Here is a 142,322-nt window from a genome sequence, read left to right as displayed (position 1 = left end):
TTCATAGAAAGGAAAGTAGCAGGTGAAAAGATTGCATCATGGAATCTCTTGCCTTTTCATACACAAAAGCAACCGTCTAAAGTGATAGGCACTGTGATTATTTTTTTTTTAATTTAACTTTTTACTTGAAAATGTATCTATTTTTTTTTTTATATTAATATATTAAAACTATTAAAAAAAATATTAAATTGATATTTTTAAAAATAAAAACTAGTACCACATTGCTAAACATGCTATATATCTATCAATGGTATAGTTGATTCAAGTATTTCGGTGTTTTCTTTCTCTTAAACAAGATTTTGCTATCAAGTTTTGTAAATGAAGTTCACCAATATTACTTCATTTTTTAATGGGTGACCAGCTAACTGAATTAATCAAAATCATTTAAATTTTTCAAATATCATAGTTTAGATAGATTGATAAAAAATAAAAAAAAAAAACCTGTAGATCTTGCAACCACTCCCAATTACTTCCGGTTTCGCCAAAAAGAAAAGAAAAGAAAATTAATACATATCCCACCTTTCAAAATCACAAAGTGGCATGAAAAAGGTTGTTCTCATTTGCACTTTTTAGGTAAGATAATTAATTACTAATTAAAATTTTTTAATTGAGATTAAGTGGCTCTTCAATCTGAGGATTACTTTCCCCATTGGCATTATAGTTTGTTTTTTAATATATTTAAATAATTAAGAATGAAAGATCTTCTTCTATGGAAGCAGCACTATCAGCCTAACATTAGATTATGACTGCCATTGCTTTGGCAGTTGGCACATCTTAATCACTTAATTCAAATACAAGTTTCGTTCTGAATTCAGGCAGCTTTATGACGCCTTAATTACCTCAACATAAAAACAAGTGCTCTTATAGAATAATATATAAATTATATCTTAAAATTTTATCTAATAATTTAAATATTAAGTTGGAATAATTCTTTAATATGATATTAAAGCCTTGATGACCAAGCGGTCACGAGTTCGAATTTTATCGTTTCTATTTATTTGGAAAAAAAAAATTAAGCACAAAGTAATGTGAGCATGTACAAGTTTCAAACTCAAAGAACTTCTACTTGAAAGGGCGTGTTAAAGAATAATATAAATCATATCTTAGGGTCTCGCCTAACAGTTTAAGCTATTAGATTAAGATGATTATTTAACAAGTGCTACTAGAAAAAAATATAACATTAATTAAGTCAGCCAGCCAGCCAACCAGCTCTATGTGTTTTTTTTTGTGAACCAAGTCCTACAAGGCATATATCATGAATTTGTATACATAATTTTATATTTATTTCTTTCTTCTACATGAGATAAACACGATAAATTTATAGTAAAGTTTTTTAGAAAATGTTAGAGAATAATATAAAATAATTCTTGAAATCTCGCTTGATAATTTAAGTTATTAGATTGAAATAGTTTTTTAATATAATATCAAAATATTTAAATCTCACCACTCTATTCTATTTAATAAAAATTAAATATAAAATAGTATGAACTTGTGTTAAGTGTTATGCTATTTGGATTACGAACAAATTTGATTAACATTTATACTATATATTTTCATAAATTAATTTGGTCATTGTTGAACAATATAAAGACATATTTCTAGCTTTTTTTAATGACAAATTTAGTTGGGAAATTCCATTTCCATTGTATCCCATAATCAACACCTTACCTTTGGATCTCAAACCATAATCAAATATCCTCTCATTGATTTGTCAGGGGAGAAAAAAGTCAGTCAAGATCATGAACACAGCAAAATGATTATCCAATATCCATTGTTAACTATCACGATTTTAAAATGGGTGGAGTGCAGTGTTTTTAAACCTGATTTAGTGGCAGACCTATCCAAGATCCGAGGTTATAGGTTTTAACCGGTTCACCAAATCACCCAGATTAACTCATATTTTTTTATAAATCAAAATGACACTGTTTGATATATATAAAAAAAATCAATGGATTATAATTAGGTTTTTGACTAAGTCTTGTAGGGTCAACTATCAGCTGGATCGATTGACGGAGTTTTTAACTACTTTTATTTTCTTATATACTCGGCTTATTCCAACCTCAAATCAGCTAAATTTTAGATTAACATGTTATAACAAACCAAATTTTAAAATTATAATATAGCGTTCTCTCAGTTGGAGAGAGAAGCGAAGGGAGATCAATCGACAATCATAGACGATCAAATTAGTCGCTTTGTTTTTTTTCCACCAAAATTGGCGACGAAACCAACGCTTCTTACGACAAAATCCTCGTCACTAAAGTTTTTTATTTCTTAAAACGGACGAAGCATATAAAATAGCACAAGGCCAGGGATGGGTTGTATTAAAATTTGGGCTAGCTTTTCATTGCTCTGATGGCCCAAGGCCTATAGATATCCTACTCCCCAATATAACTATAAAAAACTTGGAAAAGAAGAAGAAGAGAGTTTAAAGGGCCTAAAGCCCAAAATAATTCACAGTAGGCTTAAAGCCCAATATAGCAAATGAAGTTAATAGTCCAATGTTGATTTTTATTGGGCTTTAGCTTGGGCTCCTAAAATTAAAAATCAACATTATTTTTTATTTTTTTTAATGTTTAGCCAACGTATTTTCATTGATGACAATAGGAGGAAATGCTTATATAATAGTTTTGTTTTAAGGCATTCCTAAAATACAAATAATCTCCTCGTCAAGAAAATTAAATACCACAATGGATTTAAAAAAAAAACCAAAGAGATTAAAATAATTTTTTTTTAATAATAGTGAAAAGAGTAAAACGAAGAAAAAAATATTTTTTTAATTAAAACTTATACAAATCTAAACTATTTTTTATATTATTATTTAATTTTAATTAAAAAATAAAATGTACATTTAGCCGGGTATTTATTATCAATTTTTTATTTTTTATAATTTATTTATTTATATTTTATAATAATTTTGAATTATATAAGTACATTATTTTTTTATTTATTATTTATTATTAATGTCAAAGTTGTTGTAAACATAGAGTTGTATATCGTAATTTCCCCATAATTTCATAAACTTTTTTTTTTTTACTATATTATTTAGCAAAAACTCTTACAATGTTTAGAGTAATTCAAATTTAATGATATTATTTTTTATAAATAATTTGGTTTAATATTATTATTATTAGTTTATATGGTGATTATACCAAAATACTATAACAAAACAAATACTCGTGTATTCATGAATAAGAAAATAAAACTAAATTATGGAAATGTACATATAATATATTTTATATTTTATATGCGCTTTTGATTTTAAAAGATATTATAAAATTGTATTACATGATTTTCATGTCTTCTTATTAAAAATGAATAATTTTAAAATTAATTCTATCACCCATAAGCACATTATGTCAATTTTGCATTGTGATAATTATTATTTTAAAAATAATTTTTTTATATTAATATATTAAAACAATTTGAAAATATAAAAAAATTCAATTTATTTGTAAAAATATATGATCACGGCATTCCCAAACTATGGTTTTTCCATAATTTGGAAAGTCAAACAAGAAATTGATTGATGATCCCTTGACGGTGCCCATATGTATAAAAATATTCATTTCATTTTCCACCAAATTAAAGGTGTATTTTGACGATTAATACTTGCCTTGAAGAAATTACTAACGCGTAAGGAAAATGCAAGACTAACAAATAAAAACAAAATAAGTAAGCAAGCCACCGACCATTTCAGATTGTGGTACCATGTTTTTTTTAGATATTAATATATTAAAATTATTAAAAAATTACTAAAATAAATTAATATTTTTCTCAAATCAAATATACTTTTACGTGTAAATTATAAAGAATTATCAAAAGATATACTCCTGTATTTTTTGAATTTTTAGGACAATAATTATGTCATGCTTGGTTTGATTTTTGTACTCTTCTTGCTTCTTGTTTTGGCCCCACTTTTAGCTGAAGGCCCCCATTTTGTTTGAAATCATTGCAGCAATAAATATAGCTGAACAGTTCACATTATTGTAAGATGATGATGATCTTATCTATGGCCGTCACAAATGGTGGAAAAAGTAAACAAACTTTACTTGAAGTTTCCTCCATAATTAATGAAGATTTTATGTAAGAATTGACCTTTGGATATAAAATACTTTACACGATAAAATTAAATCCCTGTGTTTATAAGCTATTCATGTCAAAATTAGAAGATTTATGAAATTTTATTTTTTATAACATTTTAATGTAAAGTTTAAACTTTATGATTAAAGAAAACGTATATCATTTTAACTACTAAATCAACCTCTTCAATTACCTCATACTTCTTCTCTCAAATATTAACACAAATAACTTGGTTACAATTGGATTCAAAATAAAATCTTGTTTAATATTACTTCAATATTTCATTATAATAGCAAAACTGTTCTGTAGATTCTGGGATCAAATCATTTCCTTCCAGCAACAAAACACCCTCACACACAAAATATTATTAAGCGCGTTTGAACTATAAAAATGATAATAATAAAAATTTATATTCTATAGTAAAGAATCTATATCCCTTTGCACATATTTTTCAATGCAGCAGCTTTTTTATTTTTCTTTTTCAACAAATAAAGTTGGTTGCAAGGAAAACTAGAGTCATATGTGAAGACAAGGATGCACTTTTTGTGTTGAAATTTGAATGTTGCAACTTTTTGTGGAACTCTTTGATCCTGTTCTTGGTCTCAAGGGACAGTGCTTCACGAAACCATTTTTCGTGGGCGGTGAAAGGATAGAAAAGAGAAGGTAGATTGATAGAGGCAGATCGATGCTTGTAAAGAAATGAAAATGAGATTGTGTCCCCAAGGGGGGGCATTCGAAGGAGAGTTCCTTGCTTCTATTTCGTATTTCAGCATTAATTAATTTCCATTCGAGTGGTTAATTATATACTTGTCATAACAACTAGACTAAGCAGTTGATCACATCTTTGCATACCATGTGAGTGACGCATTCATTTCGAAATAGATAGAGCTAGTTAGCTGAAATTCCCATTCTAATAATTAAGAGATACCATATCTAATATTTTTGCTAAGCTCAAATATATATAGATCTAGAAAAATATCAGATTCAATATTCTTAGTTTCAGCGCTTGAGTACATATAGATCTAATGAGATTCCATACTTTTGTGTTCAGCTACGTGTAGAGTCCCAATACACGTGGGTCTGGCAAGGTGCCACACCCAACACCCTTGCATTTAGCTACGTGCTGAGCCTCAATACAAGTGAGTTTGAAGAGATGCCAGACCCAACATCCTTTAATTCAGCTATGTGCTGAGCCCCAGTGCATGTGGGTTTAGCGAGACTCTAGACCCAACACCCTTAAATATAAAGTTGATAATTTTTTTAGGTTTATTTTTGGGTCACAAGTTTTTTTTTTTTGTTTATTCTTATGTCTTTTAATATAAAATGTTAAAAGTTAAAAATGATCATCTCTCTACATCTCTATAAGCATAAAAATCTCCTAGTGACCTATTTTGTGTTGAGCTACGTGCTAAGTCTAGTGCACGTGGGTCTGAAGAGATGTTAGACCCAACACCCTTAGATTCAGCTAGGCATTGAGCTCAAGTGCATGTGGGTCTGGCGAAAGTTGAGACCCAACACCCTTAGGTTTGGTTACGTGTTGAGCCCGAGTGCTTGTGAGTCTGGCAAGATGTCAGACTCGACACCATTGGATTTAGCTACGTGCTGAAAATACATATGAAGTTAATAATCTTTTTAGGTTGCTTTTCGAGTCACAAGTATTTGCTTATTTATTTTTATGTCTCGTTTATACTAGACTTCACACTCTTGGGTTTAGCTACATACTGAGCCCAAGTGCATGTGAGTTTGACAAGATACTAGACTCAATATCTTTGGGTTCAATTACATGTTTAGCCTAAGTATATATGAGTTCGAAGAGATACCAGATCTAACATTTTTTGATTCAGCTACACACTAAACCCAATTACATGTGGGCCTGATAAGTTGTCAGACTCTTTACCCTTGAGTTTAGAATCAGTACAGGTCTAAATATATACGAAGTTGATAATCTTTATAGGTTTCTTTTTAGGTCACAAGTATTTGCTTGTTTGTTTCTTATGTCTTTTAACATACAATGTTAAAAGTCAAGAATGATCTTCTCCTTGCATCCTTAGGTGTATAAAAATCTCTTAAGAATCTACTATATTTTCATTAATATTAATATTATATAAGATATATTTATTCTTCATTAATAATGTGTAAGTGATATCTATCACTCATTAATGCTATCATGAGAAGATGGCATTTCAACTCCCTTATTCAAGCAAAATAACAAAGTTTAGAGGCTATATATATCCCTTAAACCACATAGGTAAATGATTTATATTTTTTTCTATTATCTAAGCATTCATACATTTATTTTCAAAGCATTTATCACATACAATTAAAAATAAATGTTTTTATTTTTAGAATTTAATGTTCATTATCTTATATATTGCAATCTTTTATTAAAATTCACTGAATTTATTATCATAGATATATTTTATCATCAATCATCAATTTTATAAATTCTAAAAATATAATATTAACATGAATATATAATTATTCTCTATCCAAATACTAAAAATTCCTCATTTCTTAGTAAGGAATATTGGATTTTGAAATATTGATAATAATTAATGACTTAATTTAGACATAATCCCAGATAATTAATTTTCTACCTTACGTCCTGACCTTATCTTGCCAAGTGAGAATCCCAAGTGCCTAGCTACTACTCCAATACAGCTCTTCTGGCTAAGGAACAATGGTTTATGTTTTGTTGCAAGGAAACAAATCTATATATATTAAGAGAAATTCATAAACATGGCTCAAAACAATAAGAAAAATAACTGAAAAAATAAAACAAATTTCATATATATGTATATATGTGAACATAAATACTGAAAATCCGAAACAAAAATCAAAGCACAAAAACAGCAAAAAAACCTCAGTCTAGTGTTACATCATCTATCATATTTTAGGCAATATATATTTACAGGAAATCATCAATGTCGAAACTCTCTGGAATTTCAAACTTCAACAAGCTGCTGTAGCACTCCCTGTCATCCTCAGTACTGCTGCTGTTGACATATGTTGATGGTGAATTCAATGGATCCGGGCTCGTTAAACGCGTTGAAATAACCGAGTCAATGCTAAAATTCTGATAGCAGTTGTTTGCTGATTGGAATCCTGAGTACTCTTCAAGTTCAGGAACTTTAGGATTTGTTGTAGTAGTATTATTGCAATAAAAGTTTGGCTGTGAAACCAACCCCTCGTTCAAAGGCACGAAATTTTCTTGTGAATTTTGGCAGCTAAAAGTACTTGTTGTATTCGGTGAAAACCCTTCCACATTTGCTAGCATAAGTGGTGTTGTTTGGTTTAGAAATGGGCCAGTAGATGCAGTAGTAGTGCAAGCAGGAATTAGTTCAACTTGATTCTGAAACTGGTTAGATTGTGACGATAATGTAGGGATAGCTTGGTTTTGTAACAGTGAGCTGCAAAGCTGGTTTTCTTGTAGTTGCTGCAAAAACAGGTCTGAATTTTCTTGTTTCAACGATGATAGAGTGGTGGATAGTCTAAAAATATCAGGATTTAGTAGGGCTTGAGTATTGCCCACCAAGGTTGACAGAGTGAGTAGTGATGATGGGTTACACAAAGCTGAACTCAGAATAGAGGATAGGTCAAGAAGATCAAGACGTGAGGCATGAGTCACTGGATCAATTCCATTTCTAAGCAACCTTTTCCTTATATGAGTGTTCCAATAATTCTTGATTTCATTGTCAGTTCTTCCAGGTAAACGAGCTGCTATAGCTGACCACCTAAAATTGAAAAGAAACTTGGAATTGTTAGCCTAATAATTCAAGTTAATTTATGACTATCATGGCAGAAAAATTGTTATGAATGACTGGCATACTAATCCTACAAGATACCAAGGAGAAAAAATATCAATAAAAATCAAAATCCAAAGGGATAGTAGTCTTACTTGTTTCCCAAAATACTGTGCAGTTGAATTATAGTCTCTTCTTCTTCAAATGAAAATCTTCCTCTCTTGATATCAGGCCTCAGGTAGTTTGTCCAACGAAGACGACAGCTCTTTCCACACCTTTGGAGCCCTATACAATGAATGCAACAAGCTAAGTTATAAAAAAAATAAAACAAAAAATCCATCATCAATAAATTAACGATCATATATTTATATATACCAGCATTTTTGGGGAGGGAACGCCAGTTTCCAGGTCCCTGAAGTTGAATATAAGCGGTGAGCTTTTGATCTTCTTCAGGAGTCCAAGGACCTTTCTTGAGTCCATTTTTGTCACAGCAAGGTGCTCTTCCCATTGATATAGTACCGTGTTCTTTTTTCTTGCAATAGTGCTTGTGGTTAGGGCTTTGTAAGGAAGGAGACAAGGTTGTTAAAAGGAGAGAAAGTAGGCTAAGGTGATCTTAAAACAGAAAGTGTTCTTGTGGCTGCTAAGAGGAAGATGACCCTCCATATATAAAGAGGGGGACAGAGAGATTTCAAGTCAAAAAGATTTGGTGCCGGCCTCTGGCCACGTACGTATCTTTCTTCTCTATGTTAATAATACAAAAACACACTATGATATATGGGTATGCAATCTAGTAATTATGCACAATTACACGCTTGATGTAAATTAAAAAAGTGACACGTGCCATTGATTTTTCTGCCAAAAAAGTTTGTAGATCTGGGCTGCATGATTAATTTTGAATAATAGGAGGGTGTAAGAAATTATTTATATATATATATATAATAATTTAGGTATGGATATCATAATTAAAACTTGATCTCAATTTATAAAAACTGATACATAGTTAACAAATAATTAGGGATTTTTATTACAATTGTGTTTCAATTTAATATATAAAAGTTTATGATAAAGGTGAAATTTGAATATGAAACTTCACTGTATATGTATCTTTACATAAACAAAACTATTATTGAATTACAAGTTCATTGATAAATAATTATGGATCTAAAAAATTTTAAAAAAATTATTTTCATATTCCAATTAATTTCGTTTTATCAAGGAGAAATGCTTCCATCTTCACATCAAGTTCCCAGATTGAAGAAATCCTTGTTCTTGAGATTCCAAATACATGTAAAACGAAAAGGTCAAAAAGCTTTGAAAGTCTGAAAGATACATGCTACAAAAACAAGCAACTTTAACTATCAGCAGATCAAATTGAAGATCATGGTGTGAATGCCTATGAAAATAGATGGATTAAACGAAATTTGGATCTACAGAGAAGCAATAACCGTGTAATGTGTTTGACTTTGTTTTTGTACAAGTCCAAGATGAGAATGATTGGACGGTAGAGTGGTTATACTTGATCGGAGAATTTTTTCCTCAGTTGCATGGCTGGTTGCTGTCATTTATTTTAAATCATTTGCCCATTTTAGAGATGATTAGGCCTCCCTACGCGTTAGCTGTCATCAGCATTTCAGCACTGTGCTCTCATCGCCAAGCAAAATTAAGCAACCATATGAGATTTACTGTACATGGAAATATATGAGTACATATATACTTGCTATTAATTAAGAACAAGAGTTCATAATTTTAATATCAACAAATGCTGATAATGAATTTGCGATTTAATTATACTTGAAAAATGACCTTGATTCAAAGATTTTTCAACTATAAAAATGACTAGTTCTATTATTTAATAATCCTTTAATTATTATATCGAGATGGAAAATATAGAAACAAGAATGATAGATGAGACATGTTTTCTTTATGTCATATTTTAAAAGTATATAAAATCTATTTCAAAACCGTTCTAAAATTATATTTATTTTATATTTTAATTTTTTTTCTTTAACTAAATATATTTTTATCTTGTATGTACCTAACAATATGATTCATTTAATAGTCCCAATTACAGAGAAACCTTACATGGTCTTTTTTTTTATATATATTTTTGTGAATAATTTATTTATGATCCTAAAATTATACTAAAATCCATAACCATATACACCATAAATAGTTTGCAATAGCATCCATATAAAAAGAATTGGAATTAATTTATTAATTAGACATTGATTTTCCCATATACACCAAAATTTTCAAGCCAAAAAAATAAAATAGGGTGGGATTTTTGGCAGTGCTGCAATTTTTCATTTTATGCCATTCATCAACATATAACAACAATATTATATAGGAGCGAGGGCTTCATATTGTCTTTCAAATTTATCAAATATTTGTTAGGTCCTTCTTGATTTCCTCGTGATAATATTTTAACATAATGTCTGCTGCTTTCCCACTGACCTTTACAGGTGTGTTTGTATAAGAGGCCTGTAATCTTCCAAGCTGGACCGTTCTAAATCGACCACCAGGATCCAACCACGTAGCATGAAATTACAGGTGTGCTTTCTAACTCCAACAAAAAAGTCAACCTTCTCTTCTCAATGACCTTGGAGCTCTCTGCCTTCGACAATTGTCCCTTCATAGTCCAAATATTACATGTTTGCCTCCTTTGTGGAAGCTAGAAAGGCTACACTCCATCTGTGGAACCAAATTCAAAGTCATTGAAAATCTGGTGTTAATTTCATCCACTCTCTAGCTAACAATCAGAGCCATTGGTCAAATATTATTATATTGCATGCCCCTAGCTATGTTTTGCCCTAGGTCAATATGGTAATTCCCTGAACCTTGCTTGCTCTACTTGTTCACCTTTCTTATATTTGTACTTTTTGGAAAACTTACAAGAACTTCAGTGGATTAATTTGATCTCGAAGAACAAGTTAGTTTAGCTAGTAAAGTCATATTTGACAACATGTTCGAGTGGAATTAAGATGAAAACAAAAAATTTTGTTTTTAGATCATTAATTTCCTTAATTACTTTTGTAATTAAGGAAATAACAACTCCATAAATGTCCTCTAAAAGATGCAAAAAGAAACCAAACTTGAAGGAATTAACCACTGAATAATTTAATGAACATTTCAATTAAAAAGAAAAATGTAAATTAAAAAGGTATTCTTGTAAAAGAATCATATCAATATAAAAACTTAAGCTATTAAAAAAAATCTCAGTATATTAATTTTTTTCAATATATACTTTCAAGTGAAATTTTTTTCGGACTTGAAACCTTCCTGAACTTACATTATCTTATTTTAATAATTAATTTTAATTAAAATAAAAAATAAAGATAAAGGATTCAAACTCATAATCATTTTGATCATCAAAATTTTAATATTACATCAAAAAAATCATTTTAACCCAAAAATCTAAATCATTATGTGAAGTCTTAATGCATGATGTATTCTATTCTATAACATCCCTGGCAATGTCATTAACCATTAATAATACAAATAGCATCATATTAAGAATGTTATACATATATTCTAGGCATATAATACAATACGAAAGAGATTTATTATTCAAACCATGATCTTAATTATCCAGTCAAGCTCAACAGGAAAAAAAAGAAGAAAAAAAGGGAGAAATCTGAGTCCCCTGTCTCCCTGTTTGCTGTCTCCGTGACAATGCCATTTAATTTAAAAGATTAATTACATGTATATTTAAGTCTTTAGACTACCATGATGACAGGTGCCTGCGTGTATACACGTTAAATTATTAAGAACATGAAGATATAGATTATGTGAATCTTCTATTCATTTACCATTTATGTGGCTGTGGTATCAATCTATGATCCTTTTGTGGAAAGTTCCTGAAAGCAGCTCGTCACCATAATTTATTTATAATTCATGGCATATAAATCTAATATTTGCTTACATAACATATAGTATTTCAGGTAATTACTTGTCACGAATCTAGGGTTTGCTTGTGCATGGCTTACTCTTTATATCTATGGTCATTAAACATCCTAAGAGTTGACTTAGCTATATATTATATAATGCCAGAATTAATTGTATATATGTATGGTAGTTATACATATGTTGTCAAATTCTTGTTGGAGATAGCCACAGAGCTCCAACAATAAACTTTGAATAATGGTGGGTTTTTAATTTCATCTTCTCAAGGTATCATTTAAATCTTTTGAATTCACATGCATGCGTATAAAAAATAGAGGTTTTCAAGTATAAGACAATATTATTCTATGTACTTATAGTTTATGCTACGTACTTAATAGAAAACATTAGGTAAATTAATCAACAGAATCTTGAGCTCCAAATTCTCTAATGTATAAAGAATTTATAGCATGATCGAAGAAGATAAACTTAATTTTGATCTTGTCAGTTGTTGGATTAGGAGAAGATGAGCTAGGGCACGTGGACGTCTAGCTAGGTTTGTGGCAGAATTTTACATGATCAAATATAAAATTACACGTAAATGATTTGCTGCTGGTGTTGATGAACGATGCATTTGTGTCTTTGGCCACCAAAATGCTCGTTGATATGGCCATGCATTTTTTTAAAAGCACAAGTGAGGTTTATGTTCAAAGTTCGAAAGAGGAAAATACAGAGAAAACTAACAGTACAGATAGGCTTTTTCTACAATGCACGTATGCTCTAGAAATGCCTCAATTCACTAGGGATTTTTGTAATGAGTTTTTTTCTCCTCATCTGTATCTTTTTTAGGTCATTTTAATGACCACTCACTGCTAATTTGTTACAGAAAAGTATAATTTAAAGAAAGATGACCAAAGTAAAAACATAGAGAAATCAAGTGGCCAATTACAAATTAGCATAGAAAATTTCTTTTCAATCCAATATTATCTACTTTGGTTTTCATTCATTTTTAGTCCATTTAGTTTTAAAAGTTTTAGTTTGGATCCAAACATTTCATTTTTTAATTGAAGAAATAAAAAAGTCATTAAAATTAATACAATGAAAAAAAGATAAAATTATCAATAAATTACATTCTAAATACAAAAAAAGTTGTTCTTCATGCCAACAAGTTCTATTCAACAATAGAATTTTTATTGGAATATTGTTTCCTTTTATCTTGCCCAAAAAAATAAATCAAGGTTGAGAGATTGTTTTTTTGTTTTGGTTTGATTTTATGTTTTCATTCAAATTTTAAAGTGTTTTGAGTTGATTTGTTTGTTTTATATATATATATATATATATAAGGATGTTTATTAAGTGTTTTTTTTGATGAAAATAAGTTGAAAAACATATTTATGAGTCAAGAAAACACTAGTATAATTTCCTAATCATCCATCCAATGATAAAAAACTAAACAGTTTGACAACAAGTCGTTTTTTCATTATAGGTGACTCATTATTTTCCATAACAAACGATGCATTGTTTGTAATTATTTTTTCTCAACTCATTTTTATTTTATTTTAGAAAAAAAAAAGGTTCAACAAGTGGGCCAAGTCATACAAGCCCATATACCCGACCTTTTCTTTTAATGAGCCAAGTAGATATGCCACCCAAGCCTAGACACACACTCTTTTTTAACTTTAATTAATTTTTTATTTAAAGTATATCAATTAAAATAAATTGATTTAATATATGCATTGGATGATGATCTAACAAGTACTTAATTTTAATTAAGATTAATTAAAATAAATAATGGTTTTTAATAAAATGTTTAAACAAAATTTTATGATGGTTGTCGCACCCCAAAAAAAATAATAAAAAAGTTGGTTTTTGCGACATTCGACTGGCGACTTTTGTTTTGTTCCGTTTTGCTGATTTGGTTCTTTGGAGTCGCCACCTAGTATTTTGGTCACTAGGAACCCTAACTGGTCTTTCAGAGATTCTAAGGTAAGGGACTGGTTGCGTAAAGGGAAGGTATTAGCACCCCTAGTACGCCCTACCTAAGGTAAGCTGCTTGGTGTTTGGTTTGCCTTATAATTGCTATGGTGTTGATATTTTTTAGGCTCGTCAATTGATTTTGGATAGAAATCTAAGGAGATTCCATGTGCTTTCAAAGCTCATTTTTCTCTTAGTATTTCAAAAGTTTGTGACACATAAATCGTGAAAAGAAAAATAAATAAATAAATAAATAAATTTTGAAATGTCCTCGATTATAATCAAGGCTTCTTTCAAGAATGTGCGCGGATTTATTATTCCCAATAATATTTTGGATATTCATCCTTTTAAGGATTTCTTTATCCAAACATTAGTGGTGAATAATAAATAAATTCCCTCTCCAAAAATAAGATTTTTATAGTTTTTGGAATATTGGCCAATACCCTTTGGAGTTTTACAAACATGTTGTAAAATCCAAAAATGCAGGAAAATAATTTTGTGTTTAAGAAATCTATGCGAAAACACACTTTCGAAGCTTCCAATATATTTTTTTTTATAAAAAGAACTTTGAAAACATGTTAGAGTATTGGCCGTATGCAACACGCAAGAAAAATATATTTTTTTAAACAATATTTTTTTTTTTTTGCGAAATCAGGTATTTTTAATATTTGAATTTGTATCTCCACAAATAAAAATACAAACTAATATTAAGTCATAAAAAAAAAATATGCGGAAAAATTCACAATTTTTTAGGAATTTTAGAAATTTTTGAAAGCAAAAAAAAATTTTTTTTCTTTGGAAAATTTCGGGTGCTACGACGAAAATCAGATATTTTAAATACTGAATCTATACCTCCACAGTATATAAAATAAATACAAACCCCCCTTAAAATATATATACATGAAAGGAAAACAACAATATTTTTTATTAGATTTTTTTTTTAGATTTTTTACAAATATTTTATATATATATAACATATACACATATATATATATATAATATAATAATATAATATAATTATATATTAATTATTAAGGGCTGGGCCGGCCCAACTGATTGGGCCGGGCTCAGCCCCACAGTGACTGGGCCGACCTCGGCCCAGGAAAGGTAACTGGGCCGACCTCGGCCCAGGAAAGGTTACTGGGCCGAAGTCGGCCCAAAAACACAACTTGGTCTGGGCCGGACCCGGCCCAGACCGCTGGGTTGGGCCAGAACCCTTCTGGCCCATATATAAAATATAACGGGGGGAATTAATTTTCCCCCCGTCTCCTGCATGCAGCACAAATCTGCATGCAGGAGATGAGAATTAGCAGAAGACGAGAGAAGAAAAAAAAAAATGTAGGGGAGGGAACGTACCTGGCGAGGCTGGAGACGGTGGTTGGCTGGCGGGGCTACGGTGGCGCGGCTCGTGGATGGCGGTTTCGGGCGGCGTTGCTGCTGTTTCAGTGGCGAAAAATTCTTCTTCCTCCCTTCTCCTTCGTTTTTTTTTCGTTGTCAGTGGCTGCCTATTCTCGGTTCGGTTTTGGTTTTGTTTCGGTTTCCTTCTTCTTGGTTTGGTTCTGTTCTTCTCTCTCTCTTCGGGTCACTCTCTCTCTTTTTCTCTCTTCGGGTCTTTCGGTTTTTTCTTCTCTTTTTTCTCTTCGGTTTTTCTTCTTTATTTATAGGGGGAGCACGGGTAGGGGACCGTGGTTAGTGCGCCTTCAATCACGCATGGCTGGTCGGTTCTTTCGGTGGTGGTGGTGGCGGCGAGGAGAGAGAGAGACGCGGGAGATTTTTCAAAATTTTTTACCTTCTGTTCTGGTACAAACTGGGGGGGAAGGAGATGATGAACAGTGTCGTTCAAAACGACACCGTTCTGCTTTCCCTTTTTTTTTTTTTTTGTATATGAAACGGCGTCGTTTTGAATAAAACGCGTCGTTTCATTTAAGTGGCCAAACTTCAAATCAGTCCTCCAAATTCGGTCCCCGCCCTTCTTTTTGGCCGCCTTTTTCATTTTGGTCCTTGGCATCTGATTTATGCAATTTAGCCCTCAATTGATTAATAAACTTTCAATTTCTTCAATTAGGCCCCTGAACAGAAAAATTAGCAGCCCCTCCATTTACGCGCCTCTTCCAATTTGGTCCCTGGTTTCGGATTTTCTCAATTAAGTCCTTAATTGGCCCTTAAACTTCAATTTTTATGCAATTGAGCCCCTGATTTGACCCAATAAATTCCTAAAAAATATATTTTTCGCCCCAAGAACTTAAATTTCTCCAAATTAAAGCCCAAATTGACTTAAAAATCAATTTTTTCTTGGAATCAAATCTTCTATAAATTCAAATAAAAATCCAATTAAGTCCATAAAAATCCAAATTTGGGCTTTTCTCCCTAAAATTCAATTTTTTCTTCTCAATAGGGCTTTCATCCTTCAAGAATATACTGTCAAAAATTTAATCCTTGTATTTTTAAATTCCTTGACCATTTTTCTGACTGTTTTCTGGGCGCTTCTGCCTCCGGTTATTTTTCTAACCTCTTTTGGCTATTTATTTTATTTTTCATGGGGACCCAAAAATGGGTTACAACAGATGCCCCCTCTTTATAATACTTACGGAGTATGGATTTTGCGCAGTAAGTGTTATAAAGATAAACCCAAAACGGAACTCCCGAAACTGATCTGGTCGAAGCTTGATTGACCTGAAACTTTGTCTTTTACAACAATCCTCCTTAGCCCAAAAACTATGATCAAAACTTAGTCATCTCGAGATCCTTATCCAACGATCCTCTAAATTCTTACTTTAGTTTGATCAATATGGAAATCCATCCGAGATCCCATCTGGTGATCTCCTTTAACTTGGAATCCCAACCGGCGATTCCTTTACTCATAATCAATACAAAAAAAATATGTATGTGGTCTCATTATGATGGGTGACCTGCCCGAGTGGAAAAGAGAAAGAGTGGTCTCATTATTACGGGTGACCTACCCGGGGGAAAGAATGGCCTTATTATTATGGGTGACCTACCCAGATAAACAAAAAATGGAGAATGGTCTCATTCTTATGGGTGACCTACCCAGAAAATATGGTCTCATTGTGATGGGTGACCTACCCAGAAAAATGGAAGAGTGGTCTCATTCTTTGGGTGACCTACCCAGGGGAAGGAATGGCCTCATTCTTATGGGTGACCTACCCAGATAAACAAAAAATGGAGAATGGTCTCATTTTTATGGGTGACCTACCCAGAAAATATGGTCTCATTGTGATGGGTGACCTACCCAGAAAAAGGAAGAGTGGTCTCATTCTTTGGGTGACCTACCCAGGGGAAGGAATGGCCTCATTCTTATGGGTGACCTACCCAGATAAACAAAAAATAGAGAATGGTCTCATTCTTATGGGTGACCTACCCAGAAAATATGGTCTCATTGTGATGGGTGACCTACCCAGAAAAAGGAAGAGTGGTCTCATTCTTTGGGTGACCTACTCAGGGGAAGGAATTGCCTCATTCTTATGGGTGACCTACCCAGATAAACAAAAAATGGAGAATGGTCTCATTCTTATGGGTGACCTACCCAGAAAAGTATGGTCTTATTGTGATGGGTGACCTGCCCAAGGAAAAATGTGAAGTGCGGTCTCATTGTAATGGGTGACCTACCCAGAGAAATATGGTCTCATTGTGATGGGTGACCTGCCCAAGGAAAAAGGAAGAGTGGTCTTATTGTATGGGTGATGAACCCGAGAAAAATGATAGTCTCATTGTATGGGTGACGAACCCAAGAAAAATATTGGTCTCATTGTATGGGTGACGAACCCAAGAAAATGCTGGTCTCATTGTATGGGTGACCGACCCAAGAAAAATGATGGTCTCATTGTATGGGTGACCTACCCAGACAAATAATGATGGTCTCATTGTATGGGTGACCTACCCAGGGGGAAGAATTCTTATTAAACTCCATGCTTTTCTAAGAAATGGTTTCAATATGAGGTCCCTTCTAGCGACCTTCCTTGATGAAAGTCGAAGTACGAGATCCCTTCTGGCGATCTCAAATAACTTGGAATCCCATCTGGCGATTCCGTTTATTCAAAGCTGAAATATTAGGTCCCTTCTAGCGACCTTCATTGAAATATAAGATCCCTTCTGGCGATCTCCTTTAGCCAAACAACTTGGAATCCCATCTGGCGATTCCTTTTATACCAAAGCTGAAATTTGAGGTCCCTTCTGGCGACCTCCATTGATGAATATCGAAAACGAGACCCCTTCTGGCGATCTCAAACAACTTGGAATCCCATCTGATGATTCCTTTTATTCAAAACTGAAATATGAGGTCCCTTCTGGCGACCTCCATCAAAATACGAGATCCTTTCTGGCGATCTCAACAACTTGGAATCACATCTAGCGATTCCTTTTATACAAAAGCTGAAATTTGAGGTCCCTTCTGGCGACCTCCATCGAAATATGAGATCCCTTCTGTCGATCTCAACAACTTGGAATCCCATTTGGCGATTCCTTTTTACCGAATGCTATCGATGTCGTTCTTCCTGCTGGTAGGGTTTGAAAACCATTATCTTCTCTTCTTGTTGTTCTAGAATCAACTCAATGATTCTTTCTTCGTCCATAATCTTGTTGGAATGCGCTAAGATCTCCTCCTGCAACGATCCAAAAAAACATATATGCAATGATTTATGATTAGATGCAATGCATGCATTTATACCTGGTTTTGAAACATAGGTCCCAACCTCTTCTTCTAGTTCATGAGACTCCCTCTTAACATGAACTTGCTTTCGAAGTCCTATGCTAGATTTATCTCTCGTGTTGCCTATTATATTCTTGGAGAAGAAGTCTTTGACTTTCTTCAAGTAGTCCTTTTCTCAAAATGTATGACTTGTATTTGCCTCTTTGTCATGCTTTTGTCAAATGCTTTAGCTTGGTTTTCAAATCTATAGGCTTTCGTAAAACTTTTCATAAAACATCTCGTCTTGCCCCTAGTGTAGGGGTGCGATATTAGTCTGGGCTTTTATATAAAGAAGAAATCCCTTCCGACTCAAAACAAAACCACCACCCAAAAAAAAAAAAACTCTTTTATATAAAGAGTGAAAGGACAAATGATGTATTTTTCAAAAATACACATTGTTTAGGATTGATAAACTCTATTTTTATCTTGAAAGAAAATTTACAGGTGATGTATCAATTCATTATGTTATCCAGAGGTGAGGTTGTATTTCAAGGGTAGCTTTTCTTAAATTTCATATTAAACCATTTTATGATACTTTGTTTGTAACCACTCAACTTGTTCCAAAAGTGCAAAATCTCATCATTTATTTAAAGAAAAGGTAGGCTCAAAGATAAACACAAAAATCTGGTTGATAAAATGAGCTCTGAATGCTCACTAGAGAAAATAAAAGCAAAGACAAAAGCATGCTAAGGCAAATAAAGTTGTTTTACATTTTGAAAACTACGAGAAGTTCTTGGGTCAACCCGTTCTGAAACTTCTTCTAGTGTGTGGAAAGTCAACCGAGGCAATGCTTCATCTTTCTTCCCCACTTGCGTTTCCTTGTCTTCTCATTCGATCTTGCCTTCTTCATTATTGACGACTCTTGACCAAGGTTTTCCAACCTTTATCACCTATCACTTTTGTCATGACCAGGCAATGGATTTGAACTGATATTGGGTGTGTCTTCAAACGACACCCATCCTATCTTGATGAGCTTCAACAACTTGTTCCTGAAACCATAGCACGTTTCAAGACAATGCCCGGGAATACCAGCATGGTACTCGCAAGTTAACTCGGGCTTATTCCAAATGGGAAATGGTGGCTGTAGTGGTAATGTAGGGATAGGAGCTATTTGTCCAATGCTCAGTAGTTTGGCATATATGTCCTTCAGAGGCATGGGTAATGGCGGTAGTTGTTCTGAAATGTATCTTGTGTTTGGTCTTTAGTGGTTGTTTTAGGTGTTTGACTGGCCATTTGCTTGATTAGGGGAAAAAGGTTTGTTAAAGTTTATGTGGGCCACATGGGAGGTAGGTATTTGTGGGTTATATGAATCTGTTATCTTGTCATTGGACCCACCTTCGAAGTTGTTAACGGGACCTTTCAATTTTCTTCCGAAAAAACCCTTTGTCTCCGATGGTTCAATTATGCGTTCAGCTTTAATCCCTTGCTCTATTCTTTCCGCTATGCGTACAACATCATAGAAATGTTGAGATGAGCTACCCATTAAATGCTCATAGTAGGGTGCCTTGAATGTGTTGACGAACAAAGTCACCATCTCCGTTTCTATCAAAGGGGGTTGCACATGCATGGCCTCGTCCCTCCACCTTTGCGCATAAGCCCTTACTGATTCTTGGCTTCTCTTTTCCATTGACATAAGGCTCGTTCGATCTGGAGCAATTTCCAAATTGAACTTGTATTGCTTAAGGAAAGCCTCAACTAAATCCTTCCATTTCTTGATCTTGGCATTATCCAATCTCATGTACCAACTTAGCGCCGACCCCGATAGACTATCTTGGAAAAAGTAGATCAGTAACTGATCATCATGAATCACCTCAGCCATCTTATTGCAATAAGATCGAAGGTGAGTGTTTGGGCATTCCAACCCAGTGTACTTTATAAACTCCGGTATCCTAAATTTTTTTTGGTACCGTGATGTTTGGTACCAAGCATATTTCAGATGCTCGCATGGGATCAAACCAGTCATTTCCCTCGACTGCTCTTAACCTTTCTTCCAAGGCTGATATCTTGTCATCGTTCATAAATCCGGTGGACCTATTATCAGAAGGCCTTTCCACAGTGATGTGAGCTTGAGGGGGCTGAATGGGAATGGTAGGCGCAAAGTGCTGCCCCGTCACTGAATCTGCCCCCAAGTTCTGAGATGCCCCCGGAACATGAACTGATGGTGCTCCTATAGGTGGTTGGGTAGACGTTCCCTCCCCGTTTTTGGCTCTTAAAAGTTGCTCAAGCAGATTGGTCAGTCGAGAAACTTCATTTTTCACGGATTCCAACTCGGTCTGGTAGTGCGACTCTAAGTGAGCTCTTTCTTCGTTTTCCATTCTTGATCTGGATCGGGTTTGGTGGACTCTGGATGTGGGACCTATGTTTCACGATCTGGCGTTGTATGCATAGATGTATGAGAAAAAAAAATGCATGATTGTGATAAAAATGCTTTATGAATGTATGACTTGCAAAAGATATTAGGGAACATACATCCTAAGGATAGGTTCTAGTTCTTCTATGTGAGACATAGGGTAGGTTTACTACTGGATCTCTAAAAGAGGGTCTCTTGCTGTTCCAGTGATCAACCTTCGTAAAGGCGATATGGAGGTCTAGCAGATAGTGGGATGGTACATGTACCAATCACAATCAGTCTAAACACTCAGCAAAGAGTTGGGGTTTACACAAACTTAAACCTTGACTCAAGTCATAAGGCAAGCTGCTAGTCCCCCACTTAAACTTAGAGTTACATGTGTGTGCCCTCCAAAACATAATAATAATAATAAAGTGATGCATGACTATGCCATGTATGATAGAATGTAAAGATACATGCTAAAGTTTGTAAACAAAGCATCATAAGAAAACAAAAACCAATAACACATAACATAAACAAACAAACAACTCAAGCTTAGTCCAAGGGTCCCCAGTGGAGTCGCCATCCTGTCGCACCCCAAAAAAAATAATAAAAAAGTTGGTTTTTGCGACATTCGACTGGCGACTTTCGTTTTGTTCCGTTTTGCTGATTTGGTTCTTTGGAGTCGCCACCTAGTATTTTGGTCACTAGGAACCCTAACTGGTCTTTCAGAGATTCTAAGGTAAGGGACTGGTTGCGTAAAGGGAAGGTATTAGCACCCCTAGTACGCCCTACCTAAGGTAAGCTGCTTGGTGTTTGGTTTGCCTTATAATTGCTATGGTGTTGATATTTTTTAGGCTCGTCAATTGATTTTGGATAGAAATCTAAGGAGATTCCATGTGCTTTCAAAGCTCATTTTTCTCTTAGTATTTCAAAAGTTTGTGACACATAAATCGTGAAAAAGAAAAATAAATAAATAAATAAATAAATAAATAAATTTTGAAATGTCCTCGATTATAATCAAGGCTTCTTTCAAGAATGTGCGCGGATTTATTATTCCCAATAATATTTTGATATTCATCCTTTTAAGGATTTCTTTATCCAAACATTAGTGGTGAATAATAAATAAATTCCCTCTCCAAAAATAAGATTTTTATAGTTTTTGGAATATTGGCCAATACCCTTTGGAGTTTTACAAACATGTTGTAAAATCCAAAAATGCAGGAAAATAATTTTGTGTTTAAGAAATCTATGCGAAAACACACTTTCGAAGCTTCCAATATATTTTTTTTATAAAAAGAACTTTGAAAACATGTTAGAGTATTGGCCGTATGCAACACGCAAGAAAAATATATTTTTTTTAAACAATATTATTTTTTTTTTGGGCGAAATCAGGTATTTTTAATATTGAATTTGTATCTCCACAAAATAAAAATACAAACTAATATTAAGTCATAAAAAAAAATATGCGGAAAAATTCACAATATTTTTTAGGAATTTTGAAATTTTTGAAAGCAAAAAAAAAAAAATTTTTCTTTGGAAAATTTCGGGTGCTACGACGAAAATCAGATATTTTAAATACTGAATCTATACCTCCACAATATATAAAATAAATACAAACCCCCCCTTAAAAATATATATACATGAAAGGAAAACAACAATATTTTTTTTTAGATTTTGTTTTTAGATTTTTTACAAATATTTTATATATATATAACATATACACATATATATATAATATAATAATATAATATAATTATATATTAATTATTAAGGGGCTGGGCCGGCCCAACTGATTGGGTCGGGCTCAGCCCCACAGTGATTGGGCCGACCTCGGCCCAGGGAAGGTAACTGGGCCGACCTCGGCCCAGGGAAGGTAACTGGGCCGACCTCGGCCCAGGAAAGGTTACTGGGCCGAAGTCGGCCCAAAAACACAACTTGGTCTGGGCCGGACCCGGCCCAGACCGCTGGGTTGGGCCAGAACCCTTCTGGCCCATATATAAAATATAACGGGGGGAATTAATTTTCCCCCCGTCTCCTGCATGCAGCACAAATCTGCATGCAGGAGATGAGAATTAGCAGAAGACGAGAGAAGAAAAAAAAAAATGTAGGGGAGGGAACGTACCTGGCGAGGCTGGAGACGGTGGTTGGCTGGCGGGGCTACGGTGGCGCGGCTCGTGGATGGCGGTTTCGGGCGGCGTTGCTGCTGTTTCAGTGGCGAAAAATTCTTCTTCCTCCCTTCTCCTTCGTTTTTTTTCGTTGTCAGTGGCTGCCTATTCTCGGTTCGGTTTTGGTTTTGTTTCGGTTTCCTTCTTCTTGGTTTGGTTCTGTTCTTCTCTCTCTCTTCGGGTCACTCTCTCTCTTTTTCTCTCTTCGGGTCTTTCGGTTTTTTCTTCTCTTTTTTCTCTTCGGTTTTTCTTCTTTATTTATAGGGGGAGCACGGGTAGGGGACCGTGGTTAGTGCGCCTTCAATCACGCATGGCTGGTCGGTTCTTTCGGTGGTGGTGGTGGGGGCGAGGAGAGAGAGAGACGCGGGAGATTTTTCAAAATTTTTTACCTTCTGTTCTGCTACAAACGGGGGGGAAGGAGATGATGAACAGTGTCGTTCAAAACGACACCGTTCTGCTTTCCCTTTTTTTTTTTTTGTATATGAAACGGCGTCGTTTTGAATAAAACGCGCCGTTTCATTTAAGTGGCCAAACTTCAAATCAGTCCTCCAAATTCGGTCCCCGCCCTTCTTTTTGGCCGCCTTTTTCATTTTGGTCCTTGGCATCTGATTTATGCAATTTAGCCCTCAATTGATTAATAAACTTTCAATTTCTTCAATTAGGCCCCTGAACAGAAAAATTAGCAGCCCCTCCATTTACGCGCCTCTTCCAATTTGGTCCCTGGTTTCGGATTTTCTCAATTAAGTCCTTAATTGGCCCTTAAACTTCAATTTTTATGCAATTGAGCCCCTGATTTGACCCAATAAATTCCTAAAAAATATATTTTCGCCCCAGAACTTAAATTTCTCCAAATTAAAGCCCAAATTGACTTAAAAATCAATTTTTCTTGGAATCAAATCTTCTATAAATTCAAATAAAAATCCAATTAAGTCCATAAAAATCCAAATTTGGGCTTTTCTCCCTAAAATTCAATTTTTTCTTCTCAATAGGGCTTTCATCCTTCAAGAATATACTGTCAAAAATTTAATCCTTGTATTTTTTAAATTCCTTGACCATTTTTCTGACTGTTTTCTGGGCGCTTCTGCCTCCGGTTATTTTTCTAACCTCTTTTGGCTATTTATTTTATTTTTCATGGGACCCAAAAATGGGTTACAACAATGGTTTTTATTAAAATGTTGTTAATTTTTACTTGGATTACGAATAAAATTGCAACAATTTTTTTCCTAATATTAGTAGATGTTCTTTTTGTTCAACCCCACATAATTTTTTTCTTTGATTTTATTCAATTTTTTTCTTATGCATATCTATTTTTATTTATTATTTGATTAAATAAAAATTAATTACTAGAAACAAATTTCTTATAGATAACCGGCTTTATGGATCATATTTTGAGACCAAACAACTTGATTTAAGTCTATCGATAAGATTTTCAATTTAGTATTTAGTTAACATTATTTATTTTTTGCTTGGTTTTTGAATAAAATTATAATATTTTTTTAACATAAGTAGGCGTTATTTTTTAGGCAACCTTGCAAAGTTTTTTTTCTTAAATTTTACTAAAAAATCTCATGTGCATATCTATTTTTATTATTATTTTGATTAAATAAAAATTAAATCTATTAAATTAAATTATTAAATGCAATTGGGTTCATGATATATGTTACAATATCAAATATTTTAATCAATATCTATCTCTTATTTTTTTCATTTTAATTTTTATTACCACTAATGGCTTCTTTTTTTATATTTATTGAAGCTAAAAACTCTCAATTTAAATGTATACATTATCTTTTCGATCTATAATTAAAGAAATTGTAAGAACAGGCCTAGTAGGTAGGAGACACTAACCATTAACGGATCTGATGAAAGATTACCCTTTCAAAATAACAATTAGATCATGGGCCTAGCTAGTATTACTAGAATGTCCAAAATTCAGCATTCCAACACCCAAGTTAGCCCATGTTATTTTCTTTATTATTATCATCCAATAAACTTTATTAAAAAAATAAAAAAAAATAAATTAAAATTTTTAATAAATCTCTATCGTGGATAGTTTATTTTTAACGGAGTGTAGATTTACTTTTGATTTGTATATATATTTTTTTTGTTGTAAAATTCCATCCATCATCATAAGAAAAAAAACTCAAATGGGCTAGAAACTTGATCTAGTTATAAGAAAGATGGCATGATTTAAGGTTCCACATAATTTGACCCCATTTTTTAATAAAGTTTATTGGATGATATAAAATGGGAAATTGGGCTTTGCACTAATTAGCTTAGAAGTGATATAAAATCCAGAGTTGGGCTGGGCTATCACAAATATGGCCCTAACCTTGCTGCAAGTTTATCATAATGGGCTGAGCCCAAATCATGACCCCATGATAAAGCTCGATTCTACCACTCCGAAAAACTGGACTCAAAGCTCAGATGGGTCTTTGGACTTTGATCCCTGCCCGGTCAGCAGATGGCAGTATTGACTTTTCAAGGTGCTCAAGTACTTGAAATTGGTTAAAAGCATTCATACAGGACTGCGAGCGTGTAATAAAAATTGCTTTCAAAAGTATTTTTTATTTATAAATATATTTATATAATTTTTATATTTATTTTTAAAATTATTTAAAAATATAAAAAAATATTAATTTAAAACTTAAAAATAAATATTAAAAATATAATTTGGCAGCAATACTAAAGGAGGAGGCCTAAATCTATCTAGCCCCACCGATTTATCAAATCTTTTCAAATTATTTTTGAAGATGCCATCGATATCAGATCTATCAATTATGATACAGTTTATTTTTCAAAGTCAACTTCAAGAATCTTTTTTAATGTTTATTAAAAAAAATATTGTTTAATATCTCTTTTAATAAAAAATCGAAACAACTTATTTTAAGATAAATCTAGGCTGACACGTCACAATTAAAGACCCAACCGGGTCAGAGCTGACAACTTCAATTAGACCTCGTGCAACCTTTCTAGTTGGCAGCCACGTAAGCTAGAGTTCCCACCTCCCTGGGGTTGGCGTGTCATGTTCTAATTTATTTATTTTTACATGCTAGCCCTAAGTTAAAAAATTCTAAGAAGGAATTGAAAATCAATATAATAGACTGCAAATGCTAAGAATAATCAGGTAATATCCAATAAAAAATATTATAAATTATATATTAAATTTTATTTAATATTTTGAGTTATTGAATTAAAATAGTATTTTGATATGATTGATATTATAATTTTGATAATGAAGTAGTTATAAATTTGAATTTTATTATTTTTATTTATTTGATAAAAATTAAATGTAAAATAATATAAATTTATATAAGACTTGAAAAACGGTTGAGCTAATGAAAATCAACAGTCACTGCCTCTAACCTTTCTCGATTTTCTTTGCGTTAATTGGGTTTCCATAGAAATGAAAGAGGAAGGAGGTGATAATGAAATGGAGCCCTTAATTCATTTTCATGGCAGATTGTAGAGCTCGTTTGGAGCCGCCCCTACCTCCTAGTTATTTCGGCAATTGCCTTGCGCTTGTCTTTCCTAGATATTGACGCGTCTATATCAATACGACAAGAAAAAAAAAAAAAACACTATTTTTTGAATAAAAAAAAACATTAACCTGGGACTTGAAGGTCAACTCCGTACGTAAACCAAGTTCTTTTTCAAATCACTCTTCGAATTGAGTATTACAGCTATAATTTTAACAAAGATTTTAGATGAAAATCCAAAACTGATGTTTAGTTTGTATAATCAACACATATTAAGTGTTTTTGTGATCATATTAAGTTAAATATCATTATAAAATAAATCAAAATCATGAAATTGATTATCCAAAATAGTATGCACGCCATGATGAGAGTTTCTCATCCATATAAAAGTCGCTATAAAACAATAGATGAAAAACCCAGGTTCAACAACCAAATAAATGATTAAAAAAAAACCATACATATTATATACACAATCACGCATCATTATTAGAAAATTAAAAAATATCGATGAAATGAATGATGGAACACTATTATTACCAAAAAGATTATGATTACTTTTATTTTTATATTTTTATTAATTCATTTTATTTCTTTGATTTTATCCTTGACTTATTTCATTTAATTTTTATATCAAATTTATTTTATTATTATTATTATTATTATTATTATTATTATTTAATTTTTTTATTGATTTTTTTTCAATATTATCTCTTGATATTTGGATGCTTGAGAGTGTTTCTTCGTGATTTTTTTATTTGTCTTTTATAGGATAATTCTAGTCTCATACTCTGAGTCACGAATTTTGAATATTAGCTCGATTTGACTTTGGTATTATTTGAAAAAATAATTAAAAAAAATTAATTTTTTTTTCAATTTTATCCTTCAATTATTGGACCTTGAGTTTTTTTATTTTTTTTTTCACATTTCTTTTTATAAAGTTATCATAATCTCATATCTCAAGTCACGAGCTAGCTAGTCGAGTTAACACGAGTTGACTTGAGTTTTTTCTTAATTAATGTTTTTTTTTAATTTTACTTTTCATCATTTAGTTTGCTTGGGAGTCGACATTTATTTTTTTATTCAATTTTTATATTGTACGAGATTATCTCAGTTTTACGATCACACCATAAATTTGGCATATTGACTTGAGTTGGGTTTTTTAGCCCTTTTTAAAATTGGTTTTTTAGTTTGTCATTCGATGTTCGATTTACTAAAAAAAAAATTATTAATTTTATTGTCGTTGATTTTTTCTTATAATCATATTATAAAATTAACTAAATTTATTAAATCTATTTAAATTAATTACCCGACTATCATATTCTTCTTACTCTTTGAAATATTATCATTGCCTAAATATTCTTTTTTTATATGAAGAGAAATCTTACCTGACCCACGACACAGCATCAGCTTCCTATTTAGTTTGTTTTCATAATCAACAATGTATGATGAACAGTTATAATCTAACTAGAGAAAATCATTTTTGTCTATTCTCCCATGCTTGACCACGTCTGCCCACAGTCCGCGGCGGCAAAAATTGTTATTTTTCATTCTTTGGTCCAAACCATCCTAATCAGCTGAGCAATCTTCCAGATCTTTCTTTGCGTACAAAATAAAAGGGATTGTTTTTTCCACATAGAAAACACAAGTAAAATTTGTTATTCTTGATTAATGAGAAAATTCGCCGTGCAAGAACGGATTTCGATTGCTTTGAATTTTCCTGCTCAGACGCGGGAATTGTAGACGGCTGAAAATTACAAGCAACTTTACAAGGAGGGTTTTGCTTTTATTTCTTTCTCCTTGAAACCTTGTTGGTCTTTAAATGATTAAATTAGTTCTTGACATTCATATATAGAAAATTAAATCGCCTTTTATGAATTGGATAGAATCTTCATTGTCTCTCTTAAACCCACACCACGTCTCTCTCTCCAAGCAAAGCATCTTCTTTCCAAGCAAAGCATCTTCTGTCTATACCAAGATTTTATATTTGTTAGCCACCTTTGCTATGGGCAACTCTTTTCCATCCAAGATCAGCAAAGTAGATACTATTTCTGGAGACAAGCACCATGAACGGAGTAAACGAAGAACTTCATGTTTCACAGCATACAAGGTACGCCCTCTCTCTCTCTCTCTCTCTACCTTAATCTCGGCAGATTCATCTGGTAATTTAGCTTCTCCTGGTTGCTTTGCGTTGCATGTATGTATTGATGAAAGGCTTAAATAAACTATGAAGCATAAAAACCTGCTAATAAATCAATACCATCTCTGACTAACTGGTTATTTTTGAAATCTAGAAGATGGATACACGGGTGTAATATGCTAGGATAGTTGTGTAATCCTTGAATAGAAGGGAGACGATCGATATAGTATGGACGAAACACATTGACGATAGAGATAATTAGTCATTGTTGTTGATGGAGCAATACTGGGTTATATATATTTGACATTGTTGCGTCAATGTTTGGCAAGTAGATGAGAAGTTTTTTCCTTCCCATGTGCCTAAGTTCTGATGGTGGATTATGTGCTTGTTTAGGATAGTGGTTAAAACCGTAATTTTTTTAATTTTAATCTTTTTAATATATTTAGATTGTTGTCGATGTGATGATCTAAAAAATTAAAAAAATATATATATTATTTTAATATATTTTTAAACAAAAAATATTTTAAACTACTATCATTATCACAATCCCAAATAGATTATACGAGAAGCTACATATTAAGCCTCTAAAAATTATTTAACATTATAATAGTTGGGCTTGATCCAATCCATGTTAAAAAAAAAAAAAAAACAAAATAGAACTTATTATATGGTATTCATGCAATATTGCATTGAGATTTGGGATGTTTAGGAGTGAATTATATTTATTTATTTTACATTTTAAGAGTATATTTTATCTGAATTGATTGTTTTAGTATTTTTTTATGATTGATATAGATATCAAAATTGAATCATTTTAATATACATTTGTAAAATGTATTATACACTACAATATCAAACTCATACTAAATTAATAGCTTTAAATTTATAGGTTTTGATTATTTTTTTGCAACGATTGAGACGAAGATAGTAAAAATAGAGAGGATATTTTATAAATATTCAATTTAAAATTATTTATGTATTTGTCTTTTTTTTTTTTACTAAATATATTTTTGTTTTTTTTTTTATCTTTAAGGATAGGTTTATTGGCTAAGGAAGTTTACTTTTTTTTTATTATTTATTGGATTTAAAATTTAAAAATAATTTTAGAAAAAAATATTAGATTTTTTGATAAATCAAACCAAAATTATTAAATTCATAATAGAGATATATCATTTCTGTCGAGACAATAGTATTGATTTCTAGAAGGATTGAATTATGATTCTACAATGGGACATAAGCTCCAACCACATCTCAACACCTCCTTTTATGGTCTTATTATCACCATCAACATCTTCTTATTCCTTTTTGTTTCATTCATTCTCCACTATAGCAAATAATAACAAATAACATATACACTTAAATTCAGTCGAGAGAAAAAATTGCGGGATATATTCTTAAGAAAAGAAAAGGAAAAAAATCCACGTCACGACATCATTGGATTCTTGAACCTAACCGCCGTAAATGCCAAGTAGGACAACACATCAGCATGGACCCCACCCCAAGTGAAATCTGACAACATCACCTTCTTAGCGCGAAAACAAAATAACAGCGAGCGTGATTCACATTCACAAACGCGGATTCCTCTCTGTAAACAAACAAACCGAGTCAACTGATGCCCCTCTTTATTGCTATAATAAGAGAATTGAATTCTCTTTCTCTCCAACTAAATCAAAATTCTCAGAATCGAATTCCTCTTTCAATCAAATTTCGTTTCTTTTTTTTTTTCCGGCTAGATGGAGGGTACATTGACGACGGATTCGGTTTCAGATTCGGATTTCCTTAAGGAATTTTATATTCCTAATTACATTTTGGTTCCTGATTCGAAATCCAATTCCACTCCTCCACCTCAGCTGCCTCAGTGTCCGGTTCTGGTTTTTATCAATTCCAAAAGTGGTGGTCAGCTTGGTGCAGATCTTTTTAAGACTTATTCTGCCCTTCTTAATGAAAATCAGGTGAGGCTTTTTTTTTTTTTTTTTAGTTTCTCTTCTCTGATGACAAATCGGTAATTTTTTTATGTTTTTAATGGACATTTTAGGTTTTTGATTTGGGGAAGGAAGCGCCGGATGTGGTGCTGCGGAGGATTTATTTGAATTTGGAGAAATTGAAATCTAATGATGAATTTGCTGCTAAAATTCAAGAGAAATTGCGAATTATTGTAAGTTTTTTATTTTGTTTTTAATTTTAGTTTTTTAGGTGGTGTTTGGATTCCTGAGTGTGAAGGTGAATGTGAATGTAATTGTGTTTGTTTTATTTTTTTTATGTGTTTTGGAATATTTTTGTTTGGATTGATTGTTTTATTTTTTTTATTTTTAAATTTATGAGTGTTGAAATGTTTTTGTTGGGATTAATTGTTTTATTTTTATATTTATGTGTGTTGAAATGTTTTTGTTTGGATTAATGTTAGGTTGCTGGTGGAGATGGAACAGCTGGATGGCTTCTTAGTGTTGTTTGCGATCTTAAATTATCGCATCCGCTGCCGATTGCTACTATGCCACTGGGGACCGGAAACAATCTTCCGTTCGCGTTTGGTTGGGTAAGAAATGATGTCGATGAATTTGAAATGGAGGATGTAATTTGAATGTTTCGAGATTTCTGAAATTGATGGTAGTTTGAGTGATGTAATGTTAGAATTAGCAATCTGGAAGAACTGGAGTGTAATATGAAGTGTATTTGCAGGGAAAGAAGAATCCAGGAACGGATGTTCAGGCTGTGATGGCTTTTATGAAGAAAGTAAAGAATGCCAAGGAAATGAAAATAGACAAGTTAGTTAGCATAACTATCTTTGTGTTTGTATGTTCATGCATAGTAGTAGCTTTGTCTGGTTACATGACTCGGATTAATGTTCTTGTGGGGATAATTCGCTTAGGATTTAATTTCTTGAAAATCTCTTTCTGTGGCACAAGTTTGCTGTCTGATTGATTTATATTTTGGTTCGTCATTGCTTGCTTCATTTTTATGTTCTTGTTTGAAATTCAGCTGGCATATTCTCATGAGGATGAGAGCTCCTAAAGAAGGTTCCTGCGATCCCATTGCACCTCTTGAACTACCACATTCTCTGCATGCAGTTCACCGCGTTTCTCCAACAGATGAGCTCAACATGGTAGTGCAGTCTACATTGCCCTTAAGAACTTTTTTTTTGTGTGTGGAAAAGTGCTCTTAAGAACTGTCTAAAACATTTCTTGGTCATCATTTTGCTTATAATCAGGAAACTGCATTTGATGTCCGTGCAAAATCCAGTAGTAATTGTCTATTTGAACCCCAACACTACTGTTCTACTGTTTCAAATTAAAATTCTTCGATATTACGTTTGAGCCTGGAAATAACATGTACTTTTTCAAAGAACCTCACTTGTTTTCTTGGTGCCGGTGGAGTCTTTGATATCTATCAAGTGCCTGCTCTGATACCAAAGGTAGTTCCTTTGAAGAAGGATATTGCATATGAAATTGCATTTACGGTAGACTGACAATTGGATTTCTTCGGTACCATTTAAACCAGACCCAATTAAAGCTCAATAGTGTATATTTGCCTGCATCATAAATAACCAAATGCTGTGGCCTTTTTTCTGCTTTAGCTTTAGTGCAAAACCTTTGATAAAATCGGAAGATTCCTGCTGAGAACGTGTTTTATTTATTATCATTAATTTTTTTTGTACAATTTTTCTACAAGTGAGAAAAACAAAATTCGTTGACTTCTAAGAGAGTACTATCTCTAGTGAAGAAAAATGAGGACAAACCTTAGAATCGTTCTGTTCTCCACTTTAACATATCTACTTCTTTGAATATAAATTGCATCATGCATGTCTTACAAAAATGTTTTGGTTGCTTCACAGGAAGGTTATATCACATTTCGTGGGGGATTCTGGAACTACTTTAGTATGGGTAAGACTTCTATCCTGGACCAAGCATAATTCTTTTTATTTTTCTTATTGGCCAATTGAAACCTTAAAAGAAGATATACCTGTTGTCATAATTCATTTTTAGGTTATTTCCTAAAATTTTACTCCTTTTCCTTTTTTAAAAAAATAATAATAGCAAGAAAACTAGTATTTTAGCAAAAGTAGGAAAATCAAGTTGGAATTTTTTATGGAATTGAGAACCTAATTGTACCTTGTTGAACCCAAGATTAAAGAGATAATATATATTCAAGGTCAAATTAAATTATTATTGAATGAATTTGCATAAAAATAAAGCCCAGGGATATAATTAGATTTTTAATAGGTCAATTTAATTTAATTTAATTATTGACCAAATTAAAGTTTAATTATGTTTAAGAATTAATTTGGGTCTAATTAAAAGATTTAATAAGGTGTAAGGACTTAATTATACTTTAAATGAGTCAAATTAATTTTATTAGAGGCTTAATTGGTGAAAAATTAAGTTCAAAAGTCTAACTTGAGCTTAATTTAGAAAATTAGAATTTTAGAGGATCAAATTTAATTTTTACAAAGTCAATTGATTCCAATTAGAGGTAAATCACAAGAAAATCAAAGTTTTAGGGTCATTTAGGGGTTAAATTGAAGAAATTAACAGCCAAAGATCATTTTGAAAAAAAATGTTGAACTTTAAGGATCCAATTGATTGAAATCAGAGGTGAAATTAAACAAAGTCAAAAGTTTAATGGTCAATTGAAGATTAATTTGCATAAATTTGGAATCAATGACTACAATAAAAAAGGCAATGAAATTCGGGGCCAAAGTTGAAGTTTTTCAGGAATAAAATTGCATAAAATTTAAAGTTTATGGTCAATTAGGGCTACAATTGAAAAAAAAAAAAAGAGATGAAGGACCAAATTGAACTTTAGCAAAATGCTTGAATTAAAACCCTAAAAGTTGAAAAGATATTGTTTCATTTACATGGAACGGTGCGTTTTGATCAAACAATGAAAAAAAACAGATAGACCAGATGACTTGTCATTTTGTCTATTATTCATTTTTTTTCTTTTTTTTTACCTGAAAAGACTGCTTAGGAGGTAACTTTTCAAGTATATTTAATTCTTTATCTTTTCATTAAATTTGACAAAACTTGCACAAAAATAATAGCCTAACACTTGACCATACCTGGTATGGTTTTTTCTAGTCTATTAACACTACAGTGGTTGTGGCGACATTCCAAAAAAACCAACTCAAGCAACCTTTAATTGTTAATTTTAACAGTTTATAACCATGTTAAATTTAACAGTTTATGATGGTCATTTGAGCCAAGAGTTGATATCTCTTTCAGCTGAAACAAAGGTCAAGTTTTTTTATAAAAAGAGACAAGTGTCCCTGTCTACCTCTTATAAATAAATGTGAATTCCATTCACGAGGAGAAATAAATCAGAAGTTAGAGTCTAAAAAAACCAGTCATCCCCCTTTTCTCTCCCGGCTAGCTTTCTCCCACTTTCTCCACCGCCATCACCAACATCACACCGAACCTCCCAGTATGATCACCAACCATCTCCACGCCAAGTAGCTCCCATCTCTCCTGTGTCAGTCTGCCTCCCCCTGCCACCCTAGTTTTGCATGCAGGACGTGAATTAATTAATTCATGTCCTGCAACTGTTGAAAAGGTTTGGATTGGAGCAGTTTCAGCCCAATCCACATGGTTGGGTCGGGTTTAGCACAAACATGCAGTCAGCCCAAGCTGACTTGGCTAGGTTCAGCTTAAATGGTTGAGCCGCGCTCAACTCAATATATTTAATAATAATATAATAATATTAAAAAAAAGAGAAAAAATTTCAAATTTTTCAAAGGACATTTTAAAAATATTTGTGAATCACTCACATGTTTTTCCAACCATTTGCATAATTTTAGATTGTATATTTACATTGTAAAATACAGATCTAGTATTAAAATACTCGGTTTTCTCTAAAAAATTTCTAAAAAAATTAGAAAAATAAATAAATTAATTTCCTCTTAAAAAATCAAAAAAAATTTCGTGCATGTTGCCGAATCCTAAATTTTTTCCAAACATATTTTCATAAGAAAAATTACATCTCTCATGTTTTAAAATGTAAAATTAATATCATAATCAGTTTATGATTATCCATTAGGATTTGATTAAAATATAAAAAATCTTTCACTAATCATTTTGTTCACTTTATATTTAAAGTGTTAAGATTTATATGCAAACTTTAATATTTGAGGGTATAAAATTACATTATAAAGTATGCTATTAGATATTAAAGATACAAAGAGTAAAATAAATACGATGCTAAAATTTAGACTTTAAAACGGTTATGATTTTAACCAAATAAGGTAGAGACTTCCTCACAAAGAGAGATCTACCTTAAATTTTAGACGAGAATAATGAATAGAAACTTGACTTGGAAAAATAACTAAACAATAATGTAATTTATCTCAGGTAGGGTATACTGAAAGTGATGCGTTTTTCCTTGCACAATTATCCGGACTCTCACAGACCATGGGTTTTTTAATAACTTAATACTCAACGCCGCACATGCCCCGCGACATCTATCATGATGCCTGAAGTATAGTGCAATTTATTAGTATTTTTGAACTGCAAGATAAACTCCGTGTCTTATTTATAGAGTTTGTTCTTGAGGTTTAGAATCTCTGAGTTCTTGTTTCTTTTATGTAATCATGGATTCATTGAAAACATCTGAGATAGTGGAGATGTTCAATATTTAATATCAGATTATAATTTTTTAATATCTACCCTATATGCATGTGATTATAAGCATTAAGATGTAAATGTGAATTATATAGAGAGGATTTATTTTGTTTTGTTGTATCTTCTAACTTCCATTACAAAATGCCACACTGTAAATATGTTTTAAATAACAAGGAATGTCAATTTAACTTTTTAAAGTTCAAAATCTTCTTTCTTGAAGCATGCCATGAACACTTGGATTTCAGAAATTTTACATTTTACCCCAAAACGTTTTTCTGACATAACCACGACTTGTATTCTGTTGTTCACAGGCATGGATGCCCAAGTGTCATATGCATTTCATTCTGAGCGGAAGTTGCATCCTGAAAAATTCAAAAATCAGTTGATTAATCAGGTACTGCAATGTCTTCTATATTCCAAGTGCATTTTAATAAATTGAATTAAATATCACGATGGTTCAATTATACTTAACTGTTGAAGAAAGGATATAAAATTTTGATCAAAATTTTATTCTTCACCAAAAGACGGGGCTTCTCCGGAGTCTACCATTAGGACTCTGGTTGGTAGGACAATAATTGGTCTGCTAAAGAATGTAATACTGTTCGTTTGATAACTTATCCCTACTTTTGTACATAATAAATGGTCAACTCAAAGTGAAATACTGCTTTCTGAATTATTGTTTATTTTCTCCCTTTTGAAACAGAGTACTTATGCAAAGCTTGGTTGTACACAAGGATGGTTTTTAGCTTCTCTTTGTCACCCTTCTACAAGGTTAGTGTATAAAAAGCAAAACAGAGAGAGCGAGAGAGAGAGAGGGGCATAAATTCTGTTGTGTTAACTGTTACCTGGATGCATGCAATGTTACTGTCTGCGCTGTATATTGGGATTTCAACTGGTATCCCTTTGAGAAGAGATAGAGCTATAAATAAGACAAATATATTTCATTGTCTGAGAGTTTCGAGGCTCGCTGGCTAATCCTATAGCGAATCATGTTATGATAAATGCTGCATGCCTCAGCAAATTATGTAATAGCGATGATTCTTCATTACAGGAACATAGCGCACCTTGCTTCAGTGAAGATCATGAAGAAGTCTGGTCAATGGGAAAAGCTTCATGTACCTAACAGGTAACTCAATGGTTATGTGCTTCAGTTTTATGGATCGTGCATCACTTTTCCATGACTGCTAACTTTGAAGAAATGTTAAACGCTTCTAAGTTTCCACTGAAACTAAATATTGCTTAGAAAACACTTTCTTAATAAAAAACTATAAAATGTTTTGTATATTGACATGCCCTCCTCTGTTTTTTCTACGAACAGCATTAGGTCAATTGTATGCCTTAACTTGCCCAGCTTTTCTGGTGGACTAAATCCATGGGGGACACCAAATAGCAACAAACGACGTGACGTCAGTTTTATCTGTTCACTTGCTTATCTACTTTAAATTTTAGTTTTGACGGAAACTAAATAATTTAATCTCATGAACGTTTATTTTACTGAGGAAAATCTGATGAATTGGCCTCTTATATTCGTTTCAGAGAGGCTTGACTCCACCTTTTGTTGATGATGGACTTATCGAGGTTGTTGGTTTTAGAGACGCTTGGCATGGGCTTGTTTTGCTTGCTCCCAATGGACATGGAACTCGTCTTGCACAGGTGAAAAAATAAAACTGTTAACTGAAATTCTTCCCTGATTTTAAATGGCGCTTTCTTTATGGATATCAGAAATTCATTTACGAAGAGGAAACCAAGATCAATTACTTATTCATGGATATAAAGGAATCAATCAGTGACCTAAGATGGAAATGCGTGCTGTCATTTCTAGGTTCATACAAGAAATCAAAATGTCTCGTAAAAATGGCATTACATAATCTGTAGATTAATCTTCTAAACTCGACATTCTTTTGGTTTTGGCACTAGGCACACAGAATCCGCTTCGAGTTTCACAAAGGTGGCGCTGACCACACATTCATGAGAATCGACGGGGAACCCTGGAATCAACCGCTACCATCCGATGATGATAATAAAGTGGTGGTAGAAATCTCTCATCTTGGCCAAGTCAACATGCTTGCCACCGATGATTGCAGGTCTAAAAGTGTCAACGATCCTTCATCGCCATCCTGTCATGATGCAGACAAAGACAGTGACGAGGAGGACGCGGTACTAGCCGAAGAGTATAGGAAATTTGGCGCAGCTGATACATTCAGGATCCCAGATGAAGTTGACATTTCTCATCTCAGTTAAACCTTTAAATATTTTTTTTTTTCTCTGTGATTTGCTTACATGTTTTATGGGGTTGATTCTCTAATGGTTTTGGAGTTTCATTTTTTATCATTTTTCATCCATATTGTTACTGAAATTGATTGTAAATTTATCCATTTACCAATTGATAATAAAACTGGTGGTTTAAAGCTCTTGCAATTTTGTTTTAGGACTGGCTGGTACCTTGCCAAAAATTACTGTTGATGAAACAGGTCTTTGCAGGTGTTATGGTTATTGGTTACTCCAAACGTCGTCAAGTTTTTCATTTTAGTCCTAAAAGTTTTGAAATTTCTTAAATCTACCCTTAACCTTTAAGCTTATTTCATACAAAATGCGGTTTATTTTTATTATTTTACAACCATCGGACTTCATTTTATTTTTAAAGATTTATACTGTAACACCATAATCGTCCTCACAGCGTTTTATTTAGTTTTTTTTCCCCTCTTGGTTGCATCTTGGTTATTGTTCCATCAAGTAAAATCAAAATACGAAAACCAAAAATGAATTGGGGTCAATTGTGATTGGAATTCACATGGCAGCAGCTGTCGCTTCTCTTCATATAAAAATTCCGGTTGAAGGGTTCATGGAATGTCTTCCAGCAATTGAGCTTCCTTTTCACATTGAGTTTGATTTGGGTCCTGTTTGTTTGAGCAAATTGTGGTTGATTTTGAAGATTTTGTGGTTTTCAGTGGTGATGCAAGAAGTGTATGCGCAGTAATGATGATGGAGAATAAGTTGGAGAAGACGAAAAGAAAGTTGGAGATTGGCAGCTTCTCTGGCCCTCAAAACCCAGATTCTTCACTCTCTAAGGTTGATTTTTCTATTCTCTTTTATTCCAATCTCTATTATTATGTTTGGTTAGAGAATCCAACCAGATAAGTTCATAAGATTGATTGGGGGGGGGGGGGGTGGTCTTTTTTTAAAATAAAATAAAGCTTGGTCACCCCTGGTCAAAGAACTAAAAAAATAGTTTTCGAAACAAAAAAAGACTAATTAATTCATTTCTAGAAACTAGAGGAACTAATTTATAATTTACTCCCCAATATGATCACTTTACCTCCAAATAAAAAATATATATAATGATTTATGAAACAATGAACACTGGTCAAGAGTTCATCTTTATTGCTTATGCAAAAGATTCACTGGACTATCACTTACTATAGTGATTTATGAAATCATTGCATTATATCCTATTTGTATCAGTAAAATTTTCCATTATAATAAAGTAAATACTCTGCGTTAATTTCCCAACATACCTACATCATGATCATTAAGAGCCCCAGAAGCAACTCCTACCAATTGACTTTGATTAAGCCATCATAATTGACACAAAGGACAAATATAGTAATGTGGAAGTCCCTGTACCTTGTGGAGTGGAGAAAATTTAGGGAAGCTGATACTTTCAATCAATATCTCAAGTACAATTATATTTGGTTCATGGTGACATGACCTTACTTCTGTCCCACTTTCTCACTAAGACAGCTTTGTCCCATCTGCTCGCTAAATATTATCCTAAAATATCTTTCTGTTTTCATTTGCTTACTCTCCTAATCAGGGTCAATTCCCTAGGGGGGATTTGGGTTCCAATTGTATGTAAAAATTTGTAATTGTAACTATAATTTTAGTTACCAAAATGTATTTCAACAATTAACAATAGTAAAAGTTCATTCTCCTGTAGCAAATCAAATTTTGAAAATGATTCACAGGTTCAGTACATGTTATTTTCAGCTACTCCCATTTTAAGAGGATGCATACTTGCAGCTAACAGATGCAGTTCAGGCTGATGCCCAATTATGTTTTTTGTTTCTGTAGCATGTGCTTATCACCAGTTGAATAATTAATATTTCATTTATGTAGTATTAGCACAATTATGTGCTTATCACCAGTTTAAATGAAAATTTTCTATGATTTGTTTGTATGACATTGCTCATCAAGTTTATTGATTAGATTCGTGGTCAAACACGGTTAACGCAAAAAGGAAGTTTAATAGTGATGAGCACAAAGATATATTTGCAACTGGGTGTTTAACAACAGGATACATTTGTGGTACAGAAATAAGAAAGAAAATTGTTTGAAATAAAGGAAAGAAATATATAAACATGTGGAACAAAGAGGGAATGTATCCTGATCATCATATTGTAAATCCACAAGCTGACATATGGTTTGCTGAAACAGAGAAGTCTTTCAAGTGTACCTTAAAATAAAGGAGTGATAATGTTGAAGCTTTCGTATAATTTGATCTGTGTGGTGAGCAATGCTGTGTTGACTGAACTACTGTCCTACAACTTGGGGATCTCCCAAACATTTTGCTACAATCTCATTAGCCTTCTGTGATTCTGCACGTTCTTCTTGTTTCTTCTTTTCCCTGAAAGCCAAAAGCATCTTAGAAAACAGAACCACATGCAAGATGGGACAAACAAAAGAAGTAGAATGCTAGAACATATCTTGGAGGAATCAGTTTTAGACGTTATGGGCATTTGATGAACAATTTACATGGCTCAACATAGATATCATAGCAAGTTCACAACTAGATTGTTCGTATTATATAACAATGTACTTTGATTAAACATTTACTGTTTAAGTTTGATGAATACAAATTTTCTCCAGATTACAGTTTCCGACTCACAAGAATTTCTGTGCGTGCTATTTTCAGATACTCCCATTTTAAGAGGGTGCATACTTGCAGCTAAGAGATGCAGTCCAGGCTGCTGCACAATTATGTTTTTGTTTCTGGATTTTGTAATAATCACCAGTGGAATAAAATAATATCACATACCATCATTTTTATGTAAAAGAAATTGTATGTAGAAAGGATGTAGATCTTTACCTATCTACATACTCCTTCAGTAACTCTTTCGCTTGAACCAATTTAGAAAGAAGGCCTCGATATACATCAAGGTCCCGATCCACACTTCTTTTATTGATGTTTAGTGCTGAACAAAGCTGTTGCATGGGAATTAAAAGGTAAATGTCAAACTATCAAGCAAAAATCTTTATTTCATAACAAAGTGCATTAAGGAGTTGAAGTTAGCCAAATCAGAAATCCAACCACTTGAAATTAAAATTGGAAAATTCAAGTCCGAAATCTCTGTTAATTGAAATACTACATGCATCATATCTTGTTCAAGGAACTGAATCTCCAATTGAAAACAACACTTTCTCAAGTAAGAAGTCATGGTTTTCAAATATATGCAATAAGAAAGCATATGAAGCTCTTGAGCTCATGGAAGGAAAAATTAACCTTAGGATGCCAATGAATTTATTACTTGGATATATTCACTATTAGAACTTTCAGTTCCTGAAGCTTCTTTTTTTTTTTTTTTTTTGCTTTGTATTCATTTTGTCAGGCAGAAGCTGAAAGGATTTAAAGTCATAAAAGGTCCCAAATACACAATTTTAAAAATGTATCACATAATATCTTCACAATCTGCAAGAAGGTCTCATATAAATCCATATTCTCCAAACTTCTTGACACAACTAGATACTATACTGGAAATTTGGATCTCGGATTTGAGGGTAAAATGGGCTAAATTTATACACATGCAACTATAAATTGAAGCAAATTTTGGGAACTGAAGAATTTATGGATTTGATGAACTAAAAACATCCAAAACAATGAAAATCACTAGAAAACTAAAAATTTAAATAGAATAGTAGAGCACTATATTACATAGATTGCAATAGAGAAGGAATGTAACAACCAACCTTTTCTAGTACTGTTGGTTCACTTGCATTTGACAGCTCAAGAAGACGAAATAACCCAACAGCAAAGAAACGGCTGTAGCTGAAATTTCCACTTGCAGCTCTTTCTGCAATGCCCTTTAATATCCCCTCAATTTCTCCTTCCTTAGATGAAAAGTCAACCAATGAACTATGAGTCTGAGCCCGGGCCCATTCTTCCAGCCTTTTAGCATCAATTCTGCAGACCAAAACATACAGAACAATTCAACCCAAATGGTGATTCGAGTCAGGTAATTTTTAGACTCTGTTCAATGAAACTATTAATGATCTATATGATGTAACAATTATATTCTTTCAGTTTCCTGTTATACAGAGTAACAAAGGAATAAAAGAGAAAAAAATTGACCACCAATATATGAACATCTTAAAAGCACCAGGCATCTCCAATTTTTCAAATGATCTGGCTAAGCTTTTCAAACGTTTCAGTTTCTGCTACGTTTGTCATTTATCTATCTTTATGTGTTGCCTGTATTTCTTTTCATTTCAATTGGTTAAAAAAACTCAAATGATCTATATATAAAGGTAACAATGTTGATAAAAAAAATTCTTGAGAAAAATAGTTGTAAATTATGCATAGAATAAGATTTTTTTTTCTCATGTTTCTTTGAAACCATCCATGAGAACCACCTAAGCCTAATTCTTGCAAACATCCAGCAATTATTTACGTCTCTCCATCTAAATAAACAGAATTTTAAAGTGATTTGTGGTCTTCAGAAAACAAATGCCAATAATCAACAATAACAAATGTTTTCTTATTTCTCATGCAATAGTTTCAAATATAAAAAATTATCATTCAGATGCAATAAGCTTGATAAAAGAGATACTCTCATAAAGCATTAACAATCATTATTTACACTAATTCTTGTTTGAAAACTAAACTTAAATTGGGGAATTGAAATGAACAAAAAGACTTCCAGCAACAAAACCAAAGAAAAACTCAGAAAACAAGCCTGTATTGCTCTGGGTCCTCCTTCAATGCCTTAATGTAAGCCTGAAAAATGGCCTCTCGATCCTCGTCACTCGGATACCCTTCCATGAGTTGATCATACACAGTAACAAGACCAAGACCAAACACGGGATCATAAAGGTAAGTCTTCTTATACCTCATCAAATGTTGTTGTACTATCAACTCCTGCAAAACAGTATTATAGATACTCGGGATCGGTCTCTTGTACGCCTTTAAGAAATTGGACTTTGTCTCGGATACCGTTGGTGGCACATCTGGAAACCCAATAAACCAAACAAACCATTACCAATAAATCCACACACTATCATATGCTACATCAACAAACCTAAAAATTGCAGAATTAAAACCATAAACACAATAATGACAAGGAAAAACAAAATCTTTGACCACAGATTCTCAGAAACTACAATTAAGCATTAAGAACATACATATAAATTTCAAGTCTAAGTTTCCAATACCCACTAAGTGAAGCATTAATAGTTCAAAAAAAATACTAAAATATATTTACTTCATTTTGTTACTGAATCAATCACAAAATTAGTTCTTTTCAACTATTAAACAGAAATTTTCACTGAAACAATTCATAAAAATAAATAAATAAAGCCCGCTAGTTCCTCGTGAAAGTAAAAAAATGAATCTATAATCAAACAATTGAATATTAAAAGCTTAACCTCCTAACTACACTAACTTTCTACAACTTTTATTTCTATTTCTCCCACTTTCTCAGCAACCAAACACAGAACAGAAAAACAATAAAAAAAAATCAACAAAGACTATTTTTTTTTTTTACCAGTGGAAGTGGACATGCAATGGATAGCCGTACGAGAAGTCGAATTCGAAGCTTTAACGCCGCCATAGTGACACGAAAAAACCGACCGAAGTCGAAAACCTTCAAAACTTAAATTACGCGACGCTAAAGAGGACACGAAAGTGTTTCGCTCACTAGAAGATTGGTTTACAGCAGAGAACGATAGGCTAGTAATGGCAGTCATTGTTTATCGATACAAATGCGTGTTTGAATAGAGAGAAAATGAGAGAGTGTTTTTCCGGGAAAATTAAGTTATAGGGAAAGAAGAGAAAAAAATTATTTGCATTTTCTATTTTTTGCTGTGTTTGGATTGAGAGAAAAGGAGAGAAAGTGAGAGGTTAGAAATTGAAAGAGAGGCTTATCTTTAAAAAAATACAAAAAACAAAAACAAACAAACAGGACTTTTGTGATTTTTAGAGGGAACCAGTGAAGTTTGACACGTAATCTGTTATTATTTGTTTGGGTTGTTGTATGGGTGTTTGCGGTTTTTACCAATGGGTTGCTTGGAAAGAAGGAAGTCCACTGAATATATTATTTTATTTTATTTTATTAATGGGGTGTTTAAAAATGTAGTAGAAATTATTTGTTAAAATAATATTTTTTAAAAAATATATTAAAAAATATTTTTTTATTTTTAAAATTTATTTTTGACATATGCACATTAAAATAATTAAAAAACACTAAAAAAATTAATTTGAAAAAATTGTTTTTTTCCGACTTTTGATGAAAAACATGTTTAATTTCAATACCAAACACATACTAAAAGACGTTTTCTTCCCTGATGATAGGGATGGGGGTGTTTGACAAATTTTTTGTTTATATTTTTAAGAACTTTTTAAAAGTATTTTAGGTTTAAAAAATATATTAAATTGGTATGTTTTTAGTATTTTATAATAATTTTAGTTTGTTAATTTTAAAAAAAAAAAAAAACAAATCTAAAAATAATTATTTTAATATTTTTTAAAAAAATTATTTTAAAAAACACATTACATCACTATCACAAACATCCTCCTTGCAAACAATCATCTTCTCAAGTTGTACTCCCAGTACCTGTAGAGATGGCAATTTAAGCTAATTTAATAGGTATTTATCATAGTTGTAAAAGATTTATTATTTATTTTTTTAATTGTTATTTCATTTATTTTGAATCCTTTTGAATTATTTTTTTTAATGTTATCCTTTAATATTTTAATAATTTAAAAAAAAATTGTTATTTTTTATGATTTATTATTTATAAGATTAGTCTCGAACTCATGACTATAATAGGTTTTGAAAGTTAACATGAGTTAAATTTCATTATTTTTTAAATTAATTTTTTTAATTTTATTATTCAATATTTAATTTATCAAACAATGATATTCATGCTTTTTTTTTTTCATTTTCAAATTTTTTTATGTTATCCCAACATAAAGGTTAGTAGTTAACTTAGTTGACTCATATCTTTTTCATTTTTTTTTTTAATTTTATCCTTAAACATTGAATTATTTGATAATTAAAATTTTTAATTTTATTTAGTATGCTTTTGATTATGTTATCCCAATATCATAACCAAATCACAGATTTTACATGTTAACCAAGCTTGAGTCAAGTATTTTTTTTTATTTTTTTAAGTTGTCAATCTTTGTGTCATTTTATTTATTTTTATTATATTTTTTTATTTATATTATTTAAACTAGTCAAGCTTATTAAACACTATCAGTCATCGACCTGAATCTCAATTTTTTCTTAGTAACACTTGCTTGCATTTCCCTAACATTCTCTCTATAGTGAAAAATATGCAGCCAGCCCGCGGCGCAGTGCAGTCACTATTGAGAGGGTGTTTGGAAGTGTGGTAGCGGTTACTTTTCAAATAACTTTTCGTATCGAAAAACATGCCAGTAATGTTTTTTCATTTTTTAAAAATTATTTTTGATATCAGCACATCAAAACGATCCAAAAAATACAAACCGCACTCAATTTTAGCAAAAAAAAAAAATTGAAATTTTTTGAAAAGCAGGTTTGACCGCAATGCCAAACACGCACTTAGTCCATACTATCCATGGATCCAATTTTTGTGTTGGTGGGTCTGAAGTAATTTTTGTATTTTGGACTAGACCCATTCAAAAAGTAACAAAAACTTGGCCCAAGTTTGGTCCATGAACAGCTATCATAGTTACCAATTGAAATTGGGTCAACTAAATGATTATTACTGGGCTTTACTATCTCTAATGGGTGCTCTAGCATATTTGGGCCTCTAGCCTTTCTTGTCTCTTAGGTGCTCACCTGTTCCTTGCCCCCCTCTGCTTCCTGGTGCCACGGAGAGTATTTGTTCTAACAGAAATCGATTTATGATGGTTAAGAATGTATGTTTTCTATTTTTATTTTTTAAATTTAACATTTAAAATTATTATTTAGAGAATACACCAAACCGACGCAGAGAATATATTTTTAAAATTATTTAAAAATGAAATTAACCCTTATGTGTAAATTAGTCTGAAAAATAGATCAACATATTTTTGAAATTAATTTTTAACCTAAGTTTATATTTAAAAGGAAAAAAATAGAGTGATAATCCAACATATCTAAACTTGACAGAATATCAAACATAAATAGCATGAGTCTACTTGTTTTCAAACCCAATATCCTTAGGGTTCAGCTGAATACTAAGTCCAAACAAACATGAATCTAAAAAGATATCATATCAAATATCTTTAGGTTTAGTTGCGCGTTAAGTCCAAGTAAATATAAGTATAGTGAATTGTTAGACCTAATATTCTTGAGTTCAACTACGTGTTGAGTCTAAATAGACATGAGTTTAATGAGCTGTTAGACCCAATATCCATAGGTTTAGCTGTGCGCTAATTCCAAGTACATATAAGTCTGACGAGTTGTCAGATCCAACTTCCCTAGATTTATGTATGTGCCGAGTCCAATTATATATGGGTCTAGCAAAATGTCATACCTAATTTTTTTGGGTTCAGCTATATATGCATTAAACTTAAACAGACGTGGGTTTTGCGAGTTGCCAAACCCAATGTTTTTGGGTTCCGCTATATACTGAGCCTAAATAAACATAGATCTGGAATGCTACCAAACCCAATATTTCTGGGTACAGTTAAGCGCAGAGCCTAAACAGTTGTGGGTCTAGCGAGTTGCCAGACCCAATATCCCTGAGTTTTGTTAAGTGTATAGCCCAAATAGATATGAGTTTAGTGAACTGTTAGACCTAACATTCTTGAGTTTAGCTATGCATTGAGTCCAAATAAATTGGGTCTAGTGAGCTATTAAACCCAATATCATTTGGTTCTGTTACGCGTTAAGCCTAAATAGACAAAAAAGTGGCAAACTGTCAGACTAACATCCTTAGGTTCAACTACGCGCTGAGCCCAAGTAGACATAAGTTTAATAAGATACGAGACCCACTACCCATGAGCTTTATATCGTACTAAATCCAAGTGGATATGGGTATGACGACCATTATATATAGGCTCCCAGGCTGGGCGATGAGACTTCATTTGTTTATTTTTATAACTTTAACATAAAATATTAATGACATGAGCACTCATCTCTCTACACTTCTAATGTATAAATATCTTACAAGGACCTACCATATTTTCATTGCCATTAATATTGTGTAAGAAGTATTTACTTCCCATTGATATGGTGTAAGAGATATTTATTACTTATTAATGCTAACACAAGAAAATAACTCAAATCCCTCTATTCTAGCAACATGACAAGGTTTAAGGGTTCTAAATACTCCTTGAACCACCCAGATAAAGGGTACACAAGTTTTATTCTCTAAGTATTTATACTTTAATTTTTAGAGTATTTATTATATATAAAACAATAAAAAATATTCTTGTTCTTGGAATTTATAGCTCATTTTCTTATTTATTGTAATCTTTTACTAAAAAGCCACTAACTTTATCATTGGGGGTTTCTACTAGAAGGAAATGTTTTGCAGGTTTTTGGTTTTTTTATCAACAACAATCTACTTTCTAAGCTTAAAAACAAGAATATTGACCTAAATACGTGATTATCTTCCATCAAAGCATTAAATAACTTTATTTATGATCATATTGATTTTTAGAAAATCATGACATACTGATAGAATAAAAGGAGAAAGAAAATGATACACAAACACACGGGTTCAGTTGATGTCTTAGGTTGAAGAGGGTGTTTGAATGGGAGGTAACTTTTATTTTTTTGAGTAAAAAGCATGTTTTTTTAGCTTTTAGAGGTGTGGTTTGTGCTTAAAAGGTATTGTACCTTTGACAAAAAGCCACCACACCTCTAAGCCAAACACACACGAACTCATTTAGGATGTACGTGAACATGGAACCGCTGTCTGAGAGAGAAACAGCCTTTCTTCTCAGGAGTCCTTTCTCACTGTAATGGCAGATATATAATGCTGAAACTGAGAGGTACTTGGATGCCATTTTCTTTGAGTAGATGCATCTCCATGGGTCTTTGTCCAAAAATAAATGCGTATTGCTTAAGTTACAGCTTCCATGAAGGCGATTTTCAGTGTCTTCTAGTGTACCCTTGCTTTGCTGTTTTGACGCATGCACTTTTATTTGTATTTAGATAACCAGAGAAATTAAGGCAAAATTAATAATTTCATCAACTAATTGAAATGAGAAGGGATCGATTTAAATGGCAAAATGACAATTACAAAAAGAAAAAGAAAAATTGACTTGGTCAAGATATACGTAGTGTCATTTTTGTTTAGATTAGATGATATTTTTGAATCAACTTGGGCACATGAAGGTTTGTTTTTATCACAAAAAATATATATTTCTTGAAAGCAAATCATTACAGTCATGTTTAAAGTATAAATATCAGACCCAGTTTGGGAACCGTCCCATCAAAGGGTCTTGGCCATGAGTTATTAGGATTTTTTTAAAATAAATCTTGGATGGTGATTTGAGTGGGTTTCAATTGGGTTTTTTGATATGATTAGATTTATCATATTAATATTTTTAAATTTAATTTAAAACGAATCCAGTTTTAACGGCTATAATTTAAAGAATTCATGAAAATATACATTCTCAGAAAACTTGTTTATGAACTTTTTTTCATGACCTAGTGGCTGAAATACGTGCTCCAGTACTCAACCAGCAACCTGGTTGATTTATAGAATTCACTGAAACAGAAAGCAAGATGTAAGGAAGGAAGCAAGTTGCAACTTATAGCCATGGCTAGCTTCTCCACGATTATGTGTCGATCTTATCCAAATGACTTTTCATGTATCCATCTCCATGCTATCCATTGATTCACGTGGTTATATGCCTTCTGCTCCAATGACAGTGGAAGTAACGTGCTTGATATCTTTTAATAATCAGCAACAATCTTGACGGACTGTTCTCTAACTGTAAAGCTAGAGAGAGAAAAAACTTTCAGTGATCTACAGTTCAAGGGACAAAAAGATACACCAAAAGAAGCTTGGAATAGCAAGGAAAGATCTTAAGATGGATAAAGAAACAAATTTTATGTCGAGTCATGTTTTCCAAGGAATCTAGCTAGCTACAAGCATATAAAATGTTATTCCTGTACAGAAAAATGAAGTTTTAGCTGGACAGATTCTCCAATGCTGGATGGATTTAGAATCTTTCACTAAAAAAATTGTAATGGTGGTGACCCGAGACACATCAAGTACGTATGCCTTGATTTGATAAAATTACATCGACAGAATAGTTATTAAACTTGACTTGGTTAAGCATGTTGATTAGATGATCTAAGTTGAATTTTATTTTGAACATTGAATTAGCTAAATCTTGGTGACTTTGTAATTTAACCGGGGGAGATTTAGCCGGTTAACTGTAAGGAATTTTTTATAAAAAAATTTAAATAATATTGTTTTTGATAAAATAATTAATCTGAGATGAACAAAAACCATCAAATTATCAAATTTATTCAATAACCCAGTAATTTAGATTCTAAATTAATCAAGTGCGACAGACTGGTATGATCATGAAGATGATAGATGGAGTAATAGAATCCCTTAAGGTATGTATGGATGTTATGAGTCTAAAGTCTCGCGTCAGGAACTTAGATTAGCTTGTCATCTGATCTATTTTTCATGCAAAAGAGAAGAAACAACGTAGGACCTCCATTAATGTTCTAGTTACCTGTAATATTTAAGGAACAATAATTCCTTCTGGCCGCTCATGTTGGAAGAGCTAGGTTAATACATGTAAAAACTTATCGTAGACACAAAGAAACATAATAAAAAAATAGATTTATCACGAGAAACAAATGGTAAGAGAAAAGATTCATTTACTCTTTCAATGTCATGAAATTTATGGATAGAAGAAAGATTTCTTCAACCCATTTCTATTTTTTTTTTCTTCAGTCCATATTGGAAGTAATTGAGCATGTATGCAAATTATAGTTTTTTTTTAAAAAAATCAAATTAATTCCAAGAAAAAATACTTTTAAATAAACTTCTGCAAAACTGTAGTATTGTGTTACTTAACTAAATATTTTTAAAATTGTAATTGATGTAAAACACTGAACACACCACATTACATAACAAATAAAGCCTATATATATATATTGAACTCTAGTCTCAAAGTTCCCCCACAAGTCAATAACTAGATCAGCTACTTGACAATATGCATGCTTCCACTCCAGCTCTGCTCTACTCTACTCTTACAGAGTAGAATTTACATCTCTCTTCCTCTCTTCTCTAACGTTCTTGAAACAAACAGTAGTACTTCCTACACACACACACAAGGGAAATTAAGCATTTATGAGCTTGAGATCCATCAGCAATTAAGGAATAGTTTCATCCAGCTGGTTCCCAAAGGATGCAAAGTGTTAAAGACAAAGCTCCTAAAACTGACCTCAAGGAGGCTGCTTCATCTAAGAAAACGATAAGCTTTTCAGGTAATTTCAGTTTTAATGATCTCAATAAATCTGGTAAAAATAGAGAAGATGACAAGCTTAAACAGGCAGAGGAGTCACTGAGGACTGTGATGTACTTGAGCTGCTGGGGTCCTAACTCCTAACTGATGCGCAATCCGATTTGCGAAAGCTGGCCGAGATGTTGCTTATAAGCTTATGTACACAGAGCCTGTAATGTACATGTAATATTTCTGAAGTTAACATCTATGACTATCTTTTTTTCCTGTTCCTCGTTCCTTCAAGATCATGTGTGTGTGTGTGTGTGTGTGTGTGTGTATAATCTATCGAACCAGATAAGAAATTATCACGATGGGAATTACTAAGAGGATAAATGGTAGCAATTAATGATCATGTGTTCAAGCAAAGAACATGGATTGGAGCTATTAAGGTGCTGATGCAATGTGGTTCCTACATGTTTGACAAAACTATCTTGCTTGTAAGATATGCTTTGCCCTGATGGTGACGGGGAGGCCATAGAACTAGGAGAGGAATATGCTGACCAGTAACACAACATGATCTATTGATCAAAACATCAATCAAAATCAGCAATTTCAAGATATATAACAGTAAGGTTCAAGGAGATATTATCTCTGGTAAAGATAAAGACAGGCATCAAACCATCTTGCATCACACAAATAGACTATTCATCTATTGGATAATACTAAGGTATCGTACAGGCTTCAACTATGATAAACTAGAATTCAAAATATTAAAGCATTGTACAGTTAAAAATAATAATAAAAAAATATTTCCAACCACACCGCGATACATTGCCAAGCCTAACTTTTCATGTGGTTGCGGTGTATTTTAAAATAACTTTTCGAAATGAATGTTAATAATATTTTTTTTATTTTTTTAAAAATTATTTTTGACATCAGCACATCAAAATAACTTAAAAATACTAAAAATATATTAATTTAAAATTAATGAAAAAAATAAAAAATTTCAAAAATTTTTAAAAATATTTTTTAAAAAAAACCAGACCTTAAAAATATATACATAGGATAATAATTTAGAAAATGGACACAGAAGCACTGTAACTCCGAAGACTTCATAGCATGTCTGAATGCATAGATAATCTTGTGTTTTGCAATTTATTAGAAGGCTTAGGCAAAGCGTCAGGGGACAGACTTCCATTAAATTAGGTACTCAACCAATTAAAAGCAATATTCATTTTTTAAATTACTTGAGAAAGGGACTTCATTAAAGAACTGTTATCTTGACTAGCATCTAGCTAGCTAATTCTCCACTCTCTGAAAGATCGCAGTTCTAGTCTCGCTTGTAACAAAATAAATAAATAAATAAGTGAATTTATCTACTAAATTAATAAGCTAATATCCGCAATAAATATATAAAGCTAGCTACGTCTTGTACTTTATTTAATTTTCTCTTGATCATACGACGAAATTAGAATCCTCGAATGAAAAATTCAAAACTTGCCAAAACAAAAAACCTATGCTTACATAAATTTTTTGGAAAGAGGTTAGCTTGGAAAAAACATATATAGTTATCAAATGTAATCCGAAATTTGATTTTTTAGAATCAATTTGAACGTTACCTAATTAATCTAAATCAATTATTTTATTTAAAACATTTTTTTTTTGTTTTTTTTTCAATTAAATTTTTTGGAGTTGACTCAATTAGGTTCACTTGAATTTAATCAGGTCAACTAAGTGAAGGGACAATCTAATTAATTTGCAAATCATCGAGCCATTCTAAATTAATTATTTTATTCAAAATGATATGGTTTTATTTTTTTTTTTTTTTTATAAAATTAATTTAATTAGGTTTATCTAAATTTAATTATATCAACTAAATTATGAATTAACTCATTAAATCAAGCAAGTTTGGCACATTCACTGTCCAATCAATTTGAAATAAAACCCGACCTAAATTGCTGGAGCATCAAGGCGGCCAACGAAGCGTTTCAGATCCATGGAATAAACTAATTATTAAAATTCGGGATTTCCATAGGTCTCTGGTTTTGAAGTTTTTGGAAATTTAAGAAAGCACCATCTTTGATCGTGTAATCGAATAGTGTAGGGTGTTGGATTCAACCGAAATAAATAAATAACAAAAACAAATACCATGAAACTAAAGATTTATATAGCAAAATTCTAAAAGATTTAAATAATATTTCAAAAACAACAGAATATTAATTCGTGTACAGTGAAATGCGAGAAATTAACAAAACCAGTACACATTTCTCCAAAAACCAAAAACCAAAACCAGTACAAGAAATGAGATGCATGACATTCTCAGCCTTTTCAGCTTCCCTCAGCCTTCGCTTCTCACCGGCACCAGCCTTCTTCCTGGGTTCAGTGGGCACCAGAAACCCATCTAAACTGAGTGAAACTTTCCGATTCTGGTGATCTTGGTTTTGCCCGAGGATGCATCATCATCATCCCTTTAGAATATTCTGGTCTTCTAGGCCTTGAACTGCTCTAAAACAATTCCTGCTTAAGCACCTGAAGACTCATGTTTGTTGGCCTATAAACGTCAGGACTAAACCCTGTGATTAACGACCTAAACGTTTGGCCCGATGGAAAAATTAGGCGATTTGGTTCTGCTACTTGCCAAAATACGGTGTCTTTTCAAAAGGGTTTCTTCAACAGAAGCAGTTCTTACTAAGCACACAAAATTTAATTTTTTTTTATTTTTTATTAAAATTTAATATAGTTTATACATTTTGGATTATTTTAATATACTGATATCAAAAATAATTTTTTAAAAATAAAAAATATCTTTGACATATATTTCGGTACGAAAAGTTATTTGAAAAGTAACCGCTATCACACTGCTAAACATACTCATAAAATTAAATAAATCACAATTAAGCCATGCAAAATCACGATTTAAATAAATCTTTCAGATTAGGAAAATTGCAATTAATGAGCTCATTAATGCGATTTCTTAAAGAGGCCACAGAAAACTGTGCATATATATGGAAGTTAAGGTTGGGAACCTTGGGATACCATTCTTTTTTTCTTTTTTTAGAATTATTAGATTGGTTTTTTTGTTTGTTAATTCGAAGGATATTAGCATCGTCCTTAGAATTATTTGACTTCTTGGTGTCTCTAAGTGTTTCTTTTTGCTTTTTATCTTACAAGAAATGTTAGATAGGGGATTGATTTTTTCTTTTTCAACTTGATTTTTTTTAATTAATTTTGAGGTGTTTTGAGCTAATAGATTAGTGTTTTAATTTTATTATAGTATTTGTTAGGTGTTTTTAGATGATAATAAATTAAAAATATGTTTTTAGCCAAAATTACCAATCTTGAATTTTTTGATCACCTCTCAGTGGTCGAGTTTTGGGCTTCCAAATAACATATTGTTTAATTATTTTTTTATTTAAAAAAAGCAAGGCAACAACAATCAACCCAAAACAATGCCAGGGTGCAGGCTTGGCCTTGCGAGCCCCTACGCCCAGTGTTTTTATTTTATGAGCCAGGTGCAATAGCCCATCAAGGACACTTGGCCTTTTTTAAGAATATTTTTCTAACAATTAGGCGTAATTTTCTTAAAAGTTGATTAATTACAAATATATAAGAATATATTTAGATGATATTTTATTTAGCATCATTCAATTTTTTCTTTGTTTGAATAAAATTATAAAAAATTTTCAGAAAATAGTTCGACCATACTCCCAAACACACCTTTAAAATCTAAAAACCTATTTGTTTTTGTGTTTTAAAAATGTTTTTTTTTAATTATTTTATTTTTTTCTTTACTTTAAATTAATTTTTTTTGGTGTTTTCATATCATTTTGATGTACTAATATCAACAATAAATTTAAAAAATTAAAAAAAAATTATTTCTAAGTAAAAAAATACTTTAACAACGAAACAATAATATTAATACTGTACGGAATTTAAACCACACATGCTTGACCGGAGCGTGCCACCTGTTATTCCCATTTTTGCCTCATCTATTATATAATGGAGTAGCAGGCAGTTTAGAGTAAAAGGGTGTGTCCATTATGAGTTGCTTTACTTTAATGGCTACATTATTCTGTCCAATTTCACCATCAAAGTGTGACCAAAACCCATATTTCTCCTTGTATAATTGGCTTGTCAAATGGTTGTGCATGGTCAAGAAAGTCATTATGCCAAAACAAGATACTAACCTTTTGCTTTACCTGGGGCCAAAGCCACTGCCATATTCTAGCTATAGCTGATGGTTTCTAGTTTCTTGTTTCTACTCCACACTTTCACTCACTACGTAGCGTCACCCTCTATAAATAAAACCCCATTGCAATCCAGTATTCATACATACAGCCATCCACCTAAAAGAAAGAGGAGATTTTTAGGTTTAAAGAAGAAAATATGAGCACATCAAGAAAGGCTTGGATCGTGACAGCTAGCATTGGAGCTGTGAAGGCATTGAAGGACCAGGGCTTTTGCAGATGGACCTGCACCATAAGATCATTACACCAACATGCCAAGAATAACATGAGGTCAACACCTCAGGCAGAGAAGCTTTCCTCTTCATCTTCTTCTATGGCTTCAAGCAAATTGAGGAAATCAAGCCAGTCCGAGGAGTATCTGAGGAAAGCCATGTACTTGGGTTGTTGGGGTCCGTATTAATGAATGAAGAAGTTCGACGTGAGAAGCTCAAGACTCATAGATTGTGTTTGTTTTGATATGTTTGTGGTTGAGATTTGAAAATAATAATCACTTTTTAGTTGTGGCTGTCTTGAATTAAATAGGTGTTTAGTTAAAAGTGTTGTTAAAAATATTATTCAATAAAAAATATATTAAGAGTATTTTGGTTAATTAAAATTATGATTGAAATTAAAGTTATAACTTAAATTAAAAAAAAAAAGGCTAAGTTTTTTCTTAATTTGCATAGAAATCATAATATATTAGAATAAGAACAATAAAAGAGAAAGACACTTGTTTTGTTAAGGTAAAATGACCATAGCATGTGAAGAAAGGTGTTTTTTTTTTTTTTTTGTTAGACTGAGCTTGTAACTCATTAAAAGCACGTTGATCTTGCTTTTGTTAACATGTGGTTGGATTGCAAATTTTAATAATCCCACAAATACAAGCATGTGATTCAAATATAACCAAACACTTTGTTTTTGTGGTCAGTCTTAAAAGCAGAAGTTACTCAAAATCAAATACATTTTTAGACTCTTAAGGAGTTGCGTTTGCACCAGAATTTCAAAATAAAAATAAAATTAAATGGTTTTTTTTATATTTTTTATTGTTTTTTAAAAAAATTAAAAAATATTATTTTAATGTTTTTTTAATAAAAAATATTTTTTAAATCAATTATTATTACACTTTCAAACACGCTAATCTACCCATTGAGAAGAACAAAACATGAGGAAATTGATGAGTGATTGCTGCAAGTATCGATGTGAACTGTAAGCTGTAATTATCCAACACGAGCGTTTAATTTGTTGAACAACCATTGTTGTCATCACCTTCCTATATATCTCTTACTATTGGTGTTGTTCTTTTTAATTTATCTCCCTTGCAATCTTGCTCGGCTTTTTATCATTTTGTTGTGAAAGAAGATGGCCAATTTAGGCCATCATCCTTGTATATGCTCTCCTACTCAAGCACAGGTGAATATGCAGAAGCTTAAAATCACAGAACACGACATGGATTTAAGTTTTTAACCATTCCTTGATAATTAAATCAAGGTTGATGCTTTAGCATTTCAACCAACTGGAGATTATTTATATGCTGATAAATCATGGTTGCATTATAGCATCCCACGAGTACAAATTCCAAATTGAATACAATATTACAAGGAGAATCGAGACGTCTTATCCCATAAAAAAATACCGTTGGCCTTTGCTGGTTTCCTCACTCAATATACCGTTGGCCTGTTCACTCAAAATATGCTTTTGGTTTTTCTCAGGTTTTTTCCTTAACTTCTGGTGCTCTCTCCTGTACAAAGTAAACTCCTCCTTGCCATTTACTTCATCGAAAATGGAAAGTGATATCTTAATCTGCACAATATCCCCACATCAAAAGAGTTTCCAACCAGTTGTTTTGCATTACATTGATACCAGGTAAAAAACGAGTTCTAGAAGTAAAGCTTGGATGGTAGCAGCTGCTCTTGGAGGTGCGGAGGCTTCTGCTGGTGCAACTACACATTGAGAACACTACACCAACGCTTTCTTCTTCAACTTTTGCAATGATTTCAAGCAAGGTCAAGGAAGAGAAGGGAAAACAGTCAGAGGAGTCTCTAAGAAAAGTCATGTATCTCTGATTGTTGTAGTTGATGTAAATTGTCAATTTTCCAGTCAATTCATATGATTTTTGGATAATTTTTTGTTGACACCATTTATTCTATGGTTTTCTGTTTTCCCATTTGTTTTGGTAGTACCACTTTTTTTGTTTTTTTTAAAAAAACAAATCTGATAAGTATATAAATAAATAAGCTTCGCAAATTAGAAATCTTGAGGTTGAGGGGGCAATATTTTCTGAAGGTAATTGGATCAGTTGGCTTTGGGTAACGCGTGTCGTCCTTTTCCATGAGCAGAGAACTTGTTTTTTTGTTTTGTTTTTTTTTTGTGACACATGCAATGAATCCAATTATTTTTTTCAGCAAGGACTCCTGTATTTTCCCAGGTTTGAGTAGAGGCCAAGACAAATGCTAAAACTCTATCCTTTTGGCTCCATTCTTGAAGAAAAAACTAGTGGATTTGCCTCCTATACTTGAGGCTCAATTTGGATTTTTGTAAAGCAAAACCGTGTGCCTTTCACTAAACAAGTCACACTCTAGCTTTGTCTTAATCGAACATGCTAAAAGGTAAAAATTCCCCATACTTTTCTCCTTTTTATTTTAGGCAACCAAGTGGTCAATCCTGTACATTAAATTCATCTTATCCTAGCGTAACACCACTGAAATAACACCATTTGCTTTCATTTAAGCCAAAACCACCTGCTACAGCTTGTAGCTAGCTTCTGATTTTCCTCCGAACTTCTGGCCCCCTTTTCTTGCACCTACCTCCTCTCTATATAAGCAAAAGCACCCAGCTTGCCATTTCCACCGTCAAACTCAAATCTTACATCTCAACTTTTTTCTAAAAATTGTCCATTTCAAATCCTTGATGTTCTAGTACTAAGAAGGAAATAGAGAAATGAGTTCAGCAAGCAAAGCTTGGGCTGTAGCAGCTAGTATTGCAGCTGTCGAAGCCTTGAAAGATCAAGGATTCTGTAGATGGAACTACACAATAAGATCATTACATCAACATGCCAAGAACCAACTCAGATCATTCTCTCTGGCCAAGAAGCTCTCTTCTCAAACTTCTACGGCGGTTCCGGGTAAACTGAGAGAAAATCAGAAATCAAAGCAGTCAGAGGAGTCACTGAGAAAAGTCATGTACTTGAGTTCGTGGGGTCCTTACTAGTCTCTAAACTAATAGCAGAGGAACTGCATTCATGCATGGTCTGGTGGCAGCATAGAGACGATCTACAGTTTTCAGACTTTTTTGAAGAAACATGACAAGGCCGACCACCTTCTTATTCAGCTCCATCGGATTATGCTCTAGCAATTTATGTTTCGATCAATGTTGAGAGTGAATTCCTGAATGATGGGGAAAAAATAGTGTAAATTGTAAATTTTGGTCCCAATTTACTGAATATCAAACCATATTATTTTTGGATAAATTTTGTTTACAGTACCATTTATTTTTCAATTTCTGTTCTCCCATTTCTTTTTGGGAGTTCTTCATTTCATTTCTTTTTTAATAGGAAGCTGTCCCTTTGATTAGTGCATTAAAATATAATTTCCGCGAGTAAATTTTTAGGATGAAACAGCTTTTAAAATTATTGCAGGATGTTGAATTAATAAGCTAACATGATTGGATTAAAATCTTATCCTCTCCTTTTTAGCCAATAGGGATTAGTTTCTTCAATGTAAAAACTTCTGTACCTTTAAGAAACTTGAAACTTTATGTAGGTGTGCTTCTAAAATAATATTCTGGGAGGAATTTATCTTTAATTTATATCTAAATTAACTCAAATGCACAATATTTACTATCGAATTTAGAAAAGAAAAAGGCTCTGTAAAATGAATTTATAAGTTCTAACTAAATTTTGGGGTGATTATTGTTTCTTAAAATAAGAGAATCCATTTGTTTTATACTCACAGTTTATGACGTTTCTTTGTCAATACTGGATAATTATACTAATACTACACCAACTTCTTATCCCTTTTCAATCGAGTATATGATTTATATATATATATATAATATATATATATATATATATAGTAAAAATATTAGTATAAGTACAACGATGTTCTTAAAACTCTCAATTAAGTATTTTTTAAAATTTCTTATCCATTGCTATTTTTACTAATGATGTACTTAAAATACTTGATTGGATTAACTAAAAAATTCGGTGCACCAAAATAAAAGTGATATACTCTAATGAAAAAAAAAATAATAGCTGATGTACTAATTTTCTTTAATATGGTCAAAAGATATGTCATTATATAATGAATTGATGCATCATGATTTATCAATAGTTTTCAAAATAAATTTTTTGTTAAGTTATAATTAAATTTAACGGTCTAAAACTTTGAAGGCCCAAAAATCATGGGCCCAGATAATGAAAAAAAATATTTTGAATCTTTCATGACTTTTTACTAACCCATATATATATATTTTGGATTCTACTTTCTTAAGGCATTTGGGTGTATAAAAATATCTAAGTACTTATTAACTCTTCATCTCATTAATGTTTATATAATAAATATTTATCCATCATTAATGTTATTAAAAAAAATTACTCTTTAACCCCTTTAAATAAAAAGATAATATTTATAGGTTATAAATATCTCATGAATCATTCAACTAAAATATTTACAATATCTTTATTCTCCACATATTTGCATATATGTTTTTAGAATCTCTTTTTAAAATATAATTATATATATTTTTTTTTATAAAGATATTTAAACATACAAAGTCTCCATATTTATCAAAACTAACATTTTATAAATATTTGACTTCTCACGTCGAGCTATCATTCTTGGCTAAAGAAAAAAAATTAAATTGTAAGAACTAAATGATTAACTTTTTCTTCAATTACATAAATTTTATTTTTAAACATGTTGGATTTCCAAACATCATCATAATAGAATGAAACTTGGATGAAAGATCCTGACAAAAAAAAAACATTCAGTGTACTCAAACAAACATACTTAATTAAAATCTATATACTTAATTGACAAAATTTGTAAAATTGATGGACTAATAATTAAATTATTTCTAACAACATTATGCATGAGTGTCGACAATGTTTCTATACGGTGCGAGCCCCTTGAAACTTCAGAATTTTTTTATAATTATTATTATGATTATGTGAAACGTGCTGCGTATCAACGATCATTGTTTTCAAAAAGTAGTGCTGTGTTTTTCCTGGTTTTGAGTAGACGCTTTTGCAAATGCTAAAATAATATCCTCCAAGCCCCATTATTGAAGAAAAACAACTAGTTTTTCCCAGTGGCAGCCTGGCTCACTTGCCTCTGGACCCATTCTAGTTATTCTTAATAATTTTTATTTGATATTATTGGACTTATCTGGACGAAAAATATTAGTGGCATCGTTTTCAAAGTTTAATAGGATGTTTGGAAGTGTGGTAGTGGTTGCTTTTTACATAGTTTTTCGTGCCGAAAAGCATGTCAATAATATTTTTTTTATTTTTAAAAAATTATTTTTGATATCAGCACATCAAAATGATCCAAAAAGTACAAACCGTACTTAATTTTAACAAAAAAAATAAAAAAATTTAAAATTTTTTAAAAATTAAATTTGACCACAATACCAAACGGCACTCCATGTCTTCTTCGTTATTTCATCTTCTTCTCTCTCGTCTCTCATGTTGGAGTTTGTACAAATCATTTGCGTGTATTTTTTAAAAAAATCGCACTTTCCAACAGTACAATCATTTGTGTGGACGAGAAATGTTGGTTTTCCAATTTTCTTTTCTTTTTGTTTTAAAAAAACCCGTATTTTTCCTGGTTTTGAGCATATGCTTTGGCAAATTCTAGAATTATATCCTTCAAGCCTCATTGTTGAAGAAAAAGAAGTAGATTAACCTCCAATATATTATTAAAATCTTAATCTAAAAATTTAAATTATTAAATTTAAAATATAATTTATATTATTTTTTAACATATTTTTTTAAAAAAAAACTTTCTTTAAATTTAAAACTTGTATCAAACTATACTACTAATTATTAGATAATATTTTAAAATACAACCAAATCCTTGCCCTGGTTATTAAACATCCAAGCCTTTCCCCAAAATAGGCATAATAACTACGAGCCTTGCTATGATCATAATAAAGCGCAAATAAGATTATCTAATTTGCTCTTTCTCATGCTAGAGTATCTTTTTTTTTTTTGGATCGTATACTAGAGTTGATATTTGATATGTCTAAATCAAATCAAATTAGACATATAGGAAGTGATTTTTTTCAAGATTTTCCATTTTTTTTGTTATTAAAAAAGTTACTCAATAGAAAACATCTTTCAGTTAAGAAAACAAATTAATTTTACTTTCAGAAAAAAAAAATTCTTTTATTTTTTATGGAATATACTTCTTAAAAGTTGTGAAAAATTAAAAACAATTCTTATTATTTTTTAATTATATCAAATTTAGTTCCAAATATTTTTGATCGTTATATATTTTAATTTGATTTTTTTTATTTTATCCATTAAAATCTAATTTAATTTGAGTTTTATATCAACTTTATTTTATTTTTAATTGTTATTTGCTTTTATCTTATTCTTTTTTTAATAGAGATTTTCTTATCTATTAAATTTGGCCCTAATTCTTTTTATTGCTATTTATTTTAATTAAAATATTTTATGAAATTAGAATTTTTTTTAATTGCATCATCTTTCAATTTTTTTATCTCAGTTTCATTCAAATTTATTTATCTATTAGATTTAATCCTCATTCTTTTAATAAACTTAAAAAAAACTAAAATGTTAGTAAGTTATTTTTCATCTTATTTTTCATGACATAGTCAAATACTAAAAAATATTTTTTAATTTATATTTTATAATATTAAAAAATAATTCACTTTTCAAAATTTTATTTTTCATAAAAATTACTTTCCAATAAATATAATAAATAAACAAGGCCAGAGAGAGAGAGAGAGAGAGAGAGAGAGAGAGAGAGAGAGAGAGAGAGAGAGAGAGAGAGAGAATTTTATTCACTAGTCCATCCCTTATAAAATATAGTTTGATGAAAACACCCCCATTTATTGCAACTCGATAAATATATCAAACAAACATGGTTTTTGTTTTTTTTTTCAAGAAGAGTGCTTTAGCTAGCTTTTCAATTCGCTGATTGGAGGAGACACATTTCAAACTGTGTCTTTGTTTGCGGGAAAATAATTGATTCTAAATATAAATAAATAAAAAACTTGATAAATTTTTATTATTATCCAAACCATAATCATCACCACTAATTATCGTAACAATTGCCGCACCATAATCTTATTATTAAAATAATAATTATTATTATAAACTATTATGTTATTATTTTTATTATTATTATTATCATTATTGTCTTAAAACCACTATTATTATCACCAATATTATCATAACCTTTACCATCTATAATTAAATACTATCATCATAATCATAATTAAATTAATACTATCATTATAATTACATTATCATCACTACTTTTATTATCAACATCACAATTTTATTGTTATTATTATCATATTTCAAAACTACTAATTAATGAAAAATATTTTATTTTACTGAAATATTTTATTTAACATATATGTAAACAATGTTTATAATAAATCTTTTGCAATCATTGATTCATATTGTAACGCACAAAAATCTCAGATTTTGAAATTAGACGTCATATGTTCTTAGCTTAAATATAAGCCACCAAATTTAAAAAAAGCAAAAACCAGTTTAATTAATAAAAAGAAATTTAAGTTATTATATAAAATTTTAAAATATGATCTATATTATTTTATAATAAATATCTTTAAATGAAAATGTTTTGGAATTGAAACTTATATAAATCTATCATTATTTAGTGTTTAATTGTTTTTATTATTTCAATTAATTAGAATATATACAATGAAATTCAAACTCATTACATCTTATTTATTAAAACCTTGTTATCACATAAAAAAACTATTTTAATAATAAAAGAAACTCAAACTATTAAATAATAAATTGTTAAAGTATAATTTATATCATTGTCAAACAAAATCATCAATTGTCATGGAGAGATGAGAATTTGGTTTTGGTGACACAAGAACGTATGGTAGTCGTCATCAACTATGATTCCAGGTGGAGACATGGCCGAATACTCCCATCCCATCATGCTTCCACCCTCTCTCTGTTGAACTAAAAACAATGGATTTGATTCCCTTTCTTCAGACTCGATTGGATTTTTATATAAAAACTTTGTGCCCATCACTAGCAATAAGTCACATTCTGGCCTAGGTACGGTGGAGACGCCATTTTCTCCCACCTGTTGTTTTTGACGTTAACAAATCCTATCCTATCACGATCCCACTGATAAAAAAACAAAAGAAAATTACATCTCATTGGCTCACAGTAGCTTGCCAAAACCAGCAGCAGCATCGATCTCATAGTCGGTAGCCTCTGCTTTCTTCCCAAACCTCTGTCCACTTTTTATGAACTCTCTATATAAGCAGGCCCCTGCTTACAATTTACACCATCAAAACATTGCAAATCCTCACCTAATATCTCATCTTCCTCAGCTACGAGATTGCCCGATTCTTTTTATACAAAAGAAGAAAATAGAAAATGAGCTCAACAGCCAAAGCTTGGGCTGTAGCCACCAGTAATGCAGCCGTGGAAGCCTTGAAAGATCAAGGATTTTGCGGGTGGAACCACACAATAAGATCATTACACCAACCTGCCAAGAACCAGGTCAGGTCAACATCTAAGACAAGGAAGCTGTCTTCTCCTCCCTCTACTGTGGTTTCAAGTAAAGTACGAGAAAATCATAAAGCAAAGCAATCAGAGGAGTCGATGAGGAAAGTCATGTACTTAAGTTCTTGGGGTCCTTACTAGTATCTAAAACTACTAGCAGAGGAGCTATATTCATGCATAGACTCGTGTCTCTATATATAGAGACAATCAAGGAGGGAGTGAGTTTCTAAATTAGGGTTTGGTAAACTATATGAAGATAAAAAAGATGTAAATAGTGAGAATAGAGAGGATATATGTTTAATTTCTTATCTTTTATGTTTAGAAAAATTACAAATTTACTCTAAAATCTATTCTATATTTCTATCTCTTCCCTCTGACTAACAGTTTCTCTCTTTTTTTTCTTTTTTCTTTTTGTTTTAGAATACTAATCAAAATGAAATTTAAGCGACGTACACTTGTTAGGAGTTAGGACAAAACATGGTCAGCTCAATCAGCTTCTGCTACAGAAATGTTTGTGTTTCAATGGGATATTGTTGCATGAATCGCTAAATGATCATGGGAGGATATTTTTGACTATGTAGTATCTTATATATTAATTTTGTTTATAATTTTTATAGATTACTTTTTATTATAAATATCAATAATATCCTTTTATGGCTAAGGTTAGTTAATAAGTTTTAAATAGGATATTCAAAATAAAATAAAAGATCAATTATTTGTTGAGAAGACTGAATTAACTATAACGTGTTAAAATCATGTAACCAAAAGTTTTAAAGAAGGAAATGGTATTTTTTATTTATTTTGCATTTAATATCACATCATTAGCTAAAAAATTAAACTTCATAAAAAAACTATAACATTCTATTTGAAACAAAATCACATACTGAATTGAATTAATTTATAAGCAAATATAGCTTATTATAATTTTTATATTTAGAATAAATAAAAAAATCATATAATTCAATCTAATTATATTGTTTATAATACGTGTGGAAACACATAAATTGAATTAACAATTTTTCTATTAATTTAGAAATCATTCTTGTTACATGAATTATTTCTTTTTGGTACAATTGTATATCCTTATGTTTATTTAAATGACATAAAATATAGATATTTTAAAGAATATATAATTAGACATATATCTCATATTAATTATTTATTAAGTACTTGTTGAAAAAAATCAAAAGATATGTATATTTGTTATAAAAAAAAAAAAAAAACAACTTTTCGATAAGATTATCTCCATGCTTGGCATGACAGTAGAAGAGCTGCACAGCAGCAGCTTGTGCATGATAATGTTACAGCAGTTTCTGTATAATATATACTATCTTTTCTAAGTATTGTCTTACTGTCTCTCTGGAGCTTTTCTTAGTGTTTTAATTATGCTCATAAAACATTGATTATAGAGAGAGGTCCCCGATCAGCTGATCGTTTTCCAAATTGTGCTGTAAAGCTTTGGAAACTTGACAAGACAGAGGATGCATGGAGACGTAGACCCAAAAGTTAAGACAGAACTCTCACTTTGATGAGAAGTTATGTCTTCCTCCTTCATCCTCTAACAACCTCTAGTAATGATCAGGATACTTTTCCGGTAAAAGAAAACAAAAACACTCCCGATGGATTTGTTGATCAGTTGAATTCTTTCAAACACAAAAATTGATTTATAAATACTATAAAGCAATTTTATTTTATAAATATCTATGCTTCACACAAATTCATTTGATTTAGCTCTAGAAATAAGTGCATGTAATGTTTCGATCACCACATGAATCATGGGAGGAGGCTCCGGCTAGCTAATCTCTTACAAAAAAAGTTGTTTTTTAAGGAATTTCTTTCTAGTTTCAATGTGAATTGTTTGTGACCAAACAACAATTAATAGACTCAACCAAAGTTACCTGAGTTATTTTACCAAAAAAAAGGTAATTTTTAAGGAATTTCTTTATAGTTTCAATGTGAATTGTTTCTGTTACCAATCTCTTGATATAAGTTACAAGTTGGAGATCCAAAACAATGTTGGTTTTTTTAAAAAAAAAATTGAAATAATTTGATTTAATTTTTTTTTAAATAATCAAATTAAATTTTAGTGATATTCATCTAGATTTGATAAGTCCGAGCAAAGTTCTAGATCACTCAGGTTTTGTATTGATCTACCATGCAGGTGTTAAATTAACACTACACTCGATTACACAAACTATCTTGTAGATGAAACTCGATTTAACATCCAAAAAACAAATTACTCATGAATTTTGTAAAACAACGGGCCTGAATTTTTCGGTTACATTGAGTCTTTTAACATGTCCACTTTGTGGAATCCCGGAAATATCCATGAAAAGGAAACGACTATCGCTTTCTCCCTCAATTCTAGGCTGAAGAGAAACAAAAAGTGCCGCTGGTAAGAATCAAAGGCTTAGATTTGGCAAAAACCATAAGCTAATTTGTAACTGCTTTCATCTTGTTCAATTCTCTCTGTATAATTAGCCCATCTACGATTTGCTACTCCTTGCATCATCTGCATAGCATATTTTTGTACAATGAGTTGGAAGAGCAAAGTTTGGACAGTTGTAGGCAGTGTAGCAGCTGTGGAGGAATTGAAGGATAAGAACATGGCCTCTTCCTCCTCCTCCTCCTCCTCCTCCTCGAAGCCTGCTCAAGTAGGACGAGAAGCGGCGGCAGCAGCAGCAGCAGCACCACCACCACCAGCAACTACAACTTCAAATTTTGCACCGAAGAGGGAAGGCAAAGAGAAAAGGGTAAATCAATCAGAAGAATCACTTAGAACTGTTATGTACTTGAGTTGTTGGGGTCCCAATTAAACTAAAAGTAAGCAGAAAAACACAACACTTTGTAATTGTTAGCTCCTACCCAACATGGAGAAAAAAGATGATGAGGAAGGAGCAAGCATGTGTATATTTATGCCAGAGTAAATGATCACATGTGCCTTGCTATTTCAATGTCAATGCAGAAAACCATGTGCATCTTCTTTACTCTTTCTACACACCTTCGATCAGATGCATAAACTGAACATGTGTTGGCTTCATCATCATAGGGAGTGGGTGGGGGAGGTGAGTGGTTCCTCCATGGCATGGCAAGGCTATATACTAACCATCAAATTCACAACCATACACGATGAAAGCCAACCTTGATTTTCTCCTAATCCCGCCGGAAAAACTCCATAAAAAGTGAGAAGAGATACGAATTAGTTTTGTCAAACCCTAGTCATGAACACCGAGAATTGAATATTTATTTATCCTTATTTGTTAAAAAAGAATTTCTTGATAGGAAATAAGGGATATCACAATGGGATTAGTTGTAAAATAAGAAATATTATGTTTCTTTTTGTATAGTTTTATATATCATGTGTAATAAATGACACCATAACATATGTATAATGCTATACTTATATAAATAATAGAGCACTTACTAAATTATTATAAATCTCTGCTTTAACTCACACATGGATAACACTTCACCCTTATTGTGGAACAAAAGTAATAACATAGATTTTGTTTTAAACTAATTATTATTTTTCTTATGCATTCAAGATGATTTTATACAGCTTTACAAACACTAATAAACTAAAAATTTTATCTTAATCCAATTAAGAAGAAAATCAACAATCTTAATATTGCAGAGTTCTAATATTGTTATAACTCTCACAAATTCTACATTTTACGATCCATAATTTCCTAATTTGACATTGAATTCTAACATTTAAGACTTGAATTTGATTATATATATATGAAACTCAAACTCAATATTAAATAGATATGGATAATGATAAATTGATTGCCTTGAATGAAAGCTCTGACTGTCACTTGTAAGTGATAATTAACTCCAATAATCTTCATCTAAAATTTCATTTTCCATTAATTGTCAATTAGTGCTTTGTGGATTGTATCATGAGTGTTATAATTAGTCCACTGGGAAGATCCTGGGGAATCCATCCTTCATTATTGTTGACCATGTCAAAAGATTTTTAAAAGTAAAGTGACTTTGTACAAAGGTTGTGTGATTATAACCTGGCAGCTGGTTCTCTGGTGCCAAATGCTTCTGGTTGGTTAAATCATTGCCTGCAAAATATTTTGAATGAAGCACCGCGAAGGAATTATGGAAGGGATGCTTTTTCTTGCAAGAGTGCCACATGGGGGCATCAGTGTGTTATTTTAATGTTTCCACGATATCATGTTTGCGACATCATAGCAAATCATGATGTTTTAGATGCTATCTTCAAGCATAGTGTCCCTGTCCTTAATTTATCCATTCTTTTTAGTGTATCTTTTTTAGTATTATTTAATTGAAAATATTTTAAAATATTATTTTTTATATTGGTTTATCAAAACTATATAAAAAAAAATTAAAAAGCATCAATTTAATATCTTTTTAGATAAAAAAAAAATTAAAAATAGAATTACAAAAACAAATATTATTAAGATAAAGAGCAAAAGCAGGTTTATTCTTGAGGGAAAAAAAATTAAAGAGTGTGTCAATTTTGAAGCAAAATGACATCCAAGCTGGTTCGTCCAAGCAAAAGTGAATTTTTTGATTCTTTATTCAGACAATAAATCTTACTTAGAAAGGAACTATTATAGATTTTTTTTCACAATAAAAGACTTTTTAAAACATTAACTATACATATAATGCTAGCAATCGCACTACAAGATTTAACAGTTTTACCGACGGATTTTTTCCGTCGGCGTAAGACACATATTCCATCGGTAATTAATTTACCGACTAAATCACCGACGGAGAATTTTCGTCGGTGAATCTTTTGTCGGTAATTTTTTTTCCGTCGGTAATAATATTACCGACGGATTTACTGGCGGAACAGACGCGTCGGTAAATTTTTTTTATTACCGATGGATTTACCAACGGATTTACCGACGGAAATGTCCGTCGGTAATTATTTAAAAACATTTTAAAAAAATTCATTTTATAAAATTATAAAATAATTAAATTAACATAAATCAACATTGTATAATATATACTCAAAATGCTTGGAAAAAAGAATAAGAAAATCAACTCAAACAAATTTGTAACAAATAAATAAAACAAAAAAATTAATTCAACTAAAAAATTCATATGAAAAAAATGAAGTTGCAATTGTTAAAAATTTAAAAATCCTATAAATAAATCAACTAAAAATTGATCTCATATGAAAAAAAAAAAAAAAAAAACTCACAACAACATTTATACAATTATTAAGAACAAAATCAATTAAAATTAAATAAAAAACAAATATAGTGAAAAATCATGAAAAAATAAGAAAAAAGAAAGATCTTACCTTAATATACTTGCAAGTGAAGCTAAGGAAAAAAAAATTTCATGAAGCATATTAATTAAAAAAAAACTAAGAGGATAAAAGAAGAAGGAAGAAGAAGACATACCCGAGCATGGAGGAAAAGAGAAGGAGATGAGGAGAGAAAAGAAGAGAAAGAAATAGATATTGATGTTTTTTACATATAGTGAAGAAGAAGAAGAAGAAGTAGAAGTAGAAGTAGTAGAAGAAGAAGAAGAAGAAATAGAAGTAGTAGAAGAAGAAGAAGAAATGAGTCTGTCTCTTGTGAAATAAGCGGATTCAGGTTTTTTATTGGATCGCGTTACCGACGGATAATTGAATATTAATATTTTTTAATTATTCCGTCGGTAATATTTAATTTAAATTTTCAATTTTGTAAAAAGTTTTTAGAAACCGCCAAAAATTACCGATGATTTTTCAATCCGTCGGTGATTCCGTCTGTAATATTTAAATGAAAATTTTAAATCAATTGAATTTTTTCAGAAAACCGCCAAAACACGCCGACGCATTTTCAATCCGTCGATGATTTTGTCCGTAAAGTAAAACAATTAACAGTGCAATTGGAAGATGAACAGTTCTGGAGCTCTCTGTAAAATACCGACGAAAAAATTCCGTCGGTAATTCTCTTTGTAATTGACATGATGAACAGTGTTCACAGTTTACCAACAGATTTCCCGACGGATTTACCGACGGAATTTTTCCGTCGGTAATTCCGTTGGTAAAAAATGACACGTCATCTTTTTTTTTTTGCTTTGCTTTATTTTTTTTTCCACGGTAATTCCCTCAGTATATACCGAGGGAATCTTTTCGTCAGTAAAATCCCTCGGAAATATTTCCGTTGGTAAAATCCCTCGGAAATTTACCGACAGAAATATTCCCTCGGTATTTCCGTTTGTATTTATTGATTTTCAGGTAGTGTCGATACTATTTTTTTATTTAATAAATAACATGATATCTATTACAATATAAGAATTTAAAATTTTATTAATGAGATAATTATAATTATGAAACTGAATGATTGATAAAACTCTAAATGCATGATGCCACATTATTTTTAAAATTTTTTAATTTGATCCTTTAATATTAAGTTTTTTTCTTAGATTAGACATAATATTTTTTTGGCTGCCTAAATGTGGGGATCTCACAATGTTGAAAAACAAATTCTGACACATGTTTGATGCTCAGTTTTGTAAAATAAAATACAATTATATCAATCTAAAATATTTAAGGCTTAAGGATTCAAATTTTTTTTTAAAAAAAAAAAAACCAAAAAACCAAAACAAAAACAAAGAAAAATTGAGCCACTAAAAATGATAGGTAGGGGAACTTGGTTGGTGTATTCCAAAAAAAAAAAACAGATTAAGCAATTGAAAATAAAAGATAGAGAAACTTGGTTGGTGCATGCATATGCACCACCATGTGCGAAGAGGCCGCACGTGCCTCATCTTACATAGCGCCATGCTGCCTTGCACGATTGCTTCATAACCATCTCAACTAGATTTGTATGGTGGTGGGATGTGAATAGAGGAGTGATAATAAGTCTTTGACAATAATTTCTTTCTTCTTATACTTTTTTTTTTTTTTTGGAATTTGAGCTGGTCTATTAAACTTGAAAGTTGTCATGTCATTTTATTTTTTTATTAAATTTAATTTTTATTTTTTTTTATTATTGTTGGTTTTGTTTTGATTTTTTAAATTGATTTTATTTTTTTAATTTTATCCTGTAGCATTTTGTTTCATTTTATTTTATATTAAATTTGGTATTCATTATTTTTATTAATATTTGTTTTGTTTTGAGCCCTTTTCTTAATTGAGTTATCTTTTTTATTTCATCATTTGACATTTAGTTTATTTTTATATCAAATTTGATCTTCATTCTTTTGATTATTATTTATTTTGTATTGAATCATTTTTTAATTGATTTGTTTTTCAATTTTATTTATAAGTATTTGATTGATTAAGAATTTAACTTTGTGATTTTTTTAGGACTTGCTTTTTATGGGATAGTCTCGGCTCCATGACCCAGGTCATGAGTTTAAAATATTAGCTTGAGCTGACTTTATTCTTTTTTAGATCCTTTTTTAGAATTGATTTTTTTAAAAAAATTTATTGTTTGATATTTGGTTTGTTGGAGATTAGACTTTGTTAATTTTTTTTTTTTAATTTTCTCTTTATGAAGTTATCTTGATTTTATGTTTTGGGTCATGAACTTGGTTGGTTAACTTAAGTTGACTCGAGCCTTGTTTTAGTTGTGTTTTTTTTTTTTTTTTTTTTAGTTTTGCCTTTTAATATTGGGTTAATTTGAGAATTGATTTCATAATTTTATTTAATTTACTTTCTATGAGGTTATCTCAGTCTACCGACTAAATCGTGGATTTGGTTGTCTGATTCGGATGGGCTTGACTCTCTTTTTTTGTTCTTCTAATTTTTTTAAATTTTATCTTTTAATATTTAAGTTATTAAGAATTGAGCTTTAATTTTTTTTTTTCATGAATTTATCTCATTTAATTTTTTATTTATTATTAAATAAAATCATGGATATCTTTTTTAAAAAAAAAATGAGGGTGTCTTTCAATAATATTGTTATTGGCATGCATGGATGCATATGTTGCAACTAATCATGTAATTTATTTATTTTTTCAAGTTCGGTTTATTTAATGTCATTGATGGTTTTTTTTAAACGACGCTGTATGTATCTAAATAATAGATACTTTACAGAAAAGTAGGTAGAAAACACCCCCACTATCATGGCTACCACCAAAAAAAGGCAAAAACGAACACACCAAGGAGTGAAAAAGCCCGGGAATCTATGCAGACCGGACCTCAAATAGACCAATAAAATTCACCAAATTCCCATTAGGCATTACCTTACAGCAGAAACTACACAGTTTATGCACATTTTTATGGTATAGTATTATTACAATAGGGAGATACATAGCTTTCATCAACAGAAACAAAGACAGCACAACAGCAACATTATCATAGTAAAAACAGAAGATAAATCAAAAGCACGAAGCCCCAGTAAAGAAAACTAAACAAGTTTTCCATCTTTTAAAGCAGAGAGTGAAAGGAGCCTCTGGAGTCTTTGCAAGATGCCATTTTGGCAAACAAGCAATGGCAATGGCAATGCCGCTTCTTCTTCTACCACTACCACTTCTTCATCTTCAACATCTTCAAGTTCCATGAGTAGTAATAACAGTAATGGCAATAATGGTTGTCAACAGAACCAAAGTAACCAGCTTGGAGAGACAAGATCGAGTCTTTATTATTCAACTAATGCAATATCGTTTGTTACTAAGTCTTTGTTGCCTACTAGAAGAAGACTCAGGCTTGATCCTCCTAACAAGCTCTTCTTTCCTTGTAAGAATTAAGGTTTTGTGGTTCTTTGTTGTTGAAAATCTTTGGCCATGTTCTTTTTGTTTTGATTGTGTATGCGTAGCTTGTACTGTTTTTGTACCTTTTTTTTTTTTACTTTTCGTGATCTGGGTTTCTTTATTTTTATATGAAGAAATGACCTTCGATTTGTTGATATCATAAATTACACAGATTAGATTGTCCTCTGCAGGTTTTGCTTGATATGAACTGTGTTTAGTAGATTCAGTTGCTGTCGGTGATGATCTGGGGTTTTCTTAGTTTAGTGAAGGGAAGTGAGATTCTTGAGAATGGTAATGTCTAGCCCTTAAGAAAACAGATTGATTGTTCTTTGTTGGTCAAAATCAAACAAGTTAAAGAAACCTAATTGGGTTTGCTCATATATCGACTGCAATTCATCCAGCTGCTCTTTGTTAATGTACTTATAGCTGAGGAACCTGATTGTTTGATTAGTTTGCAGATTTGAAGCTATCATTATGCAGATGAACTCAGTTGTTTAATGATTTGTTCCTCTGTTCTTTCTGGGGTTTACTTTGTGTTTCAAACATTGGAAATTTGGTAGTGAACTAGATTTGTGTTTTCTTGGTACTTAATTTGTTACAATATTATTGTGCTGAAGATGAACCAGGTAAACAGGTTAGGAGTGCAATTGGCATCAAGAACACTTGCAAGTATCATGTAGCTTTCAAGGTATGGAGCGTCTCTCGACTCCTTTTCTTTGATCAATGATTTTGATGTCGATCAATTTTGGGAATAATTAGTGATTTGATGGCTGTTGTAGTTCCAAACGACTGCACCAAAGAGCTGTTACATGCGTCCTCCTGGGGCTATACTTGCTCCTGGGGAAAGTCTTACCGCAACTGGTAATCAGAATCTCCTGCTCCACCACTCTAGATTACTGTCCCCATTAAAGTGATCAGGGACTGTATGCTGTAAACATTTTGGTTTTGGAGTATTCTTATTCTGAATCATTACTTGTCCAACAGTATTCAAGTTTGTGGAACCTCCAGAAAACAATGAGAGACAATTAGATCAGAAGAGCAGGGTTAAGTTCAAGATCATGAGCTTGAAAGTGAAAGGAGAAATGGAATATGTTCCTGAGATGGTATATTGCCTGAACCCCTAATGTGATTCTTATTAGGGATTCTACATTAAGCTCATGGCAACATGATTTTATGAACATCTTCCTTGATTTTGCTGATAAAACTATTGTTTTTATTCAGTTTGACGAGCAGAAGGATCAAGTAGCAGTTGAGCAAATTCTGCGAGTAATTTTTCTTGATCCAGAATGCCCTAGCCCTGTAAGTAAATTCAAATATCTCTATTAAGTCCTCTGCCTGCATTTGAAAACGAAATATAAAGACAAGAAAAGGCTTTCTCAATCCTTGAGGGAATTCTGTTTTATCTCTGTCAAGGCACTGGAAAAACTTAAAAGACAACTGGCTGAGGCTGAAGCTGAGCTTGAGACACGCAAGAAGCCTCCAGAAGATGCAGGTCCCCGTGTCGTCAACGAAGGACTTGTTATAGATGAGTGGGTAAGGTCTTGAACATTTGGTGTGTAATTTCTTCTTATCACATTGTGGCCTATAATCTTTCCTGACACTAATTTCTCTGATACACATTTCAGAAAGAGCGGAGGGAAAGATACCTGGCACGCCAGCAGGTTGAAGTTGATTCTGTGTGAAAGTTCTGTTTCCTTTTCTTGCAATGTTTTTTCCTTGAGCTGAGGTTTCCTTCATACAATGTTGAATGCTTTGTCCCTTTGTCCATTGGCGGAGGAGGATGTGTGATCTGTTCTTTTAGGAATGTAGACATAAAAATTTGTGAAGCAGGATTTATCAGGGAAAAAAAAGGCATTTTGTTATGCCATACTAAGCTGTATTTGGTTTAAGGCACCTAATACTGCACTTGTGCCCTGTTTATTGTAGATATGGGATTTTGATTAACATTGAATTATTTAATTCTCTGTTAGCAATTCATGTGTTTTTTTAATCAATATTGCATGTTGTAGCAGGGTTTTTGCAATTGCTTGCTCACAAGCTTAATAACAAAACCTGTATTAATCCGGTTAAAAATCTAGATTAATCTGACCTTTTGATCAAATCTGGTTAATTGTTTTTAAAAAATTAAAATAATATTTTTTTATTTTTATTTTTTTCTTGACTCGTACTTGTCCCAGATTCATGTTCAAGTGCAGAACTACTGGATGCAACATGGTTTGCAATTTTTCCTGTGTAGAATTCAAGAATAAAGCACCATGTCTAGATTTCTCGTATTTGCACACTTTTCTGATTGGATTGAAGAATATTTGAACTTTATAATCATTAGTGCTCATGTAAAGTATTTACAGTTCTGGCATGTAAAGCATCAAATCTTTGTTTTATTATCTTGATGATCCTCAAGGTAGCGCTTGAATATGTCTTTCTTCCTTTGATAATATACAAATTAACTATGAACTAAAACAGAACGGGTTTTAGTGTACATCTAGCTTTTTGCCCTTTTTTTTCTCTTTTGTTATTTGATTTTTTAAGTAATATTTATTTTTTAATATTAAATTTATTTTTTATTGAGTTATAGTAAGTTTGATGAGTTAACTCAATTGATTCAAGTTTTTTTTATTATTATTTAATATTGGTTAATTGAGAATTAGACTTCATGACTTATTTTGTTTACTTTCTTATTCAACCTCATGACCCGGGTATAGTGCCTAACAAGTTAACTCGAGTTGTTTTTTGTGTTATTTTTTTAATTATTTTTTTTTATTTCAGCATTTAATTCTTGATCGATTATGAATTGAGCTTCATAATCTCGTTTTATTTGCCTTCTATAATAATATCTTGATCTCATGATTAAGGGCACGGGTTTTGAAATTTTAATCTCGGTTAAATCAGGAGTTTTTTTTGTTTTTTTTTTTAAGAGTTTATCTCGATCTCATGACTTGAGTCACATGTTCTTCAACATTAGATTTGATTTTTATTGGGTTATCCCTATCTCATGACCTGGATCGTGGGTTTGACGGGTTAACCCAATTGAATCAGTTATTTTTCTTTTTATTAATTGATTTTTTATCTCTCGATTTTATCATTTAATATTGTGTTTAATTGAGAATTATGTTTCATGATTTGTTTTGGTTTTTTTTTTTAAATTAAGTTATCTTAGTCTTATGACATGGTAATGGTGCTTACCGGGTTAACTCGAGTTGACTTAGCTCTTTTTTTGTGTTATTTTTTTATTGAGAATATTTATAAATTTCATTATTTAATGTTGAGTCCGACAAGATCGATTGAAAATTGAGTTTTATGATTTGTTTTGATTTGCTCTCTATAGAGTTATCTCAGTTTCATAACCAAAGTCGCGGATTTAACAGATTAAATCAGGTCATTTTTTATTTTCATTCTATAAGGTTATTTCGGTCTGATGACCCAGGTCATGGGTTTGGTGAATTGACTCGGGTTAATTTTTCATATCTTTTTTTTAATTGATTTTTTTTTAAATATCACCCTTAACATTGAGCTAATTGAAGATTGAAATTCGTAATTTGTTTCGATTTACTTTCCATTGAGTTATCTCAATTTTATGACCTGAATTGTAGGTTTGACAGGTTAACTCGGGTTATTTTTTTAGGCCTCTTTTTAATTATTATTTTTAATTTCATCATCAACATTGAATTTATTAGGAATTAAGCTTCATAATTTATTTTGATTTATTTTATATGAGGTTATTATAATCTTATAACCCAGATCATTTCAAGTTAATCTAATATGTTGTTATTTTAATATTAAAAAAATATTATCTTAAATTATTTTTTAGTCAAACTATATTTTTATAGGTTATTTAGGTTGCTTTTGAACCCGCAAAATCAATCGAGTTATATCAAAACAACTCACACAATTTAATTTCCTGCTAGAATAAAATCATTAGTGATATCATAATATATTTTTTATATTCAAGAAAAAGTTAATTCAAGCAAAGCCTACACGGTCAATCATCTAGTCTAATGTAAAATTCTCTCTTCAACCTATAATTTTTTTCTCTTCTATGTTCATATGTCCTAAAACATTAACAATGTATATTTTATCTTAAAACACTAATCATACACGTAGCTTGGAAGTGACCATGGATATGTGCTCACCTTGACCGGCACTGGACCCTTTAGCCTAAAGTCTAAACTAAAAACAAGTTGAAAACTACTTATCGGTGTTATCTGTGCTTTTTTTTAATGGATTGAGGACCTGATATAGGCAAATTTGCTGAGGGAGAATAATATATTTTCTTGTGTTGATAAGGTAATGAGCTAGTGGGATGGATTTTGATAGAGATCTGGATTTGGTTCTGATTCTCTTTTGGTCCGCTGCAATTAAATTATCCTTCTGATGACAGTCATCAAGTGCCTGAAATGCGTTGTGCTTTTGGACTATTTCCTATAAAAATGAAGTCCCATTTATCATGTTAGTCCTTTTCATGCCTTGCATCTCTGTATTATATTGCCTTTGATTTCTTAAAACAACATCCAAAATGTCCTCATCTAGCATAAGTAAATTACTTTCAAATAATCTCGGCGGTAGCTCCATTGGTCAAACTTTTGGTTTGCTCCTTAGTGGTCACGAGTTTGAACCATTTCATGATCACTGGAGATTTACATGATTGTTAACTTTAGGACCCATGAGATTAGTCGAGATGTACACAAGTTGACCCGGAGACCTATGTTAATCAAAAAACAATTACTCCTAAATAAAAAAATTACATGAAACATAGTTGAATAAGTGCCCGTTTGACATTATAGTTGCGGTTGCTTTTCAAAATGCTTTTAGTTAAGAAATGCATCAAAATATTTTTTTTATTTTTTAAAAAATTATATTTAATATCAGCATATCGAAATAATATGGAAAGACCAAAAATAATTATTTGAAGCAAAAAAAAATATTTTTTTCAAAAAAGTTTTTGATAAGTAAGAACAATTGAGAATAAAGGGAAACATCTTATTTTCTAAAGCACTTGAAATGGAGGAGGATAGATTCTAGATGATAGCTATTTAACACTTAATTTATGGTTAGTGATGAATATTAAACTAAATTTTTTTTATTATTATTCTTTTTCAATTTACATGTATATTTGTTGAATCCTCTAAGGTGTAACTTGAAAAGTATAAAAGATAATTATGTCATTGGATTAACTTGAGTCTATCATTTTTTTTTGACAAAATTTGTTTGATATTTTTTTAAAAAGAAAAAATTCATTGGTTTTGACATAGCTAGATATAACAGTATCAACTTGTTAAATCGCTTAAATTTAACCAAATTAATATTAAAATCAATTTAAATTGAAAGTTAACCTGATCAATTCTCTAGGCGAAAGTTTAATAACTATACAAGTCATTGTTTACAAAGATAGGCGCAGGCCCAATCAAACACAGATGTCAGTACAAAAGCATCAGCATTATTGTGAGAGAGAGAGAGAGAGAGAGAGATTATTCAAGGCTCGAAAGGAATTGTGGCTGAAAAACATCATTGCTGGGGTTCGAAACAATGTGTAATAATTCATGGACATGGTGATATCTGGGGACCCTCCATGGAAAGAGGATGCTGTTTCTCTCCCAAGTGGGTTGCAGAGTTTGGTGGATTTTTATTTTTTTAATCTAAAAAGTGGAAACCAATTCTTCTTTGTCCCTGTAAATGGGCATGTAAAGGGCAGGGCAGCCATGTTTCTTATCCTTGTATTCAAATAAACTCTTGATTAAAGCTGCTGGGTGGATCTCGCCAGAAAATTCAATGCCGCAGTGGAGACAGATGGCAACTTCACACGGTGAGATTGAACCAGATTCATCCATCTCTGCGAGTGGAGAGACACTCGAGCCCATAAACAATTTGAGGGAGTTGTGTTTTTTTTGTCTATGGTTTCCTCTCACCATGCAGTAAGGCCATGGTTAGCCCGTGCTCCTCTGTCTATGGTTTCCTCCCACCATGCAGTAAGGCCATGGTTAGCCCGTGCTCCTCTGTCTATGGTTTCCTCCCACCATGCAGTAAGGCCATGGTTAGCCCGTGCTCCTCCGTCTGTGACCATCATCTCTGCTCGATGTTGCTCTTATCTGATACATTCTTCCTCTGGTAATTATAAAGATTACTTCGCCTTTGGCTGCTTCCATGCAAGACGTTTGTTATGGCAGAAACCATCCTTTCATGACCTAAATTCTCTTCCTTCTGCTTCTTTTATTATTATTATTATTATTATTATTATTATTATTATTATTATTATTATTATATATTCAGTGAAATTGATGCAAATGATTTTTTTATATTGGATGATAATGAATGATCTTGAATCAACGTGTGCATGCATTAATGAAATATTCTCATATCAATTTACACATTAATAAAAGAAAAATGCAAGTCATCATCTCTAAGATAAGAATATATAGAAATGGTGACACGAACCAAACTCTTTTTTTCCTTTTTTTTTTTTTGGTATTTACAGGATGGGTTAGCAGTATGCAGATGATTATAAAATTTGATCTAGCTTAATAGGTTGATCTGGTAATTTATTAATTTAAAATTTAGATGAGTTTAGGTTTCATTTCAAATTATATATTATTATTATTAAAATAATACTGTTTTGATAAAAAAAAATGATTTTTTTATTTGTGAATTGACGTAACCATTTCATAATCTTGAGTCAAGTATTGGAACTATTATATAACCTGTAGTTATGGATTTAACCCATAATTGGTCCATGAAATCTTTTAATTTTTTTTTAAATTAATCTAGACCCCACACTCCTTTCTCTGTACTAATCCCATCCTCATTATATTATGTTTTGGTTATTTTGTATAAATTCATGATTAAATAGCTGGTATATGCATGTTTAACCACTAAACAAGATATATAATTGTGATTAATCATGGATCTAAATAAAACAATCTAAAAAAGTTCTTAATAAATCCTTAAAGTATCACACATTCTTCAATCGAGTCCTTCATGCCTCAATAACATTTCACCTCTATAATAAAACAATTGTACTCATTTAAAATAAAACAAGAAAAATGGATAATACTTGAGAAATCAAAATTAAATCTTACCAAAAGAATTCCACAATCCACGAAGAAATCCAAGTCAGGTGATGTTCCCTTGCGAGCAATCAATGGCTTTGGAGCAAGAGCAATAATTGATCTTGGGCTCCAGCACGTGGCATCCATGCCCTGCTGCCTGCTGCCAATTCTCACACAACACGTGTCTCCTATCACGTGACTGGCAAGTAAGGAAAAAGATAAAACTATCCACTTGGCAAATCCTCGAGGGTACATCAAGTAGGTGTTGGGTTACTATTGGCTAGCTAGAGATGAGTCATGGGATTGGTTTTGGGATACTGTCGACACCAGTTGACTCCTCCCTTTACCTGCTCCAAAATTCTTACAATATATCGACGTCGACGGGCACTCATAATTCCACGGAAGAAATTTGACATTTTGTACCATCCAAGCAAAAGGTGAGTAACAAGAGTCATTATGATGGGAAATCCCACTTGCAGAAGTGTTTACACATGATGTTAACGTCTAATCTTTTTATAAAGTAATCCCAAGAGACTATAAAGAATTTTGAATTATGGTGTATTGATTGTTTTTTTAAATATTTTTTTAATTTTTAAAATTTATTTTTGATATTATCATATTAAAACAATTTAAAAATATTAAAATATAAATTTTAATAAAAAAAACAGGTTAAAACTTATTGTCTTTTCATAAAACATGAATGATTGAATACCTAACTTTAAGATTTTACATTTTTCAACTAGTAATGTGCAATGTTCATATGCAAGATCGATGGGTTACGAGAGATTTGAATTAGATAAATGAAATGGCTAACAAAAAATAAATTAACACATCGCTTTTAAACGTTTTGAAAAATAAAAATAAAAAGTTTTATACTATTTGAACTTTTTTTAAAAATAGCCATGATTATACCTTGATCTAAATGTATCGGTTTTATAGGTCCAAATACAATCTTGATAATTAATAAAAATATAACTTAATTTTTTTAAAAAAACTTTAAGATAATAATTTTTAAAAAAAAAAATATTCAGACAATAATATATTGGAGCGACCTCACCTCCCGCTATTTGGTTCATGTACTCTATTGAGTTTAATAACTTTTTTTATAAACTTTTTTCTTTTATTGCATGATAAAAATATATGCTCGTAAAATTAAGTATCAACCTAAAAATAGATATTTATTTGAGATAAGTGTCCCTAAAAAACAAACAAAAATCAATAATGCAATACATTTCTTAATCAATTCAATGTTAAATGATAAAATTAAAAAAAAAATAAAAACAATTAAAAGAAAAAAAAAAAAGCATATCCTATCGGTGAGTAAATTCATCAAGCATGTGAACTGGATTATGGACTTCACTGAGATTATAATTTGTCTTTTAAAATTATTTTTTATTTAACTATATGAAAACAAAAATAAAAGATTGTAAAATCAAATACCAACATAATACAAAGATGTTTTTTTTTATATCGCAATAACCTCATAAAAGGATAAACAAAACCAATTATAAAATTAAATTTTTAATTGATCCATTATCTAAGGATTAATTTTTTTATAAAAAAAAGTTAAACTTGTCAAACCCACAAATCAAGTCAACCAGTCAAACCTGTAAATAGGTCTACGAACTTTATAAAGTTTAATAATATAATTTTTTTAATGAAACTATTGTTTTAAATATGTGATAAAAATATAGACGATAAAAAGTTAAATTCAATAAAAAAAAAAAACACTTCATAAAGCACATAAATCAAGACAATCTAAGTTAGTTTAAAAACCCCGTACCTCATACTAACCTTATAGAAAGATAAAATAAAAAAAAATTATGAAACTAAATTCTTAATCATCTTAATATTAAAAGGTGAAATTAATAAAAAAAATTAAAAACAATTATAACAAAATTTCAAAAAAAATTAAAAAAAACAAAATATTATGAATTATTATTATCATTCACAATGTAATATGTGGATAAACAATAATTTCATTATATTATTTAATTTTTATTTTTTAATAAAATTTAATAACTTGAATTCAATGCTTTCCCACGTTATGTATTAAAAAAAAAAAAAATTACTGCTAGAAAAAATAAATTCAATGCTTCCCCACGTCTTTTAGCTTTTCTTGTAATTGCGGAGAAAATTGCAACAAATTAACAATTTCAATCACATCAACACTCCAATTTCTCTTGAGAAAATCATGAGAACTTCACTTCTGTCCACCATTCATTCATCCAAGATATACGAGCCTCGAGCCTCACGCCCGTCCCAATACCATTTTATAAAGTAAAACCACTTCCTGTTTCCTGTTTTTACAAATCCGCTACTTTTCCTTTTATAAAATGACACACCCACACCCCTTCAGAACACTAGACGAAGCTTGATATAATTCTCTCACTCCAATCTGTAATCTCTGTTCTCCCAAAATATCGGAAGACCTCAGAAATGAGTTATTTGAACCGGGTTTGGATGGCTGCTACCGTGGCTGCAGTTGGATACCCTGATCAAGGGTGGAAATCCAGCTTAATATCACTGCACAATGGCAAGAGGAGGGTGTTCTCCGGCGGAGATGTGGTGGAGATCCGGCCACTTGCTGCCGCTTCTGTCGGATCGGATTGTATTGGTCTTGGAGGTTGTGGATCGGAAGAGGGAGTGAGGCAGAACGATGAGTCTCTCCGACAAGTCATGTACTTGAATTGCTGGGGCCAGGGGTAACTACGGTGAGAAGGTAGCGGTGACCGAGTGACTCAGTGATGAGTTTCAGAGTCCAAGGAGATTGACTAGGTGGTGATCTTTAGCCGATCACCTCAGCGGTGCGTTGACGAGGTGCAGGCTGGGGGATTGGCCAGAGTTGACTAGGTAGTGGATTGTGATCGATTGAATCAGTAGTGAGTTGTAGAGTCTGAGGCAATTGACCAGGTGGTGAGTTGTGGAATCAATGTTGAGAGGGGGATTGACTTTACATTGTGAATTTATTGCGGGGATGAGGAGATGATGGGAAAAAAAAATTAATGTGAATTTGTACAGAAACAAAATGTCAAAAATAATATTGCACTGTTTTTGTCTTATTTTATTTACTTATATTTATACCCATTATGATTGAATATTGAAATTAAATATTGTGAGCTTCAAAACCTAATCTCTTCAGGAATTTTCATTTTTAATAAGATTTTTACAAAAAAAAGAAAAGAAAAAAGAAGACAGCATAATATTCAAGCATCAAAATGACATGTCTATTCTTACATGAACATTAATCACGACCTTAATTTTCCATATATTAATTTGTTCCAGCTCTTGCACTTTCCAATTTTCGTTAAACAAATCTGTTAGTTGATCGTTAAAAATTGAGTTGATTTTTATTTGAAATAATATAAAATTATTAAATAGGCCCTAGAAAGATAATGAATACCTGGAACAGATAGGTGTTATGTGAAATGTTCTAGGCCGTGTTCATATTCTTTTTATAATGTAAAAAACAGGGTTTAAGTGATGTAATGTTTTAAAATAGGAAAAAAAAAAAAATCTAAAATTTAGGTTATTGATTTAGTTCAATAAATTCAATTAATTTAATTTCATGATTAACAAAAAGCCTTTGATAGTAGATAAAGTGAAGTATTTTTTATAACAATTAATTATAAAAAATAAATTGTCAATATCATGTATAAACTTGTTGTCGTTTCTTTGTGAATATCGTCTCACTACTAGAAAAAGCTCACCAAGATAGTTGTAATGCCACCACGAAAGTAGGAAGGCTCATTTTTAGTTTAGTTCGGTTTTTACCTATAAAAACAACTAAAAAACCCGAACCTGATTCCAACCAATTGGTTTCGTTTCGATTTAGTTTTCTATGTCAAAAACCAAAAAAACCTATATTTTTTTAATATCTAAAAGTTACTAAATCAAACCCATCTTCATCATCAGCAACCCTCACGACAATGTTAAATCCATACCAACCTGTTTTCAAGCAAATGACCTCCAACAGAACCATAAAAACGCATCGTGCTCTCTCACTTTAATCAATCACTCCTTACTATCACAAACCCAAAAACTTGCATAACCAAAAACCATACTCTCAAACACAAACAATCACCACCACAATAAACACTGCACAATGCTCATTGCCACTTTCTTTACCCATTTTCTTTATATATATATAAAATACTCAACAACTGCCAACAACTCAAATCACAGAATTAAGCCCAACCCCCACCCTTACTACCTCTACTAGTCACCTGATCTAGCCACCCTCATCATCAAACCACACTAGTTTCTATAAAAAACGCACACTACCAATAACCCAACAACCTAAACCACCACCAAGATCGAAGATCACTATCATCAAAAGCTCTGCATTTCTCTCATTTCTCTACTGCCCCATTAAATATATTCATCAACTCTTTTAATTTCTTATAAGTAATCATCAAATGTCAAATTAATTTTTACTTTTTATCAATAAATTCTGTTGGATTTCTATTTTTATGGCATGGCCAGAATGATGCCAAAGTGAGAAACAAAAACTGTTAGGCAAAAAAAAAAAACAGAGAGAAATATTACTACTGCTAAGGCTTAGGGGTGTTGCTAGGATGATAGATCTGGAGATGCAAATTAAAGAATAAAGATTGGAAGGTTAGGTGTGACGTGTGGAAGCTTGGGTGGGGCGGTTGGTTTGCAAGATATGGTGACGACTGATGAAAATTATGGAATGAGATTAATGAAGATTAAAGAACAAAGAATTGGGTGTGGACTTGTGAGTTTTGAGTGCCGTGGGAAGCTGTGAGGATTGAAGAGGTGTAGTGTGGGTTATGCGGCTTGTTTGTGAGAGGTATTTATAGAACCTTTATTTTAATTTGAGCTGGTTCGGTTCAATTTGAGTTTATCAGTTTTAGCATTATAAAACTGAAACTGAACCGGATTGAAAGTTTTTTTAAATATTCTAATTAATTATTTTTCATGGTTAAGCTTTTTCAATTTTCTCGGTTTAATAGGTTTTTCGGGTTTTTTTACTCACCCCTACATGGAAAGTTGCATGACAACACCGAAAAAAATCATGAGCGTCGTAAGAGTAATGACCTATAAATAAAATCAAATAAAATATCATGAAGTGAGTATCTCATGCTTATATTTAATCAATTTATTTAATTTAATTCAAAAACAAGATTTCTTTTTTTAAAAGCTAAACTTAACAAAGAACAACTAATAAAAAAAAATCTTAAATAGCCTCAGTCATTTTTAAAATTAATGAAAATCCTATAGAAGGTAAATAAAAAAAATAACAGAACTTGGACTTCAATTAAATAAATGTTGAAGGATATAACTGAAAAAAATGAGCTTATAAAATAAAAAAACAAACAACCAAACTCGTGCCAAATTCTTAAACCTGGGTTAATCTTTTAAATTTACAACTCGTGAAATCCTTAACTCAAACTCAATTCCTAACTAATTTAATATCCATGAATGAAATAAAAAGAATATCAATTTAAAAATTTTTCAAAAAAAATAATAGTAATCAAAATAATGATGATCAAATTTAATATGAAAAACACTGTATGAGGATCAAATTGCAAGAATAAATTCAATTTTAAAAATTATCTCAAATAAAACAAATAACAATTGAAAGAATGAAAACAAAATTTGATAGATAAAAATATTGGAGGAGGATGAAAGAAAAAAAAATCTTATTTTATGGATTGTTTCAAATAGAATAAATAGTAATAAAAAAACATGGGTCAGATCTAAAAAAAAATAAAATTGAAGGGTAGTTTTAAAAATTTAGAGGGTCAAGTGCAAAGATTGAGGAGGATAGAGAAAAGAAGGGAAATAAAGAAAAGATTGTCGATGCCAAATCTAAGGTCCATTGGCCACATGTGTTGTCCAGATATAGAGGGGCAACCAAGATGATTTGAACGCTGCTCTAGAATCATCTGGTAGCTGAAAGCCCTCCCACTCGCTGCTCGAATGGTGCAGGCATAACCCACACATTGACGTGTACAATGCATGTGGCAACTATTTTTTTTAAAATAACATTTATATTTATTAAATAACCAAATTAACACTTAGTCAACTTGATTATAACTAAAAAAAACTAGATGAAAATATAAAAAATCCCTTAAATGCAAGTTTGGTAATTCTTTCTTTTAAGGGTAATTTAGTTATTTTATTGTATTAAAAAAGTAAAAGCATTAAAAGCCCCTGAACATCAGTTTAATGATTTTTTATTTTAAGAGCAATTAAGTTTATTTTATTGTGTAAAAAAAATATAAAAAGTCCAATTTGTCCTAAATCAATATGGTAATGACTAATGAATCCTAATAAAAAGATTATTTTACCGCTAATGAATGGTTCATTGTTTTTGTTTAGGAAGGGCAAGGATGTCATTGCATTATAGTAATCCATAATATTCTAAGTATTTGTATACAATGAAACATTGAGGTCTCTTAATTTTTTTGATAATATGTTTTACCTTGTACTTTAAAAGGATTCAATAGGATAAATCATTCATTTCATTTTGATATTATTAGGAAAAATCAAGTAAAATGTGCTGCCTTCTATTTGGAAGTAATATTTTTTTTAATGATTTATTAAAAGAATATGTTACATCTTTTAGTACAACTAAAAGATTTGGGATGGTTTTATTTATATGAACACCACTCCTATATATTTTTTATTTTCATACTTAAACTTTTTTTTTAATTGTTTTTTTGGTCCATTTGATCAAATGATTTAAATTTGTAAAAGAACAAAAAACATTCAAAGAAAAATAATGTACACATGAAAACCATGTGGTCAATTTGAAAATCACTCTAATAGATATTTTGGTCTAAAACTTTATTTTTGTTTATATTTTTTTACTCTCTGGTTTTGAGAAAAGAGAGACTAGTAGAAAAAAAGTAAGAAAAAAAGTTATTGATTCACTACATTTCAACCACCAATAAGAGCAATCTTTGTATTGATGGGATCCTTTTTTCTAGAGGAGTTCAAAAAAGATGTTTCCCTATAAATATTTCAGGAAAAAAGACATTGATGTTTGTTTGTTATTTGGTTGGGTTTTTTTTTTTTTTTTAGTGTTTTTAGAGTGTTTTGAGGTTGATATGTGGTTTTTAAAGGTTTAAAGTATTTTCAAGAATCAAAAATTGAATTTTTGGGATCCTTGGATCCCCATTTTAAAATAAATTAGTTAGCAACCTATTGTCTAATTGTTTTTTTTTTTTTTTAAATATAGGAGCACATTGTCATCTTCTAATAAAAAAAACACAAGACACACTCAGGTATTTTTTTTTTATTAAGGCTAGATGTGTAGGCCTGACCTATCAGCACATGGCCCCATTGCTTTTTACCCCTTTAATATATTGTTTAATTGCATTATACTTTAACACGATTATATATGAAGTTTTTATAAAAACATAAATCATTTTTTATTAGCAACACATTTAACCACTAAGATAAAATGAATGAAAATATTTTAAAGAAAAAGGACAGTGTAAAATATTTATTTGTGTATCTATCTTTTATATTTACTATGAAGATTAGCTTTCTGTTTCAATTTTTAATTAGTGTTAATTTATAAATTCATATATTTCTTAGTTTATTTTATAAAGCATAAACATCCTTTTGTTTCTCAAATAAGAATATATGATACATGAAAACATATCCATAAATTAATTATTTTTTTATGTTAGAAATTGACTTGAAATCCTACATGTAGTGTAAACATATTTGTGTTTCTTAATTAAAAAAATCTTGATATTTTAAAATATATCCACAATATTAACACATTCTTTTATTATATTCAAATTTAACTTGAAATTCTATCTACGTTTGTAGCACAAGTGACAAGACTAGTTAAATACATAAATGATATGATTTTTTTTACAAAAAATATAAACCTTTTTTAAAAAAGAGAAATTGACTTGATTTTATAAATTAAAAAAAGAAAAACACAAATATTTCTTTAGAAAGGAGTGTAATTGATAAAATGAGTGATATATTTCTTAGCTTATTTTAAAAAAGATAATTTCTGATTTTTTTAAAAAAATTCAGAAATAAAAGTTCACTCCATTAATTTTAATTTTTGGGTAGAAATTATAGTTTTTAAAAGCATAAAGTGTAAACTGTAATGGCACGCAGGCAAAATGTAGCATGATGGAGGTTATTAACTCTTAATTTCAATGGTCTATTTTAAGCCAATTTTAATTTAAGGGCCAAAAAAGTTTCGTGATTAAGAATCCCTTTGACATAATTTATAAAAAATAAAATTTGAGTTCTAAGTTTTAATTCAAAATTTTTTTTCCTAAATAATTTATAACAAAAACGAATTAAGTTAAGGTTATGTTTAATTAAAAATAACTATTTACTTTTTTGAAAAACAGTATATTTAAATTTAAAACTTTTAACTTTTGATTAAAACCAAATTCTGATTTAAATAAAAAATATTTTTAATTAAATATATTTACAAAATTCATAGAAACACAGCCTAATTATAGTCTTGTGACATCATCTTATCAGAAGCGCCAACATGTCATGTACAACAGATATTTCAGTATCCTTAAAACGTGATACTCTCTTGTATGTGTGTTTCTGTTTTTCTTTACAAAAATAAAACAATCAAATTTAAAATTAATAATGTATAACACTAAGAAAATAACAATAACAACACCCTTTTTCTTGTTGGTTCTTAAGGTGGGAACTCTTCATTCCATATGGATAAACAAGCAGCAAAAACCCTTTCAAAAGCTATCTAAAATTGTTGATAATTATATTGCCACAAGCAAGCAGAACACTTAATGACAAGCATGCAACCACAAAAGTAGGGTATGGGGTCATACCGGTAAAGAGAGGGTCCTCATGTTCGCAAGGTTGTTTTGTGGTTTTATCTCCCATGAATTGACCAGCAGTGCTTCTTCAGAGAGGATAAAAGGCAAAGAGATCTGACGGATCATCAATTCACCACAAAATGGACATTCACTTGCAATTGCATCATCCAGTTGAGAACGGAGCTGGAGATCACGACATAAGAAAGTCGATTAAATTCACCATTAAGAAGCTTTAGTTCATAATTGTTAGTAACAGGAGGTATATTGTTCTCAGGTGTACACAAAAGCCATTAACCAGGATTAAGTATATGCATAAATCTCACTGAAAGTGAAGACTGCTATTGAAAATTAATAACTACTTCATATTGCCACCGAATGTTTACTTGTAAATGACAAACATAAAACAGACCTTGTCTGCAGGAGTCATGCTAGTAATGGAATCCTCAGTTATGCCACCATTCATGTCTTTCCTAGCTCCGTCACCAAGCAACGTAAGCTGCTTCTGCAGATCCAGTATATATTCTGCCTGCATCATTCATTTGAAAAAAACAAAACAAAAAAGAGGCTGAAAGGGTCAGATCAAATATGAAGTTCCTGAGAGTGAGATATTTTTACAACCAGAAATTTCACAAATGCAGAAGCAGAGTTCTACTTTCAGGGCACAAGTAGAATAATAGGCTTGTGCAGATATAGTTATCCACAATCCGGATGATCATTCAATCACAATTTTGCCAGCATAATTCCTCTGTTCAGAACTAACTATAAAACTAACAAATGCAATTCTTACAATCTGCACAAGTTGTAACCAATCAATGCTCTTTTTTTCTTCCATCCTCAAGAAAAAACGATGGTGGGTTTGACTAGCAGAGGCCAAGTTGTTTTAATGGTCGTGCTAGTGAAACATAATGCATTTCCAAGTGATGCTTTCTGATTTGATTAATGTTGTAGCCATTAATGGATGTGCTTTTTATGATATTCAAAGTAGAAATAAATGGTAGTATGATCGGCTATTTAATCAGATTAGAAGTTACTTTGACTTTCAAGTTGCACCTACCAAGTAAAATGTCATCTTGATTCTCAAATTTGCAACAGCAGCATTTAACCAAAAATACTATGTGAGAAATGCTGCACATCAACTTACTTGAGTTTCATTGACAGAACATGTCACATGGGCAATCAAGCAATGCACATGAAAGGCATGTCCACATGGAAATACATAGAAGGGAGCCATTTGTCCTACTGATGTATAGCCCCGAGACATACGGTAGTCCCCACCCACAATCAAGATTTTGCGCTTACAAACCTGAGAAGAATAAATTCAGTAAGATGACAACAGAATTTAACAAGTTCAAATATGAGCTATGCAACTGGAAACAGTTGCTTTATGGAACAGTAAAAATCTTGGACTACCAACCGTGAGGGTCCAAGTTTGAATCATGAGAGGAACCACCTCATGCGGAAATACTGAAGGCTGGGACTATCTCCAAAGTCCAAGATCTAGTTCCTATGACCCAACTACAGTGTGATGACAACAAGGTAATGACACCAATTAAAATAAACATAGTACAGGGGGAAGACCTATTTAGGCCCACCTATTTCAGCCTTGGAATCTTTTAGAGTACATGGAAAACTTCAGCAAAAAGTTTCCAAGGTGAGACTAAGCCAAAAAAGCATCCTTTTTCTCCCAAGGCAAGTGAAGGGTAAAGTGATATCCCAACCAATGCAAGTACATGGAAAAAGATCAAGTGTAGCTTTAGCATGCAGATTGTGAATGGAACTAAAGACTGGAATGGCCAATACCCCACATTCCTCATCACGGTCAATGACAGCATATCTTTGAGCAAGTGCACTAATATCATTTCTTATGTTGTCAGCGCCATGTGTAGCATCATTCATCTCCTGTTTTAGTTGTTCGATTTGGTTGTTGTAATCCTCCAATGATGAGCAAATTGCCTCCTACACTCACACAAGAGAGTCAACTCTAGTATAGAAGCCAGCAGCCAAGGGACAGTAAAATACTCAAGTTGTAGAATGTTCATAACAGGCATAAAATTAGAAGGGCACACAGCAGCTCAAATGGCAATCGGAGAGACAATATTTGAAAATAAGGTAAGAAAGGATCAATTTTGTCATGGAAAATTATCCCAAACATCAGGGTAACAAGATTACCTTGAAGTCATCAATTAGGGCAAAGTCTGGAAAGAACGGTAATATATCCTCAATCTTTAGAAGGCCATCAGTTTCCTTGAGAAATGCTATTGCCTTCCTTATATTCTCCCTTTTAGTTCCCTTTTCTTGTTCGATAACATGCTTGGCAACCATAAGCCAAAGCTTCTTTCTCAAATCTTCGTCATCTTCCACCTTGTCAGCTTCAGCCATTGCAAGCTCGGGGTCAACCTAATTACAAGCAGGAAAATATGTCAAAAGTACAAGACCACACAGAGATACATAAAAAAAGGTTACAAGATTGTGTCTCATCTCCGAATCTAAATGGGTGGCTGAAGACTAGAGGAAAAACCAATTTCATTTCTGAGCTCCTTGGATTTGGAGGTGTCTGTAAATTCAGTTTGATAGAACTCTTAAGGGCTTTTTCCTTTTCGACTTGGGGCTATCATGTCTTATTCAACTTGGAATTTTGGGTTTTTTTTCCCTTCAACTATCTTATCTGAAAATTGTAATGGGTTAAATAATTCTATGAGGTGCCTGGTGGATAAAGGTAAAGCAAAATTTGTAGGGTTTGGTAAGAACGAGAGCCCCCATGGAAAGAAAAGAAAAATCTGTAAACAAATTTGGTGGTGGATTTCAGAATATAAAATTTCAATCATGAATTATCCCTTTCCTCAGATTTTATTCCATCCAGTGTTCATTTGTGAACCCTGACCTTCTAGATTTCTAGCCATATTTGCTAAAACTTGCAGAAAATATCACCTGTAGAGCAAGAGCAACTGCTTCTTCGTGCATGGACATCATGCTGTATATGTGAACACAGGCACGCATCCGCTTTTCTTTGAGGCAAAGGCGCAAGGCATACTTGGGATCATAGAAGAAATCTGGACCATTTTCTCGTCCTTTCCCAAACTTGCATTGTAGGAAACGCAAAAGTGCATCATCATCTTCCTGAATATAAATGAAACAAAATATCATTAAGGCAGCCCTCAAATGAACTGTGATAATACTGTTTGGGCAAAAACTCGTGGGTGAAGAAAATAAAAAGATAAAATAACTCAAGTGCTTTCATGGAATAACTTCAGGAGCAAGAAAGTTTGGAATGACTATTGTGGCATCAAAAGGATCCAGAAAGTACATGTAGTTTACTTATCCAGATACAGACCCACTGGCATACTTAACCTTTTTTCAGTAAACAATTCAAATCAAAATCTTAAAATGATATGGAGCATGTCAAACAAAATATGAAATTACAAACTTAAAGACATTTCCACCTGTTAAAATTCTAAGAACAAACCCAACCTGTTTAGCATAGAGAGAAAGAAGCAAGTTGTGAACTCCAGGATCCTCATTATGCAAACAATGAACACAGAATTCCAAATATTTGATGACTTCATGGGTTTCATTCCTGCAGGTGACATATAGTTGCAGTGAAAAGAGATCCGCAATTCACCAGAAACATCAAATACATAATCCAACATCTATATCTTAGTAACTGAACAGGAAATAGAACTTCTGAAGGTTATTGCAATTTATAACTATTGATCTATCAATTGGCGGTCATGTCTGATGATACATAGATACAAACTTTCTTTGACAAAAGTAATTTTTTTGGTCATGAAATCTACAGATCAGATCAAAAGAAATGTTTATGCCACAGGTTGGAAAAGCAGGCCAACGATTGTGATTAGATGACAGCTCAAAGAGAGAAACCAGAAGGATTGGGAAATCTAGCACTGGTGTGAGCAGCAGCACCAAAGCTAAACTCAGACTTTCTATCATTTACAAGTCTTGTTTAGAGCCAAAAACAACTAAATAATAATGGAGACTATCACAAGAAAATTAAGCTCGTTTTCATGCTTACAGAAGTAGAAATTCACACCCCTCTGATAAAAAGAAAAATGTAATAATTGAAAAAAGTTGCACCCATTACTTTGCATGAGGTTCACTTGAATAACGCATCATTGCAGGAATCAGTTTTCTTGGGTTCAGGTTTTTTGTGGTCATCCATGACTCAACTGTTTCATATGCATCAAGAACAATGAGATCTGGAGCAAACTTGTACTGCAAAGCAAAAACAATCTCGCTAAGTACCTTTATAGAAAATTGGACTAAAAACAAGGTGGTGTGGACTCTTAAGAGTACAGAAAGCATTACAGCAAAAAACCTCGCTGCAACCATCCATGATTGGGAAAATGAACCATATTTCAAATCACACTTAAACATGTACCTGAAGGTCTATTGGAACAGCAGGTTTCTGAAGCACTTCTAATGCTTTCTTTGTTTCTCCTTGCTGGAGTTAAACGCCACCCACCCACCAAAAAACAAAGGCAAATTAATAGTATGAATCGCCAGGAACAAGAACTCAGGCATAGAAAGCTGCCTACCTACATGCCTCCACACACACACACACACACACACACATATGGTTTTGTACTATGTGTGCTGTCATACAGTGTACCTGTTTGGTCAGATGCTAGAGTTTTTTTTATAAAAAAACACTTTCGATGCCATTGCTGAGGAACAGGATAGTTTTCCTTTCTCTGTGGTGTCATGCTTTACGTGGTTTTAGGGGACTTAGCTTAGGTGACAATCAGTGTGATTGGGGTGCTGTTTCATGATATTCCTTTTGCTTTCTTAATTTGGAGACTTATTCTCTATCATGCTTTTGTAACTCTATTTAGTCAGTTAATATAATTTTATTTTATCAAAAACAGTGTGTGTGCGTGTGCTAAGAGAAGAAATAAAGAATCCTAAGCACCACTGTCAGCTAACAGACACTATCAACAAAAAGTATCTGACCAAATGAAGATAGAGCTTTTTTACTTAACGAAGCTACTAAAACCTATCTGCTACAGTCAAAAGGACTGTGTTCTCATATTAGAAGGATTTACCACACTAAAGTTGAAGGCAAATATAGTATTAATTAGTTTTGTTCTATGTTCTCACCCTCTAACCCCACTCAATAAAAAAGAAAATAGAGGACAATTTTATTCTCCAATGAAACTAAACTACAAAGCATGGCAACTAACAACAATGTTCAGCAAATAAACAAAGGTTGTGAAAGCACCTGAATATAGTGGTGAATTACAATTTCATATTGTTCCTTCAGACTAGCAAAATACACTAGTTCTTCAACTCTGCCATAGCTGCAGAAAAGTATTTGAGCTAAAATTCACTCCAGCATATTTTTAAGAGACAAGAACAATCAAGAAGTCAAACAAAAAACCAATAGCAATTTATGCATGTGGAAGCAAGGACACCCGAGATGGTTTGATGCTGGGCAAAACTATCATAGTGCAAACGAGTTCTTTAACATGCAGTAGAATAAGGAACTAATATTAATAGAATGGAATCACATCAAACAAGAAAAATTGGTTATTTATCTGGTTCCAAGCACATTTGTCTCAAATAAGACTAGAGGCAGACACTGTCGGTCTAAAGGCTAAATAAGTGTCAAACACTACCAAAAATTTATATGATTACCTCTCTAGAAGTCTCATAGTAGTTGCCTCATCCAACACATCCTTGCAGTCACCGAGGAAAGCACAAAACTCTTGATTGATTGATTGGTACTCAGAACTATGTTTCTCCAAAGCATTATCCTCTTCCAAGAGTAGCCGATTTATCTAGAAAATTGAATGTGAAATTCATTGCTAAAATTTAATGATCTCAGATATAATCATTGATGCATATATGGATTGAAAAACTTTTCAAGCAATAGAACTTTTACATGCTAAAACATTACAGCTCATTCAGCAACTAAAAATGTTCATGTAGTAACAAACATAGCAGAGGTGAATTACTACTTACTACTAATGCAACAAGTGAAGAATGTCCAAGAATTTAAATCAGAACATCTCAAAAGCTGCTGCATACTCTTACAAAAAAATTTCTGCTTAAAGTAAAACAGAAGTAGCTGGCAAACCATGACCTCCAAGAAACAAAACATCCACTAGCATGGTCATGCCCGACAAATAATACAAAATGTTCGCTTTCATTTTTTTCAATTTAATTTCAGTAGATATTAGCATTTGACTTTTGAGAGAAGTAGACATAAAAGTGGAACATTAGAAGTAGAACAAAGCAAAAAGTACAGAAATGTCTGGTATTGTCAAATGCATATATCAAACCTATGCTCGTTTCTCTCTTGTGCCAGTATCATCTATTAAATTGACAATGCAATCAATCTAGAGGATCAAAGGCCAGTTAAGACCACATATCTGAGATAGTTTTTTATAGAAGATACATGTCAGATAAATAAGTAAAACCTTATCCAAGTACAATTCAGTTGCCCATGTGGAAATCATTGTTATTTGGCACTTGTCATCCTTGGCAAGATTATCAAGCTTCCGCAACAAGAAAGTTCGCAAAGCATCCTGCATGTAAGCAAAGCTAAGTAAGAATTTCTTTTACAAGCCAATCCTTTTCTTTTGGCAGCCCAGAAAGCAGAAGTTATCATAAATTAAATGCAGATGTAACTTTTCTCAAGTCCTGACTTTATACAACTATACAGCTACCTATATTTACAGACTCGGACTACCAATAGTAAAAACCATATTATGTGTGCAATTCATATAAATAGAATGATAGGCATGGTTAAAATACAAAAACTAGGTTGAGTGTTTACCCAATTGAAGTTTACTCAATGAAGCATGAAGGTCACATGTGAACTAATGATGGGGAACTAAAATCCTTCTCAAACTCTCGTTTTAGTATTGCATTTGCTATTTATATATTTATAAAGAAGCATGGACAATTTATGTATTCAATGTAGAAGAAGCATGGACAACTTCTGGCAGAAAACATGATATGATGCATATGACATGCAATCATTTTGTTAAAATGAAACTAACATGACTATAATGCAGAAAATACAAATGGTCCTGAGTTTACCTGTTCCCCTACACTAATAAACTTCAACGTAACTTCCTCAAATGATAATATGTAATTAATCTGAAAAGAAGAAGAGAAAACAAGACAAAAAAGAACTCTTATTAGTTATATGTCATCTTCTAAATAATGGCACAATCACATAATGAATGAGCTATTTGAAAAAATAAAATCAAGAAAAAAAGAATTCACTTTTGCATAGAAAGATGCTGCTCTTAGAAAATCCCTGGAGGTGAAAGCAGCATCCGCCTGCATCAGAAACCACTCCAGTTATACACTGGCCAGATAACAACAAGGATTCTCCAAAAGATACTGCTTGCAGATGAAATTGAAATTTAAGGTGCCGTAATTTTAAACTTAAATTCATATATCACAAACCAGCTACTATTTCACTTGCAGCGTGGTTTATTAGACATTACCTGCACTAAATATACTTGGTCTCTCTGGAGTGGGTCTCGGCAATTTGCTAAAGCTGCAGCATATTCTTTCATGTCTAGATACACCTTCCACATATCTCTCCCTTCATCGTTAACAGACACCTATTTATTTCTCAATACAGTGGCACAAAACGAATAAATTACTTTCTTATGCAACATTGACATAAGAATAGAGGACTAGAGAACAATCAAGACGCTGGCAGATTTAATATTTTCCTTAGTAGTTTTAGTTTTCTTATATAGTTCAGGAATGCTTGCGCTATTTGAATTCTACATGAGTTATATAACTTTTAATGGTGATTCCTCTTCTAAAAGGATTAGGATTTAGACCTAAAACTCGTATAAATTGGGCTGCCAATGCTGTTTTTCAGAAATGTCTTATATTATTATCAATCTATTTACATTTTAGAGGTTTTCTATGCACTCTAAACCTATTTTTCTAGTTCCAGCTTCATTTTCTTCCAGTTTTTGCCATCGAAATTCTATTCTTTTCTTTTTTGAGTTAATTTCTCTTCCCACCGCCACATCATGAGATACAAACCTGAAAAATAGAATTTTGGTCGTATGCATAGAACAAGCCAGCAGTGGCATCACTGCATAATCCGATAACACCTCTTGAAACCGATTCTGATGTTTGGTCAAACTGAAGCTCCTCTATAATTTGCTCACTGATTCTGTTAACAACCTATCAAAACATGACAAAGAAGTATGAACACCTAAAGAAGGTAAATGCATAAATTGGAAAATCCTAGGTGATGCGAAGGCAACCTAATTTAAATCCAAAATACTTCAGTCGTTGAACATGAGATGTAATAGAAGAGACTACGCAAAAGTAAAGGCCTCATAACCAGAAATAGTTACAAAAACTGAAGGTAATGAATGAAAACTTATGTTTATACTCACTCATAAAGTCAACCAATTGGCATTATCAAGAGTAAGAGTGTCATGTGTGCTTGTTATGACTTACCTTAACCTTGTTTCCAATAAGAAGTAAGAAATGAAATTCAGAAACTGCCATTGAACTTGGTTTAACTGCATCAACACCATCACTTAATTTTGAATAGTCCAAAAGAGCCTTATTCTCCACAAAATTCTCATCACCATTTATGTAACTGCCCAAGAAATTTCCATTGAACAACTGTAAGTAAAGGTTTTGCAATAGAAAAAGCATTTGCTAAAACATTGAGGACTAACAAGCGGCACATGTAGAGAAAATACAATAGCCATTTTCTAAGACATCAGTGGAACACAAAGCTGTACCAGCAACACAAATTTTTTTATCATTTACAAAAATGTGACAAATAAAAGAACTTTAACAGATGCTTCTGTGGATATAAAGGGAGTAGTCAAGAATGATATTCCTTACCTATGCTGCGCTCCAAAATTTAAGCCACCATGATAGATACCTGCTCCAGAAAGCCATGCAAAATGCATTGCTCTTCTTTGCTTGATAAAAAAATGCAATTCACTGATAGATGACCAAAACAGCACAGGAGCTTCATGATCAGAAAGTTCAAGAAAAAATGGAAAATAACTGTTCCCAGGTCATCATACAAAACCATAAATTACAGATTACAAAAATAATTAAATAAGTAAAGGAACTTGAATAAATTTAGGCAATGAAGTGCTTGCCTGTTTGGTATTTCCCCTGGCAGTTCCATAAAATGCACCGCGCGTTCCAAGTAACTAGCAAAAACTGTCTACAAATGCTAACAACTAATAAGAATTCAATTTGAATTATAGCGCATATCATGTAAAACAAACTGCTGCAAGCCAATAACGAGTTGTTCCAGTCACTTGATAAGAAATTCTTATCACAGCCACAAAAAAATTCAGGATCAAAAGCACAAAGAAGATAAAAGAGTTCTACAACAATCAGTTACTTCATGATAGCACACAGAATTTATATCAGAAACAAACTTACCTCCAATAATCCAATTCCAGTAAAAGAATAAAGTCGTGTTGGAGTAACAGCCATCACATAATATCTGGTTACATTGCTTAAGCTAGCCGTTTCCATCTGCAAACCAACAAGAGATCATTTACTTAAGCACAGACATACATGCCCTATAATTAATCCCAAAATGCAATTCCTTCAAATTTATCAACTTTTATCAACCAAAACCAAAGAAAGAGTAAACCTGCAAAGCCATAAAAGCTTCAGGCAATTCCTTTAATTCAAACAAAAACTTTATATACTTCTCCCTCTTATCTTTCTCATCTACAGCCATCTCAAACAGCTGCCCATTATCAGTCCCAATAACAACTTCCTTTGTAGACGCTGCACAAGAAAACATACTTCACAGTTCATCAAAACCATTAATTCCAGTCACTTTCTACAAGTAACTCAAAAGGATGTCATAATCACTTAAACTTCTATCTTTTTTCACTTTAATCAAAATTATACCATAATTTAGCAAGTTAAATCAAACTAACACATCACACAAACCCCTCTCTAACTTGAAATCACAATTCAGACACAGTAATAAAATTTACGACAAAACGAAACTAACATAAATTTCCACAGGGTTGAGCTTTTACTTTTTTTCACTTTAATCCACAATTAACATACACATTTAAACTAAGATTTTTCTTTAAACAAGCATTTAAAAAAAATCAAAACTAATTACCTTCAGTAATCAGTTGTCGATTCCAAGCAACAGCATTAACGATCAAACCTTTCAACCTCCCAAGCACACGTGGCTTACTCCATTTAGCATGCATATAAAACGTCTCCGCACCACCTCCACCAATAACGGTGGCGATACAGTGGCTACCACCAGGATCCACAAACACTCTATGTATAGATTGATCGCCAGGGCGTCCACTAGAAAGATCAAAATCTAGCATTTCAAGGAAGAAAATTAGAGATTTGCTTCTTTGACAGAGACAACCGGAATAATATGAATGTGAATTGAGTACCGGAAGAACCGCCGGCGCCGAAATCGTGTCGAATAAGCCAGCCTTTGCTGGTACCTAATAAGATGACATCGTTTCCTGCTGCCATACAGGTGATAACACCACGGCCTTTTGATGCGTACCGTTCTAGGAGATCGACGGTGAATACTTGCCGTGATTGATCCATTTCCTGCAAAGATTTTTGAGATGAAATTATTGAATTTATAAGCAATGGTTTTGATTTAGTTTTTTCTGAGAAAAATTGAGTTACCTGACTGTTTAATCGGAGACTGATCGACCGGGAACGTTGCCTGAGGTGGTAACCGTTGATTAATGAAGTTATCGGTTTACAGAGGGGTTTTAACGGATTTAACTTATTGAGTTCAATGAATGCACACGACGTCGTTCCTCGCCGCTTTGGTTTTACTCGCCTTTTTATTTTACAGTCTTTGTTTCAACTTTCAAGTATATCGTGGCCGAGTAAAGTTTTTTCTAATGTAAGAAAAAAATGACTATAATTTGAGTAAATATAGGTTAATTCAAGTGGCTTGAAATATGAAATTAAAATAATCTGCTTGAAAAAAATGGAAAAAATATTGTAAAGCTAAAAATTTAACAATCAAATGAAGAAAATTATATTTAAAAAATATAGCGTTAAAGAAAAAAACTCATCGGGCTATTTGACTAATCAACTCCTCGCAATATAAAATTAGAATAAAGAAAATATAATTTCAAAAAAAGAAATTAGTAAAAAAAAAATTAAAGCTCAATAAAAAAAACAAATTAATCCAGATTAAATTTATTTACTCACTATTAGTATAACCTAATAGAAATAAAAGCTAAAAATAAAAAAAGTTAAGAGCTATTAATTTAATATCAAATGATAAAATTGAAAAAAAAAATACCATAAAAAAATTAAAGGAAAAAAACCTGAGTCAACCCGGGTTAACCTAATTAATCCGTCACCCAGGATATAAGATCAAGATAAAAATCTTAGACTTTCAAAAGAAGACCCTGGCAAAAAACACCAAATTTAAATAAAAAAATTATTGAAAAATAAAACTTTAACTAACCTGGACTAACTTAACTAACCCACACTTAAGATAACCTAAATGGAAGAAAAAAGAAAGATTCACAAAACTCAATGCTCAATATTTTTAATGTTAAGGGATGAAATTTAAAAAAAAAAATTAATCTTATAAAAATTTTTTTTTGAATCAACTTGAGTTAACTTGACTAACTTATTATTTGGGATATGAAATTGAGATAACTCAACAAGAAAAAAAAAAAAAAAACTAGAACAAACAATGATGCCAATGAACTAATAACAAAATTAAAATGATAATTTTATTAAAAGAAAAACAATCACCCTTTTTTTTTTTTTTTAAGACAATAGAGTTCATGACAGAAAACTTAATATTTTTTTGCTTTTAAAGACAGAATAATCATTTTACCATGATAAAAATATGTCGTGACCAATCTGTCTCAATAAATTTTGCCATGATTAATAAATCCTATGAAAAAAAAAAAATTTCTACCCTTAATTACAAGTTTTTTAAGTTTCTTGTATAAGGGTATAAGCATCATTTTATTTTTTCAATGGATAGTAAAATGTTTCAATGGCTTTTAGGTTTTTTTTATATAATGTTTAAGAGTCTTCCCATTATTTAAGAAAAAATCATTATAAATTATTTGATAATATTATAATTAGAGAAAGTATTTTCAATTTAATTGATGCTTGAACTTGAGTTCCCTAGATTAAATTAAAAAATTTTGGGTCAATAGAGTTACAATTGTTTTTAACACTATTAAATTTTATATGTTAATCTTACACTAATGCATCATTTTTTATGATATTTTCAAATTTTTACCTCCATTTTGTTAACAAAACCATTCATGATATTACTAATAATGATAAGTGATTATGATTTTTTTTTTCCTTACTTCTAAACGAAGATGAGAGTTAAATATTTGTGTTTTGAGTTTTGGTATTTCCTGTACTATCTATGTGGGTTTGAATTCAAAATTATCATTTATATTAATTTATTAATTTTAAATATTTAAATTCAACCAATTAAGTTTAAATAAATACCTGTTAAGTAGGAGTGAACTTTGTGAGATTTTGTGAGATTTGATATTATCGTGTAAAATATTTTTTAAAAATATTTTTGTTTGAAAATAAATTAAAATATTTATTTATTTTTTTATATTAACAATTTAAAATTATTGAAAAAACTAAAAAAAAATATTAATTTAATATTTTTTAAATAAAAAATATATTTTTAAAACATAAACTACAACACTCCTGAATATTCACTGCTCTCTTTGCTGACGGGTCATGACCCAATCTGACTGCAGAAAGCATTGGCCGACCGATACACGTATACGCTCCTTATGGACCCCATTAAACAAGGAAACAAACCGCCGCACCAAATCCCATCCCTACAGAATTTTCCATTTTTTGACCAATTAATCCTTTAAATCAAATCGGAGCGTCTAATACTATAAGCCGTTTATAATCCAACGGTCAAAATCCCACCATTAGGCTCCAACGAATACTTTTTCTCCAACGGTCAAAAAAATCCTTAAAACAACACAAAACCCTCAAAAATCCCCACATCAAAAACCCACACACAAAAAAAATAAATTCTCTCTTTTCTCACAGACAGATTCCTTAAAACAGGATCCAATCTTGATCTGTTAAAAACATAGAAAATCCATCATTTTGATCTTTCAAGAATAAAGATGAGTAGTATTCTTCAATACCCGGATGTGGTTGATGCTCCTGAAGTTCAGATATGGAACAACGCAGCGTTTGATAATGGAGAATCAGAGGATTCTTTGAATCTTAAGTCTTCTTGGTGGAATCAAAGTCTTGAATCCGATGCAAGCAAAGAGAATCTTAGCCCAGTTTGTGAAAAATCTTCTCCTGTTTTTGTCAATTCTTCAAAACCCACCAAGCCACTTCAATCTAATGCCAATCCTTTTAACTCACAAGAGAGTAATTCAATGAAGGTTGGGCTGTCGAAGATGGTGGAGAAAAATGAGGAGATCAAGAATCATGATGAGAAAAAGATTGATATAGAGATTGAAGAGATCGAGAAGGAGATTAAGCGTTTATCTTCAAGACTTGAAGTGCTTAGGCTTGAAAAGGCAGAGAGGAATTTATCAAAGACTATTGAAAAGAGAGGAAGGGTTGTGGCTGCAAAATTTATGGAGCAGAAACAGAGTGTCAAGATTGAAGAGCCATTGGTTTCAAGTGCTAAATCGAAGATTAATAGAAGAGGGGTCAGTTTAGGGCCAAGTGAGATTTTTTCTGGATCCAAATCAAGGTTAATGTTTGGAAAACAAGAGATGAAAACTCCTGTTTCGACGCAGAATCGGCGGAAATCGTGTTTTTGGAAGCTTGAAGAGATTGATGAGTTGAAGGCAACTAAAGAGCGGGGAAAAAGTTTGAGTGTTAGTCCGAGATCACGAAAAAATGTGTCCAAAATCCAAGTTCCTAAACAGGCTGTTACTACTGTGGGTTCTAGAAGGTCAGTGAAGAAAGAAGATGGGGTTATTGCTTCAATTCAGCCAAAGAATCTATTCAAAGACGGGGAAAGATCTGTGCCTAATAAGAAACCCTTGAAGCCCGGACGGGTGGTGGCTAGTAGGTATAATCAGATTGGAACAAATCAGTCTAATGGGAATCTAACCGCTAGCGAGGCTCGGAAGAGGTCTTTGCCGGATAATGAGAAGGAAGATGTTAATAAGAGGCGGGCCTCGCGAGGTAATGGGGTGAGTCAGAGAACGGAGAGTGGTAGAGTGAAGAAGAAGTGGGAGATTCCAAGTGAAGTAGTGGTATACAAGGATGATGCTGAGGAGGAATCTCCGCAGGCAGTTTCTGTAGTCACCGATATGTTGCCGAATATTAAGACTGCCAGAAGTGTTGCTGAGACTCCAAGAGACTCGGGGGCGGCAAAAAGAGTGGCTGATTTGGTTGGGAGGAAATCATACTTTTGCCCCGTTGAGGAGACTGCAGCAGGGGACTCTGTTTGCCAGGCTCTTAGTTTTGCAGAAGAGGAGGACGGTGAGAACGAGTAAATTAGGACTAAAGGGAAGTTTTTCTTCTTTTTTTTTGTCCACATTTGAACTGGTTAAGTTATTTTTCAGCTTTGTTGTTGATAAGCCATAACTCTTGTTATGGAGTAGTAAGGTTGTTTTTGGTTTGGTCTAAATGGGTTGGGACTTTGTAAGTTTGTAGTGTAGTTTCATTGGCCTTCTGCATATATGCAATAATATGATAAGCTTTGTCTATTGCTTTCTGTAATGATTCCTTCTTCATCCATGAACATGTGATATCATATCTTTCATTCCTTCTCAATGGCATAGTTGTTTGATCTATCCTCTTATTTTTGCTAGGCAAACCATGACTTTTCTTATACATATATAGAATATGTGGAGTTCCTAGAAAGACCAGCTCCATTAACATCACATGACAAGTTAAATTTGCTGTTGATTTTGATTGAGATTGATATAATGACTAAAATTATTTAGAAAATAATATAAATTATATATTGTAATATCTAAAAAATTTCATTTTAGATCTTTAAATTTTGGGATGTTCAGCAACTATTGATTGCATTTCATGTTACCTTTCCAGGGTGAAGAAAGAAGGTAGCTTTTTATGAGCTGGAAAGTTATAGTGCACATAGCCTTTCTGGAGAGGAAAAAAGGAATAGTTGAAATTCCTCTCCTGGAGATACTAAATGAAACTATTGAGTGTCAAGCAATTGCTAGATTCTTATTAGTAAAGATGGTTTCAATTCCTCTAGATTCAGCATTTTTTAAAGCCAATGTTGCAGAGTTGAAAAATCCAATTCCTTTTATTAATGAACATTGGAAATTGCTCGAAAGAACCTCGGAGCAATTTAGTTACAGCTTTTTTGGATTGTTTGCAATGACAGCATTTTGGATGTATTGATCTTACCACATTTTTCTGCAAGAGAAGTCTGATTGAACAAATCTGGTAACTTTGATGATAAGAGAGATTAGTGAAAGTATTAGAAAAATGTTACTTGTTGACTCCATGGTTTTCTCCCCACATTTTAGAGTCTGTTTGGTATTGCGGTAGCTGTTGTGGTTGTGATTTGAAAAAAGTTGTTTTATAAAAAGTACTTTTAGTTGAGGTTGGTTTGAAAAAATGGATGTTTGGTTAAAACTGTGGTTGAAATTGAGGATGAAAAAAAATAGTTTAATGTGTTTAGTTAATAATGCTTTTGAAATTGAGGTTATAAAATAATTTTAAAAAATATATATTAATATTGATGGTTTTAAATTTAAATATGATAGAATTAACTACTCCTATTACATTATGAAATAAATAATACTTTATATAAAATATTTTTTATTAATTCATTAAATTATTTATAATTCCAATATATATAAAATTCAGCCTATAAGAACTACAATTTTTATAATTTCGTGAGTATGTAATAAAATTAGATAAAATATTATCAGGTATAAAATTGAATGAATTTAATTTATTTTATACTAGTTTTTCAGGAAAAAAAAATATTGCTCACATCACAATGTAAGTAAATTTAATTCACTCTAAATTAGTTTTTTTTAAAAAAATCATTAAAAAAACTGTTAAAAAAAAAAAGTCACATGAACAGTGCAAGTGAATTGCATTGTTCATGTGAACAGTGCAATTCACTGGTGAACATTGTTGAAACTCGTAAAAAAACAATATCTTGTTGCTTTTAAAAAATTGTGTTCCAGCCGCATGTAAATGGTGGGACCCAAGTATTTTAATTGTTTGACGATTTGTAACCAAACAGCATTGTCATGCGTTTTTGAAGAAACGTGAATGCAAACGCGTAGCCAAACAAGCTCTTAATCTTGGATTTTGCATTGGTTCGAGCGTGTTTGGCATTGCGGTCCAAAAACACTTTTCAAAAAATTTGAAATATTTTTTTTTTGCTTTAAATTAATATGTTTTTGATGTTTTCAAATTATTTTGATGTGCTGATTTCAAAAATAATTTTTAAAAAATAAAATAACATTATTGACATGCTTTTCTTAGTGAAAAACATTTTGAAAAACAATCTCAACCACACTTCCAAACACGCTCGAATCGAAGGGATTCAGGTACAGTTTAGGGACGCGGCTCAAATAGTATTTTATATAATTTTAATTTTTTTATTTAAAATTTTTTTGTTATAATTTTAAATTTTTTATACAATAAATTTAAAAATTAAAAAAATATTATTTTTATATATTTTAAAATAAAAATGTTTTAAAAAACAATTGCCATAATCTTAAAAAACCTCTTAATTAATTTCTGTATATGAAAGGTGGCCTAGGAAAACCCAATTAGACAGCTGGTAACCATTCATGATCATGCATTAAAGCAATTAATCATGTGTTTTAAATTACGAGAAAAAACTGTTATGTTAACAAGGAGATTCTCTTCTGCATTAATGGTTTTTTTTCTTTTCTTTTGGAAGGAGATCTTTTCTTTGATGGGAAAAAGATCTTTATATTTCACAAATGTTATCCTTTCCTATTTTGAGTCCTTTTACACGTAAATGTAAAATCTGTACCGGCTAGACGCGTTGATCACTTTTTTGATTTAAAATCTAGATGGATTCGAGTTAAAAAAAAAAAAAAAAGAGTTAACTTCATCAATTGACTCGGTTAAAACCCACCTTCAATTTTATTTTTTTCTTGAGTTTTTTTTTTTAAATAATATCATTTTAATTAACAAAACCCTGGAGTTAACCCGTGATCTTGGCTTTCTCCGGACCAGGTTTTACAGCAATGCGTTTGACAAGTTATAAATTAAAAGATAAAAAAGAAAAAGCTCCAGAAATATGTAATAGAAGGAGTTAATGCAGGTTCAACGCATAAAGTTAGAGATTTGCAACTTCTCAGGAAATAGACGTGTCTCATTTGCAGTTACTCTATTTAACCCTGTCTTGCATGTCAAGTTTCATTCTCTCACAGTTTAAAATTCATGTTTCCAATTTTATTCCACAATGTTCTCCCTATATAAACTTCTCTAGTTTCTTCTGCCTTAGGGTTTGCTTCTATTTTTCAAGGGAGAAAGAGAGAGTGGGGTTTTACAATGAGAGGGTCTGCATTCTTCCAGAGAGCCTTTAGAACTTATCGAGAGCACCCTACATTCTTTAAGCTGCTTATTGTCTCCACCGTCAGGTTACAAATCATAACATATTTTTTTTTTATTTGGTTTATAATTGTTTGTGTTACTGTTTTTTTCTTTTTCTTTTTTTGAGGATTTATATGTTCTTGAAGCTTTTGACTAATTTGTACAGGCAACACGGTTTTTCTTTCTTTAAAAAATTTCTAAAAAGTGCGTTTCCATCATAAAAGCTGCCAAGCACCCTTATAGAGGTTGCGTTTGGTTAATGTCCAGGGAGATAAGTGATAGAAGTGTGTGTGGTTGGACCCTTGAGACTATCTTCGTGTCTCTTCTGTCTCAGGCTACCTTAAATACAGAAAAAAATCACTGTGTTGAAAATTAACATGTTTATCCTAGCTAGTGACTGCAGATCCAAAACTTTTGTTGGTGCATCAAGAAATGTACGCATATTTTTGTTTATCTGAAAATTTTTTGTTGGAATGATGCATATAATATACCATATGCAGTATTCCATGTGAGAACTTAGTAATAATGTTATTTGTTGCTGTTGTTTTCAACTTATATACCTTGATTCTCGAATTATTGCAGTGGTGGAGGTCTGTTAACGTTTTCTGATGCCAGTCCATTCCAAGGATTGATCACAGAATCATCTCAGAATGAAGGCAAGAAAAAGAAGGTGGTAGTTCTTGGAACTGGTTGGGCAGGCACAAGTTTTTTGAAAAACCTGAAGAGCTCTTCCTATGATGTTCAAGTCGTTTCTCCGAATAACTTCTTCGCGTTCACTCCTTTGTTACCGAGTGTAACAAATGGAACGGTGGAAGCTCGCAGCATAGTAGAGCCAATTCGCAATATTGTGAAAAAGGTTGGAGGCAATAATGACTGTTAAATGTTAAATGTACGAAGTGTTTAGTTGGTTTTTTGAATTAGTGTTGCTGAGTTATGTTTCTTATTTTTTTCGTAATATTGCAGAAACCTTACAATGTTGAGTTCAAGGAAGCTGAATGTTATGAGATTGATCCAGTAAATAAGAAAATTTATTGTCGTTCTAACCAATCCTCAACTTTGGATGGAATTGAGGAATTCACAGATGATTATGATGTCTTGATATTAGCCATGGGAGCTCGTGTAAATACTTTCAACACCCCCGGTGTCGAGGAGCATGCTCATTTCCTGAAGGTATGTTCTGAATTATGACCTTGATTTGCTGCTTAACACCATTTAAAGAAAGTTTGAAATTAGCAGTGTCAACTATAGCAAAATCCAGGAATTCTTGAATACTCTATCGAATAGCCTGGGAAGGAAATCCTAAAGCCACGACTTGATCTCACCCTGCAGGAAGTTGGAGACGCGCAGAGGCTTCGTAAGTCAATAATTGACTGTTACGAGCGTGCAAGCCTTCCGAGTGTAAGCGAAGAAGAGAAGAAGCGGGTGATGCATTTTGTAGTTGTCGGAGGTGGTCCAACAGGTGTAGAGTATGCTGCAGAGCTACATGACTTGGCATTCGATGATATGGCAAAGCTATATCCCTCAGCTAAAGACTACCTGAAAATAACCCTTCTCGAGGCTGGTGATCACATTTTGAACATGTAAGTCAGATCAGCTCTCTCTTAATTTGTTGAGTTCTGAATTGTGATTTTGACCGGTAATGACAAGTTTTTAATTGATTGATTCTTGCAGGTTTGACAAACGAATTACTACATTTGCTACCGAGAAATTCCAAAGAGATGGCATTGATGTAAAGACAGGATCAATGGTTGTAAAAGTGTCTGATAAGGATATTTCTACTAAGGAGAGAAAAACCGGTGAAATTGTTTCTGTACCATACGGAGTAGTCCTCTGGTCAACCGGCATTGCCACTCGTCCTGTTGTCAGGGATTTCATGAACCACATTGGTCAGGTCTGTGGTTCCGCAACCATGAGCATCTTACTATTTCACCTTCATTTCTGAAATTTTACTCGTGAAAGACTTTTCAACTAAACTAACCATTGAGGATTGTTGTTTGGGCACAGGCCAAAAGGCGTGTTCTGGCAACCGATGAATGGCTGAGGGTTGAAGGCTGCGAAGATGTATATGCTCTAGGTGACTGTGCGACTATAAATCAACGCAAAGTCATGGTAGGTGAAAGTAAACATATTCAAAATCTCTGTATTATACACATTGCATAGTGTTTTCTGATGAATTTTTCAGCTGACTTGATACAATAATGCCCTATGATTTAACAGGAAGATATAGCAGCAATATTCAGGAAGGCAGACAAGACGAACACTGGTGCTCTAGATCTTAAAGACTTCAAAGAAGTTGTTGGCCACATCTGTGAGAGATACCCTCAAGTTGAGCTTTACTTGCAAAAGAACAAACTGAAAAGCTTTGATGCTTTACTGAAGAATGCTCAAGGAGATGACAAGAAACAAATAGATATCGAAACATTTAAGAAAGCTCTATCCGAAGTTGATTCTCAAATGAAAAGTCTCCCACCAACTGCTCAGGTAAAACATATTTTAGTTTTGACTTTTCTGATGACATTATTCAACCATCTATAGTATTCATTTACAATATCGATTTTCATTTTCTTTTTATTTTATAGGTGGCTGCACAACAAGGAGAATACCTTGCAAAATGTTTCAACAGGAAGGAGCTTTGTGAAAAGAATCCTGAGGGTCCTCTGAGGTTCAGGGCTTCAGGCCGACACCAGTTTCATCCCTTCAGGTACAATATATTCTCCCACCATTTTTCTTTCTTTTCATTCTTCATATGCTATGAATTACTTATTGCATGGAATTTATCTATTGCATAGAGGAGATCTAGGAAAGTAAATTTTTTTATAAATGGAGTTGCTAAACGATTGGAAATGCAATATAGAATACTGAAACTTTAGTTATGAAATTTCAGGTACAGGCACTTCGGACAGTTTGCTCCATTGGGTGGAGAGCAGACTGCAGCTCAGCTTCCAGGAGATTGGGTTTCAATCGGACATAGCGCTCAGTGGCTCTGGTACTCAGTTTATGCAAGGTAACGATTCCCTCATATTCACATATATTTGATTGATATCAGAATATTTTCATCACTTGACAGTTCTCCTCCTCTACTTACAGCAAGCTAGTTAGCTGGCGTACAAGAATGTTGGTGATATCTGACTGGTCAAGAAAGTTTATATTTGGAAGGGACTCCAGCAAAATCTGAGACAGCTGAGGACAGTATTTTCTACAACTATTCATGTCATATGACAATTAGACAGCAGATTTTGTTCCAATTTTGTTTCATTCCTCTACTTTATTTAGCCTTGTTTCTTCCAATACATAGGATATTGGTTCTACCATAATCAGTACTACGAAAAGGCTTTACAAAAAGTTACAAGCTCACATTTTGAAGAAAACAACAATATTTTGATGCAACAGAATGAAACAGCATGAATTGATAAGAAATTCGTAAGAATGACTTGGTTAAAATGGGATCAGGGTTCGCAGATATTACCTAAACAATCCGAAACTAAGGGCAAGTATTGTACCCAAAAGTTTTTTCCAGCAAAACTTTTTCTGCTAAGAACTTATTTTTTAATGAAACAATCAGGAAAAACACTGACAAACAAAGATAATTATGTGAGGTTTTGAGCTGAAGGTGGAATAAAATCTGCTAAGAATTGCCTGAGCATCAGTACTTGTTTTGCAAGATTCATGCTCCAGAACTCTCAGATTCGACTTGAATCTCTTCCGAATATTGACCTTCTAAGCCAGTCAGATACCACTAACACTCTTGTGCGCCAGCTGACTAGCTTACTGCAAGTAAAAAAAATAAAATCAGATGATGGCATTATGTTAACGTTAGAGCAGGTATTTCTGAATTTGAATTAGAGTATTACCTTGTATACACCGCGTACCAGAGCCACTGAGTACTATAGCCAACGGAAATCCAATCTCCCGGAAGTTGAGCTGCAGTTTGCTCTCCTCCCAATGGAGCAAATTGTCCAAAATGCTTATACCTTGCATTGGATAATCGACAGATGTATCGGCATTCTCTCTAAAACTCTTCATTACAATATCAACAAACATAAACAAATGGTGTCTTTGACAGAGAAGACAGTGTCCTTGTTATGAAACCTTAAATTAGTCTCAAGTAAACAAGACTTTTGCACATGTTCATCTGGATATTAAAGCTTCTATGAAAAAGGCATTGGCAAGAACTGATTCATGAAGTGCATTACTTCTTAAATTTTTCTTTTTGAGATGGACTACCTTTTAAATTTCCCTGTATATTTCATAGAAAATAGAGAAAGGAAGAACTTCTATTTTGTACCTAAATGGACGAAACCGATGGCAACCTGTTCCCCTAAATCTCATAGGACCTTCAGGGTACTTTTCACATTGCTCCATACGATTAAAACAGCTTGCAAGGTATTCACCTTGCTGTGCTGCAACCTTAAAATTTCAAAAAGAAAAAAACAGTAACTCAAAAGAGCATTGTTAGCTGGTTGAAAGAAGGAATGAAAGAAGGGGGGAAAATTGAAATTACTTGAGCTGTTGCGGGAAGATTTTTCATTTGAGAATCTACTTCATGTAGAGCATTCTTGAATGTTTCAATATCTATCAGTTTGTTGTCATTCCCCTGAGCACTTTTTAGTAAAGCATCAAAGGTTTTCAATTTTTTCTTTTCCATATAAATCTGCACTTGAGGATACCTTTCGCTGATGTGGTCAACAACATCTTTAAAATCTTTGAGATCTAAGGTACCAGAGTTATTCTTGTCTGCCTTGCTGAATATTACTGCTATATCTTCCTGATAGTGAAATGGAGAGAAAAATCAAATTTATTGAGCTCGTCGGCAGATAACCTACAATAGCATACTGACAGGGCACCTTCTAACAAGATACGCCAAAGCTGGCCTAAGGATACACTTACTGTTAGAACAAAGAGAATAGTATGAAAATTGTCGATAGAAAGAGCTAAGTGCTGGTTAGAACATAGAAAAACTGAAAGGCCTCGTATCCTATAGCAAAGAGATGTTATATGTCTAAATTCATTTACCATGACTTTCCGTTGATTTATCGTGGCACAGTCACCAAGAGCATACACACCATCACACCCTTCAACCCTCAGCCACTCATCAGTAGCTAAAACACGCCTGTTACCCTGAGATCAAAGAAATTTAACCCTAATGGAATATCCTATCACGCATTGCTGTGAAGTGTAGGGAAATATGGAGATGTAAATGGTTGTGAGGAAACAGACCTGACCAATTTGCTTCATAAAATCCATAATGACAGGACGAGTTGCAATGCCGGTTGACCAGAGAACCATTCCATAAGGTATTGAAACAGTCTGGCCAGTTTTAATCTCTCTAGTAGAGATATGCTTGTCGGAAACTTTTATGACCATTGAACCTGTCTTTACATCAATTCCATCTCTCTCGAACTTCTCAGTAGCAAATTTAGTAATTCTGCTGTCAAACCTGTAAGAAACAAGTAAGCAAAGGCTCAGATGTTAATTGATTCTTAATTTCAAAAATCACCATTTGACAGCTGAACCTTCTTTTCTTGGATATGATATATTCAGAGATGTACAACACCTCTTTATCCGCATTTCGAGTACCAAACTAATCGATTCCGGTCGTCTGTGTGTCTAGATTTCATTAGCTATGATATAGTGTACAAAAATGCTGCACGTAATTATTCCAATTACTTTCAACAAAATGGAGTTGGATTGAAACCTACAACAAAAGGCCAAGACCAGATTCCTGCAGGAAATGGTGTATCCATCTTCCATATTCAAGGACCTTTAAACAGGTATAAACAAAGCGAGAGATATTACCAACTGATAGTGATTGTCATGGAAAAACGCAGAAAAGATAACCACAATCATGCTTTAGACCCTACCAGACTAATTTCTTACTGAAGCGATCTGCCTTTCATGTTCAAAATGTGTATTCAAGAACCATTAAACAGGTATAAACACAGCAAGAGATATTACCAACTGACTGTGATTGTCATCGACAAACTTAGAAAATATAACCATAATCATGCCTTAGACCCCACCGACTAATTTCTTTCTGAAGTGATCTGCCTTACATGTTCAAAATGTGATCGCCTGCCTCAAGAAGTGTAATTCTCAGGTAATCTTTGATTGAAGGATATAGTTTAGCTAAATCATCATGTGCAAAGTCATGAAGTTCTGCAGCATATTCCACACCAGATGGGCCACCACCGACAACTACAAAATGCATAATGCGCTTCCTCTCTTCTTCGCTTATACTCGGAAGGCTTGCACGTTCATAACAATCAATTATTGACCTACGGATGTTCTGAGCATCTTCAATTTCCTGCATGATGAACTCGGCAAGTTTAGGTTAGGACAAAATAATTTTAATTATCTAATTGTTTTAACATAATGCTCAGAAGGTGAAAAATTCTACGCATAGCTACCAAGTCATATGAACTCATCATGATGTTCAATTTACCTTCAAGAAGTGAGCATGTTCCTCAACACCTGGGGTGTTGAAAGTATTTGATTTAGCTCCCATGGCCACAATCAAGACATCATAATCCATTGTGAATTCTTCAGTCCCTCCTAAAGTGTTGCCTTGATCAGTACTTCTGCAATAAATTTTCTTCTGTACTGGATCAATCTTATAACATTCAGCCTCCTTGAATCCAACTCCAAATGGTTTCTGCAAGATACAGAAATAACGTTATGTATATGTTGTTTTCCATTTTCCAACACATGGATGCAGCTCCAAAGCAGCATTTAAGCCATGTTAATAAGATCATCACAATTCTTATAATTGCTCCTCTTCGACTCTTTCATGCTGCGAATTCTAGACATTAAAAGAAGTCTTCAACATTAATATTTCACCTTAATTCATGTAATTCTGAATGAAGTAAATGCACAAGATTCCAAGGCAACAGCAAGTACACTACTCTATGATTTACATTTTCATACCTTCCTTGCAATATTGCGAATTGGTTCAACAATGCTGCGTCCTTCGACTGTTCCATTTGTAACACTTGGTAACAATGGAGTAAACGCAAAATAGTTACGCGGCGAAACTATATGAACATCATATGAAGAACTCTTCAAGTTTTTCAAAAAACTGACGCCAGCCCAACCAGTTCCAAGAACCACCACCTTCTTTTTCTTGCCATCTCCTTCAGCATAACTTTGGAATGCGTTGGCATCAGAAAATGCCAGTAGACCTCCACCACTAGCAAGTCAAATTGAAGAACACATGAACAAAGAGTCATTATTTATGCAAAGTCTCCAAATTATTGTTAAAAGACCATGAAGCATGTGAAAGAAAAAGGAGAAGAAAAACCATATTCATTTTGTAACATGTTAGAGAATAATATAAATCATATCTTGGAACCTCATCTAACAGTTTAAGTTATTGGGTTGAGATGGTTCTTTGACATAGTATCAGAGCTTTAATGACCAAACGGTCACGAGTTCGAATCTCGCCTAACAGTTTAAGCTATTGGGTTGAGATGGTTCTTTGACATAACATACTCTATAGTAAGATTCATCCATAAATTCCATCTATTTTCCTAGCTTACTTCTTTTATGATAATTATGCAATGTTCTGCTCCTTTTTCTTTTCTTTCCATTACTTTTCCAGCCATAGATATGCCTTGTTAAGGGAACAACCACATACTACGGTCAATAACTCTCCAGAAACACATCTCTTAGATCAAAACTCAACAAGATCAAAGAGAACAAAACAAAAACAGATAGGAAAAAAAGTTAAGAAAAGGTAGCCCAGATGATAACCTGACAGAGGAGATGACAAGAAGCTTAGACACTGTAGAGTGATCATTAAAAGCTCGAAGAGCTCTCTCAAAGAATGTATAGTACCCTCTCATTGTAAAACCAAACTTTTGTTGCCTCTCTAAACAAAAACTAATGAAACAGTTCTTTCAATCTTGTTTTTCTGTTGCAAAGGAAGAATAAATCCAAGAGCAGATTCTAATGAGGAGTTAACGGATCAAAAATTTGGAGCTATTAATACGTGGCGTTTCTGTGTCACTGTCACAGAACCATACCTTCCTCTAGCTAACAGTTTGGTCCCCTTTTTTAAGAGTGGTTACATATGTTTTTAATATTTTTTTTTGTTTTTCATCTCGGTTGATTCTAGGAAATCCTCGTACCAACTTAGACGTAAAAATTGTATGTCTCTGTTTCCGCAAAAATTATCTATCATGAAACTAGAAAATGGAAAAGAAAATGTATTATCCCATTACAATTTTGGAATAGAACCTTTATCCACAAAGTGAGGAGCATACTTGCTTGCCAACCACATGGTATTTAATATTATTGACAAAAATGTTACTAATATTTAAGTTTATGGTAATTTTAGAAAGAATTTTTTTTTAATTTTGATACTCTTTTAGCAAGAAAACAGGATCTCCTTGTTGCAAGCCTTTTTAATTTTAGACACATTATATACCACCATGGCCTCACCACAGAGGAATTACCAGCAGGCATTTGACCAGATCCTAATTTATCTCATTTCAAAATGCCAAGCACTCTTTTTAATGTACATCAGATGACTAATATTATTTCCCATATCATTCCCCAAAGATCTCACCCCATGATCCCATATATCCAACCCTTAATTTTTATCTTTTTAAGGTGATTTCAAAGGTGTTCTAAAAACCATCCCGGTCTAAAGCCTAGTTTCGAGTTAGTAGGTTAATTCATAAAAAAAAATTTAATTTTTGTTCAAAACAATATTATTTAAAAAAAAAATAAAACATCATTTGAAGAAACTACTTGGATCTTGCTCACAAGATAAAACTACATGCATGGTTTAGAAACCTGGCTGGGTCCAAGCCTCGGGTGGTTTCAGAACACTAGATAATTCAAAGGTATAGCAGCAGCCTTGGACAAGCAACGTCATGACACAAAACTGAAGACTTCAAGAAAATACTAGTCTAAGCCTTGTAAAGTTTGGAACTTCTTTGCGGGAGCATGAGCATTTTTACATGGTCGTGTAAATCAACGAAAGACTTCCATACAAGAAAGAATACTTGTCAGCCATATACAGCACCAGGTTACCAAGAAATTTGTTGCTCTCCATGCTATTTCACACCTGGTAAACTAGTAAATGGTAACAGTGTATCTATTTTACATACCAAAGGAGAGTACAGACACAAATTTGAAAGGGAAAAAAGGAAATCATCTATATTTATGCACGGTAGGTGCAAATGCTGCGATTGAGTTGTGGGAAAACCAGTGACTTTGGGATAGTTTATAGAAAGCGCCATTTGTTGTCTCAAATACGGCTTGAATCTCTTCCAAAAACGAATCTCCGAGTCCAATCAGATACCAACAGCACCCTTGTTCGCCAGCTCACTTGTTTGCTGAATGAAAGAAAAGGTTGCGGTCAAATTCATGAATGTGGAGACTAAATGCTCACTCAAAGAGCTAGCAAATCTTGAACTCTAAAAGTAGCTGATAATCACCTGGCATATACAGAATACCAGAGCCACTGTGTGCTGCGACCAATGGAAACCCAGTCTCCAGGCAGTTCAGCGGCAGCCTGCTCTCCTCCCAAAGGAGCAAACTGCCCAAGATGCTTGTACCTTGCATTCCAAAATGTCAGCATCTTGGAAGTTAGAAACATGAAGATGGAAAGGAGGCTTGATACAAGTATAACAAAAACTGGTTCATAATGTTCTTATATAGATATTATAACAGTTCAATAGGAAAAAAGATGAGCACTTCAAAGACAGATAGCATACCGAAATGGAACGAATGCATGACGCCCAGAACCTACAAAACGCCGAGGACCTTCAGGATTATCTTTGCAATGTTCTCTACGATTGAAACACCTAGAAAGATAAGCACCTTGTTGAGCAGCAACCTGAAAAAAAAAGGTATGTACAGAAATTCTTGTATCATATTTTGAAGAGGGGGAAAAAAAAAGTTAAGACTGGCATCAAAACGTACAATAGTAGATGCAAGAAAAATACCTGTGCAGTTGCAGGCAGGCTTTTGGCCTGTGAATCCACTTGAGCGAGGGCTAGTTTAAAACCTTCAATATCAACTTCTTTTATGTCTTTTCCCTCGGGATCTTTCATCAAATCTTTCACATCTCTCAGACGCATGTTCTTCAAATAGAGTTCCAGTTGGGGATACCTTACGAGGATATCATCTACCACATCTTGGAATTCTTGAACAGTCAAGGTACCAGAATTGTCTTTGTCTGCAGCTTTAAATATGGAAGCAATATCCTCCTAAAGCACGATGGCATTGCATCATATTCAAATCTTGTCCAAAATTTCACAAATTTATACAATTATATAAAAACCAAGAATTTGAAGCAAACATGAAATGGATGAGGAACTAAAAAGGTAAATGAATTGATAGTGAAGACCAAAAAACAAAGCTGATAAAGGCATTCAGTTTGTCCATGAAAGGCGATTCAAGTATTTCAATGTCTCTTTAAAAATGAGAAGTATTAAAAACATTGGCACGCCTCCCTTATTCAGCAACAAAACACCAGTATTCAATAATTAACGTGATCTACATATGGTATTCTAATGCAAAGGCTTATTTGGGAGTCCAACAGTTAATTTGATTGATCACAATTCTGTAAGTTCCATTTACTAAAGAAGTTCCCAAGGAATTCATTAGAGGAATGTTTCCAATAAAAATTGTTTGTTCTTGCATATCCCTATTGTTTTTCCAAATTAATCCCACAGATACATATAATTCAAAAGATACAGCATCTCTTTCTGGAATATGTAATATCATAAAAAATAGTAGAAAAAAAGTTCAGTGCACAAACTTCATAAAGAGACTCAACATTCCAGCAAAAGAATTGCATATATTGGAGATCAGAGAAGCACAACTTGTTGCTATCTCTGCTTATTTTCTGTATTTCAAAGAAGCAAAGGTCTCTTGTTTATATAAACATGCGCACCTAATCCTAACATTTTGCCATCTGCACTCTATTCTGATGCAAGTTTTCCATGATTTAGGTTATCAAACTCAATTAACAGAAAAAACAAAGAACAAATCCCAGGATGTATAGGCTGAATCTAAAACTATTAAAGCATTTCACGATGCAAAATGTCCCCAAGATAAATAAACTAGGCATCTCTTAAGAATTAAATTGACAGGCTAAAGGATTCACCTACCATGATCTTACGCTGATCTATTGTGGCGCAATCACCAAGTGCATATACATTTTCACATTCCTTTACTCGCAGCCATTCATTAGTTGCAAGAACACGTCTGTTAGCCTGCATATGACACAAAGTTTAAAGTGTAATTAATAGAGTAAGAACAACCATGTAGTCTGACAACTCTGAAAATCTCAAAGTAACAGCATGAGCTTGATGCCACTCTACATATTTAAAAACTTGGATCTTAAGTGACTCGGTAGAATAACCTTCATTCATAAGCGAGCATTGTCATAATAGAGTTAGAATCTGCTATATGCAACGAACCTGCCCAATTTGCTCCATGAAGTCCTTCACAACTGGGCGAGTGCTGATACCAGTAGACCATACTACCAATCCATGTGGTATAGATGTAACCTCACCCTTGGATTTGACCTTCATGGTAATTTCTTTATCAGAAACACTGAGAACTCTACATCCTGTCTGAACTTCAATACAATCTCTTTGAAACTTCTTCTCAGCAAATGTACTAATTCTCTCATCAAACCTACAAAGGCAGAGTATAGTAGCTGCTTAGTTTTCAAATTTTCTTCTTGCCCATTTGCTGAGATGCATTTTATAAGCAAAGATGAAGCCATCATATCAGCAATAAACATAATTCTTTATAAGGAACATGAGGCCAGTTATATGCAGTAATAGTTCCAGTGGCACAATGATGATGAATATGAGAACATCTCACCAGAACTGATAGTTTGGCATTCCAGTGACTTATGCTCAGAAGCATTATAAATGAAGATTGTGAAAGCTAAAACCTTACATGTTTAAAATATGATCTCCAGACTGGATCAAGGTTATTTTCACTAGATCTTTAACCATAGGATAGACATTGACTAAATCTTCCTGGATAAAGTCATGCAGCTCGGCAGCAAACTCCACTCCAGTGGGACCCCCTCCAACAACTACAAAATGAAGGTTAGTTCTTCGCTCTTCTTCAGTCAGGCCAGGGATGGAAGCCTTTTCAAAACAATCAATCACACTTCTGCGGAGCTTCTGTGCATCCTCCAATTCCTGAAAAGGTCAGTTTCTCCCTTTATAGAAAGAAAAGCCCAAAACCTCGTGGAAGATTGCTGAGTAGTAGATATTATATGAGGATCACAGTATTACCTAACTTCACCCTATATAATTAAAATGACCCTACCTTCAGAAAATGGCAGTTCTCCATGACACCAGGGGTGTTAAAAGTGTTTACTTGGGCTCCAATCGCTACCACCAAGTAGTCATATTCCAGGGAAAAATCTTCAGCACCAATCACGTTGTTCTCAAAATGAGACTTACAGAAAACCTTGTTTTTTGCAGCATCAATCTTGACACATTCTGCCTCGAAAAATTGAATTTCCCCATTTCTCTATCAGAATAAAATGGAAATTTTATAAGAAAATAAACATGAAAACATAGTGATCTGTACAAACTGCAGTCATATGTTTATATTCATGAATGTGAGTATGAGGTATTTTTGTGTGAGTGTGTGCACCTATGAAATCGCTAAAAATTTATCACATGATTAAATATGGGTTCTTGTTATCTTCCTTTACCTTCTTTATAATATTCCTCACTGGCTCTACAATGCTCCGAGCTTCAACTGTACCACAGGTCACACTAGGCAACAGAGGAGTGAAAGCAAAATAATTGCGGGGTGAAACAACCTGAACGTCATATGAAGAAACATCCAGATCTTTAAGGAAACTAGTACCCGCCCACCCTGTTCCCAGAACCACCACTCTCTTCTTCTTACACTCATTCTGATTAAGCTCAGCAGCAGGCGCAGCCGTTTCTGATTGCGAATCAGCATATGCCACCAGACCTCCACTACTGTAATAGACCTCAAGATAGCAGACATATTTATTAGAGAATGACTGGTAGAATTCGTGAATTTGTAAGTTCATAGTTTATGCAAAATCTATGTGGATTAAAGCAGAAGAAAAAACTTGTAATGAATCCAGAAAATTATCTTTTCAGGGACCTTAACTGCTAGTCTCCCGCTTTAGAATAGGTAAAGAAAATGATAAGCTATTCGGAGAACTAGGTTCAAACATGGTAGGCGTCATTCAACTAGAATGAGGCCAAGTTCAAAACAAAAAACAAATCAACTATAAACAATGGCAGTTTACTAGTATAAGATTGTTCAACCTAATTTGACAATATCATTTATCCTATATGTGTGCGTGTGCGTGTCAAAAAATTGACAAATCATATTGTTAGCTTTCACTTGGTGCCGTATTCTGTTAAAATCATTTGTTAAGGGCACCATTGGGCATCCTAAATGCTACATTTTGTGAAATGTAGCTACTGATACCATGGAAGCACTCAATTCTGGGAATGTAGCATTTTGCAAATTTAGTTCCAAAACTCTGTAAAAACATGATACATTGCTATCAATTCAACATATAAAACGAATTCTCACACATAAATATTCAGTCAAGTTTGATGTTTCAAACCCATTGACTTCCTTTCACATTACAACATCATGAATTTCACTTGCTTCAGAGAGGGCAAAGGTCACAAATTATACTAATGCATCTAAAATTTTCCATTTTGATCGATAAACCCCACATCAAGCTCCTTCCTTGGTTCCTGTCACACTAAAAAACCTCACTAATCAAATCCAGAAAAAAAAGGTAACAATCAAATAAATAACTTACATTGACACCAAGAAACTACATTCAACAACAACATAGCTATGTTAAGATCATAAATCAAAAGGGACAAAAAAGATTGACCTTTAGAAAATCAAACCCGTTAAAAGAAGGAGAAATTCAAAGATTCGAGACCCTTTTGTTTGCTAAGTAATCTAGTTTTCTTTAAGAAAAAAGAATGAACCCAAATTGCAACTTTTTTCCCTTTTTTATAAAATATATAAACTTTATGCTTTTTCTCATCAACCAAAAAGATAAACAGTGTTGCTTTCACACATTCCAAGTGAACACCTTGAAAGGATCTGTCTGTTTAATAAAAGCTACTAAAATAACTAAAGAGATCTTTAAAAATTCACGTTTTTTAACTTTTATTTGAAGAAAGTAAGAGAAGAAAAGAATCACTAGAAAAAAAAGTACATAACCAACCTGAGAGTGAAGAGGACAAGAAGCTTAGAGGAAGCAGGATTGCCATGGAGAGCTCTTGAAGCTCTGTTGATGAAGGACATAATCGTCATTTCCTGAAAAATATCTCAAATTCAAGAGGGTCTTGACTCTTGAGAGAGAAGAGAGCTGACACTCAGACACGGCACTGAACAGTGTCTGCTAATTATCCATAGAGAGTGATTGGGAGACAGACGAATGCAATCACTTGGCCTTATGCAATGATAGCATAACACATGTACATTTTTGTTTCCGCACACCTTCTAAAAAGATGGAGGGAATATTGGGTATTACTTGTGAAGAAATTAAAAATTTCACGATCCCTTTTTTTTTTTTCCTTCTTGTTTCAGCTTTTTTTCTTTAGGTATGATCAAGATTAACTTCTTATATATGATTTTATTACTTTGTTATTGTTTAGAAATAGAGGATACGAAAATAGTAATATAAAAAATACGCGTTTCTTTATATTTTATATTTTAAAAATATTTGAATTCACTCAAAAATTATTTTAAATACAAACGTATTTTTTTCTCTTCTGTTATTTTTATTATGAATTATTAACCAAGTGCAAAATATGGACTTCATATTACTCAAATACAAGAATAATTCCTATAAACATATACCATAATATTTATATTTTCAAACTCCTGCATTATCTTCGATTTCAACCAGAAATAATATATGAATAACCAAATTTATTTTTAGTTGCAATTCTAAGTCAAGCTTTGAGAAAATAAAAGGGGAGACTTTTTGAACTTTCTTGATCAAACCCAGTTAGAATAACAAAAGTAAAGATTTTTTATGGTGTTTGGTATTAGGTTTGATTATATATATATATATATATATATATATAATGTTTGTTTTATTAAAAAAAATCAAATTGTATTTTGTATAAAAAATAATCAATTATAACTCTTAATTTATCAGGTCAACTTGTTCATATTCACAAACATATATTAAAATCTACTTATTAAACAACAATTATAACTTATCCGATGAGCACCGCTTGAGGTCATTAGAAACAATTGGTTATTAAACTTTTAGCTAGTCAAAGTCACATATTACAGATTCATTGAATTAATTTAATTTGACTTGAATTATTAATTTTTTAAAAAAAATTAAAATTATATTATTTTAAAAACAATTCTTGATATTTTACTAAATCACAAATTGATTCACCAAGCTAATCAGGACAAATCATATAATATTTTAAAATATATCAATCCCAAGCTAGAGGATAAGTCTGAATTAGTTTATTGGACTAATAGTTTAATTGGGAGTATCATTGGTGTAGCTTCAAAAAATATTTTTCACTCAAAAATATATTAAAATAATATATTTTTTATTTTTTTAAAATTATTTTTTATATTAGTGCATCAAAATGATTTAAAAATACTAAAAAAATATTAATTTGAAACAAAAATAAATAAATATTATTTTTTTAATTTTTAAAAAAAATATTTTTAGAACACAAAAAAAGAAAAACAAGACATAAGTCAAGTTGAATAATCATAGTGTACTATACTTAATTTTAACCAGAAAAAACAGAAAAATATATTGAAAAATCTTATATTTTGCAGTAAATAGTTTAAAATCTGTAAACTAATAAAGAATAATGATAGATTACCACAAGCAAATATACTGTATTTTTTTTTATCAGAGTAAAAATAAATGGATCATTAGTCATTAAGACACACAGTCAACATTGGATCAACGTGTTTCATGTCACCAGGCGTTGGTTTGATGATTTTTCATTATTTTTTTTGTTATTTTTGGTTTTTTTCTAAAAAATTATCAAAAATATAGGTGAAAATTAGATAGCAATACCAGCAAAGAATTCTGACTGAATATTATCCAGTGAACACAAGCCAAATCCTTATCTTGTCTGAATGGCCGACAAAAACATTAGAGGGTACAAAACAAATACTTAAAGAGGTGTAATCCCGGTAACAAAACCTTTGACGGAGGAAGGAATAAAAGGGGACCAAAGAAGTTTTTTTAAATTCGATGCAAATTAACTTGGTTGATATAGACAGTTTAAAATTAAATTAAATGAGAATTTATTAGATTAATCTAATGATTTAAGACTGATGATTATTTAAAGTTTAGTTTGACTTTTTCTTTTTTTAAAAAATATCTATTTAATTTAAAAAAAAATATATTGAAAGAATACTATTTTGAATTTATCAAAATCAACTCAAATTAATTTATCCAACTTATAATTATGATTTTTAACCGTATCATGGAGCCATACTAGATTTAATAAATTAAGATAGAAATGCAAGTAAATATTATAAGTATATTTATGGGGGGTGGAGAATCCACTATGCAAAATGAATTGTGGATCCCTTACATGGCATAATAGGCGGATTGTTCACAATGCCTTTTTCTCTCCTGTGGCCCTTACTAGACCAAATTGCAGGTCAATTTCTTGGTGAAGGGTGACATTGAAATACGGGGATTAAAGTGAAAATATTGGGGGGACAAATGACTTTGACATAGTTTGGGTGAAATATTTATTATAGTTTCCAGACTTTTCAAATTATAAATTTTGGTCCCTTAGTTTCCAAAATATGAGGGAAGATCAATTTTAATTCAAAACTTTATTTTTTTTATTTTTTTAATTTCTAGTGTTAGAGAGAGATGACAGAAAGTCAATGGAATCCAGCACTAGAGAAAAAAATTTATGTTGACAACCATTTCAACCAAAAAATGGGTTAATAATTATGTCAAATTGTTTCATTTGACGACGAGAGTTCACATTAAGTGTTTTTTTTTTTTGTTAACTTGAAATTGCTTAGAAAAACATACATGAGTTCGGTAAAAGTTTTGGTTTTGGATTGATTTTCGAGTTTTGAAATGGTTTTTTTAGGCCATAAACAGATTTATCAAATTACTTGGTATGTTTTCTAGGTATTTTTAGTTATGATAAGTTTTTTTAAAAAAAAACTTTAGTTTTAATTTTTCAACCCCCATAGCGGTTGAAAATTGAGCAATATCAAACAACGCATTATGTGTCTTATATTTCTTTCAAAACATTTTGGGATGAATACCATGCCCCACCTAAAATATATAAAAACAATCAAGAGGCCAAGCACACGAGTCTATCTTAGCCAGCCCACGCACGGGCCCTTACTTGATGGCCATGCATACTAGCCTGTCATTTTTTTTTTTTTAAATAATTTTTTTCTAAATTAATGTCTTTTTATATGTATTTGTTTTTCAAAATAATTTTAAAATTTATATTTAAATTAAAACCCCTTTGCTCTTTTATTTTTTTTATTTACTCTCTTTTAAATAACAACTATTTTTTGGTTATTTTATATGCATTTATTTTTTTAAGAGGTAGTTCTAATTCACCTATATTTTTTTTATGTTTTATATAAATGAAAATTATTTTCAAACATAAAAAATATTTATTTTTGGATAATATTTTTTAATATGTGTAACCTTACATGATATTTTTATTTTATTTTATTTTATTTAATCAATTACATGAGTGTTTATTTTTATTATCATTTGATTAAATAAAAAAATTTGAAAAAAATTGCGAGATCAAATATCTTGGTTTATATCTGCCCCTCAATTTTTCATATTTATTTATCGTTAATGACTTTTTATTTATTTATTTGTTAATACATTGAGTTTCCTATTTATTTAATTAGATGCATATATGAATTTTTTAATTCTCACTTGGGATTTTTTTATGAAAAGAAAAACACTTCAAAAAAGTTTACATTTTTTTGTTTTCTAAAAAAAAAAAATTAATTCATGATAAAACACGGGTAAAATAACAGCAAAACTAAAAGGGAGTTGCTACAACCTAATATATTATTATGTTAGATTGATAGGCAGAGTGGAATGATGAGGAGGCAAAAAAACATATAGTTTTATAATTCATCTATATATCTGGTTAATAAAATAGAGAGAGTATGAGAATAAATCCATAATAATTAAGATCTAAGAATAATATAATTACTCGAGAGAAAAAAAAAATATTACAAAGAAGATAAAAGAATGAGAACTATCTCTTTAAAGTGCGAACATTAGAAATTGCAATTAACACGATTTATTGCAATCCAAATAAATAAATAAACCTTCAGGTCTCCATCAACACTAATCATGCTATTTTACGAGATGTCCTACCATGGACCCATGGTGGGGGCTCATGATTTAACGGGGCACAATTTGCATGATTTAACTTGTTTAGAAATGTTGTTTTTGAATTAATTTTTTGAAGTATTTTTTTATTTGAAAATAAATTAAAATAATAATTTTTATTTTTTAAAATTTAATCAAAATTATATAAAAAAAAATTCAAAATTATTTTTTAAATACCAAAATAAACACATTCAAATTCTAATTGAATTCAAAAATTGACTTAAAACTTGCCGTTTATAATTTACTGGATAATATATTAATTAAAATTTTAACTTAGTAAGATTCATTCAACTTAATCATATTATTGAAGAATCGAGTGATATGATAAAACTTGATTTACAACCATCCAAGTCAATATTGTTTTTTATTTTTTGGTACTTTAGATATTCAAAAACCCAATATATTCATTTACCCGTAAAAAAATCATAGTTGTTATCGTATGTGTATTTAAGATTTTAAATTTAATTTATAATTTGGATATGTGAATTATATTTTTCAATTCAAACCATTATTTTTTTTTTAAAAAAAATTAACTAAAAATTAGATTAAAATTAAGGTTAAAGATTATATTAAAATTGAGACATGTTTAAATGTTGCATGATAAATTGTTTTTATTTTAGCATGTTATTGATTCACCAAGTTAATATAGTAACCCACGTGTTAATGTAATTATCTAAAAAATTAGATTATTTTTTAAATAATTTCTTTTAATTTTGAACATCGATTGGGAAACTCACCTTTATGTAGGTAACTCTATGCTTGAACAAGCCTCTGAATTTTCAAAATACAAATGAGAATTTCGGGAGGGACAAATAGAAACTGCCATTCATGGCACCATTTTATTTTTGTGTTATTAATTGTTTTAGATATTTTTAAAATATATCTGGCTTGAAAAAAAATATATTAAATTGATATTTTTATAATATATATTTTATAATCTTTAGTACTAATATAAAAAAATATTTTTATATCAAATACACAATTAAGAATCTAAACTATTGCAGTAAAATCATGCTATATTCTAAATTCTTGAGAACCGCTTGTCTAATAAATCATAATTTTAAAATCTCTTAATACCATTTTTAGCCTTTGGAAATTAATAAATATGTCACTTCGATTCATGTTGTTTAAAAGTTTTCAATGTCAACTCTTATTTTTCTAGGTGGTCAACTTTTGTTCAAATATCAAATGAGATCATCAATCAATATTAATAAAACGTTTTTATTATATATTTAAGATATTTATTATTATAATCATTGTTCTTATTAATGCCACAATGATAGCAAGGATAAAAAATTATTTAATTAAAAAGATAAAAATAAATATATAAAAATAAATCTATTTTTATGATAGTTTTAAAATAATTTTTTATACTTCTAGAATACAAAAAAAATATACGTTTTCTCTAACCCCCAATGTCTTTGTCTTTTATATTATAAGACAATAATCAAAAGTTACCTAAAAGTAATATATGAACACACCAATGTGTTTAATTAGGAACAAAAAAAAACTTGAAAATAAAAATGATTTTTTAAAAATTTTCTTTACATCTTAGAAAATAAATAGAAAATTGAAAACCTCAAATTAACCCACTCACCGATATTAAACCTCTCAAGTAAATGTAAGATCATTAATTATTATTATTTAAAAAACTATCTGCCTCATTATGCTAAAATATTGAACAAGCTCAAATAAAAAAAAATGAACATAAAAATAATGTCCAGACCACAAGGTACTATAGCTTGTTATTAAACATGATACAGTAAAATCAAACTTGAAAAAATCAAATTCTTATTCAGTATGAGTTTTAAATTAAAAAATATAAGAATTATCCTATGACATAATTTAATCAATTAAATAAATTCTAAAAAAACTTGAATAATCTGTAAAGAAATATGGCTTGCTTTAAGAAAAAAAATTTAAAATATTTTTTTAATATTACAATGATAATATATTAGATTTATTTGTGCTTTGTAATTTAAGTCATCAAATCCACAATATGAATAGATTTCACCTGATCCAAGCAACTTTGTTTTTTTCAATACAAAACAAAAACAAATGCTTGTTATTATTAAATATAGACAATATCATAATATTTGTTTGATATTACAATAATATTATAAAAAACAAACCATCTCAATTTATAAAGATAAATTTAAAATCAAGTAAATACTAAAAATTAAAATTCAAAAAAAGAAGGAAAATGAGAAAAAAAAAAAAAATTCACCCCCTTCACTGTTTAGATGTATCTCAGCTGGACAATGGAGGATTCGCCACTGTTTCACTTGACTTGCTTTCATTCCAAGACACTGACTTCCTTTCTCCATTATGCTAAAATGGGTTCTGTATCCAAGTTTCTTAAAGAGAACAGCTACACATAGCAGCCCTTCAATGCAAAGTGAAAGCAACGAAAGAGAGTGTTTTTCGCTGTCCAGCTTGCTGTGATAACAGAGGTTGGAGTGCTGTGTCCAGCGATGTCTTTGAGAAATGTCTACAAATTCCCAAACATGGCAGACTCAGAGCATCTCCGATGAGAAACGCTAAATGAAAGAGCTAAATGGTTAATATACAACGAATTTACGTTGTGGTTTTGAAAGAATGAACGTAAAGGTTGAAAACAGGGGATGGAAAGGAGGCAATCCTGGACCATAAGAACTTTGAATAAAATAAAACAACAATTTTCTTTTGCTTCATCTTCTCCCTTCAGCTCACTCCACACGATTTTCAGCTTAGCTCAAAACCACCCATGGCAGCCAACAAACTTTCCCTCCTCCACTACACCCACACGATTTCAGTCTCAACCCAGCAGGGACTACACAACTGGAAGCAAGGTGCTTTGAGATTAGCACACACTGAAAGAATTATAACACGTCTTAAATTGCTTTTGGTTAACACTCACATGCCAACAATATGCTTTCCAAGTCTTGTTCTTTGAATTAGAAGCAAAATCAGAATGCAACAAACCCTAACAAGAAAGCTGCTACAACTCCGAATATATGTTTGGCGTCTATTTTTTCTCTTCCAGTGCAAGCTCTATCTTTGGATGTGCTATCGAGAACTCTACAGTCTCCAAGGCTTTGAAAAGAGTTTTCATCTAGATAACAACAGTCCAGAAACAACTCTTCTAGAACCTGCTAAGGTTAAGTTAAAAATTGTTGCTGCTGCTGCAACATCCAGAGCTCACCTTCATTGTCAACACAAAAAAAATAAAAATGGTTGCCTTCTAGTCCCGGAGCAGTTGCTGTAGGAGTATTGGTGGGGCAAAGCCAATCAGAGGATGTTGTATTGAGAAGTGCTTGCAATCAGAGGATGATGTACTGACAAGTGCTTTCACTGCTTCACCAAGTAACTCAACCATGGCAGATTTTTGTCGAAGTTTGAATAACATCTGCTAGCTCGGCAATAAATAGATGACAACGAATTGGAGCAATGACTTCCAGCTTCTTCATTAACCCAACCAAAGCCAAATCAAACTCAGCCGATATAAATCCACTCTTCAAAACTAAGAAACCTCTCTATAGGATTCCCCCCCTCTACCTTGGGTGACCTTGATGTGAGTAAAGAGCATAGGAACCTGCCTCATGGTGAAGAGACTGGCTATGAAATTGTTGCATAAGGTCATAGTTCAGCAATTCTGCGTGAAAATCTGAAAATGGCATGGATTTCTCTTCTGAAAGGAGCAAACACCAAGAGTTGAGACCATTGATATAAGATTAAATCGGACTCATCAATAGGTTTCCAACGGTAGAGAGTTCATCAACAAGAGATTTAACTTCATTCTGAAATTTCTGACAAGATAAGAAGCCTTGCTGTAAAGACTGCAATTTTCACTAGATAAGAGAAATGTGAGAAGTTGATGGCACAACAAAAAATGCACCAAGGGCTTGCCAAGCAAGACGAGAAGTCTCTATGCCATAAATGGTGGAGACCACCTTAGGAGATAATGAGTAGATAATCCAGCTAAGTATTGTTTGGTTCTTATACTCCAAGCCATATAGGCAGAATTAATAATACCTTGGACCTTGTGTTCTTTGCTGGAAAACCGAGAACAAAATTCGAAACCATCAACAATTCCCATGAGTCCATAACTCCGAAATAGAGAAAGCAATTGAGCACTTCAGGCAAGAAAGTTCCATCGAGTTTGATGGAAATAACTCGAGCTGGACGATGAAATGCAGCGGAAGACAATGAAGAATCTACAACAGCAGCCAGAAGATCGTTAGAAGCATTCGCTATGAGATGCTCTAATACCATGAAAGAATTATAACACGTCTTAAATTGCTTTTGGTTAACACACACAAGTTTTTCTTAGAATACTTGGCCAAGACTGGGACAAATCAAAGGCAGTTTTTCTTCTTCAAGGCAAGGTGCTTTGAGATTTCATGTTGCTCTATTCTCTTGCATCAGTTTTTTAAGAGGAAGAGGCAAGTTCAGATAGCCGTTGGGTAACGGTTATATGTACCTTCAACAACATTTTAGCTTTTTCATAGAATGTGTAGAAATAGCGTAGCATTTCATTTGAAGAAATGCTATTTTACCTGTTGATATAGCAACGACGTTGGAGTATGAGAGGAAAAAAAGCTAAAATAACTGTTATTCACTTTTAGCAGCTGCGTTGGAGATGGCTCTTATGGCTGAGAAGGATGACGAAGGAAACACGCCCTTACATCTGATCGCTGCATTAGCCTCCAAGCAAATGCACCAGGGGAGGTTCTCTGTATAGAATTACCCTCAGCGTGCATAACATTATTAAAAAGCAAATTTTCTGAGAACAGATTCAGGAATTTTTATTACCAGCTAATAGTTCATTGTAAAACACACTAGTTGTGGAAGTTTTGAAAAAAATGGCTTGGCAGTAGATTAATGATAATTGTTATTTGATAGTTAGCTAAAATAATGGATCATTAACAATATTTTAACCAAAACGTTTCCCCTGCAGAAACGGATTTAGAATCCTTCGAAAATGATGGCAGCAAACCGCTTGTAGCGCATTGTTGTGGAAGAGCAAGCTCAAGAAAAAATTTAAAACACGGATAATAAAGTGAGAATTGGAGCAAAAATCTGAAACTTGCCATCTTATTCAAAAAAGTTTCTATTAAATAGGCAGTATTATACCATTACAAGAAAATCGGGAACACAATCGGATGATAAGATTATCACTGAAGAAAAAGCTAATAACATCAAACTTCCTAGTATCTGCTGAATGATTCCAACAAAATAGCATCTCTGATGATTTCCTAGAAATATAGTTCAGCTAAAGCCAACTTGATGATCTCTCACGAAGATTGCAGCATCTCTTTCATTCCTAACAATAGCAGCGGTCACATTTGCAGCAGAATTTCCCTACCTTAGCCTGGCGGTTCTGCAATTTCCTAACAAGGCACTGCAATTCTGATTAACAAATGAGTCAATTTCAAACGTCTGGCATCGCAACATGCAAACAGACATTTAGAATTGCAGTGCCATGATTAGGGCCTCCTTCGTTCACGCGAGACTTCCAGCTTGCCATCATCTTACATTCCTAATAAGAAAGTTCGAAACTGCAATCCTGGTTGTGAAGTCTACAATTTGTATTAAGGCTCGTTTTTATATTATTCCAGTCATTTGATTGAATGGAAAAATTTATAATAGATCCATTAATGAGCATTCAATTGTAGAACAGACTGTTCTTTATATTAACACATGGAGAGAAATATTCTTTCAGAGAAAGATGGGAAATGGATGTAGTGCTGTTATTTAACTCCTATCTCGTGGGTTATGTGGGAGAAGAAGCTGATGACAACACACACTGTCTGAGTTTTTTCAGGCTCTAAACCCATTTAGAGAGGGTACAAGAGTATAGTTAAAACTCAATTTGAATAGCAGATTTAAAAACTGGGATTTTATATGGTTAGTAAACAGAAAACCTTAATTTTTCAAAATTAATTTACCTCAGTTAAATCCATTAATATCATTATAATGTAGCTTATACCAAGTAGGTTCTCCCTGTAAACAGGGTCTCGGCTCCACTACACCTAAAATAAATTGGATTGTATCATCACAGGCAATTTTACAATACATGATGCTCAAAACAAATAAAACCATGACCAAATTTTCAAAAACCTTTCACAACCCTGCATATTCTTCATACAATAATTTAATCATATACACTAGTTAGTATTTTCAAAAACCAAGAAGTTGCATGATCTATAAATTATATGGCTCAGAGATATAACAGCTCTATCAATCAAGAATTATCAGTAGCAGAACTGGCATTAAAGCTGTGAATTAATCATCACTGCCACATTTTCAAAAAAAAAAATCAATAAATGACAATAAAAGATCTCTACGAAGAAAAGGACTGGCTCATATCAAGAAATTCAACCATTAATTTATTTTTTGCTTCATTGATTTCTCTCAGAAGCGCGGATAAAATCCAATTTAATCATCGCCAACAAATTGAATCACAGAAAACAATCAAACTTTTATGAATTTGGAGGGAATTTTTAGAGGCAAAACCATTAACCAAATAGCATAAGCCCCCACGTGAACCCCACCAAAAAGATTCAATCTTTGCCTCATTGACTAGCTTAATTTCAACCATTTATCTCAAAACAAGCTAGAGGTATAGAGAGGCAACAAAAACATAGAAAAAACACAAACCCAGATGAAAAAACAGTGAGGTTTTCAAGAATAAGAGATGTAGCCGTTGATTTGACACAGAAAAGCCGTGGAAAAGGTACAAAGGCTAAACTGCAACACTAAACGGCAGATGCTTTAGCACGAGCTTTGGGACTTTCTACCTCAGGGGTTTGCAATCAGCGAAGCCTGGGAGGCATCGTGCAGCTAAGATCTTGAAAAGAGAAGATTTTTGAAAGGATTTGTGATTTGATATAACAGAGTCTTTGAGACTGCGAATGATGAATTGGTGGAGGGGTTACGATGTTATATAGAGGGTTTCAAGAGCTATGAAACCCTAGTTGTTGTTATTTTTCTTTTTTGGGTGAAGGCTGGATTGGTTTTTGGCGGTGTTGGTATTGTAATGGGCTGGGCTGAATTTCGAGCGGTCCATTGTGAAAACCCAAGATTAAATTATTTTTTACCCAAGTTGTTAAACCAAGATTAAATTACACTAATATTTTTATTAAAATATCGATATATACATGATTGAGTTTGAAGTGAATTTAAACAGGTCACGAGTTAACATAGCCACGTCCACGATGAATAATTTTTTTAATTTTAAATAAAATTCAATCCAAATTAGATTTTAAACTCAAATCAACTCCCAACTAAATTTAATAAATATAATTTTCACATATTAAAACTAGTTTTTTAATTATATTTTAAGTAGAGCAGCACATTAAAAATAAATAAATAGCATTCGTATACAAATAACACATGGAAAATACTTATTTATTTATTTATACATCTTCAATTGATTCAGTAGTAGTGCATAGTAACGAGGTCAATTACACCGATTAATTTGATTAAATAGAAGAATAGTCAACACCGAGTTAACAACTCAAAAGATTTTAGAATTTGTTCACAGTTTTTGCTCTCCTATTTGGCATATGTAAAATTTTGGACATAGATTGCTTCAGACAACATCAGAAAGTTAACTTGGTTCATAAATTAACAGCTCAAGACACTTGAATCTATGGAATTCAAAGACAAATGCAGCAACATCTTGGATGAGGTGACCTTAAATTTTCCATTTCATACAAGGATACTACACAAGAAAGGATAGTGATTAACCTGGAAAATCTAAACACAAAATCATGGATAGAGTAATTGAAATGGATACCAGATGAATTTTTAATAAATTAAAGAAGCTAACTAAATCTAGTTAAAATCCAAAACAAAAAATATATATTTTTTATTAATATAAATATTCAAGCTAACTTATCTACATTTCAACTAATCTCACGAGCTCTGAAATTAACAATCATGTAAATTAGCCCTGAGATTTATAAAACTCGAACTATTAATCTCTAAAAAGCAAATTTAGAGCCTAACCAATTGAACTACATCCCCGTGATTAAAAAAATATATCATCTTAATAACCCATATGTTGACTCGGTAATCTAAGCAAACCGAGCCTGTCTCCGACTTGGTCACCGAATATGGCCCGAAAACTATGCAAAGAGAGTGCCTAGTAATTTGAGATCGCGACATGAATAGCTTCATCCCGAGGGATTCTCCGTTTTTCTCAATGTGTAGAACATTGTCCCGAGGACTTGTTTTTCTCACTAAATTCTCGCAATTGTACAATCTTATGGATCATATGTGATACACGCATCTAAACAAAGGGGAGATTTTTATGAAGAAATGATTAACCTAGTCCAGAAGACTAAAATTGCTGCTGCTACAGGAGTTGTCCCTTGAGCCATTTCAAAACTCGCCCATCATCTCCAGACGACTGTTGAGTCTTTGCTGTCATACTAACATCCATGTCAAGTGGCGGTAGCCAGCCCACTTAGCAGCAACATGAATACCAATGGCTAAAGCTGCGCACAGCAGTGGCACTGGAACCCTACTACTAGTATCCGCTGTCACAACTTCAACTTCTTCCTTTCCTTTGGCGAGCTGCTTTGAATGGTAAGAAATAGCTAAAGCTAGATATGAAACCATTACCAAAACTCTAACCCAAGGTTCTCCGATTGCAGCTAGTACAGCTGCAGCAGGCAAGGCAGATGTAACATCATCTTTCTTCTTAATGAATCTAGAGAAAGCATATAAACCCAGTAGAAGTGTCCAGAAAAGTGGCTCAGAGATGTAGTTCCTTACTGCTGCATAGCCAATTAGGCCAGATACTGTGAGAAGATAAGGTTGCCTGCTTATGGAGTTTGGAGCGGCAGCTTCGCCAATAGCAAGAACTGCTGATGCAAGCATGATAATCAAGGTCAGTTCTGGAACAGGAGCGGATCGTACTATTCCAGAGTAGAAAGCCTGAAATGTGTAGATTGCAGTCTCTATACATCTGATCAGAGAGGTGATTGGATCCCCAATGAAATGGAAGACAACAGCCAACAGAAGTTTCAGGAGGTATCCCACAAAACCAATAATAGCTATGACACCCCTTTTCCAGTTACCCAGTTCAAATAAGACTGCTCTCCATGCATAGATAAGGAAACCCAGAGCTGCATGTTAATTACAAGTGAAAGGGGTTAGTTGGCACATCATAATCTGTGGTCACAATTATTTGCAAACAAAACAGAGCAGAAGCATAATCACTAACATATCACAGTTTGGGCAAATATTGATCACAAACACAAAGAATGTGTGAAATCTTTAACTGAAACAACAGCATTTTCCTCCACAAGATATAACTAATGGATTTACAGAGCAAGAAATCATAGTACCACAATCATATACCTTTCAAGTCAAAATTTCCAACAGGTTTCACCCTACAGTTTCTCTACTCAAGTTTCAAAATTTGAGGTTAAGCAACCATTTTTGCATATTTATTCATAAGGTATAATAGCAAAAAATGCAGAGTGCTGAACTTTGGAAATGTCATAAACACAAGGAAACCTAGCTTGACTCCCCAAAACCAAATGTTTAAGCTTAAAAATTGAAGTTAAAAAATCCATCAAATGTTGCTGGCTAAGACATATTTTGTACAAAAACCTCAAGCAAATTGTTTGCAGCATCAGGTAACAAAATCATCAAAATGGAAAATCATAATGCAGACCTACAGCACAAGTCACTTTCAAGTACAAAGTGAAATTCATATGAAGACAAATTTCCATTTTCTTCATGTTTATCAATGTATAAACAGTGAGAAAACAACATACATTATCCCAAAGAACACATCCATTTCAGCATGGATCAGCACAAAAGTTTTGATCAATACAGGAAGCATGGTGGCAGCCAACAGAAGCTTAAAGTAAGGAGATGCGAGTACAAAATGTTGGGAGAACTCTAGGCTAGCATTCAATTCTAGAATGCAGCCCCACGCCTTTTATTTCAACCCATCACCAAGAATGGCAATTTTTTTGTAGGAGAGGTTGCGACAGTCACAATGCAGTAACTCAAAACAAGGACAAGGGCCCTCTCCCTTTCTTGCACCTCCAAACTTCCGCATCCATGACTAACACCATAAACTCACTCTGCTCAGACCTTTTACTTCATATTGCCATCATTTCCATTTTCTTCATGTTTAAAAAACTATTAAGCTCAACTATCAATGTATAAACAGTGAGAAAACAACATACATTATCCCAAAGAACACATCCATTGCAGCGTGTGTGGATCAGCATAAAAGTTTTGATCAATACAGGAAGCATGGTGGCAGCCAACAGAAGCTTAAAGTAAGGAGATGCGAGTACAAAATGTTGGGAGAACTCTAGGCTAGCATTCAATTCTAGAATGCAGCCCCACGCCTTTTATTTCAACCCATCACCAAGAATGGCAATTTTTTTGTAGGAGAGGTTGCGACAGTCACAATGTAGTAACTCAAAACAAGGACAAGGGCCCTCTCCCTTTCTTGCACCTCCAAACTTCCGCATCCATGACTAACACCATAAACTCACTCTGCTCAGACCCTTTACTTCATAGTGTCATCATTTCCATGTCAATTGGCATCAATGTATATTGAAAAATAGGTTACAATTATTGAAAGAAAGATGCATTGAATCAATAGTAGTAGTAGTAGTAGTAGTAATATTTATCACACCAAGAACAACAACTGATTTCAAGACAAAATGTGAACCCTACAAAATCAAGTAACAACTGATTGAGTCAAATATCCTGGCAACTCAAGCAAATCGTTCAAAGCATCATGTAACAAAATCATCATGGTGGATAATTTTCATCAGACATTCAGCACAAGTCACATTCAAGTAATTTATGGAAATCATTTCAAAACAAATTTCCAATATTAATCTCCAGAGAAAAAGGAGCAATAGTTTCCCCATGCTGAAAAAAATGTATAAATGTTACAAAACTATCACATATAAATGTTGAGCAAAGCAATACATCATCCTACAGAAGAACTCGTGAAGTACCAATATCGATTTCAATTTCTCAACTGATAAAACAGCCAACAAGCTCAAAAAATTGTTTGAACATTTGCAATCAAGAAAATTGAACAACCAATCTACTTGACATTTCACCAACAACAGCGAAAAAAAAGGTAGCACTCACAATCCAAAACTAAAAAAAATTTCAAAGCAGCAATAATTTATCTTCAAAGATTAAGTCCTTTTCTTCTTGCAAAGAAACTAAAACATACCCACAAACCAAGGCCACCTAACAGGAGGGTCAGGTGCTTCTTTAGTTAAGTACCTAAACCTCTCAGGCATAGTACTCTCTCCACGTTCACCATCATCAAATACACCATCCCGTTCGCTCTCTCCTTCTCCATTCTCTGCATTAACACGAAACCCCAACTTCCTATCTCTACTGTCCAGAAACAAACCAAATCTTTTCAGCGTCTGGTTATGGCTGCATAAAGGTCTAGCCTTTATAGCTAAAGAGTGACAAGAAATGGTTTGGCTTTTGTGGGTTTGAAGGGAAAGACGAGAAAAGGATGGGATTTTGAGAGTTGGAGAAGAGAGTGTGGTTATTGGTCTCGACATAGTTGAGGGATTTAGAGAGGTTATGCCATTATCAGTTTAAGAAAGGCCAAATCTTGGCTGCGGATATGGGAAATGGTTTTCGGCTGTTAATATGGGTTAGTGGATCCAAGTAGAATTGATACCCGGATCCTTTGGTTTAGATCCGGATTAAGCCTATAATTTTAACCATAGCTAGAGTTGTAATTTTCTTTTCTTTTTCTTTGGAAATTTACCCTTAGTTTTGGTAAGAAACCATTTACAAAAAAAGTAACATACATATTTTTTTAATGATTTTTAAAAATTGATTAAAGTTATTTTTAATTTTTAATTTTAAAAAATTATAAATGTATTGATTACAACACGTAGTTAAACTTCAATACCTGTAGTTGTGGTTATAAGAGAGGGACTGATAACATAAAAGATAAACCTAAAAAACCAACAAAATAAATTTGTAAATAAAAATAAATGTTGATGGATAGAAACTAAAAAAAGTAATTTAAAAATAAAATTTAATTCAACTCAGGTTAATTCATTAATTATGCGATCATATATGTATAAGATAGAGATAACCTAATATATTAAAAAATATAAATATTAAATCTAAAACAATTAAATATTAAAAAATAAAATTAAAAATAAATTAATTTTATAAAAAAACCTAAAAAGGACAAAAAAAAATTAATTACTGTCAAGCTTCAAAATCCATAACCCTTTTGCGAGAACTAACCCATAAAGAACAATTCTCCATAAAAAAATATTAAAAAATAATTTTTGTAAAAAAAATCTATGTTTTCTTTCCTATATCAACAACGACCTAGTGTGAAGAGAAGCAACTGGTGCTTAAGGGACGTGGCGTGATGGTAAAGGGTTTAAGATTTGCACAGCAGGTCTCGAGTTTAAGTCAGGACGTGCACCTCTTGTAAGAACTTAGGATAACCAGGACTTTACTCACTCACCTGAACCCACAAAATGTATTTTTTAGAGAATAGGTTTCCTTAAATCCAAAAAAAAAAAAAAAAAAACTGGTGCCGGTGGGGTTTTTAAGTGTTGACAAGGCCGTTTCCACCCTGCTTTTTCAGCCAACAAGGCTGAGTTTTGGGTAGTCAAGATAGATTTGGAAATTTCTTGGAAACTTATTATTGAGTGGACTCATTGTAATGGTAAATAGTTTAAGATCTGCACAACAGATCTCGTGTTTGAATTAGGATATGCATTTCTTGTAACATCAATGATATTATAAAAGAGATTTTGAGTAGACAATGAGAAATTCACTTCACAAACCTTTCGATATTGTATAATCAAAATTAGATAGAAAACTTCCATTTCCATTTTATTTTGCAGGCTACTCTGATTTCAATCTCAGCCCTGTGGCCCAGAAAACCTGGCTAGAAGACATCAAAATTGGAGAATTTTGAGGGTTCCAGCCAGCCTTCTGCCTGTGAATAAAGATGCATACAGCCCTCATAAGCCATGGTTCACATCATAATTTCTAATGTATCATTAACATCAAAAAAGTTAGCCATGATAATAGCCCGTAGATCACCGATATTCCGAGCGATCACCGAGCCAGAACCTCGAGAGACTGCTTCCTCGGCCGCCGAAGCATCAGCACTAGCACTGTCTTCCCTTGAAGTTGCTTCCAACCTTGTCGCCTTCTGTGCGAAGAACGTCTGCAGAATAGTATCTTCACGATCCTCGAAGTTCTCCATTGTAACTTTCTTCAAAGAGTGTCGCCAGCACTTTATAGGCATCGAGTAGCAGCACTCGAGATCTTCATCTATAGCTACTGCTTTATCATATTCAAACTACAAAATAGAAAGAAATCATCAGTGTCAAAATAATATCCCGCAGACAGGCTATTTTGTAAAGATAACAAATGACGCGTAGCTTCATACTAAACATTCAGAAAAAAAATGATGAAATAAAACTTCAAAAGGATTATTGAGCCATTGGATCAAGATTTTATGTGGATATTGGACAACAGAAATAAATAAATCAAGGGCATATTTTTAATTTCTTAGGTAGTATTTGATTATCGTTTCAGGATAAAAAAGAAAAAGATAAAAAGATGGTGAAATAAAAAAAAAGTTATTTTATGTTTCTTTACGGGCTCTTCTACATTTGTCCCTTTCGGTCACCAAACCAAATCATGAGACTCGTGTGATTTCACAGCTAGGACATGTACATACCTTAAGAGATTTTTCCTTGCTACCCGAAACAAAAGATAATACTGTTAAACGAGGAGCAAACCAAAGCAAACTATCCAACAAGCCCACGAGATCCTCCGATTTTGTTGGAAATTTTGCGACTACCTTCAGATACTTGAGGTCATACAATGGAGGAAGCAAGTTGTCCCTTGAATCTATTGGAACAATCAAAGCCTAGAAATGGAAAAGAGAGACAGATTATAGTGAAAAAGGTTTGTATTGCATAATTGAACGAGACTGTAAATTAAATCGCAAGGGAAGGAAATCGTACCATCTCAATACTGCAAGCAATTTCCAACTCTTTTGCAATGTCGAAGCATGAAAGAAAAATCCCTGAAGCTCGAGAACCAATCATGGGGGAGTGGATGATCTACACTCAATGAGACCTTAGCATGGAAAGATGGAGAATAAATGAAAACTTGTGATGGCATTAACTGACCAACGTAAACAAATGTGTTTAAGCTTCGTGAACAAATCTCAATCTTCTGCAAGTTTGAGCAATCACTTAGCTCCACTGTCTTAAGATTAGCGTTGGAAACATGGAAGTTTTCCAATAGTCGACAACGAACAACTTTGAAAACCTCAAGTCGAAGAAACTGAGCAACTTCATGTTTAATCCATTCATCTGTGATCCCAGCATTCCTCAAAGATACGTATTCGACGGACTTGCAAGCGGCGATATCGACGCTGCAGGATGAGTTTGCTCCTCCGCCGAACGAGAAGGATTCGAGATTCGAAGCATCGATTTCAACCTTCTCCAGCCTTTGACAAGATTCTAACACCACAATCTTGAGTGTTTGGCTTGAAACACTGAGTGTTTGCATCCCCTTACACTTTTCCAATCTCAATTCTCTTATGAAAGGTAAATCCAAGACCAAATTCTGAGGTGGCTCCAACATGAACCCTTTCAAACTCAAAACTGTAACACTTTGAGCAGACAATACTTTCATCGGCAAACTATAATGTGCCATACATTTGGACCTTTTTCCAACAAAATCTAGCTCTAGCTCTTTCACGTTATTCTCTATTGCATAACTAATTGCATTCTCAATACCACCATTGGGTTGCTCAGAGCGATTAGTTAGACAAAAACAAAACCTAAATTTTTCTAAGCTAACATCCAGTCGGCGACGAGAAAGAAAATCATCCACAAAGCCCAAAAAACTGTTTAATTTCTGTTTACCTGTCAACTCAAGGCACGATCCCATGTTCAGGGTTTCGTCAAGAAAGATGATAGGAAAGGAAGTCCATGCAGATGCAAATCTCTTGGACAGAATACTCATCCTTGCGGCATCTTTGTAGGGCAAAGAAGACATGATATGTTGAATGATGGGGTCGGGCAACTCAGAAATCAAGTCAACATCTTGAATTGGCTTCTTCTTCATCAAACGTCTCATTCTATTTCCTCTCATCATCTTTCTTTTAGACCACGCTAAAATTTGCTATCAGGATACGGTGGTGGACTAGAACGTTATGTGTGTATATATATATATATATATAATATATATATATATATATATATATATATATATATATATATAGAGAGAGAGAGAGAGAGAGAGAGAGAGAGAGGGGCCGAGGTGGCCTTCCGAATGAATATGGAAAACACAAGATTTCCAATCCTAGAAAAAAAAGGAGGGAATTTTTTTTTTCTTTTTCATTATATAATAATACTTCTAGTACATTAGGATTAAATAACTATTCCTTATAATATCAGAAATAATTAGATAATTATCCCCTTGATTGGCTTTTTTTCTTTGTTATTGTATTTTTCAAGGAAGAGTTTTTTTTTAAGAAATAAATTTAAAAATATAGATCAGATTCATCTCGATGAGAAAGAAAAGACTTTTACAAGTAATTTATGGAACAAGGTAAAAACAAATGAATATTTTCATAACAAACATGAACAAAAAAAAACAAAGGGTGCTAAAAAAAAGGAAGAACAATCTACCATGGATTCTTTTTTTAAAAAGAAATCTAGTAAAATCAATTACAATTTAGGAAACTCGTTAATTTGCGTTCCTAGCACCTAGATTGAGTTATAAAATTCTTGTGATTCGGATACAAATAAAAAAAGAATTATAATAAATTATTTTCCATTCAAAGATTTACTTACATGACACCATATCACCAATGAATAAATTATTTGGTAGAACAGTACCATCGAAGAAATCTTCACTTTCATGGTATGTAATTAATCCCTGAATACGCTCGTATTAGCTATACTTTTTTTTTCAAATTAAAATTAAAGAATAATCTCTCCATAATTATGCCAAATAACATTATTTTAACAATTTAGTTCAATAGCTTATTTTCCAGTTATACAATCTGAAATCATGAATTTTTATAACAAAAAAAATAATAACTAGAGTTGATCATTTTCAGTTCGATTCAGTTTTTATAAAAAAAATAACCAACCGATTTTAATAAAAACCGATTTAATATATATTTTTAATAAAAATCGGTTTAAACCAATCGATTTTGATTCGGTTATCTTAGAACAAAAACAGGTTCAAACCAATCAATTCTGATTTGGTTCAGTTTTTTCCTGATTTGGCTTAATTAATTTTTTGGTTTGACTCTGTTTTTTTTTTTTTTTCTGATTTGGGTTCAATTTTTTCTATTTCAGGCTTATAAAACCGAAACCGAACTTTTTAAAAAAAATTCTAATCGGTTTAATCGGTTTTTTTTTCACGGTTTGGTTTTTTCAGTTATTTTTTTTCCAGTTTTCTCAATGTAATCATTTTTTTAATTTTTTTACTCATCCTAATAATAAAAAATAAATCACCTATTTTCAAGGAAAATTAACTTGTTATATTTTAATTATTATTGTTAAAATGGAAAGAAGAAGAAGAGCTTTCGAGTTTGGGCCTAGAGTCTCAAAATTGAAAATAGTTAGCTTCAAGTAGGTTTGGGCTTTTAATCAATAAATAATTTGAGATTATGGGCTTTGTGTTGAAATGGGTTTCAATTTTCAAGTTCTAAATGCCATCTCAATCTGGGCCGTACGCTTTCCTCCCTCTCTCTCTCTCTCTTTCAAGTTTTACCTTTCATGTTTAACCTTTTCTAACATAGTTAAATATTAAATCTTCCTTTTGAACAATCTTGAGGAACATCCTCCACCCAATTTTTTTTTTTTTAATAAATTCTAAGATTTAAACACAAAAAAAAATCAAGAAAATACAATATACATTTTTAATCGATTTAAGCTCAGCATAGTGTCAAAATCTCTTTAATAACTTTATATTATTGTTTTAACACAATCATATTATCTTATTTTAAATTTGAAGTATAAAAATTTTGAATTTAATACCTCTACATCTCACATTATTTTAAATTAAATTATAATTTTAACTAAAAATTAAAAATAATAAAAATCTTAACTCATAACAGTTTTAATTATCATAATTTTGATAACATCTTAAATAACAAACTCAATTAAAAAATTTAAACTACGGCGATGATGGAATAAATTCTTTAACACATACTATAATAGTATTTTCCTAGGGATTAAAGGGGCAGATTTGTCCAAAAACATTGCATACATGTGGAGGCAGACCTCATTATTTTACCAGGAAAGTCCTTCAAATTCAATAAAAAAGTGTCATTTCAATCTTGCAAACTTAGCTTGGAAGAAGAGAGGCAGAGTTTGAAGATACAGTGAACTCAGAGCAGGATCAAAAGACGTCAACAGCTTCACACTTGTCGCAGACATATTTTTCCAGGTAAAAGAAACTTCAGTCATGGTGGTTTTCTTCTTCTTGGATAATCATATTTTGATAGAAATTTTCAAATATTTTTCCTTTGCCAGGGTGCTTTTATTTCAATCATTTGGCCTCATGGATCAAGTTCCGGCCGAGAGAATATGGCTAGAATCCATCAAAATAGAGCTTGCTCATTTGAATCCACTATCAAATTGGAGTATTTGGAGGGTTCCAAACAACCTTCTTGCTGTGAATAAAGATGCATACAGCCCTCACATCATCTCCATCGGACCTCTTCACCATGGAGAGCAGAACGTGCTAGCTATGGAGGTTCACAAATTGCACTACATGCTGTCTCTCCTTCAACGGACACCGGATCCTGCTAAGAGTCTAGATGAATGTGGCAAAGCCATCCTACGTTTTGACAAGCACATCCGAGCTTGCTATGCCGAACCAATTGACAAATACGAAGAATATGATCTTGCCAAGATGTTGTTGGTTGATGGTTGCTTTATACTCGAACTTTTCTTGAGGTTCTCCATGGCTGATCTGCGATTGCAAGATGATCCTGTTTTCAATACTTCTTGGATGGTTTTAACTCTTCGCCGCGACTTGGCACTGCTAGAGAATCAGATTCCATTCTTTGCTCTTGAATGGCTGTTCAAGCTTACAGTAAAACCTAGTGCCATTGGTCAATCACTGCCTACCCTGCCTGAGCTAGCTTTCGATTTCTTTAAATCATCTCTGTATATCAATAGAGGAACTTTAACTGTCAGCCGGAGAATAGTCCCCCATTTGCTTGGCCTAATACACAACTGCTACCTGCCCTCTTCTTCAAGACCAAATCCAAGAGGCAGGGGAGGATGGCAATTCATACACTGTTCATCGGTACTCCTTCAGGCTGGAATCGAGTTCGAAAGGGACACAACGAGCAGTCTATTTGACTTGAAGTTTGAAAACGGTGTTTTCAAGATCCCACCATTACGCATCCATGATTCAACAATTTCACTCTTCCAGAACCTCATTGCTTATGAGCAAAGATTCCATGGAAGTCAACAGTACATTACGTCTTACTTCTTGCTCATGGATCGTCTCATAGACACACCTAGTGATGTTGAATTGCTTGTGCAAAGACGGATTATTGAGAATGATTTTGGTGGCTGGGAAGATGTTTCAGCGTTTTTTAACAGTATCTGCAAGCAGATTGTTTTGCAGGACTTTTACTATGCTGGGTTGTGTGAGCGTGTGAATGCATACTACAACAAACAATGGTATAGATACAAAGCAGACTTCAGAAGAGACCATTGCAAGAATCCATGGGCAATTACATCACTAGTTGCTGGCTTTGTGCTTCTAAGTCTTGCTGCATTACAAACTGTATATTCAGTACTAGCTTATTACCAATGATCTAATTGCCTTACGTTTTGTTTCAGTATTTGGTTAAAACAAAAAAAATATTTACTAAACTAGCATAATTAAAAAAATAATTTTTTAAATTAACACAATTATATAATACGTGAACGTACATGATCAGGCGTGCACGTACATCATCAGGTGTGTTGTGAATGTAGTAATTATGAAAATACTAATTTTTATTGGATTTGGATTTCCATTCAAACTAATTTCTTAAGGAAGATATATAGTGTCCATGAAAAATTATCCAATGACCGAAAGAAGAGATGAGATGGCACACAAAGATAAATGATAAGAATAAAAAGA

General features: G+C 32.3%; 14 protein-coding genes, 1 long non-coding RNA gene and 5 other non-coding genes across 25 annotated transcripts; 7 read left to right on the top strand and 13 right to left on the bottom strand.

The window, feature by feature from the left end:
- Window positions 1-6,916: 6,916 nt before the first annotated feature.
- LOC118028133 (transcription factor MYB41) lies at window positions 6,917-8,466 on the bottom strand. Its single transcript, XM_035031664.2, has 3 exons — window positions 8,199-8,466; window positions 7,979-8,108; window positions 6,917-7,814 (listed from the first exon to the last, which is right to left on the bottom strand). The coding sequence occupies exons 1-3, from the start codon at window positions 8,329-8,331 to the stop codon at window positions 6,989-6,991; spliced, it is 1,089 nt and encodes a 362-aa protein (XP_034887555.1). The 5' UTR covers window positions 8,332-8,466; the 3' UTR covers window positions 6,917-6,988.
- Window positions 8,467-30,032: 21,566 nt separating this feature from the next.
- On the top strand, window positions 30,033-37,518 carry LOC118028134 (diacylglycerol kinase 5). Its single transcript, XM_035031665.2, has 12 exons — window positions 30,033-30,446; window positions 30,530-30,649; window positions 30,899-31,027; window positions 31,171-31,256; window positions 31,471-31,594; window positions 32,324-32,372; window positions 35,417-35,499; window positions 35,809-35,876; window positions 36,157-36,231; window positions 36,424-36,511; window positions 36,642-36,758; window positions 37,023-37,518. The coding sequence occupies exons 1-12, from the start codon at window positions 30,228-30,230 to the stop codon at window positions 37,344-37,346; spliced, it is 1,482 nt and encodes a 493-aa protein (XP_034887556.1). The 5' UTR covers window positions 30,033-30,227; the 3' UTR covers window positions 37,347-37,518.
- LOC118028136 (protein THYLAKOID FORMATION1, chloroplastic) lies at window positions 35,222-43,243 on the bottom strand. Of its 3 annotated transcripts, XR_012167643.1 has the most exons (6): window positions 42,863-43,243; window positions 42,056-42,326; window positions 41,070-41,283; window positions 40,192-40,307; window positions 39,559-39,729; window positions 35,222-35,467 (listed from the first exon to the last, which is right to left on the bottom strand). XR_012167643.1 is itself a non-coding variant. In XM_035031667.2 (5 exons), exons 1-5 carry the CDS (start codon window positions 43,062-43,064, stop codon window positions 39,636-39,638), a joined length of 744 nt encoding a protein of 247 aa, XP_034887558.1. In that variant the 5' UTR covers window positions 43,065-43,243; the 3' UTR covers window positions 39,343-39,635. The 3 variants fall into 3 exon arrangements, 2 of the variants coding, with proteins under 2 accessions (XP_034887558.1, XP_034887557.1); XM_035031667.2 differs by lacking the exon at window positions 35,222-35,467 and having other exon boundaries at window positions 39,343-39,729; window positions 42,209-42,326; XM_035031666.2 differs by lacking the exon at window positions 35,222-35,467 and having other exon boundaries at window positions 39,343-39,729; window positions 42,863-43,242.
- Window positions 43,244-53,803: 10,560 nt separating this feature from the next.
- Window positions 53,804-54,533, top strand: LOC118028168 (uncharacterized). The gene has a single exon (XM_035031708.2). The coding sequence runs from the start codon at window positions 54,097-54,099 to the stop codon at window positions 54,355-54,357; it is 261 nt and encodes an 86-aa protein (XP_034887599.1). The 5' UTR covers window positions 53,804-54,096; the 3' UTR covers window positions 54,358-54,533.
- Window positions 54,534-56,436: 1,903 nt separating this feature from the next.
- LOC118028159 (uncharacterized) lies at window positions 56,437-57,402 on the top strand. Its single transcript, XM_035031699.2, has one exon. It carries the CDS (start codon window positions 56,874-56,876, stop codon window positions 57,141-57,143), a length of 270 nt encoding a protein of 89 aa, XP_034887590.1. The 5' UTR covers window positions 56,437-56,873; the 3' UTR covers window positions 57,144-57,402.
- A 13,486-nt stretch (window positions 57,403-70,888) lies between these two features.
- LOC118028181 (vesicle-associated protein 4-2) lies at window positions 70,889-73,366 on the top strand. The gene is made up of 7 exons (XM_035031720.2): window positions 70,889-71,341; window positions 71,973-72,043; window positions 72,135-72,216; window positions 72,340-72,458; window positions 72,577-72,654; window positions 72,769-72,888; window positions 72,981-73,366. Exons 1-7 carry the CDS (start codon window positions 71,074-71,076, stop codon window positions 73,035-73,037), a joined length of 795 nt encoding a protein of 264 aa, XP_034887611.1. The 5' UTR covers window positions 70,889-71,073; the 3' UTR covers window positions 73,038-73,366.
- Window positions 73,367-86,920: 13,554 nt separating this feature from the next.
- On the bottom strand, window positions 86,921-98,023 carry LOC118028140 (vacuolar sorting protein 18). Of its 2 annotated transcripts, none has more exons than XM_035031676.2 (24): window positions 97,865-98,023; window positions 97,618-97,783; window positions 97,326-97,538; window positions 96,837-96,976; window positions 96,620-96,715; window positions 96,328-96,395; window positions 96,062-96,163; window positions 95,663-95,807; window positions 95,237-95,380; window positions 94,678-94,797; window positions 94,451-94,507; window positions 94,262-94,321; window positions 93,637-93,744; window positions 92,852-92,994; window positions 92,436-92,514; window positions 91,596-91,658; window positions 91,299-91,429; window positions 90,668-90,773; window positions 90,128-90,316; window positions 89,369-89,596; window positions 89,000-89,155; window positions 88,341-88,502; window positions 87,609-87,725; window positions 86,921-87,382 (listed from the first exon to the last, which is right to left on the bottom strand). In XM_035031676.2, exons 2-24 carry the CDS (start codon window positions 97,778-97,780, stop codon window positions 87,206-87,208), a joined length of 2,967 nt encoding a protein of 988 aa, XP_034887567.1. In that variant the 5' UTR covers window positions 97,781-97,783; window positions 97,865-98,023; the 3' UTR covers window positions 86,921-87,205. The 2 variants fall into 2 exon arrangements, with proteins under 2 accessions (XP_034887567.1, XP_073260082.1); XM_073403981.1 differs by having other exon boundaries at window positions 97,870-98,004.
- Window positions 98,024-100,198: 2,175 nt separating this feature from the next.
- Window positions 100,199-101,905, top strand: LOC118028169 (uncharacterized). The gene has a single exon (XM_035031709.2). It carries the CDS (start codon window positions 100,339-100,341, stop codon window positions 101,677-101,679), a length of 1,341 nt encoding a protein of 446 aa, XP_034887600.1. The 5' UTR covers window positions 100,199-100,338; the 3' UTR covers window positions 101,680-101,905.
- Window positions 101,906-104,602: 2,697 nt separating this feature from the next.
- LOC118028167 (external alternative NAD(P)H-ubiquinone oxidoreductase B4, mitochondrial) lies at window positions 104,603-108,053 on the top strand. Its single transcript, XM_035031706.2, has 10 exons — window positions 104,603-104,796; window positions 105,332-105,605; window positions 105,713-105,919; window positions 106,079-106,329; window positions 106,421-106,640; window positions 106,754-106,858; window positions 106,967-107,230; window positions 107,329-107,450; window positions 107,634-107,753; window positions 107,837-108,053. The coding sequence occupies exons 1-10, from the start codon at window positions 104,708-104,710 to the stop codon at window positions 107,922-107,924; spliced, it is 1,740 nt and encodes a 579-aa protein (XP_034887597.1). The 5' UTR covers window positions 104,603-104,707; the 3' UTR covers window positions 107,925-108,053.
- A 157-nt stretch (window positions 108,054-108,210) lies between these two features.
- LOC118028172 (external alternative NAD(P)H-ubiquinone oxidoreductase B4, mitochondrial) lies at window positions 108,211-112,590 on the bottom strand. Its single transcript, XM_035031711.2, has 10 exons — window positions 112,499-112,590; window positions 111,674-111,935; window positions 111,192-111,401; window positions 110,803-111,053; window positions 109,967-110,186; window positions 109,763-109,867; window positions 109,251-109,514; window positions 109,035-109,156; window positions 108,601-108,720; window positions 108,211-108,517 (listed from the first exon to the last, which is right to left on the bottom strand). Exons 1-10 carry the CDS (start codon window positions 112,588-112,590, stop codon window positions 108,430-108,432), a joined length of 1,734 nt encoding a protein of 577 aa, XP_034887602.1. The 3' UTR covers window positions 108,211-108,429.
- Window positions 112,591-113,644: 1,054 nt separating this feature from the next.
- LOC118028151 (external alternative NAD(P)H-ubiquinone oxidoreductase B1, mitochondrial) lies at window positions 113,645-119,228 on the bottom strand. Of its 3 annotated transcripts, none has more exons than XM_035031690.2 (10): window positions 118,977-119,228; window positions 117,450-117,726; window positions 117,056-117,262; window positions 116,675-116,925; window positions 116,185-116,404; window positions 115,873-115,977; window positions 114,703-114,966; window positions 114,472-114,593; window positions 114,193-114,312; window positions 113,645-114,090 (listed from the first exon to the last, which is right to left on the bottom strand). In XM_035031690.2, exons 1-10 carry the CDS (start codon window positions 119,063-119,065, stop codon window positions 114,003-114,005), a joined length of 1,743 nt encoding a protein of 580 aa, XP_034887581.1. In that variant the 5' UTR covers window positions 119,066-119,228; the 3' UTR covers window positions 113,645-114,002. The 3 variants fall into 3 exon arrangements, with proteins under 3 accessions (XP_034887581.1, XP_034887582.1, XP_073260101.1); XM_035031691.2 differs by having other exon boundaries at window positions 117,450-118,496; window positions 118,977-119,218; XM_073404000.1 differs by having other exon boundaries at window positions 117,450-118,488; window positions 118,977-119,218.
- A 6,566-nt stretch (window positions 119,229-125,794) lies between these two features.
- Window positions 125,795-130,213, bottom strand: LOC140954474 (uncharacterized). Its single transcript, XR_012167739.1, has 2 exons — window positions 127,691-130,213; window positions 125,795-127,348 (listed from the first exon to the last, which is right to left on the bottom strand). It is a non-coding gene; the product is annotated as an uncharacterized lncRNA (long non-coding RNA).
- On the bottom strand, window positions 128,872-128,980 carry LOC118028222 (small nucleolar RNA snoR97). The gene has a single exon (XR_004683992.1). It is a non-coding gene; the product is annotated as a small nucleolar RNA snoR97 (small nucleolar RNA).
- On the bottom strand, window positions 129,081-129,197 carry LOC118028220 (small nucleolar RNA Z278). The gene has a single exon (XR_004683990.1). It is a non-coding gene; the product is annotated as a small nucleolar RNA Z278 (small nucleolar RNA).
- Window positions 129,348-129,438, bottom strand: LOC118028218 (small nucleolar RNA Z223). Its single transcript, XR_004683987.1, has one exon. It is a non-coding gene; the product is annotated as a small nucleolar RNA Z223 (small nucleolar RNA).
- LOC118028223 (small nucleolar RNA U36a) lies at window positions 129,494-129,585 on the bottom strand. Its single transcript, XR_004683993.1, has one exon. It is a non-coding gene; the product is annotated as a small nucleolar RNA U36a (small nucleolar RNA).
- On the bottom strand, window positions 129,830-129,977 carry LOC118028219 (small nucleolar RNA snoR134). Its single transcript, XR_004683989.1, has one exon. It is a non-coding gene; the product is annotated as a small nucleolar RNA snoR134 (small nucleolar RNA).
- Window positions 130,214-130,977: 764 nt separating the features above from the next.
- On the bottom strand, window positions 130,978-134,790 carry LOC118028139 (uncharacterized). The gene is made up of 2 exons (XM_035031675.2): window positions 134,368-134,790; window positions 130,978-132,271 (listed from the first exon to the last, which is right to left on the bottom strand). Exons 1-2 carry the CDS (start codon window positions 134,711-134,713, stop codon window positions 131,568-131,570), a joined length of 1,050 nt encoding a protein of 349 aa, XP_034887566.1. The 5' UTR covers window positions 134,714-134,790; the 3' UTR covers window positions 130,978-131,567.
- Window positions 134,791-136,167: 1,377 nt separating this feature from the next.
- On the bottom strand, window positions 136,168-138,296 carry LOC118028198 (F-box/LRR-repeat protein 13). The gene is made up of 4 exons (XM_035031737.1): window positions 137,339-138,296; window positions 137,171-137,232; window positions 136,882-137,073; window positions 136,168-136,497 (listed from the first exon to the last, which is right to left on the bottom strand). The coding sequence occupies exons 1-4, from the start codon at window positions 138,294-138,296 to the stop codon at window positions 136,168-136,170; spliced, it is 1,542 nt and encodes a 513-aa protein (XP_034887628.1).
- Window positions 138,297-140,430: 2,134 nt separating this feature from the next.
- Window positions 140,431-142,038, top strand: LOC118028205 (UPF0481 protein At3g47200). Its single transcript, XM_035031741.2, has 2 exons — window positions 140,431-140,624; window positions 140,711-142,038. The coding sequence occupies exon 2, from the start codon at window positions 140,739-140,741 to the stop codon at window positions 142,008-142,010; it is 1,272 nt and encodes a 423-aa protein (XP_034887632.1). The 5' UTR covers window positions 140,431-140,624; window positions 140,711-140,738; the 3' UTR covers window positions 142,011-142,038.
- The last annotated feature ends 284 nt before the right edge of the window (window positions 142,039-142,322 follow it).

Source organism: Populus alba, chromosome 13 (assembly GCF_005239225.2).
Source record: "Populus alba chromosome 13, ASM523922v2, whole genome shotgun sequence".
NCBI lineage: Eukaryota > Viridiplantae > Streptophyta > Magnoliopsida > Malpighiales > Salicaceae > Populus > Populus alba.
This window is presented reverse-complemented; position numbering and strand designations above follow the sequence as displayed.

Coding starts and splice junctions, on each gene's coding strand:
- LOC118028167 (XM_035031706.2), top strand. CDS start 104,708: ATGAGAGGGTCTGCATTCTTCCAGAGAGCCTTTAGAACTTATCGAGAG. Junction 106,859..106,966: donor TAAATCAACGCAAAGTCATG/GTAGGTGAAAGT, acceptor ATGATTTAACAG/GAAGATATAGCAGCAATATT. Junction 107,451..107,633: donor CACCAGTTTCATCCCTTCAG/GTACAATATATT, acceptor ATGAAATTTCAG/GTACAGGCACTTCGGACAGT.
- LOC118028133 (XM_035031664.2), bottom strand. CDS start 8,331: ATGGGAAGAGCACCTTGCTGTGACAAAAATGGACTCAAGAAAGGTCCT. Junction 8,109..8,198: donor TTCCCTCCCCAAAAATGCTG/GTATATATAAAT, acceptor TTCATTGTATAG/GGCTCCAAAGGTGTGGAAAG. Junction 7,815..7,978: donor CACAGTATTTTGGGAAACAA/GTAAGACTACTA, acceptor TTTCAATTTTAG/GTGGTCAGCTATAGCAGCTC.
- LOC118028205 (XM_035031741.2), top strand. CDS start 140,739: ATGGATCAAGTTCCGGCCGAGAGAATATGGCTAGAATCCATCAAAATA.
- LOC118028136 (XM_035031666.2), bottom strand. CDS start 43,064: ATGACTGCCATTACTAGCCTATCGTTCTCTGCTGTAAACCAATCTTCT. Junction 42,327..42,862: donor TTGCATGTCCACTTCCACTG/GTAAAAAAAAAA, acceptor TTGGGTTTCCAG/ATGTGCCACCAACGGTATCC. Junction 39,730..40,191: donor CTGAAGGAGTATGTAGATAG/GTAAAGATCTAC, acceptor TTTGGCTTTCAG/GGAAAAGAAGAAACAAGAAG.
- LOC118028139 (XM_035031675.2), bottom strand. CDS start 134,713: ATGTCGAGACCAATAACCACACTCTCTTCTCCAACTCTCAAAATCCCA. Junction 132,272..134,367: donor TAGGTGGCCTTGGTTTGTGG/GTATGTTTTAGT, acceptor ATTAACATGCAG/CTCTGGGTTTCCTTATCTAT.
- LOC118028140 (XM_035031676.2), bottom strand. CDS start 97,780: ATGGATCAATCACGGCAAGTATTCACCGTCGATCTCCTAGAACGGTAC. Junction 94,508..94,677: donor ACCAAGTATATTTAGTGCAG/GTAATGTCTAAT, acceptor TTTCTGATGCAG/GCGGATGCTGCTTTCACCTC. Junction 88,503..88,999: donor ACCGTGATGAGGAATGTGGG/GTATTGGCCATT, acceptor TATTCTTCTCAG/GTTTGTAAGCGCAAAATCTT.
- LOC118028134 (XM_035031665.2), top strand. CDS start 30,228: ATGGAGGGTACATTGACGACGGATTCGGTTTCAGATTCGGATTTCCTT. Junction 36,512..36,641: donor ATAGCAACAAACGACGTGAC/GTCAGTTTTATC, acceptor TATTCGTTTCAG/AGAGGCTTGACTCCACCTTT. Junction 36,759..37,022: donor ATGGAACTCGTCTTGCACAG/GTGAAAAAATAA, acceptor TTTTGGCACTAG/GCACACAGAATCCGCTTCGA.
- LOC118028172 (XM_035031711.2), bottom strand. CDS start 112,590: ATGAGAGGGTACTATACATTCTTTGAGAGAGCTCTTCGAGCTTTTAAT. Junction 111,936..112,498: donor CTTGTCATCTCCTCTGTCAG/GTTATCATCTGG, acceptor TTGACTTGCTAG/TGGTGGAGGTCTACTGGCAT. Junction 110,187..110,802: donor GGCGATCACATTTTGAACAT/GTAAGGCAGATC, acceptor TGTTTCTTACAG/GTTTGACAGCAGAATTACTA.
- LOC118028169 (XM_035031709.2), top strand. CDS start 100,339: ATGAGTAGTATTCTTCAATACCCGGATGTGGTTGATGCTCCTGAAGTT.
- LOC118028181 (XM_035031720.2), top strand. CDS start 71,074: ATGCCATTTTGGCAAACAAGCAATGGCAATGGCAATGCCGCTTCTTCT. Junction 72,044..72,134: donor AGTATCATGTAGCTTTCAAG/GTATGGAGCGTC, acceptor TGGCTGTTGTAG/TTCCAAACGACTGCACCAAA. Junction 72,889..72,980: donor GACTTGTTATAGATGAGTGG/GTAAGGTCTTGA, acceptor TACACATTTCAG/AAAGAGCGGAGGGAAAGATA.
- LOC118028151 (XM_035031690.2), bottom strand. CDS start 119,065: ATGACGATTATGTCCTTCATCAACAGAGCTTCAAGAGCTCTCCATGGC. Junction 117,263..117,449: donor TGAGGAATATTATAAAGAAG/GTAAAGGAAGAT, acceptor TTATTCTGATAG/AGAAATGGGGAAATTCAATT. Junction 116,926..117,055: donor AGAACTGCCATTTTCTGAAG/GTAGGGTCATTT, acceptor TGACCTTTTCAG/GAATTGGAGGATGCACAGAA.
- LOC118028168 (XM_035031708.2), top strand. CDS start 54,097: ATGAGCACATCAAGAAAGGCTTGGATCGTGACAGCTAGCATTGGAGCT.
- LOC118028159 (XM_035031699.2), top strand. CDS start 56,874: ATGAGTTCAGCAAGCAAAGCTTGGGCTGTAGCAGCTAGTATTGCAGCT.
- LOC118028198 (XM_035031737.1), bottom strand. CDS start 138,296: ATGAGACGTTTGATGAAGAAGAAGCCAATTCAAGATGTTGACTTGATT. Junction 137,233..137,338: donor AAACACATTTGTTTACGTTG/GTCAGTTAATGC, acceptor CTCGAGCTTCAG/GGATTTTTCTTTCATGCTTC. Junction 136,498..136,881: donor GCAAGGAAAAATCTCTTAAG/GTATGTACATGT, acceptor TCTATTTTGTAG/TTTGAATATGATAAAGCAGT.